Source organism: Pocillopora verrucosa, chromosome 14 (assembly GCF_036669915.1).
Source record: "Pocillopora verrucosa isolate sample1 chromosome 14, ASM3666991v2, whole genome shotgun sequence".
In the NCBI taxonomy this organism is placed as follows: domain Eukaryota; kingdom Metazoa; phylum Cnidaria; class Anthozoa; order Scleractinia; family Pocilloporidae; genus Pocillopora; species Pocillopora verrucosa.
Window position 1 is genome coordinate 13,876,843 of NC_089325.1, and position 144,179 is coordinate 14,021,021.

General features: G+C 39.4%; 7 protein-coding genes across 9 annotated transcripts; 3 read left to right on the plus strand and 4 right to left on the minus strand.

Annotated features, from left to right (window-relative positions):
• Positions 1-3,642: 3,642 nt before the first annotated feature.
• On the plus strand, positions 3,643-28,011 carry LOC131787151 (sushi, von Willebrand factor type A, EGF and pentraxin domain-containing protein 1). Its single transcript, XM_066160962.1, is given in 40 exon segments — positions 3,643-4,407; positions 5,798-5,962; positions 6,699-6,857; positions 7,580-7,756; positions 7,859-8,038; positions 8,434-8,622; positions 9,315-9,578; positions 9,896-10,056; positions 10,058-10,142; positions 11,138-11,356; positions 11,903-12,132; positions 12,465-12,705; positions 13,053-13,105; positions 13,107-13,179; positions 13,182-13,217; positions 13,414-13,575; positions 14,211-14,273; positions 14,276-14,371; positions 14,593-14,630; positions 14,632-14,676; positions 14,678-14,773; positions 15,285-15,464; positions 16,109-16,442; positions 16,850-17,017; positions 18,511-18,725; positions 19,066-19,318; positions 19,743-19,997; positions 20,563-20,676; positions 21,191-21,358; positions 21,580-21,699; positions 22,227-22,349; positions 22,861-22,989; positions 23,223-23,402; positions 23,712-23,885; positions 23,999-24,169; positions 24,622-24,798; positions 25,321-25,494; positions 26,107-26,280; positions 26,823-27,155; positions 27,812-28,011. Coding segments are annotated over 40 exon segments (7,059 nt in total). The 5' UTR covers positions 3,643-3,722.
• A 1,250-nt stretch (positions 28,012-29,261) lies between these two features.
• On the plus strand, positions 29,262-73,495 carry LOC131787104 (E3 ubiquitin-protein ligase HERC2). Its single transcript, XM_066161750.1, is given in 64 exon segments — positions 29,262-29,525; positions 31,659-32,470; positions 33,188-33,470; positions 34,153-34,323; positions 34,935-35,135; positions 35,307-35,461; positions 36,132-36,277; positions 36,615-36,728; positions 37,032-37,203; positions 38,012-38,285; positions 38,645-38,848; positions 39,754-39,979; positions 40,450-40,854; positions 41,236-41,396; positions 41,398-41,473; positions 41,476-41,612; positions 41,614-41,763; positions 42,023-42,059; positions 42,462-42,477; positions 42,479-42,551; positions 42,986-43,051; positions 43,053-43,204; positions 43,570-43,823; positions 44,305-44,489; positions 44,749-44,853; positions 44,855-45,096; positions 45,405-45,579; positions 45,967-46,103; positions 46,466-46,645; positions 46,647-46,968; positions 47,063-47,249; positions 47,761-47,964; positions 48,308-48,513; positions 49,011-49,164; positions 49,636-49,856; positions 50,268-50,489; positions 50,745-50,958; positions 51,394-51,614; positions 52,297-52,641; positions 53,256-53,546; positions 53,683-53,794; positions 54,184-54,403; positions 54,876-55,212; positions 55,593-55,790; positions 56,192-56,473; positions 56,897-57,213; positions 57,772-58,203; positions 58,782-58,926; positions 59,038-59,760; positions 60,843-61,048; positions 61,801-62,060; positions 62,948-63,192; positions 63,570-63,695; positions 64,538-64,812; positions 65,564-65,762; positions 66,086-66,300; positions 66,972-67,403; positions 67,848-68,082; positions 68,414-68,707; positions 69,522-69,605; positions 70,127-70,544; positions 70,916-71,154; positions 71,776-72,072; positions 72,637-73,495. Coding segments are annotated over 64 exon segments (14,487 nt in total). The 5' UTR covers positions 29,262-29,444; the 3' UTR covers positions 72,856-73,495.
• A 3,361-nt stretch (positions 73,496-76,856) lies between these two features.
• On the minus strand, positions 76,857-79,690 carry LOC131787373 (uncharacterized). Its single transcript, XM_059104485.2, has one exon. It carries the CDS (start codon positions 79,601-79,603, stop codon positions 78,893-78,895), a length of 711 nt encoding a protein of 236 aa, XP_058960468.2. The 5' UTR covers positions 79,604-79,690; the 3' UTR covers positions 76,857-78,892.
• Positions 79,691-97,861: 18,171 nt separating this feature from the next.
• Positions 97,862-103,203, plus strand: LOC131787220 (protein tolkin). 3 transcript variants are annotated; one of them, XM_059104314.2, is made up of 7 exons: positions 97,862-97,964; positions 98,511-98,639; positions 99,516-99,914; positions 100,522-100,539; positions 101,483-101,689; positions 102,079-102,225; positions 102,617-103,203. In XM_059104314.2, the coding sequence occupies exons 2-7, from the start codon at positions 98,573-98,575 to the stop codon at positions 102,970-102,972; spliced, it is 1,194 nt and encodes a 397-aa protein (XP_058960297.2). In that variant the 5' UTR covers positions 97,862-97,964; positions 98,511-98,572; the 3' UTR covers positions 102,973-103,203. The 3 variants fall into 3 exon arrangements, with proteins under 3 accessions (XP_058960297.2, XP_066016987.1, XP_058960306.2); XM_059104323.2 differs by lacking the exon at positions 97,862-97,964 and adding an exon at positions 98,357-98,377; XM_066160890.1 differs by lacking the exon at positions 102,079-102,225.
• A 98-nt stretch (positions 103,204-103,301) lies between these two features.
• Positions 103,302-113,527, minus strand: LOC131787208 (tolloid-like protein 2). The gene is made up of 10 exons (XM_059104296.2): positions 113,221-113,527; positions 111,377-111,442; positions 111,072-111,101; positions 109,688-110,062; positions 108,748-108,768; positions 107,789-107,986; positions 106,593-106,766; positions 105,230-105,487; positions 104,373-104,533; positions 103,302-104,117 (listed from the first exon to the last, which is right to left on the minus strand). The coding sequence occupies exons 2-9, from the start codon at positions 111,429-111,431 to the stop codon at positions 104,385-104,387; spliced, it is 1,260 nt and encodes a 419-aa protein (XP_058960279.2). The 5' UTR covers positions 111,432-111,442; positions 113,221-113,527; the 3' UTR covers positions 103,302-104,117; positions 104,373-104,384.
• A 16,948-nt stretch (positions 113,528-130,475) lies between these two features.
• On the minus strand, positions 130,476-134,600 carry LOC131778181 (uncharacterized). The gene is made up of 2 exons (XM_066161751.1): positions 133,853-134,600; positions 130,476-133,777 (listed from the first exon to the last, which is right to left on the minus strand). The coding sequence occupies exons 1-2, from the start codon at positions 134,598-134,600 to the stop codon at positions 130,977-130,979; spliced, it is 3,549 nt and encodes a 1,182-aa protein (XP_066017848.1). The 3' UTR covers positions 130,476-130,976.
• Positions 134,601-134,845: 245 nt separating this feature from the next.
• Positions 134,846-136,234, minus strand: LOC131770691 (uncharacterized). Its single transcript, XM_066161752.1, has one exon. It carries the CDS (start codon positions 136,232-136,234, stop codon positions 134,846-134,848), a length of 1,389 nt encoding a protein of 462 aa, XP_066017849.1.
• Positions 136,235-144,179: the final 7,945 nt, after the last annotated feature.

The following is a 144,179-nucleotide window of genomic DNA, read 5'->3' on the forward strand; positions in this document are numbered from 1 at the left end:
AACCGAGTTATCTCGCGGATAGAATAGATTGCTTTCCTAAAATTGACATATTGGGTGATGTTTTCTTAAATGAATAAAAATTCAATTTTGACGCAGTATGCACTTCAGCTGACTTTATCGATTCCAAACTATTTAATTTAGTCACACTTCCAGAAAAATGTGTCCCTAGCTTGACGTACACATTTTGAAACAACTAAAGAGTTCTAGGTTTAAAAAATAATTGTGTATATTTATATATACATTTTTGTTTATTTATTTTTTTATGTACACACTCACTTATGACCTTACCTTAAATCATGCATTTTACAATTTAGAAATTAAAAAAAACTGATATCTCGAAAGATTAAAATTTAAAGCAAGTTAGATTAAAACAAAAACAAAAACAAAAGAAAAATGACACACAAAAAACAAAACATGAGCTTTAATTGCAACTGTTTTAACTGAGAGAAGAACAAGAGATCTCTCGATAAGCGCCATGTTACTCAGCTTGACAGACCTTGAACAACAATGGAATTCTAATTCCTTACAGGAACCTCAAAGGAGGGCATTTGCCAGTAATACTAGAAATGCCATGCTGTCCAATCGCTAAAAGCTAGATTCCCACAACACAGGTATTGCGGAAAAATTAAAAAGGTGTCGCTTTCCTCCTGCACACACGAATGTGAGGCAATGAATCTGTATTGTTGATTTCGCGCAGTTCTGGATGCTGTTCCGTTAAAGACATCATTCTTGTGGCAAATTCTGTCACTAAATCATTTCAAAAGTATTTTCAAAGAAAGTTTGTTTCGCCTCAAACATTTTATTAGTTTGTTATTGTTGTTTTATTTTTTCGTTTTTTCGTATGTTCATTTGTCGTTATTTTCAAGGACATAAAACAGAATAATCAATAATTTTTTTGCCGTTCGAAGAAAACAAAGAAAACACCGATCAAGAAAAACCCAAACAAAACAAAAAGCCTGAAAGACTTGCTTTGTTCTACCCATGAGTCCCATAGGAATTGAAAACAAACTGCTCCTCTGATAAAGGGGGTAGGTTTCTAAAGGAACTGAGGTGCTGCGTCGGTGGGAGAGTATACATGTAATTTCAGTGTTAAAAACTGAGTTGAAAATGTAAATTGGCCACCGCAAAGGGTAAATGACCAGTATTAGGTGTTACGTACACCTATAATGCATAATGCATAGTGCAGATTCATGATTGATGTCATGCGCTACCAACCTACACCGAAAAGCACATAAGATAAAAGAGTCATAATCTAGGTATCCCCGAGAACGATGGGGACAGTTTATTTCGATTTACGCGTCGAAAAAGTGCCTATCTAGGTTGAGTTTCACTCAGGTGAGAGACTGAAAATCGATGTAATTTTTAATCAGCATGTGCAGCTGAAACTACGTCTTGTCTTCCTCGGTGACCTTGCGTCCGTAAAATCATTTTAGATAGATGGTTCTCTGCCATCTATCTTGTTGTAGAAAGAAATTCGACCTTCGGAACCTGCAAATAAAAACATCCGTGTAACTCCTCTCAAGCTTAAAAAAATCGACAAGGGACCAAAACAATAACTATTCCAAGGATTGATGAAACAGCGAAAGCAACGATAGCAACGTATCGGTATCTGGATTGAACCAATATGCACTCTAACATTGTTCCAACAAATGTGAAGCAATCCACAATGCATCAGTTGTTACCAAAAACTAGATAGAGCATGTACGAACCAAACCGACCCACACGATGAACGGCCGCTAAACTTAAACTCATGCTACTCATACTAACCGGTCCTCTTTCGTAAGAACTGGGACCCAAACGCTATTGATATCGGAAACAAAAGTGTTATGGGACAAAATCCTCCGACGCCTTGCTGATCGTGTCAACTTGAGACAAAATTCTCGGTAATAAAAACAATTCATATTCATCTGTACTACTTTCTATTAGTAAAATGACAAGAGTAATATCGCTGTGAAACTTTTTCTAAGTTCCATTTAACAGAGCGAAACTAACTTCGTGCAGTTTTCAATATAGGGGATCTCTTTCATTTTTTCTAAAGCAGAGGTTATTTCAGAACAGTTCCTTTAAAACAGTTGACGAGCCTTTTTTAAGCACTTTGTCAGTGAATAAAAATTACTTAACGTTCACGCGTACGTCGCAAAAATGCTACTTTTAATTGTGTTGCTTTTGGGATCAATCATGACGCGCATCTAAAATCTAATTGCGTCTTTGATGGCGAATAAATTGTAAGAGTTTACAAACAAAGAAGTATCTATCTACTTTCGGTAGTTTCTTTAGCATCAACGATAACGTTCAAGATTATAATTCTCTACGTCATCATCGTATTGTACGTGGGGTGCATTCGTTACAGAAAGCCGCGTCATGCAACGAGGGAAATATCTTTAATCTCATTTTCTTTCTGTATTGTTCCTTCATCTCCATGGTTATTATGACTTCTTTTTAACATTCAACATTTCCAGTTATTAGCTCTTATTATTATTATTTTTTTCTTATTAGAATTTTTCCGCTTTTCTATAAATTGCAGTTACATATCAAGATTTCTCGGTCTTCCTTTTTACAACTGCTACATTTTCTTAAACAACCGCTGAAAGAAATGTACTCGAACAGATTTATTTGAATATCTGTTATTCACAAACAGCCTTACATGTTTCTATAAGGAACAATTTAAGAAAATGGGCTAAATTACTTCAGCGAAGTCTGAAAAGGATATCTAATTCTTAATTTTTAATAATAAAAAAAAACTAGGGGGTTATCAATTCCATTATTAGATTCTAATGAAATTTTCCTGACAAAAACAATCAAATTTCATTTTGAGTGATACTTGCTACGAAACATTAAGCAAGATAATTCGGCCACAGTCACGTTCCTAGGTCTGTAAAAAAAACTGCAACAGTAAGTTGACTAAGAATGATGTATTGCCCAAGTACTTCAGATTGTTAATCAAGACTTTTCAACTGTTCAGTATGCTATAAATAAATTCGATCCTAGGCTGAACAGAAAGGTTGAATTTTCATTTAGCAATCTTTCTTCAAAGTAACAGTTTCGCAAAGCAAATGATGATTTTCTTTTACGATTGTTAATGACCCAGGCGAGCAGCTATACAAACTCATTAAGAAAAGTGACACTTTTAGTACGCAATCTAGCTTTTATCTTCACGGTGTGTCATTTTCATATTCTAACTAATTCCTGCAAGATTGCAGTTTTAAAGTACGTTTCTTACTGCGTCGTCATTTCGGGAAATAAGGAAAGCTTAATTTAGGGAAATAAAACCAAAACGAACAAGGATAAAAAGAGATAACACTGAGACATTGACACTAAATAATAATGTCTGCTAATAAGCATTGTTCCCGACCAAAAAAAAAAAAATTTTGAAACTCACGACGTGGCTATTACATAAATTTCTTAATTAACACTTAATTCCGCTGAAAGAATCAAGGGGAGGAAAAGTGAAAGGAGAAAAAAAGAAAATGCAGAAAGAAATACTACTTTATTAATCGTGATAGGGCTGAGAAAATGTTTGGAACGCAGCTGTTTCATGAGCGTGAGAAAATGTCCCAAATCACAGATATTGTTTGGAATTATGGATCTCACAGCTGAGTAAACCTGACATTTGAATGAATTAATTAAGTGGTTGGAGTTTTATGAAAGAGGCAAAGAAGCATACTTCAACTACTCCTTTTGCTAAAACAAAAATTATCTGTCTTAGCGATCAAAAACAAATCATGAAGGACTGTTCTATCCTTCTTTCACTGATCGCTTTTTTCTGCAGCTCCAAGGTAGATGCCGGGCTTCTAGATGACCAAGCAAGAATTCTAACAGATTTTAAGTCGAAGTACAACAACAGCCAGTCTGACATCATTTTCCTTATGGATGTCTCCGGTAGTGTGAGTGACTATGGCTTCCAATCGGAGAAGATTTTTGTCGAAAATCTTCTCAATGAGTTCAGTGTGGCCCCTTATTCGACGCGAGTTGCCGTTATCACATTTGGTGCCGAAGTTAAGACGGATATTAACTACATCGACATTAGTCCGTTATCAAAATCGCATCAAAAGTGCGAGTTTCACCCTTGGTTTCAGTACAACGTTAAGCATCGTTATGGATGGGCCACCAACATGAAGGACGCCTTCCAGAGAAGTATAGATGTCCTTCAACTAGCCATGGATCACACACAACGGAGGAGTGGGGTACACACCGTAGCAATCCTGATAACAGACGGATGGTGGAATAGAGGGAGTCCGGTAGATAACGCGAACAGACTTAAAAGCTCCTACACGACGGACGTAATCGCCGTAGGAGTGGATGGGTACAATCAGGGACAGTTACAACAGTTGGCAACCTCAAATGACCTTGTCCTTGGCTTCAGCACCTTCACGAAGTTTCGAGAACTTGCAATGTTCATTAGAGGAGGTAAAGATTGTTGTCAGTCCCTCGATTTTTCTTTGGTTTTTTGACTTAAATATTTTTTCAAGACAAATCCGAATTTAAAGAACGAGGAACAAAAACTAAAGGACTGAATGCTAATTTCTCTTTTAAGAAAAGGTTTTTAAAATGAAGTAATGTCCTCTTTCCTTTGCGCCCAATTTCCTAAGAAAAATCAAGTAATTGAAAAAGAACTGTACGGTATTCTCTCTAGTTCCAGACTGAAGAACTTAAAAACATGTCGCGAACGGGCTGTGTTTGGAAGCCTCCTAAAAAGCGGGATTTCGAATGAAACAAATCCTCAGCTTTAACTGCTTCTTTGTCGTCCATGAAATGTCTTTGCCCAATTGTAAGGAAATCCGACAATTCCACAAAATTGTTCTAGTTTCCTTTCTAATCAGTGCACGTCAAAGTGAACGACAATGATATAAATGGCAACAACTCCCCAACATATTATTATCCTTATTTGGAAAGCTAAATTCTATACTATTACTCAACTTTATCTTTTTTTTGTATTATTTATTAAGAAACCTGGCTTAGCTACAATTTAGTATGAATTACCCATTACATTCTTGTTCCTTAAGACTACAATTCACTTTTACTCATCTATCCTAAATTTCTCTAAGAACAATTTCATTAATTAAGTTTATACAATTTGTTTTGTATCCGCCTTGTTAGGATTCACTTTTAAAATGTATTTTAGCGAGGGCTTCGAAATATTTAGAAGCTGTTTATTGTGCGAATATTATTTTTGGCAGGTAATTGGATTTCCCAGTGATACGATCAATATTTTCCGGCCGTATAGGACCTTAAAAACTATATTTGTTTTCAAGAGAAATGCGCCCAAAATGACTGCCATAAAAATAGCCATCACAGTTTGTTTTAATCGTTCGAGAGTGTCCCGGGAAACTGAAAATAACAGGATGACAGGATCAGTCCATTACATAGGTAATAACGTACATGAAAAAAAATAATAAAATACGCGCTTCTGATTGGCTGAAAACAACTGCATTCTCATGTAACACGGGTGCAAAGTTGTAATGCAAGTGCAAATTACAAATAGCACGCGCTCGCTCTCAAAGTTTTGTCTGTTTTCCTTTCTGTGATTTTTTATTGTAAATTATTGACAAGTAATATAATTATTTCTCTTGCAATTTGATGTAATCAACAATTGTAAATTTTTAGACTGCAATTTTGCCGTCTTTGGAAAATTTACTCGTACTTATGAACACCATGCAAACTGCACACGAAATCATGTTATCATCTATACTAATAAATTCCTGACAGTATCTATGAATGTGTATGATGATAATTACCCTACAAGATGGCAAGATAAAACATTTTATACATTCATCTCATCATTTTTTTCCTGAAACAGACGCTCACGACAAAACGTTTATGGAAGTAGACTCCAGTAAATGCACCTCTGGCGGCTGTGATCTCAAAGCTTTCTGCGCTTGCGGTACAGTCAGTGCAGAGTACCAGTGCGTCTGCAGACAAGGATATCGTGGTGCGGGCCTTGCAAATGGCGAAGGCTGCTCTCGTAAGTTCCTCTTAATTTATTCTCTTGAGGACGATCATTATCATTATCATCGTCGTTTTATTGATAATGTTATTGTTACTGCTGTATTTGTTGTTATCGTTTTTTCTTTGGACTTATGTATTTCCTGTTTTGAGCTAGATCGTTCGACCTTATCAAACTTTGATAATTTGGTTTTTATGCGTCCTTGCTGTTACAACTGATTCCCCATGGTTCTTATTTTATTGTTTTTTCAACAATTGAGTTAGGTTCCCAGTAGTCGCCTCCCCAATTTTTGTTGTTTTTTTTTTTTCCTTTTTTTTTTTTTGATTGGTAGAAATGCCTGACTTTAAACAGATCTTCTGATTACTCTCCTTCTCCATTATGGATAATAATAATAATAATAATAATAATATCTCACAAAACTGATGGTTGAATTAAGTCTCTAATGAACCGCAAAGAACGATTAACTTATTCAGTTCTACAGTAATCATGATAAGCATCACACAAAAGGCAGTGTTCAAATTTGTCTAGTAATTGATTGGTACATAACCAAACGCGAAGAAAAAGAAATCCAAAATTCACTCCATCTAGTATTGATTGTTAAAATTGTGAGATTGTTTTCCTTCTTCTAACAAACTGGTATGAAAGGCATCTTCTTCAAAATATTATTTCAGCATGAAATGTTACTTGTTCCAAAGCAAACAAGCATGAATTAATAAAAGCATTTTTTTCTGAAAATGAGTGGTCTTCTTTTCAGCTTGTCTACGTGGAACTTACAAACAGTGGGCTACTCCGAGTGAGTGTATTGGGTGTCCAGAACATTCTACGACAGATGCAGAAGGAAGCATACTGAAAAGTCAATGCAAATGTCACGATGGGTACGAAGGCGACCCCTCGAGAGACATCGCTTGTACAGGTAACGATAATTCATTGAAAAAGGAACGAACATGTCTTAGCCTTAAAAAAAAAAGCACAGATTTGTGATCTGATCACTACACAAAAGTGTGCCTAATAGAACACAGCGGTCAAACGTCGGGCACGCGCGAGGGGATCAGTTCTGTACCCCGTGCTCCAATTTCAAAGGAAAACTGCTGTCTTGCAAAGCAAGCGAAAGCAAAGTAAAACCTGCTTAGAATTATTTAAAAGGAAACAAACGTGGACGAAAGGAAAACTGGAAACTTTTCGAACCCAAAGCTCATTCAACTGCGAGTATCCTGTTGTTACTATTCTGTTTTGAGCTTCACTGAATAAGGTCTACGCATCTTAACACCATAATTTATCGGCTTGTGTGCTTCTTTGTAACCCGTGTGAGACAACTTGGTTCTGACAGTGGCTAAAGGGGAGGGTGGGGGCCAGGGAAGAATACTGAGAAATGGTAGGAAATCCATCCGTAAGGGGGGACAGGGTCTTATTGAATGTTCACCCCTTTCAGTATCATTTTCCATAATAGATGGAGCTCTATTTTCCATAACTTACGGACGCAATATTTCTTTTTATCAGTCTCTGCAAGATAAGCAGTCCTTTTAAAGCTCTCTGTTGCCTACTCACCGGAGAAATAGTTTACTATGAAGGAGTTCAAGGAGTATCATTTCCGCAAAGTATTAGAGCTCCTAATACTTCTATTTCTGTCTATTTTAGCCGTTAAGTGCGAGGAGCTCCTAGCACCTCCGAATGGCGGTTTCCTTGCAGCATGCGACGTAGTTTATAACAGTGTGTGTGAATTCCAGTGCGATTCTGGGTACAATCTTGTTGGGTCGAGCTTACGAAGATGTCAGAGTAATAAAGAATGGAGTGGAACAGCAGTGCAGTGTGAAGGTCAGTGGACTCTTGACTCTTATAAACTCACGTGATTCATTCACTAAAATAAGCAAGCAACGTTACTGACTTGTTTTATTTTTCCTTTCTATTTCTTTCCAGTTATCACTTGCGCAGTTTTGCCAACACTAAACCACGGTACCAAAACATGCTCTGGCAAAGGATATGAATACGGAGATACTTGTACTTTCAGTTGCGATGAGGGGCATGAACGCAAAGGAAGCGCAACTAGAACCTGTCAGGCTAATTCCCAATGGTCTGGAAGCGCAACGTCTTGTGAAGGTTTGTCAAATTAATCTCCACCCGAGGAAGTGGAAATAGGAGCAAACCAGGCAGAGATATGTTAGGAAGGATGACTGAGAAGTATAAAGGCTGCATATGTGCAGTCACATAGTAAATCAAGTCAAACCCTGTGAAAGTAACAGAAAGTAACGGACGCGTGCGTTATTACGACGTCGTTAGCGCCACGTAAATATTAGCTCCTGGATGCCACATACCCTGAGTCTTTCTTAACACCCCAAGATTGATTTCTATCTTCGTCTTATTCGCTGAGATTTGGATGGAAGTCGATCAATAGGTCTCAGAGATTTTTTTCATAGCACGGTTGGGATGTGAGGATTGGCTACAAAATTACATTAAACACATGTTTAATTTTTTTTTTTTCATCAAATGTGAAGCTCGTAAGTGCCCAGCTCTTCGTCAGTTAGCTTTTGGTACCATTGAACCCGTGGATTGCGTAACGACACCACAGCCTTATCAACGAGGATGTACCATGGCGTGTGTTTCCGGCTACACCATAAAGGGAGACAGCAACTTGCAATGTGGGTCAGATGGTAATTGGGTTGGAACTTTCCCCATTTGTGAAGGTATTTTGGATCTTATGTATATCTGGTATGGGACGAGTAAGGTACGAAAGGGGTTGTTGAGGGTAATGTAGCTATTATCCATGCTACTTTAGTTCTACAGTTGATGCTCTATTTTAAAAGAAACTAACGCAAGTTTTCAAATAAATTGTAGGCTTTGCTTCTACAAAATAAATCATTGATGAAATTAAGAGATCCTCGCAGCTAAGAACACTACTGAAACGAGTAGTTGTAAATAGGACCTGAAAAAAAATTCAGGCCCGTACGGGATTTGAACCCATGACCTCTGCGATACCGGTGCAGCGCTCTACCAATTGAGCTAACAAGCCAACTGTCATGGGTTAAAATCGCGTACGGGCAGGAATTTTTTTAGGTCCTATTTCCAACTACTCGTTTCAGTAGTGTTCTTAGCTGCGAGGATCTCTTAATTTCATCTCTCCACCGCAGTGCAAATATATGAATTTAAATAAATCATTGTTATAACTTACCGTGCTTTTTGCTATGCTGCAAAACATCGCCTTCATCGGATGTGTCTCATGCTTTGCGTATGTCTAGTATTTGGCCTTCTTATCCTCAATCGTTGTTCATTTGTTCTTGTCCAGTTGATGATTTCAATTCTCGCCCATTTTTGTTTGACAGTTTAGCAGCCTTTCAAGTCCTAACGTAGCTGCCATTGCATATTGTTTCAATTATAGATCTGCAACCACCATCCATCACCTGTCCACCCGACGTGAATAATGGCACGGACCCCGAGCGGGCGACACGGAGCGTAACCTGGAGTGATCCTGTTGTCAGTGATAATGCAGAGTTGCACGATCCGAATGCTGCTCCAACAGTTACTAGATCGCCTGACATCATATCCCCGTACGACTTTCCCATTGGCACCACTCGCATTACATATACTGCAACGGACAAAGCCGGCCTAACCCAGTCATGCGTCTACACAGTAACTGTCTTGGGTTAGTCATCAACAACCATCAAACGAGAATTCTCATTTCCTCTGTGTATATATCCATAGATATTCTGATGACGCTTGGTGCGTCTCATGTTGATGTTCCACAAATTTTTGATCCCTTATTCCAAGTATCACCAGTCTTGATGTTCCACAAATTTTTTACCTCGTTATTCATCTTCCGTTCATTCATTTCCAAATGTTTGTATTTGGCTAGTTATTGATCAATGCAATTGTTTATTAACGTCTTCATTCATTTCTTTATTTGTTGATTGACTTTTTCAATTATTTTATTCATCTATTCATCAACTTTTTCTAACTTAGATAACGAGCCTCCTGCAATCTATTGCCCGCAAAACATGGAGGTCAAAAAGAAGAGTGACACACCAGCTATAAAGGTCTATTGGCCACCACCGACATACCGAGACAATTCCGGACAGGCCGTCACCATCTTTACAGAGTCCATCAATGGCTCGGATTTTAGAAACCGGTTCTCATCCGATCACGTACACGGCAACAGACCAAAATAACAATAAAGGATCGTGCACGTTTATTATTGTCATTCCTGTAAGTTTGAATTTTGTTTTGTGTACAGCTTTTATACCGCTTCGAGAAAGATTGTCAGAAAACAAGCGTGAGAGTGCCTAGGATAATCCCGGAAGGTATTGAAGGTACTTTTCAGGTCACGGTTCCCTGACCTCAGAATTTCAGGGAAATCTTAGGAAACCATACCATATTAAAGAGACTTCGCGGGTTTTGATGAATTTATTATTACTTATTCATTATTTAATAATGAAATTAATTGATTACCGGATACCCAGATTACCTCTCGATATTGTCGAGCGTAATTCATGTCCTTTCCTCGAAACATATGGATAAAGGGGGTAAATTACTAGAGAAACTGTGGTACTGCGTCAGTGGGAGAGAATAACAGGGTAATTTAATATTATCACTGAATTGATAATGTGAATTGGCCACCGTAAAGAGTTTTATAGTTGACGTTTCAAGCGATAACCCTTCATCAGTTGTAGCAGCGATTCCTTTGCATGATTATGCATATAACAGGTCCACTTTCAAATATTAATGCAAGACAGTGATCGTTAAAGTGTAAGTAAAACCTAAGGAAATTGTTAATGAGGAATGGGGAGGGGGGGGTGGTTTAGGGTACTCGGCCGGTGAGAAGTTATTATCCTGCTGTAGAAGAAATCATATCTAGTCATTTGCAAATTACTTGAGAAGATAAAAATTAATTTTTCAATCGACGTTTTTGTTGGAGTTGCCATCCTTACAGCTTAAGATACACGAAGTTGAAAGCAAACGGAGGCGGATTCAGCCTTCGCAAATAAAAGCTAAATAAATGCAATACAAACCAGCAGGAATCCAAACCCTCCAAACTGCCACTAAATTTAAAAATTTGGAGTAGCTATCATAAAAAGTTCATGTCGTTAAAGCAATAACATTCGATCTTAATCTTTTCAAACTTTTCAATACTTTTCGCATCTTGAGACTCTCTTCAAAGAACATCGCATTAAATTTTGAAATAACTACATCTTCTCTTGTTCGTAGCTGTGAAATGCAAGCCCTACGATCCACCAATCAATGGCCTAATTTCCTGTGCTCAGTCTGATATCTTTGGAGGAGAAGCGTGCACACCCCAATGTAGCAGCACAAAAGAATTTGCCCGAATCCCGGCTGTTTTCTACATCTGTCAAAGTAGTGGCACTTGGTTTATCTGGGATTCCCGTCCAACTGTATCCTTGGAAATGCCGTGGCCTGACTGCACGGGTAAGTCGACTGACATTATTTGTGAAAAAAATTCTTCAGTTTACGCCGAAACTCATTTGAAAAATCACGGGCAGCGAACAATTAAAGAGCATGCACGCGGTAGTCACCAAAGTGACAATCAGATAATTTAATGAAAACTATGTAAATTAACAAATGCGAAACAGATGAGGTGAAAGTTCAATCCTTAAAAATTATACTCGTTTCATTGAATCTTTGCTCTTATAACCGCCATGGGCGAAAGCCCACCATGATGACAGCAGATGCATTCTATTTCAAACCAAATAGGAAAATCAAAAAAACCAAAAAGGAACACATGGCTGCCATACAAAAGTTACATAAAACGCAGTGAATTGACCAAAAACTCCTGTAAGTTGAAGAACTTAATACAAACATCAACAAAGGGGTGATTAGAAGATGCAAATTTAGATGAAGTCATTCTCATTCTTTTAAATATTTACACAAAAAGAGATTCAGGAAGGCATTCACAAGTTCACAATTTTTTCTTGTAAAAACCCTCAGACTGAAAACGGTTATTTTATTTTTCAGAGGAGTATGTTCCAGGTGCTGCACGCAAAGGCATGGAGTGGCAATACTTTGTCGGGGACTGCTCAGATCCTGCGGTACAGCAACAAGCTAAAGAAAATTTCATAAAAGGATTTAATGAAGTGTTCGCTCCAGGTGACCCTAACTACTGTCAAAGGGAACAAATATGCACCTTGGAAAATATCAAAATTACTTGTGGAAAGGTTCAGAAGAGAAAGCGAAGAAATGCACAAGTAAGCAAATAATTTCTTTACCGCCAGTTCGAACCACTTAAAACATACATTATAATACCATACATAATACGCATCGCCATTTATTTTCGTGCCTATGAGTTAGATTTTTTTTTTAGGAGTTTAAGTGTCCTGTGGAGATTTTAACAGGGAAGCTCTGGCCATGGTATGGAAGCTTTGCGGAAGCGACTGCTACAATTAAAAGTCGATCAACTCAATGCAAACATTTCCTACTATGTGTTTATTGATTCGAGTGCTTCTACGATCTGTTTTTACATCATGGAATTTCTTACCGAATTGGTTTAAGTGTCTAACTTATCTCATCATTGTTTTAGGCCGTCCTAACCATCGAACTCGATGTTGAGATTGTTACGCAGAACAACGATTTCGACAAGGCCAAGTCCGATTTGGAGGGTAACGTAACAAATGCGAAGAATGCTGATTCAATGAAGACAATTCAGGTTAATTCCCAGACAATGACGTTGAAGACTGTGACGGAGACCCCCACAACTGGAGTCTGCGTCGACGGAGGCGTGTTTGGTCTCAATCAAGGCTTCCTCCACAAAGAAAAATGTCGTAAGTAGTTTATAATCTGTGTACTTCTTCACAGATTATTCACAGTTTTCACTCTTTCTCTTTTCCTTTTTTTTAAACTTTATCGATCCAGAAGCAAACAAACCCTGAAACCCATCTTCGTGAAAAGAGGCGAATCTGAATAATCTTCAGGACATAACTCTTTTTTGGTGCTAAATGTTCTGTTTGCCGGTCGATATCGGCACGAGAGCAGTGAATAGGAAGGAAGGGAGGGGAAGGGGGGAGTTCCACTTCTTAATATTTAGCATCGCTCCGACGGCATTACTCAGATATTGCACTGCATGAGACAAGATCACTAATCTAAATATATGTGGTTGTCTTTCTCCTAGAAAACTGTCCGTCTGGCACATACTATGACGTTAACTTTAAAAACTGCTCAGATTTGTCCACTTGACACATACAACACATACACTGGTCAGGTGGGCGAATGCAGGGTTTGTCCTACGAAGACTTATACCTTGCTGTTGGGAGTAAAAATATCTCTCAATGTTTAGGTGAGTATAAAAAAACTCCTTTACAGAGTTCAATCTAAAATGTCACGAAAAAGATCACATTTTGTAATACTCCTTCTCGCTTCTTGCCATGGAAACTGGGATAAGTACCAGCTGCATGGGCCACTTGCTTCAAGTAACGTATAGACAAGTAGTTATTTCAAAACTTTTAAGAAAATTGATTATCTTTTACTTGTAGCCGCTTGTCAACCTGGAGAGTTCTCACCTACTGGCCTCGCCAACTGTGCACAATGCCCCTTAAATACTTACCAGTCTCTTCTGCGACAGACGTCGTGCATTGCCTGTCCAGGATCAGCAGTCACTTTGGGATTTGGTACAAACTCAATCAGTGGATGCGGAAGTAATTCTCTGTTTTAGTTTTGATGTTGTTGGTGGTGTTTTTTTGTTTATGTTTGTTTTTTGTGTATGCGTGTTTTTCTTTACGTCGTTTATTTGCTTCTTGTTTTGTACTCATTCATACGTCCATTTTTTAATCGTGAAGACAAAACATTTTTACAGTTGTCATAATCATCATCGTTGCCTTACGATCCGTATTCATTGTCATTATCAATTCACCATCATCCGGTATCGTCACTTCCATTATAATTATTATCATCACGAGTGTTTTTATCGTTTTTATCATCGTTATTGTAATTATTCTTGTTGGCGTTGTATTTTCATGTGAGTTGTTTTCGCAGTTTTTCCTATCGTTTTTACCGACGCCTCGTTAGATGTTATTGTTGTTATTTCTTGAGATGTTCCTAATTTCCTGGATCAAGATATGCTAATGATGGTTTAGCAAGATGAAAAGGTGGTGCGGTTATTTCGAGCAGGAAACCATCTTCCTACAATGGAATAACTAGAAACCCAATCAGTAATCCCGAAGACTAGCGTGCTTTCTCAAGATTAAAGAGAGAGATGCAATCCAATATTGTTTTCCAACGCCATCACCAGGGTGCCTTTAAAGAATCACTCACGTTTCATTATCAATTTCAGTGCCGTGTGCTCCTGGAACATATTCTCAGACCGGTGTTGAACCCTGCTTACCATGTGCTCAAGGACTTATCAATCCGAAAGAAAGCAACTACGTGCTTATCAGGTGACAACAATCAACTTATGGTCAGGTGCATTCATTACCGAGAAGTTCCAGTGTATCGGTTGAAGTGGCATGATTCTCTTGCAAACCCAACTATAGGACTGCTGATAGAATTGAATTTCTATGAGTTTCTGCATTGTGTCTTGTGCTGTGGAAGAGACGTAGTTGCATTGTAAGGAGATGTTTAATTATCTTACGTATCTCGAGAGCATAAGCCGTAATCAAATTTAGAACAAAATATTGAATTGATCCAACCTCACTAAAATCACTTCACATGAAAAGCGATTTTGAGCTGTGCGTCCAGTCAATGCAACAACGATTGCTACCTGCGTTGTTGAAGTGGCCCAGGGATACAAATGCAATTGCAAAACCAGGGTTTACCGGAGCAAATTGCGATATCGAAGAGGATGAATTGTGTCTCAAAGTCCGGTTGGAAATAAAGGAGCTACTGGCGTTGGACAAGGTAGGTGATCACGCATTTGATTTCTCTAGTACATGTCATCTTCCTTATTGCTTTCTGTTTGGATGTTCAAGAACGATGATAAAGGTACGCATGCGAAAGTCGAGTATCTAAAGTTATGACCTATAGAGAGCGAAAGTGGATGAACTAATATTGACGATTCAGGTAACATATAATAAGTACGTATTCTGAGATGTAAGGGTGCAAGGTTATCTTAGGATCAGGCCTTTCCTTCCCAAGAAGAAAAGCGGGTAACAATTATATTAGGTATAGCCCAGCTTTACCTCTGTGAAAAGAGAAAAAAGAAAAAGAGAAAAAAAAGTCTTAAGGGTACTTATCTTTAGTTTACACTTCTTGGAACGGTTGTGCGCTAATTTAACTTCAGCTTCTTACCTCTCTGTGCGATGTGTATTATGTTTATAACAGAGGTCGATGGTGATTCGACGGCCATCGATCCTTTTTGTGACAAACCTAAATGCTAAATGTGCAACTTATCAACCAATTTTTCTCACAGATAAATGGGTATGAGTGTTTTTGTCCTCCTGACTACACTGGAGCTCATTGTGACGTCAAACAGAGTAGCTGTGACAGTAGCAAATGCGCCTCTGGTTCACAGTGCGTCAATTCCCCAGATGGACACGAATGTGTCTGCCCAGATGGATACGAAGGACAATTCTGTGAGACAAAAATCAATGTACGTTAAAAAAGACAAAAGAAAGCAGTATGGTAACACCAGTGACTGCAAAGATGTGTGCGTCCGTATTGAAGAATATTATGACAAATTTAGCAAATAATTTGTGGAAAATTAAGAGAATTATAAGGGCTTACTACCTTTTCCAATAAGAGAGTGGCTGGTTTGTTTTCTCAGGAGGTTCGAAACGTCGATACTGTGCAAAAGAAAAAAAACGTGCCTCGTCGCCTTTAGCTAGGCCAGCCTTAAATTCACTTTTTTAGAGAATATTCAGTTCGCTCTGTTGATCCTAACATCGAAAAATAATCACGCCATCTACTAGCATGCGTTACTTCATGATGTATTTTATATCCTTAGCCGGCGGGAATCACTTAATTGGCTCTACAACAAGGAACATGAAAACGTAGGCAAGACCACTTTACTGCAAATGAGGCACTGACATCGAATTAATAAAGTTAGATAAATATTTGATAAATTGTTTCCAACAATGACGAACAATCCCTAACAAATTCGTCTCTGGGACCATAAGAGATTTTTTTCTAGTCGATCACGGTTTGATTCATTTTTCTATTTTTGTTACATAGGATATTTCATTAACAAAAATATAGCCAGATATTGACTGGTACTCTTTTGTTTCCACATCCAAGGAGTGCAAAGCAGCACCGTGTAAGAATGGTGGAAATTGTTTGAGCAAGACCTCCGCATTCCAATGCATCTGCCCCTCAGGCTTCAGTGGAAATCTATGCGAAAAGAATGACAATGGCTGTCTTCCAGACTCTTGCTTGAATGGCGGGACTTGCAAGGAAACCAGCTATGGTCCAGAATGCACCTGTTTGGCAGGTTTTGCAGGCACAAAATGCGAAATTAATATTAATGAGTGTTCAAGCTCACCATGCCAGAACAACGGACACTGTGTTGATCAAACAAATGGTTACAAGTGTTACTGCAAACCTTCCTTCAAGGGATCTAACTGCGAGACAGGTATTTGAAGGGATAACGCCAGGGCTTTCAAAATTGAAGGAGTTTTGTTTTTTTTTTCATCATTTATAAATTTGCGAAAAGGTTTCCACCAGAATTCAAAACTTTCTTTTGACACGGCTATTACCTGCTTTCTTTTTTTTTTTTTACTTAATTTTCTTATGTTTTACTAATAAATTAGTTTTCAGTAGAAAATAGCTTACCAGGAAGATGCCTCAATTGGTGAACCAGATATTTAAGTCGCTCCGAAAGAACACCTTGCTTTACTTTAGTTCTTGAATTAGCTTTGCACCTCACATAAATCATTCGTTATTTTACTTTGGCTCTAGCGACTTCTACAAAAGCATAAATGTTAAAACCTGTTTAAGATACATTAGCATATTTTTCTCACAAAAAGCATTTTTTTCAAGAAATTTCCACTGACTTTGACATGGAGTTCGATAGAAAACTGGGTCGTGGATTAGCTATCGTGGAAATGCGTCAGGAATTGAGAGCGTTTTCTGTCGCTTTCTGGATGAAAGTTGCCAACAGTGAGGTTAATCCTGGAACACCTTTATCATATGCTGTCAAAGTGGGAGGTATGATAATATTTCCTATTTGCTGATCATAAACAATTGTTAGTCAAGATGAGTTTTTGTGATATCGAGGGATCTCTACGAAAGCATGAAAGTTGAAACCAGTTGAAGATACATGAGCATATTTTTCTCGGTAAGGGTTATCAGGGTTCTCAGCCGAAGCCGAAGGCTTCAGCCGATAACCTCTACCTCTACCTTGATTATTCAGAATATCACAAAAACCGAATCTAAAAATTATCTTACCATGTACTGAACGAAAAAAAATGGTCACAACAGTAAGTGGAACAGATAATTTATTTCTAAACGTGTAAAAAATATACAAATTAGCAAGTAACACAAAGCGCGCGAACTTGACATGATTACCCTTAGAAATCATGCACTGCGGTCAAACATGATTTTGCTACCCGTGACCTTGAGTGTCCTAGACATGATTATTGTATAATCTGCAGATAGATGACTTCCCAGGCGCTTATTTCGAAAATTCACTATACGCTTCGGCTAATCAGAAAAGAGTTATTGAGTTGAATGTACAAAAATCAAGCTTGTCAAAGCACCTTTTAATTAAATTTCGAAAGTAATCTGGAATTCCTTTAGTTCTTATTTACTTCGCTCTGTGATTGGTAAAAACTCGCACCACTCTCTCAATTGGTCAGATGCAAAACTAAAAACCACGACTTTGTCGCTCACATTTTCCCGGGCTTGAGTCGATTGGGTTAGTTTTAGTTCTCATTGGTTCTTAAAGGTACTTCCTTTCTTTTGATTGGCCGTTTCGTTTACTTTGATCGTGGTTTTACGACACTCAATCGAAAAGCGCCCTGTTAAGTATTTACAAAACTTCACAGCAAATGCAACTGCAAATCTAGGCAAGAAACGTGCACTTTGGAATACATTAATCTTGCAAATCAAGTTTAACTACCGAGAGTCTTATCTTCAGATGCGTTCAGAAGCGAGTTTTAAGGATCACTTAACCAGAGGCGTCGTATAGAAAAGCGCTAGAAGATGTAAATCTGAAAACACCTTTAGATGAGCGGGAAGAATTATGCGCAAATCTGTTCAATCAGATCAGTGAGAGTGATGGCAAGCTTAAACTAACCGACCTGCTACCTGCGCACAATAATGCCTCTCAGTACAAATTAAGGAATAACCGAATGTTTGCTACGCCCGGTATCAAAACCAAAAGGTTTCAAAATTCCTTCATAATGCACTATTCAGCGAAAGAGCAAATGTAAATTTAAGTAGGTTTATATTTAGGTTTTATTATTATACGATTTATATCTTTTGTAATTGTATGCTTTTTAAATTATTGTAAATTATGTATATTGCACGAGTAATTCAGCTATTAGCTACTAGTTGTGATTTTAATAATGATGATGATAAACGATCTTCGATTAGGGACCTAGCTTCACGTCGCTTATTTTTAAAGTAAATCAGGTCTGAACAAGAAAAAGTCCATCATACAACGTCCTTAAATCATATATTTTGCGAATTTTTTTTAGAGAAAGTTGAGGAGAATGCTCTTGTCATTCATGACTATAATGGGTTTAACATTTGGGTGAACGGTGAGAAAGCTTCCACGAACGTAGCAGCAAATGACGATAAATGGCATCATATGGTAATGACCTGGGAAAGTTCAACGGGGACATGGAAAGTGTACAAGGATGGAAGCCTCGTCAGAAGAAGTGATCCGGCTGAGCCTTTTCAGAAGGGACAGGTTAGTCGTGTAATTACACCGACCTGAGAGATACAACAGATATTGCCTACTTGCTTCTTCTGTAACAAATAAAACATCCATAATAATGCAAAAGAGTTCTTTAGCTACTTATTATGATCCCTCTTTCTTTCTTATCATTCGTGCGGCTTTGATTACCTCTTACATCTCCTTGGTGTTTTCCACCATTAAAAATATTTAAGAAGGCTAGTATGAAGGGAGGGAATGACAATTCTTTTAAGGAAACATGGTAAATCATCTAAATGCTTTAACCAAATTATCTCAAAGGCTTGGCAAAATAATTGTACCTGATGTAACTTCTGGTTTGTTTTTTGTTTTCCAGGTTATTGCAGCAGGAGGGTCTTTTGTTCTTGGACAAGAACAAGACGCTTTGGCAGCCAACTTTAGTGCTAATGAAGCTTTTATCGGCAAAATGAGTCAGATGAACGTTTGGAGTTATGAACTCGCGGCCGGAGATATTGCAGACATGGCACGACACGCTGAAAGCCTCCTTGGAAATGTCGTTGGATGGTCCGATTTCTTTGATGTGGCCAATAGCGGTATTAAGAAGATTCAACCGTCCGTAGCACGAACTGGTACGTGCAATTAACACTCTCGTTCGCGAACAGTTATTATCAATTATTCAATCAATCTATTACCTTTTGTCGAAATCATGCAAATTGGAGCAAAACACTATGTTATCGGCATTAGGTTTGGTAATGATGCAGAATATCTGCTACATTAATCAGAATTTCAGGAGGGAGATCACTTCGCTTCATTTCATTATTCCTCCTCATTTCAGTAAATGAGGAGGAATAATTTGATTAATCCAAACCAAATCGTTAACAAATATTCCCTCAAACCCATGTGCCGAGGTATTGCTTGGTTGAGGGTGTAACATTGATTAAATATTTAACGATTACATGTATTTGTTATTATCATTATCATAATCAATATTACTACTGTTGTTGTTAATATTATTGTTGTAGTTATTTATTTGTTTTCGTTTTTGAATTTTAGATAACAAATGCTGGACTGCGTGGCTAAACAATGACTTACCCACCACTGGTGCAGGGGACACGGAGACTCGCGCAGGTGCATGTGCGGGACCCGGTCTATTTGATTGTCAGGATATCGATGGAAGATCAATGCCAGACCTTGAATTGAATTTGACAAGTACTTGCTCAGATAGTGGTATCACGTGTTTGAATAGCGATCAAAGAACTGGGCGCAGCTGTCCTGACTTTAAAGTTCGATATGTCTGCACGTGCCCAGGTAAAAAGTTTAATTTGTATTCCACGTTTTAGAATTTTTTCTTTGTTTATTCAGAGAGCATTAAATAATTTAGCAATGTCTTACTGCTACACACGGAGATATGTCTAGAAACGCATGCGGTGACGAAAACGGCGAAAATTCTTCAATCCAATCTGCCGAGCTGAATTCGCTCAGACAAATTTGACTGAAAATTCGCCAAAATTGTCAAATATCTGAAAATTCAATCGCTTTGACGAACTTTCGTCAAATCTGACATTTTCGTTACTGCGTGCATTTCTGAACATAAGTGGAGGAGATGTTTCCAAAAATGGATATGTCATCAAATCTGCCATTTTCATTACTGCGTGCAATCTTGACATAAGTGTAACTACACATAATATAGCTATAATTTGCATTGTAAATCAAGAGCTAGTAATCGATTATTAATGGCGTCTCGCAAACACAGAACGAGGAAAAAGCAAGATATGCCTTTTTGTTTTGTGTTTCTTACTACTCTAAAGATTATAATTCAGCATGATAATCTACAACATACAGCAAACTAACCGAAAAGTTTCCAAACAAACAGCGAATAGTGCCTGCAACAGCAATCCATGTGGAGCTCACGGGACATGTGAGACTCTTCCAGTTGGATATAAATGCAAATGTCAAGCAGGATATGAGGGTCGCCATTGTGAAACAGGTATGAAAGGTTACAGAGGTGACTTATATTCCTCACCCTCTTCCCAATAACACACATTGCTTTCTTTCTTAAATTACCTTAATTCAATCCTGGTCAGAGCCAGAGACCCTTGCATTTTAATTCGTCTCCGTTCGGGCTGTAACTAACATGCAGAAGTTAGAGAGCGAAACATGCATAAAAAAGGAAGGAGAAGGGACAAGAAAACACAAGCTTATGATTGCATCCACGTGAGGGATGAAACGTGTTTAAGTCGCATTCCAAGTATACAAAGCCTGAGAGCTAAAATTCTGCTAAGCCTACAAAAAAATAGGAAAGACGTGTGAGCAATCAAAGGTTTATAAACGCAGGTACAGTATTCCAAAAGATATTGTCTTGACCCTCGAACTTTCGTTTTTAATAGTCATTTTTTTGGTAAGGGATGAATTCGAAGTTTTGAGCTGACTTAATACTAAAGCTTCTTCAAGACTTACCTTTCTGCTTGAACAACAACGGTGTTTTAATAATTGATTGGCAGCTCTAAAATGTCCATGTCCCGGAAAAATTGCACATGGCAAGTACAGTGGTAGCCGAGTTTTGGGCAGTAAAATCACCATCCATTGCGATAATGGATACAAGGCAAGTGGAACGGCAACGCTGAACTGTGTTGGTGGAAAATGGGATGCTCTTGTTCCACAATGCATAGGTGAGAATACATACATGACTGAAAAGAAATAAAGTCATCGTGGCATTTAACTCGTACTTCTACTGGTGGCTATCAGAGATCTGATGCGCCGAGATTATAATCTCTTGGATGGACTCAAGAGGCTTTAATCAAGGCCAGCGTCTGCGAATGCAGTCTTTAAAGAAAAGACTATTTGTAGACAAGAACGTTACATAAAAATTCTCCTTTTGCTTCCTCCACAGACATTGATGAATGCTCCACCGGACAGGCAAACTGCGGGCAAGAGTGCGTAAACACGTTAGGAAGCTACAAATGCAGGTGCAATGCGGGATATTCACTTAATCAAGACGGAAGCTGTTCAGGTAGAAATATTTTAAAAGACGTCGCTGTTAGAATGGAAATTATGATAGATTGAAAGAACAAAAAAAAAAAACAGATGAAGAAAAAGTACTACATTTTTCCCAAACTAAGATCTTCTCTCAGTCACGCATGAGTTTTGTCAAAGGTGTTAGCATTAACTGGATTTTTGAAAATCGAGTAAAGACTAATTTTACGCATTTTGTAGCAAAATCACATGTTGCCCGCATCAAGATACACTCACTTACATACACTTTCATTAAACATGTTAAGTTTGATTCTTTGAATGTTTTCTATTTTTTTCTCGCGGTCGTTGTCTCTTAATAGTTAAATACTCGCTCGTTCCTCAAGGGGGCAAATCAGTTATAAACATTATTTTTTTCCATAAAACTTTACTTAAATCAGTTTCACAGTAACAATCACCCAAGCAGACTTTGAACCATTGTGCTATTCTAAGAATCAAGGAGACTAATAGGATGTAGTTGTATGAAATTGAATTTAACTCTCCTTCATATTAACGTTTATCAATCAGATATAAACGAGTGCAATTCCAATAATGGAAACTGCCAGCAGAGCTGTCATAACAGTGTCGGTAGCTACCGCTGTACATGTGGATCTGGGTACAGTTTAATGGCGGACGGTAGATCATGCGCAGGTAAAGCATATGCATAATCAAATAATACTCAAACAATTTTAATAAATGATCCAAATTCAAGAAGCCCTTACTCTAGGCTTCTCTAACTGAAGCTATGCCATCCGTGCATTCCTTCGAGCCATCATGATAGTGGGAAGATTATCATTAAACATGACGATTTGAAGAATAAAAGATAAGATATTGCAGTCAGTGACGCAGGTGTACTTGAAAAGAAGAAAATCTCGAGTGCTTGAAGCAATCGGTTACCTTACAGAAGACTCTTAGAGATGTTCGTGCCACTGATTTATCGAACCATTCCAAAATAGACTGCATGATTTACGACGGAAAAAAGGGTTAATTTATAACAACATGTTATGAATGAACTGGCATGTACATTTTTAGCATCTGAGTTGCTTCCTGCTGAAATTTCCCTATGAATTGCAACAGCCCATATGCTTAATCAGTAACAGTGGTCCAAGTAAAACAGGCGAGAATACTTTAACTGATAACTCTTTCTCCTTGCTTTTCCCAGATGAGAATGAATGTTCTACCAACGCTGGATTGGGCCCGTGTGGGCAGATTTGCGTCAATACGTTTCTAGGATATAGCTGTCTGTGTAGGCCAGGATATACTCTCAACAACGATAAGAAAACATGCACAGGTAAACCAGGCTTCCTACTTTCATTGTATAGAAAATGAACCCACCAATAGAAAGGCAAACATGCACGTCGGCTGACTGCTTAGCTAAGTAAGTGACTGGCTGGCTGATTGACTGATTGACTGACCAAACGACTGACTGACCGACGGACTGATAGGCTAACTTAACGATTAAAATTTGCCGCAAATTGTAAACTTACATGTATAATCTATTAAAATTTGTCATTCCATCATCAGCAAACTCTTGTCCAGCTATACATAGCTTTGCTAATGGGAAACTGGACCCAGCTAATCCCGCAACAACCCTAGATAGCACTGTGAAATTTGAGTGCAACGTTGGTTACACATTGAGGGGAGCGTCCACAAGAACATGTTTGGCTAATGGCGAGTGGTCTGGAAATGCACCTCGCTGTGATGGTGAGACTATTTCTAAGTTTTATCACATTAAGACTGTTTAAAACTCTAAGGTTATTTACGCGAGGTATAACCCAATACACGGTTTCCGCAAACATTAGGCCTCAGTTTTTCTCTATAGGGGGGGGGGGGGGTTGATCTAATTAAATGAACGTCCTTTCACAGTCAGCGTTCGACCCTCTTAACACTGTTCACAAAAAAAAATTTTCAGATAAAAAGTTCAGCTAAATTGAGGATTGTTTGGGACGCAGTTTTGTTGACAAACGGCTAAACTAAATCATTTAATCATTGAGGCCTTTATTTTTCTTTTAGGAGTTAAATGCATCCTCCCCGGAGACCTTAAGGACGGAATGAAAAGCACCTCAGCAAATTCATATAACACTGTTGTCACTTACACATGCAATCAGGGATTCCGATTAGTGGGATCAACAACTCGTACATGTCAGGCCGACGGGTCCTGGAGCGGAGAGCATCCTCGCTGCATAGGTAAGATGGGTGACACTAAAACTTCGAGAAGGTGAAACTACGCGCGACAGCAAGAATGGTTCCGCTAGACTGAATATTGTTATCTAAACCTAAGGTAATGTTTCTTTCCTCAGCTGCTGACTGTCCTGAGCCTTCGGTTCCGAATAATGGAAAGCTGATTGGTCTTCAAAGGAAAAATGGCGACACCATCAGATTTGAATGTGACCTCGGTTACAAACTGGTTGGTCAAGATTATGCTATTTGCCAAGGAAACGCCTGGAACGCTCCCGCGCCGTCTTGTGATTGTTAGTAATAATTCACAGCAAAATTGAATCTTTAGCTCTAGTAAGCATGGTTGGACAAGGAACGTTTTTTCAGTGATTCGTATGAAACAAAGTAACTTCAATTTCATTGTGATTTTCTCTGAAACAATTGATTTTCATTGTTAAAAAATTTTAATTTCTATAAAGCCATGCTCTGGTTAATACTTCTTTTTATACCTCTTATTATAGCAGTTAGTTAGTTTAGTCTCCTTATTAGGTTTATCGACAGCAAACAAACCATTCACGTGAACCTTCCATGAAAAGGCTAGTATAACAGTAAATTTCATAGACCTGTTTAATTTTAATTAACTTCTCCCATATTGCTTTCGGTTGAAGATGATTCCAGCAACGACAAAACAAAGAAACTAAACACTCCATAAGTTGAATCACTTCTGAAGGTAAAGAGACGAATCTAATTTATATCTCCCTTCTAGTGGTAAATTGCGGTGAACCTCCAGCAATAGCAAACGGTCAACATCATGGCTCAGACTATTCCTACAATGCAAAGGTGACGTTCTCTTGCGTAGCCTCAAACTTCAAGCTGTCAGGTTCAGAAGAGAGAATATGTCAGGCTGACGGTACATGGAGTGGAACTCAGCCAGTCTGTCTAGGTTAGTTTTATTTCTAGATTTGTTGTTTTCTCCGAGGGCTAAGGTGTGGGATGAAGAGTCGCTTCCTTCCCGGGGCTTAGCATTTGCCCTTCGAAACGTAAATATTATGAAAAACAATGTCGTGGGTAAGTATCTTTCCATTTTAATTCTTTAACATCGGTTGGGTATTCCTTTCCATGTTAATTTGCTAACTACGAGGCTCAATATGCTAACTATGTCAGAACACAATGCCTAAAAGCTGTAATATGGATAATACACTGGATTTGCCCAAACGATTTATGAAAAAATCTATCAACGCCTCAATGAGTGATGCGAATCAAACCTTGGGGCTGTGAGAAGGAACACTTAAAGTGTCTACCTTTCTAAACGTTTCGCCTACAGCTTTAAAATGAGCGCATCAAGTAGAACTATCGATCAGGGGAGCCATACTGACTCATACGTATAACAAGCGGATAGATTTTAAAAAATATTATCTCTAATCTATAACTATCAAATCTCACTTTTTATGTCTTCTGATGGCAGAAAACTCATGTGGCAACCCTGGTACACCGGAAAACGGAATTAAGGTTGGAGATAGCTACAAGTATCATGATGTTGTTCAATTCCAGTGTAATGAAGGATATAACTTAATTGGGTCCAGCTCCAGAACATGCAAAACGGACAATAATTGGGATGGAACACAACCAACCTGCCAACGTAAGTCGATGTCTAATTCAAATCATAAAGACGCAAAAGAATTGCTTTATGCCTCTCAGTCAGAAGTGATCCCGATTTGGGTACCACTTTGATGAGCTAAAACAGCAATTAAACTAAAATTTCCCCACGAGCTAGATATTAAGGGGAGTTAAGAGTAAGGTAGGAAACTAGATGAAATTGTTGTTTTCGAAAATCTTCTTCACGATAACATAGACTTACTTACGAATTTTTTCTACACGACCACTATGAATGTTGCCACTTATCCAGTTCAATCCATCCGTAGAGATACTTTCTGATGGAGTTCTCAGTTTGTTTGTTCTTAGCACCCAAACTGAATTGGCCTTTATTTAAGAATTTGACCCAGGAAACCTGAAGATAGTAACCACTTTACCCAGCCTGAAGATTTCATCTATCAGCTTTAAAAATTGTAACGTATCTTTCATAATCAATATAGGCATACGCGGTCAAAACTTGAGGTTGATTTGGTCATGACGGATTAAGGATCCTTCTATAGGTTCATTAGACAGGTTTTAGGAATTTGTAGTCTTCGATTCATATATCAAAGATTCAAGTTGCATTTTCAAGAAATATAACTGTAAGAAATTCCTGTAGTTGTCAGCTGCGGAGATCCTGGATTGCCTTCAAACGGGGAGCGCTTTGGATCAGAATTTACTTATGGAAAGATTGTGGTATATGACTGCAAACCTGGCTACCAACTTGTGGGAACCAGGGAAAGCAAATGCCAACTGGACGGGACTTGGTCTGCGGTAGTCCCCAGTTGTGATGGTGAGCTGTCTATTTGTACTTTTCTTCGATAAACTCACTCATCCACTTTTTCATTGATTGATTGATTTATTGGATCATTCGAACATTGACACTCATGGTTTTTTCCCGTAAACGTTCATTCATTAATTTATTCACACCTTGATTTTTTCCCTTTGCTTCTCTCCTTCATTCCCCTTATTCATTCTTTTGCTCATTGGTTCCTTCAAGATAACATCCATTTTTCATGGCCTCAATTTATTCGAAAAGCCTTGGCACAGTGCCCATTCAAGGAGAATCCTGTTAGACAAAATATGGGAATTGGAAAGCTTAGCTAGATAATAATAACTGGTCATTTTAAACATTTCAGAAGTGAAAAAACAAAACAAAACAAAACAAAAACATAAATGCTCTCAAGTACAGTACTCAAAAGGTCCTTAAAAGCACTTTTCCACACTCCAGAGATATTCTATTTTACATTTTCTCCTCCAGATTACCTTGACAATCGTTTTCAAAAACGACTGTGAAGTTGAACTGACTGAACAAATTAATTAATTTCTTAACAGTTTCATCATGTGGCGCAGAACTTGTTGGGCCCTCCGGGAGTTTTAGTTCTCCAAACAACCCCAACAGCTACCCAGACAATGCCTACTGCCGCTGGAAAATAAGCGTGCCAGCCGGCAAGAAGGTTATGGTTACATTCAATTCGCTAAAAACCCAAAAGAACAAAGATCTGGTAGAAATATATGACGGTGGTTCCAAAGCACTTATCACCAAACTCTCTGGCGTTTATTCCAAACCGGTTTCATTCACGTCCGAAAGTACCTCAATTGATATACGTTTTGTGTCTGATGGTAGTGAAAACTCGGCAGGATTTTCAGCATCGTTCCAGCAAGTCAGTAAGTGTTTAATCCTACACCAAATGTGCTGCAACGACCGTTTTCTCCAGGAGAAAATTATATGCCACAACTCTTTTTCGTCTAGCGTTCTAAAATCCTTTATTTCTCATAAAATCACGTTTCAAGCGATATAATTCGTTTTGGCATTGTAGTGCTTAAACGATACAGTACAATACAACACAACATAATAGGCAATACTATTTACTGAAAAAAAAATCTAATAAACTAATATTATCAAATAGGGCATTAAACTAATATAGACTTTATGGAAAATAAAGTCTTAGACAAATGATTAGCACCTTATTTTTCGCCTTAACGCGACTCGTTCCAACACGGGCCGAGGACGTTTTGTACTCGCACAGAAATATGTCAGCTGCCTGCCTTGAGCATACTTTATTAATTTGAGAACAATCTTCTCCATCCTTCCATTTAAGTGCTCTTCACCTTTCTTAACTGATATTTGATGAAATTTGGAACAAAAGCCTTAAAATAGGCGGGTTGATGTCGCTTTTTTTTCTGTTTCCTACATGTTAATAGTCTTATTCGAAAGTGGGGAATGTCACGCGACGTTTTTTGTTACGTGGTATCATTCTGACAATTTCTTGGAGTTTCTCGGTATATATCCTTCTAATAAGACAATTTTTACCACTTATCAGCATGTGGAGGTGTAATTACTGCGCTGGACCAGACCGTAATGTCACCCAACTTCCCCAGTGACTATCCGAATAGTGCCACTTGTGTGTGGACACTCGCCCTTGGCATACCCTTCCAGCTGGAATTTGAGAGCTTCCACACACAGTCTGGCTATGATCTTTTGAAAGGATACAGCTCAATTAGCTCCTTTACTTGTAAGTAGTTATCGATTATGGTTACTTTCGTTTATTTTATTTTTTCAGTTTCAGATTATCGATTGCCACTAGATTATTTTCTGTTTATCTTTAGGAAACTAAAAAGAGCCCGTAATACGCGAAATTGTTTCCCAGTCATCAACTGCGTTCTCAGGGTTCCTCTCTTTCCGTTCCTCGAAGAAGGAGGCAAAGAACCCTGGGAATGAGGGTAACCCCTCATGGCCTCTCTTTACTTCTGTTTTGGATTATTCTTCGTCATAATTTCTCTTGTTTCATTTAACCCTTGTTTATTTGCTTCTGTTAACAGCGAGTGATCTCATATTCGATTTCGACGGGGAGAGGTTCAACCTTGCACCGATACAAGTCTCAGGTGGCCAGATGTACCTGATATTTACATCCAACTACGTCGGAACTGCCCCCGGATTTAAGCTGACGATTAAAAAATATCAAGTAATCGTGGGAAAATAGGAGTGTAATCCAGACCTGGAGTTAATAAATCGTATAATTCCAGATATTTCTTGCTCTAGTATTTTAAAACGTTTTAATCAAACGGGTTTGTAAGAGAGAGGAACGTGAATAAATTATTGAAAACTGAAACACAGTTGGTTTCAACTAACTTCGTTCATCTGTTGAACCCTCTTTTTCTTTCCTGGAGCTTCTTGAAGTTATCAAGTTTCAAATTTAAACTATACTAAAAAAAAAAAAGCCTAGACTGTGTTCTGTTCTATTGTAAAGCACGCAGGAATCGGTTAGGAGCACGGGAACCTGATAAAATATTTACTTTTGGTTTGCCAAGTCGAATAGAAAATGAATGTTAAGGTAACTTTCTTCTTCCAAGATATTACAAAATTCTTGAACCATGATGATAAATCTTAGACACCAAACAATTTATAACTCTGGTAATGATCCCTTAAATATTACTAAAAATATTCTGATTTTCCTGGCAGTGCTGCTTACAAAAAAAGAGCAAAAATTATGTTCGTTTTCCTTAATTATTCCAGAAATTGTGCTAGCTCACTCTGAACTTAATCACAGTGTTCAGAGTGAGTGGTCCATCCAGAGTGAAAGCATGCTTTCCAATATTGTTTCTAATATAAATGGCCAGCCACCCCCTAATTTTATGTTGATAAGCGCCCGTTGCGAACGTTGTTGTACCACTCAAGACGCGCTCGGTAGACTGGGGCGAGTTATCTTGTTCAGCGGTCGCTGCCATCTCCTACATGTCAGGCAATATTTTCTACTGACTTAACGGTGACAACACACGCTTTTTACGTGTGCTGAATTGCGGCCAAAGTTTACTGTACATATCGAAAGCTTGATTGTTCCGCATTATGCCTTAAAAACGAGACGCTACTCTTTCGGCTAAGAGATGCTGCACGCTCCACCTCGATATCTTCATCCTCCGAAGTAATTATTGGTGAAATTTTACAAGGTCTGAAAGATGCCCAATCTAACAAACCCGGTGTCTTGTTTGCGACCTCAGCCAAGGCTGGGTGCGAAGTGGTTGAAAACTGACATACAGGTAAGATTTAAACAGGTGGTGGGTTAACTCATGGCAAGATTATATCAGAAGGGAAGGGTAAATAGTTCTTCGAACCGGTGCTGACTTCAAATTTTCTTGGCACGAGCCTCACCTTCATTTTTGTGGGAAGCAATATATGTAAATCGATCAGTTCTTTCTCTCGCCGCGCCTGCGTTTTAAACTTTATTTCAAAATCCTTCAGTGTATATCTTAGTTTTAGATTCATCAGTACCTCTTTTTGACTCATACTGGGCAATTAAAGTTCAAGATTTATTCCATCTTTACCAATTCACTCCTAATACAGTACATGTATGCATGTTTTGAAATTTGAACTGATTTCAAGCCGCAAACGCTATTTTGTTATCAATTTGTTACCGTCGCTAAGCTGTTATTTATTTGTACTCATACCCGGCAATAATTCGCTTTCTTATTTCTATCATTATATCGCAAATTATATTCTTTGCCAGGTTTCATGATATAGCCTTTAATCAAATTAACTGAAACCATGATTTGAAGTGTATCTCCAAAATCGATACTTGTGAGAGTATTGCAGGTGTGATGTTTACTTGCTAAACGCTTCGCTGAAGGTCGTTACAAAGTTGTTTAACGACTATGTTCGAGGGTTGATATGCACCTGTGAAATACACTTGTTAAGCAGAGTAATGCTTTTATTACTTGGAATAACATGAGTACATACAGGTGGATGGAAATGTGTACTTTTTTCTGTGGTTGAAACATATTTTACAGAGGATTTTGTTCAGAAAGAACTGCTCAGTATTTTCACCCTATTTATATGGATTAGGAAGAACCTGGTTGAATGTTAACCCTTCTCGGTGGTTTTCCAACCAGCCCTTACACAAAGCATTCCTCTAAACCCTTTTACTCCAAGGAGGGACCAACAAGAAATTTATCTGTACAATATCCAAAAGCAGCAAGACAATGAGGAGGAAAATATCAATTAGAGGTTACACTTGATTTAAGGGGAAATTCTCAGAGCTAAAACGATAAGCAACCATGAGGGATGGTACAGAGAACAAAAAAGATCTGGATCTTGGGAGGGAAAGGATTAAATACAAAACAATATCTTGACTACCTCATTTATGAGGCATATCACACCTACTCCATATGAAAATTGATATAGCAAAGGTGTTTATCCTGCATCTGTTAACCCTTTAACTCCCATGAGTGACCAGGACAGAATTTCTCCTTACAACATCTCTACAATATCAATCAGATTAGTGATGAGAATAAAGAAAAAGATCAATTAAGGGATAATGAGTTGATCCAATACTAAATTCTCTGAAATAACATTATAAGAATGGTATGGTTGACAGTAAGGAGAATTACAAGTTTGATCTGAGTATTAAAAGAGTTAAATCTTTGAGTAGACAGGCTACAATTTGCCCCTTATATTGTCATTCCATTTTTTGAACAGCTAGACATCTCAATATTCAAATACAACATAGATACATGTAGGGTGACCCAGTGCATGAACAAAATGCCCTATCAATGAATGAATTTTCTCCTAAGAGAATTGGAATGTTTCTGAATAAACAGATCCCCAAAAATTCTGGGTAAATGAGTTCTTAAAATTCACACAAAGAAATTAGATTGTCTAATCAGTATGTTTGGTCAAATTTCAGCCTGAGATCTCTCCAAATTCAGTTTGAAGTGGATTGTTGTTCTCAAACTAGTAGAAATCATTTGCCAATTTCCTTCTTCAGACAACTCATATTGCTTTGGCAGTAATCCTCTTTAGCTTGTATGTTTTGTTTTCTTAATAGAGGTCATGCAATGGTACTTTATGATACTTCAGGGAACTGCTTTTTTTTCAGATTTCATCCAGTGCATAATTTGTAGGCATAATTTCCTTAATACATAAGTAGGAATTCCTTTGAGAGCCCCCTTAGGAAAACAACTGGTATGAGCTAAAGAGGTCATTTGTTTGGTTGCATGTATCTTTCTAAAGTTTACTGTACAATGAAACCTTATTTAGATGCAATCATAGGGGTATCATTTCAGTTGAACAATTGAAAAAATAATGCAGGTTGGCCACAACTATCTTCAGTCTATAATTGCAAGAATTTTCATTGTGTAGAGTTAAAGTAAACATAATGTTTTCAAACTTTTCAGACTGCCTTCTTGCCTGATGGTTTAAAAAAGCTATGGAATGAGCTAGTTAAAGATGGAGAAATTGTGAGGATGGCATCTGATGTAAAGATGAACTGTGATGGCATTCCTGCTCAGAAAGGAGAAACAGGCAAATTTTATTGTGGTCGTTGTATTCTTAAATGTACTTGCTGTGAGGGTCAATGTGGCCCTGACAAAGGTTGTAACTGTGAGCCTTGCCAGAAATTGGACCAGGAAGACAGGGAGCAAAAAGAAGAGGAGGAGAGAGCCCCTCCTGCAGCAGGTCCCTTGATGGACTCGTGGACCTGGGGAGAGCAACCAAACACTGAACAATTAAAAGAAGTACTACAAGGACTTGTCTTTGATCAAAGAATGCTTGCAAGCCAAGCTGCAGGAACAACATTGTCAGCAATGAGACTTCAGCAGCGTTTAGCTGTGTTAGGGCGTTATTTTATCGCTCTTTCGAGAGAGCAAGCATCCAATGCAATGAAGACCAGTATTAAAAAGGGTGTGAAGAAGGAGAAACAAGAAACTGGTAAAAAGAGGAAGAAACGGGGCAGTGCTGATACAGAACAGGCTTCACTGGGCCTCGCTAGAATTGGTGCCAGGGCAGCGTTGTCATTTGCATTTGCTTTTCTACGTCGTGCCTGGCGATCAGGTGAAGATGCAGACTTGTGTCGTGAGCTTCTTGATGAAGCATTAGAGGCTTTGCAGTGTCTTCCAGAAGCAACTTTGTTTGATGAAGCTTCCGTGTCTCCTGTTTGGTTAGAAGTGGTCGAACGGGCAACAAAGTTTTTACGATCAGTCGTGGCTGGGTGAGTGTCAGGGTACAATGATGACTTAATCTATGGTTAAGTGATAATACATGGAGGTGTCTTGGATGTGATAACTTGTATGGCTTGTTCTGAAGTACTTCTTCACAATCCCCATTGTAATTATTACTGAGTGCTGGTGCAGACAAACCCAGATTATCCAGACACTTGAGGATCAGGCTAAACAGTTCAGTTAACCCTTTAACTCCCAGATCAAATTTGTAGTTCTCCTTACTGTCAATCATATAATTCTTATTATATTAGTTCAGAGAACTTAGTATTGGATCAACTAATTATCCCCAAATTGATATTTTTCTTTATTCATATCTCTTGTCTGGTTAATATTGTATTGGTATTGTAAGGAGAAATTCTGTCTTGGTCACTCATGGGAGTTGAAGGGTTAAATTGGGGATGATTAGTCAATCCAGTACTAAATTCTCTTGGCTAACATTATAAGAAATGTATGGTTGTCAGTAAGGAGAATGGTAAATTTGATCTGGGAGTTAATGGGTTGATTGGTACTTGATGAAAAGTTTGCTTTCTCAAAATCAACAGTTAAAAACTGAAACCACAAATGTATGATAACTGATAGATTTTGGTGAGAACAAAAGTCTGAATTTGTTTGCATGAACCTCCCATTCAATGGGTGAGACTTGAGTGCTCAAATACTTAAAAGTTTGATCAGTATGCAATCTTACAACATACTGTTTGTCTCATTAGGAAAGGAAATGAAGACAGAGTATACTGCAAACCTCTTGATTCTGTTCCTGTATCCGATCAACATGTGGCTCTGGGGATCCTTTTAGAACTTGGTGTACAGCGAGGCACCCTACAGCACATGTTGGAAGTCATCTTGTTGCTGTTGGAGCTGTGGGATAGTGGACAAGATAATGACACCGACTCTTGTTTCACATCAGCTCCTTTAATTCATTTATTGAGACGGTTTGAGGAAGTAACAGGTGCTTCTCATAAGGCACTGGAACCAAATAAGTTGGCAGAAGAGGTAGATTTCCATTCTCTTCAGGATCTTATGAAACTTACCCCACTTGCAACCATACTTGTATTTTTGTGAGCAGCTTACACAACTGAGAACACCTCTGCTTATTGAGGTTACATGTACTCTTGTGTTAAAAAAAGGTCACTGACAATTAACTGAAAACTGATAAAATTTCTTGCATAAATGTTTCATGTTGTCAGGATGCTGTTTTATACATATTTAAAACATTTTGAAAAATTTTCACACATCAACTTATTAACAAATGGATTCCGTGCTGCTGTGGGTCTGTTTCGTTATTGATCAAAGATGACTGATGTCAAAATGTGGCAAGGATATTGATACATTTACATACATAAATGGCATGTATGTGTGGACAGAAAAGTGGCACTGCATTTGATGTCGTCTGAAATCAGTCTTTTACTGTACAGACCCACTGCAACATGAAATCTGTTTGTTTTATATAATAAAATAGCAAATGTTGTCAGTGGTGACATAATCTTTGCATCAGTCCTCCAATTTATACATGTAAATACATGTAATAGCCAATACAAATGTGTTGATAATTCAGCTTATCAATTTAATCGTATTGCATACTCTACAGTACTTATGCAACCAATTCTCTTCTTGACTTATCATTTTTTAATTTTATTTATATATTCTTGTTTATTTTGACTTGTACATGTACTAGGTTATGTCATCCAGTGTACCCAAAGTGAGCCCAACTGAGTCATTCTTACGCTACCTGGCTCTTCCTGAAGACGAAGCAGAGTTTGTTGAGCTGCAGCATTGTGCTGTTGTATTGGTATCACACTTGGATAGGTTGGCTGCTCCGTATCTGCCACTTTCTTCAAATCAAAAGGTACACAAAGTGCCTCAATGTTCCTCTTTACCAGTTTTATTCCAAATAGTATTTTCAAATTGCTTAAGTCTTTAACTCCCAAGATCTGATTGTTAATTCTCCCCTCTAGATGCTACATATTTCCTTGTAAATTAGTTACAAGAATTTGGTGTTTTAATAGATCCAGATGACATCTTCTACCTGATATGTCTGAGTATTCCTATTACCTGCTTTCTGGATTATGTAGGGAGATTATGGGGAGATGTTACATGTTAATCACTTCTGAGAGTGAAAGGGACTTAATTCACTTTGTTTGTCTCCCAAAACTTAGGGACAGTGTTTTAGTTAATTTCAAGAATGGTGACTTCAAAATTGATAACATTACCTTTTTTTTGTCCTTTGTACAAATTTGATGCTTGAATGATACAAACACAAAGTTGAGAGTTCTACTGTATGTTGAATGACTTGGAAACCTGCAGAAAATCAGCCCTTTTTTGCCTGAAGATCCTTAGTGGCACACATCTCCCCTTCCTTAGTGCCAAGTCTAAATGGATGTCAAAGAAGGCAAATACATATAATTTATGTTGACTCAAATCATGTAAGTGATGATGTGTTGTAATGAATTTGTTTAGACTCCCAGTATTGGCCTTGTTCAAGAAGTCTTAGGATGGGGCTGGCTATCATGGGGAAATGCTGGTCACACCTTGGGTCCTACAACCTTGGGTAGCCTTGTGGAAATTGGAATAGCTCAGATCTGTTGTGCTGAAAAGTGTTTTCTTGCAGTTACCAAAACTGGCAAGGTTTACACTTGTCTGTACACTACAGAGGGACAGGTGAGAGAAACTGAAAAAAATAGGCTTTTAATCACTGTTACTACATGTTATAAGTGTCAGTTTCCTGCATTCACAGTAAAAATTATTTACACAGTCACTGTTATCATTTTTGATGATTTCTGTTTTATTAATCTTACAATGTTGGAAATTTATTCTAATTTATTCTTATAGGGTCCAGTGCTTATTGAATCTCTTGCTCACAAGTGTGAAGTAATCAAAATTGCAACAAATCCGGAATGTAAACATTTTATGGCTCTGAGCAGAGAGGGTGAAGTCTACTCCTGGGGATCTGGGGATGGTGGCAAGTTAGGTCATGGAGACAATAAGTATGACATACATTGTGCATCTTTATTCTTTCAACTCCATTGATAAATGATTATAACTTTTGATGATTTTGAACACAAGGGTGGTCACTTGCTTTTAGTACAGATGTCAGAGGCAAATGCTTCCAAAATGCTTTTAACCCTTTAACTCCCAGAAGTGATTAAAATGTAACTTCTCCCAATAATATCCATACATTATCCAGCAAACAGGTAATGAGAATACTCAAAGAAGTGTAGAAGTTGTCACCTTGATCTAAAACCAAATTCTTGTAACTAAATTACAAGGAAATGTGTAGAAGCTAGAGAGGAGAATAAACAATTGGATCTTGGGAGTAAAAGGGTTAAGAATTTTGAACAAAAGCTTGTTTTTTTGCTTGAAAATATAAGTAAATAAGAAGGTACTTAGTCTAAGAAAACCTTGACCTGCAACAGTATGCTTGGTTCAGTTCACTGCCCTTCTCTGTCTCATTACCCTTTGAGATGTGCTGTGAAAGCACTGGAAACATGTTGATTAAATTCAATGATAATGCTAAGAACTATAATTAAAAAGATCTTCTTACTGGTTTTTCTCACCACAGAAGTAGAGTAATAATTTCTTCTGTAGCTTTACGATTTGGGAGAATCATATAATTTTGATATTTACAGTACCTTGTTAATGTTCCTTTGGTGTTAGTTTCTATGACGAGCCAACCCTGATCACTGGTCTTGCTGGCAAGCAAGTCATCCAGATTGCTTGCGGAAGTAGTCACAGTGCCGCTGTAACATCTGAAGGAGAGCTCTACACTTGGGGCCGAGGCAACTATGGAAGGCTAGGGCACGGTAATAATAAAATTGAAATAATCGAGTACTTTGTGTGTTCGTCTGGGTGTGAATGACATTCAGGATAATCCAGTGTTGTATCTGTTTGAAACAGAAAATGGCTGTGGGGTAGTAAGGAGGGCAATAAACAGTTGTCCAGTTGACACTACAACTGTTCAAGATAGAAACAATGTTTTATTCAGGAGCTTATGATCTCACAGAATACGTTGTATGTTAGAATGACTTCCAAAACGTCAAATTAGCACTCACAAGTGTTTACTTAAAAACTGTACCTTTGCATTTTCAATATTTAAATTCTTTTTTTCCATCCCAAATTTGTTTTTATCTTTGCTTTTAGGAAGTAGCGAAGACCACCTTGTTCCTGTGTTGGTAAATGGTTTACGTGGATACCACATCATAGATGTTGCCTGTGGGAGTGGTGATGCACACAGCTTAGCTGTAGCTGATGACGGTGGGTGTATTGGTATTCTTCACTGGTACTTTCTAGAACTAGTTCATTCAAAGCCTGTATTATCATAAACAAACTTCTTGAATTTTCTGAAATATCCTTTTGTCTCTGAAGATTTGTGCCATAATTTGCCAGGAACTCTAGTTTACTCAATGATGCAAACGTCGTCAGTTCATATGATACTGAGAGCGTTACAGTGAACTCATTTTGTGTAATGTACATTAATTATTATTAATGCTACCTTAACCAACAATGGCTGTACAGACTAAAGTTAATTACATAGAAATGCGTATTTTCTGCTTTCAGGCACTGTTTGGTCTTGGGGAGACGGAGACTATGGTAAACTTGGGCACGGAGGAAGTGATGGTTACAAAGCCCCTAAAGTTATTGACAAATTGCAGAGTTTTGGTGTGGTGCGGGTATTCTGTGGATCACAGTTTTCAGTAGCACTCACACGAGATGGACAGCTGTTGGCTTGGTAATTTTTTTAATCTTCATATGTTTGTAGTGTTTCCATTTCATTCATTTTAGTTTTATGACATATTTGCATTCCTGTTATCACCAATTTAAGATTACACTGTATATAATAATTTCGTCAGCAGGTAAAATTCTGCAATTTGTCGTATGCAGCAGAGTGACTGAAATGTGTACACACAGGACATATATTACCCTCCAAGTGAATTCTCTTAGTAGGGTGGAATGAGATACACGTAAACACGCTGTCCAAATTCATGTGTTTAACTCAGGTTCAGATATGAAGTTTTGTGAAGGAGGTTTGCGTCAAAGTGTCCTGAAAGTCACGCGCGCGTGACATGATCGATCCTTGCTTTGTTGTTTGGCCTGTTATTGTTGCTTTAATTTGTCTTATGTTATGATTTCTTCATTTGGATACCAGAAGTAGTGATTGGCAATAGACTTGGTTACCCTGAATTGCTTTTATTTCCCTCTTAGTTTTAATTACTATGCCTTATAATTTGGCATCGGCAGGTATTTCCACGATGTCGTCTTCCTTCAACGTTGCAAACCGAGAACCGGCAAAGCTTCCTCCCCTTTTCTTCCTCCACGACAAGTTTCTGAGCGTTGTGTTACATGTTTCGTCATTTTTTATGATCTATAACTTTATCAACAATGGTTCGAGAATTACTACAGTTACTGTAAAAGTAAGACTTGTTAGTTACTGTGGAAGACGTGCTTGCAGTTTAAAAGATTTGCACAGCTTGTCTATGTGCAAAATGATAATCATGGTTCAGATGTAATCATTATTCACCTGGATATGTATCTTACAGGGGCAAAGGGGATGGAAGTCGCCTTGGTCATGTGACAGAGGATCACGTGCGCTATCCAAAAGTCATTGAAGCATTTTGTGGAAAGAAGATAATCGATTTTGCTGTTGGCTCAGTCCACTGCCTGGCAGTGACGGAAGACGGTGAAGTGTACAGCTGGGGATGGAATGAACAGGGACAATTGGGTGACACCTCCTGCATGAACAAAGCTGAGCCTACTCTCATATCATCCTTAGCTGGCAAGGAGATCACAGGGGTGGCTTGTGGTCCTGCACAGGTAGGCGATTTCCATCAACATGTTGACTCATTAATTATTCCACTTCTAGGAATAACTTTGTAACGAACTGTAGGCACCCACTGCGAAATTTAAGACACGAATTATGGAGAAAATTGTCTACGGATGACAGATCAGCCATATATTTCAGGAGTGTATTTATTTTAGTCGTTTTAATTTTGTACTTTTTATTAGTCTGTGTCCCCTAATTAGAATGAGTTTCTCCCAGGCTACATGGTTGGACTCTTAAATAAAGTGTTTATTATCATCATTATTGTAAGAAAATTCCCTTGGAAGGACAGTTTATATTTTTGTCTCCTATAAGGTACTGAGTTCCGTGTGCATTTTTCTCTACTTATCAGAGTTTTGCTTGGTCATCCGCTGGACACTGGAATGTAGGGCTGCGTCTTCCTTTCTGCCTTGATGTATGTAAGAAGACATTCGAATACTTGGATGCACTGCTAAGACGTGTAAGTGAAGACCTGACAGGCGCCCTCGACTGGCCCCCTCCCCCACAGGAGAAAGAATGCATTGCTGTTGCGACATTGAATTTATTGAGACTTCAGGTGAGTTTTGGTTATTAGTCATTTAGAAGATTACCGTTTATACTAAAGTTCGGATACAACATGCGCTGTCATTGGTTGAAAGAGCATGCGCTATAAGAGTATAGAGCATAGAGCATAGAGCTGAGCTAAAGCTGTCACGCCATCTGCTAAAGTGTACTATGTCCGACCTTTTCCGGGACTTCTCTCTAGCCTTTTTTCGTTAATTGAAAGTGAACAAATTTCGAAACAAGCGAGCCAGCAAGTAGCAACAGAAGAACCAAGCAAAGGTTTGTAAACATGCCAGGCGCCTCAATTAACGTTATTATAACGCGAGCAGAGACGAAAATCCTCAAAGAGAAAACAAAGTGGATAGTCCTTTACAACAGAACAGAGCACAGTCAAGGCCTCTCTATATGTTAATGAATATCTATTCAACAGATATATTCCATGTTACCGTGTCTCTGTTCAGTTATTGACCACATGTGATGTCAAAATGTGGTAAGAACAACGAAAAAAAGTGGCACGCGAGGCGATGCAGATTGTGTCACTGAATAAGTGTTCTTTCCACATTTTGACTCTTAAGTGGTCAATTACTGAACAGACCCATGGCAATATGGAATCCATTATTTTTGCATGAAAAAATAGCAGGATGTTGTTGATGGAGACGTCATTTATGCGTCTGCCTTTCATTAAATCGTTGGTAAGAAGCATTGAAAGTGCACGCATAATTCAGCTTATCGTATAATCAATAATTGATGATAGTTATTTAACCTTGTTTTTGTTGTATCATTGGAGAACAGAAATACAATTAGAATTCAGAAATACGGTGCAACAGTCGCATTACTCATTAACTGTCCATCGGACATCGTAACGACTTTCAAGGAATTTTCATTTTTTGATCCTCCCCTCCTTTATTTTGAACTCAGCTTCACGCCGCCATCACGGGAAATGTAGATGCTGATGATTTAGGGCTGGGAGTAGGGAGTAAGCTGCTGCAGTCATTAAAGCAACAAGTAGTGTCACTGGCCAGCAACAAAGGAGTGCTCAAGACTGTACAGGCAGCAGCTCAAGGAGCTCTGAGCAATGGATGGGTTCTGTTGTTGCCCACGCCAGAGGAAAGAGCGAGGGCTTTGACAGAGCTCTTGATTGAAAGTGAGTGGTTCAAATTAGCCACCTTTTGCCTTTGATAATGGTCTTCTTTTAGAGTAGATTGCTGTCGGAAAAAGATCAGATATAAGTACCATTTGATACCTACTATGAAACGAATAAGTATCCACCCCCCCTTCTCCCTCCCCCCCCCCCTAACTCCTCCTCCTTTACTACCCCCTGGATTTCCTGACGGAATAATTACATGTATCTTAATCAGCGAAGATGTGCGTAGCAAAACCGTTTCTTGGTTTTCTTTACGAAGTTCTTGTCTACTCTACCAGGGTAAAACGTTCTGTAGATTCATAACATTCATGGATCATACAATGAAGAAAATGTATCGGTTACACCTGGAAACAAAAGAATTAAATGTAATAAAAATATTGGAAACATTAGTGCGGTGCAATTTTATTAATATACACTGCTTACTGCGAGTAGTAACTTATTTCCTGTTTGTTTTGGACAAACATCTTCAGCTTGTGACAAGCCGACCTCTTCACCAGCTGGGAAGAAGTTCATGTTGGATCTTTTAATCAAGAGTTTGATGGCAGAGGGGAGCCTTGAGTCGGCTCTGGAGACAACTATTGACAGTGAAATTAAAGGTGGCGCTGGGGAGAATGACAAAGAGAAAACAACAGAAAGCAAAGATAAAATTGCTGATGTTCCTCTTCTTCATCTGGCCCAGCATCTGCTGAAGACATCATCAGCACAGGTGCTGGGTGAATTTCAACAATTGTTTCTGAAGCCACCAAAGTTACAGTGGCCTTACACCCCTCCGCCCCGACCCATGACAGTAGAGCTACTACTCAAGTTACAGAGGCTTCTTATCGGGAGCTTTTTCTTGTATCATGAGGATGAACGACCCTGGTATTTGGTGAAAGGTAATTGTAGCCTGATGTTTTGGTGTAGTTTTGGCAAGTGAAATGCTCAGGATCTGAAATTACTTTGTGTAGAACTGTGCCCATTCAAAGCAAAGCCTGTAAGCTACAGGGCAAGGTTAGCTGTCAAGTGCAAAAGATTACAGACCAATTCTGTGTGGGAGATTGTGGCGTTCCCACATTTTTAGGAACAAGGAAGACTTGAAAATGTTCATAAATGATGGGATTTCCCTCCCGATAGCGGCCTCGTTCTCTTTACTATGATAAAGTTTGTATGATTCATACATTAGAACGATATGCCCTTCCTATGGTCTGGGGATTCTTTCTAATTCTTTGATTGATAACAATACTCCGGTGACTTAATTTCAAACTACTTTCTTGCAGGTGAGGAGGAGAGACCTTCAGTACTAAGCAACCAAGGTGCCGCATTACTTCTTCACAAGTCTGCTACCTTGCTTTGCTCCCATGCTGGTGAGATCCTTCAGGTAGCCTCATACATGGCAGGCAATGGCCCAAGCCATTTCGTAGTCTCTCCCAAAATATTGGCAACGAGAGATGACACAGGTGAGTTTTACTGCCCTGTAATTTTGACGCTCGATGGTTCTTCTACAAACTTGCATGCCAAGGTCATGGACTCGTCCAGAAACTGTACACGGGTGGCAGGTCGGGTGGTCTGTTGGACTTGTTGGACAAGGTTTAACAGGCTCGCTTCCCGGTGCCTTACAGAAAGAGGACGAGGAGGGACCTTAGCATGGCCGGGAGGGAGTCGGCAGTCCCACTCCAGCTCGGCGGAAAGCTGATGGTGATGTCACTTTTATTAGGCCGGAAGATTTAGACAATCATAACAAAGATGGCGGACTTTGGGTTGTTATTCATGGCAAAGTTTATGATCTTCAAGATTTTAAGGATCAGGTATGTTTGTTTGACTTACGAAGCCACAGTTTCATGGGTAATAGCAGGTCGGGTTTGTAGTAGGTGACGACATACATGTAGCACGTATGTTTGAGTTTGCTCGTAGATTTTATCTTTCTGTGCATTCACGTAAATAAGCAGAGAAAGGATCTTTTCTCTCAAACTGGTCACCGAAGACTGCGTGTTGTGTGGTGTCAGGTTATGTTCATTCTGTTATTACGTTTTGTGAGTTTATTATGACAGTGTGTTACCGTTTTAGGCACCCTGCGGGAAAGAACTGCTGCAATCTTATGCAGGTTAGGAACTGTACGGTGATAATCCTATAGAAGAGTCCCTTGAGAGAGCCTTCAATTATAGTGTGTTTATGGCGAGTGAACAACTATTATTTCATTAGATTAAATTTGAAGGAAAAAAAGGCTAGAGAGAGTTTTGCATTTGCCATTGAGACTAGCCCATGAGCCAGACGAGATTGGGAGGTACAATAACGCTTAAAATTACGTTGACAGTCTCGACTCGAAACTATTGAGAACTATTTATTCTAAGGAAGCACAACAACAGCCCTAGAGCGGTAGTGTTCCCCCATATCTATAAGCTAGTTCCTTAATTCTTGCTATTTCGGCTAAGCAGTCAAACCATGTAGGTCTGACTTCGCTTGATAATGGTGATTAATAGGACTTTATAATAAATTTTGTATCCAGCTGCTGATGCAACTAAATTTTGAGGAGACTAAACATTCTGTCGAGGCAAGGGAAATGATGCAAGCATTCTTTGTTGGTATTTTTGTGGAGGTAATTAACCGCTTATATATAATTCAAGTTTTTGTTTACCATATGAATGTTGTATTGAGGTCGAAGTAGAAACGTGCTCTTTTTCGCTATCGGGGTTCCTGTTTTCAGACCACGCAAAAGTTGTGATTTCACGTGGCTGTTTTGCCTAGAGCGATCAAACACACATGCGGAGCTATTGTTCTGCAGAAAAAACACATTTTCTCTCTTGAAGTCCCGGGTCTCCAGGACACCAAATAGAAGGACAGGTAAACTGGTCGAAGCTGTGCAAACCGATCAACAAATGAGGACCAAGTCCTAAAAAGCACTTAACCACAGATACAACAAATAGTTGGAGAATGAACTAATAAACGCGTCTCAAACGAGCATGGTTTTGTTATTTCTACTAGCCAAAGATAAAAAATGGATATGATACTGTGTTCTCATCTCTGTTGCAGCCTGATCAAGAGCTAGCGCTGGACAGTGCGTTGTCTGTGTCGTCGCCTTTGATTGACTGTGAGCGTTACGTTGGGTCTCTTACTGGGTCTTTACGCCTGTCATCTGGCACACAGCAATCCTGTTAGTGCAGTAGAAGAGGAAAATGAGAGATGGCTGGCCTCTGATTTCTTCTCGGGTGGAATGGCGGCGTCAGCTGAACTAGGTGGCAATGTTGGAAGGTAAATTTCGACAACAGTCTTAGTCTTCAGTGGATTATTGTCGCAATCTAATTCATTCTCTATCTTGCGTGATACTTGGGGTTCAAAATTCTGAGAAATAAACTATACGTTTTTAAAAGAACTGACAAACTTCGTGCAGGTTCCAGTCATACGTTTTGTCTGTCGATTTGGAATACTTGAATCAAAAAGTGAAATAACAACGTGTCTGATGGGAAGTAGAAATCCAATTTATTAAGATGAAACAAGCTCAATTGATCAACAACTAATCCACCTCCGCTGAAATTAGTTTTCTCTGAGGCTGTGAGCAGAGGAAGAACTCCTAAAAAGATGAGTTATTTTAAGTTTAATCCGCCTTTTTCTTCCAGGAAAGAAAAGGAGTCTTCAGAAGACAAGCAGGAACCTTTTACGCGTCAAATATCAAATAGTGATCCGGCCAAACCTTTCCTGCAGTCTCTCACTTCAGCAAGTTAGAAGATGGAACAGCTGAAATTCCTTGCTGCCGTTGAACGATTTTGTAAGCAGAAGCGTTTTATATTGCCAGTTGAATTCCCAGCTGATCACCCGGTAGAGAAAGTGGGAAGAATGTTGATGGCTTGCCTCTTAAAACACCAAGAGCTTGGTAAGTTTTCATGAAGTTGGGTCACCGTATCATTCAGCAAGTTAATACAAACACTCGAGGTAAATCAGTAATCGAAACGTGGAGATGAAGAAATGACCTGACTTGAAGGAACGAACAAAACGAAGAGCTAGCGGGCAAATGATAGCACGGGGAAATGGAGTATCAGAAGGGTTGACGAACGGAGAATTAGACACTTACTGCTTTATCACAGTTGTGGAGCAGATGGGAGGGGGAAATCGTCGTTGTAGTTGCTTTATTTTTTATTATTTTTTTTTGATTATTTATATTTTTACCCTTTTTTGTTGTTGTTTTTGTTTTTCTTTTTTTTGTTAAAACGTTTTCTTGTGCCAACGACCAAGCAAAGGACGCAAAAGGGATATGCGCCTGGCGTAGTGCACGCCGAATGATCCAGAAGACATTTCCTTTGGGCATCAAACCTACGTTGTTAAATTTCACACAATTTTGTGCTTTGTTTTGCCAGGTAATGCAGCTTTAAGCATCATAGAGGGTGAGAGTTCCTCTCCACCCTCACCTCAATCATCATCAGGTCAAGACATAGCCTCTGGTCCTCCACAGAGCCATCTACACACTCACCTGTTGTTACGGTGCCAAGACCTGTCGCTGAAGTCCTTAAATTGTGTATCGACCAAGTGCGCCCTTGTTAGGGTAAGCTTCACCACTTTGCTGTTTCACAGGGTCTTTTGAGACGTTATGAGCGTACAGTGAAAACCGTGAGCGTCGTTTCCAACTTTAAACCACCATTATCACTATCGTCGTTACTTGCAGTAGATTTTGTTTTGTTTGTTTTGTTTTGTTTTGTTTTGGGGGGGGGAGGGGAGGGGTCGCATGTTAAAACTATTAATATTAATTTGCTGTTTAGTGGCTTCATAGTCATAGTTTCGTAATTGTTCCAACTGTCTTCAAGGCAAGACAAGAATCATCTCGCTCTTATGAGGAAGTCTGATCCCCAGCCCTGGAGAGATGCCAGTTCATTTTCACTGATCTACACCCTGCCATGTCCAGTGAGGTGTGCACCACTTTCTCGTCTCAGGATACGGAGCACTCGGCCTAGGTGGGCTAGGATTGTGCAACAAATGATTAAAGAAAAGACGTCGGAGAGAAAAGATGAACCTGTCGTGAGCGAAGGAGGAGATTTTGTCCGTTCAGATGAGGATCATTTTGAAGAAAAAGCTTTGAAAGAGAAAGAGAATTTGGAACAGAAGGCAAAACAGAAAGTATGTGGAGATAGTTTCACAGCGGCTCATTTGTCCTTGTAATAAATCAAAGAGGACACTTGCAAGGTGTTGTCTCTCGCCTCATTATTGTGTCGAGAGAGCCTCAAGATGAGGATAGAGCATGTATTTTATCGCTGTAGCGTATTTGTTTGAGTTCCCAGCGAAACAATTAAGGACGATAATTTTTGTGGAAGATCTTTTTGAATAGATAAGAATGGCTTCTTCCGTATCATGCAATAAATTCGTTGTGGTCCATAGAACTGCTAATAACATTCATCAGTTTACATTTTTCAAACTGAGGTACAGTAGTGTTGTTGACGTCTTTGTGTTCATTGGTTTCACGCAGATTTGACCACACCGCCCTCAATACGTCGTTGACCCGTGCGCGCAAGGTAAAGTGGCTCCGTGAGCGAATGATCGGTTCGTCTACGGAGACTTTGTTGATGAACCGCATAAAGGAGTTTATTCTTCACGATGAGCCAATAGATGTGGAGAAGCTGCGCAAATGTCTTCATAGACAGGTTTGTCATTGTCAGCTATAAGTGTTGTAGAGAGGTGCTTTATAAGCATTCTCAGATTGTTCGGAGAACAGATGAGGAGGCTTAAATTTCCGCCTATGTTCTTCAATAGCGCCAAATGTTGCTCAAAGCCCCGAAGTGATTATAAACGTGTTTGAAAGTAACCTCTTACGTGCACTTCAATAACTAACGACGTTAAACTTATTGCGTTTCAACGAGATCTTTCCTTGTTGGCCACTTAGGGTGGGCAGAGACAGTAGAATAATGGTCTTTGTAATGGCTTCATAGGGACCTTCATAGATGTAATGGGATTTTACATCATGATTATTTTGGCCTTTGCTGAAGAGGGTGTTAAAAAACTGTAATGACGATTTGTTGTCACATTCACAGATGGAGAGGGGCCAGCGCAGATTAGAAGGAGCAGAAACACTGCTGTCTCTTGTATCCAAAGAATATTTCATCCCTTCTGTTCGATACTCAATCTTGTGCGGATGGCAAGGTCTCCTGTCCACTCACACGCAAGCGCAGTAAGTATAGATTAGCTAAGCTATAGCTGAAGGTATGACGTTTTTGCCAGTTTGAAACGTAATGTTAGAAGAACACAGTTCTATTTCTTTTGAAACCCGTAATGTCCCTGCAAAAAAAGTCAGACTTTCCTTCCCACAGAAGATATCATCATCAATGTCTGACAGAAAATGGGTTTATGTTGATATATATAGTTGTACGTAAGGGAGCTAGCTAAACATTGTTTGGACTTTTGTCTTAGCGAGTCTCGAACTTATGCGTGACGTTTAGATAATTCTCTCCCCTTCTCGCCCTATACTAAAACTTTCCTACAATAAGACTTCATTATAGCATGCGCGGTCCACGTGTTGTTACTATCTTGCAGCAATTCCGTTCCTCACTGCCTAGCTGATGTCGGTCTCATCCAGCCATATGATCGCGTTATTTTAGAAACAGCTTTCCGTAGAATTAACAGTTGGGCCATCAAAACTTTGCGGGAAGCGATCATCTATGCCAATGACACCTTTAAGAAAGCTGAAGCAAGTCCTAACACTACCCAGACGATTTTCACGGTGGTCTGTCTTTAGGGCTTTGCCGGTAGCACGGTTTCTTCTGGCAACCTTGGGTATCCTGACCGCAGAACACAACGCGAGTGACATGAGTCTGATATTGAACTCAGGTGCTGTTGGTCTGGCGCAAACCATTATGCGCTTAGCAGGGCCTTGTGAAGCTACCGGAGAAGAGGACGCTAGTCTGGCTGCTATCATTGATGAGGCGAAGGCAGCAAAGAAGACCCCCATCCTACCAATGACAGGACCGGATATGGCGAAGAGAATGAAGATAGGAACAAGGGTGGTGAGAGGCCCAGATTGGAAGTGGGGTGATCAGGTTGGGTTTTTGTTTGTGTATCTTCTGCAAATTTTTGTTACTTAAGAGCTGTTATTTTTGAGTAAGCAAAGCAACTTACACATGTTTTCATTAGGATGGACCTCCGCCAAGCGAGGGCCGTGTTATAGGAGAGCTGGGAGAGGATGGCTGGGTGCGCATTCAATGGGACACCGGTAGTACCAATTCCTACCGAATGGGCAAAGAAGGAAAGTTTGACTTGAAGCTAGCAGGGCCCCCTCCTGCCCCAGAGAGCAGTGAAGAAGAGGAAGAGGAAATTAAAGGTAAATAGAATGCATCGTGAACTATTTCCTCAAGATGATATAAAAAGCAAACAGGCAAGCAAGCGAGCGAGAAAACAGGCACGTAGGCAGGTAAACAGGCCGTCGGACGGACGGACAGACGGACGGAATGTCAAGTGGGTAGGCTGGCTTAGACCCCTATACCCAGACAGACAGACAAGTAGACAGACGCCGTAAAGAATTTCTAAAGCTGACTTTTTTTTCAAGCGTTAGCCTTTCGTTAGAGCGAATTACGAAGGGCTAAAGAAACTTTAGCTCTACAAAATATTTACTGTGGCCAGTTAACGTTATCAACTCAGTTAATTAAACTTAAACCAAATTATCTTTTTATGCCCTACTGACGTAGCACCACAGTTGCTTTAGAAACCTTCCCCCTTTAGACATACAGACGGACAGATAGGCAAACTTTAAAATCGGCGTCGGGAAGTTTTAATTTGAGTTGCAGAACGTTTTGGTACTCGTGTTGCCAATTGTGTTGTTGTTGTCGTTTCAGATGCTTCAAAGAAAGAGAAGACAGAAATCCAGTCCACCCATCCTACTGCTTTAATTCGCCACTCTTGCGTTTGTTTATTACAAGCCCTAGCAATAGGCTGTGGTCTCCATGCCAACAGCTTACAGGTCGAGAGTGTCAGAACAGTCAGCAGTCTTCTGCATAATCTCCTTGATGCAGGCACAAGCGTAGGCACATCAACAAGTGGTAAGAACCTTCAATGGGATTCAGATAGACGAGTTGTTTGCTTTTACTGGATGTATTAAATGCAATGTAAGGCTTTTCATGGTAGTTTTTGCGACTTATACACTGTGTTTAGTTAGGTTGAGGCTGACGGCTAAACTAAAATTAGCGAAACATTTCCTACTTTTGATTGAATTGTTTAGTACATTTTCCTCCATTTCATTTGTTCAAATGTCAACTCGAACATTTTTTTGAGTAGTATTCAAAGGGAAGCTTGATAGAATCGTATTTGGCTTCCCGAGTTTAACTAAGTAATTGTTGATGAAGTATACTGACATCTCATTTTTTAAACTTTTCCCGCGTAAAGGTCAAAGTGATGATATTTTGGTTGCACAGCAACATAGAGATTGGGCCAAGCTTGGTTTTATACGGGGTATTGCAGTATCACCTGTCATGTGCTGTTCCCTCAGTACCCCCCAGTGGGTGTCTCTTCTCCTCAGGGTGGTGAAGGGATCGCTGCCTGATGGAGACTTACCTCCTTCTAATGTGTCTGCCGCCCCTCTGCCCCGTCAGGTAATGTCTTCATGAAAGCGGTTTGATACGCTTTTAAGTCAATTTTCACGGGCTAATTGGGTTATGCACAGGGAACGCGACCCCCAGATATCTGGGATACACTTTATTTCAACTCTAATGCGGTTAATGCGAATTTTCATATGTGACTCGCTGGTGATTTTTAAGGTGGTGCAGCTACTGAGCAACAGCAACATCAATAACTTATTTTGTAACTTGGATTTAGATTTTTGGTTCAGCATAAGGAGTGTATCACTTGCCCTAAGTAACCGTAGGAGACTAAAAAAAAAAAAGGGTTGTCATGTGTGAAAAACAGGACAGCCACAAGTATATTGTGGAAATATTCGAAAGTAAGATTTGTGTACAAGCACGATTTATGTATCATCATTTCGAGAACAGAGACCTAATTCCTCATTTTGAAGCTAATACCATCTTAAGCTATGGTTTCTGAATTTAGTTAAGTGTCGTTTTTGATGTTTACTTCATTCCTGTTACGGTAGATCTTGGCTTTGCGTTTGTTAAGAGCTGTTTTACCCTCGTGGGATGTGACTAAAGCATCGTGCAGAATGTCAGAAGTGGTGGCTAGACTTTTCGCTCTACTTGGAAAAGTATTGATGACTTGCCATGGAAGCCTACCGGTCCAAACACCAACTGGTATTAGAAACGTTTCATTTATGGGCGGAGGAATATTCAGAGTATCCGTACTTGAATTTCTTTCAATTGTCTTAACTGTATCATTCTACTTCTCATACTTCCTTTCTTTCTCTTTCTCTTTTTTTCCTTTTTTTTTTTTTTTTTTTTTCAATTCTGACTTGCTCTACCTACATCTTTTCAAGGCTATTTTAACCTTAAGGGTTTGAACTCTATGATTATAAATGATTTCCACATAAATGCCTGTGGTTTGAGAGAATACTTCAATTTTGGGAGGGCACATTACTAAGAGAGTCTCGTCATTTTTATGCACAGACATCTCTTGAGACTAAATAAAGCACTTATGTCCAAAGTATAGGTGAAAGTGATTTTTTCTCTAGGTACTGAGAATAAAAGCGTACCATGGAAAATTTACCTTTGGTCTTAGGTTAGAGCAAACGTGACACAGTTCTTCTAATTGTTTTTGACCTGAAGGAGAAAAAAGTCGTCGAAGTAGACGCAAGCCAAGAATCCCAGCCTCAGTGTCGGCCACTTATAGCAGCACTGTTGCAGAGGAGTTACTCGCCCTCCTACGGAAGCTTCATACTCTTGAGGCCTGGAATCCACTTGTTAATGAGTTCATAAGCGCTCAATTGAAGAGTATTGTTACTATGGTAACGTTGGCTGAGCCAGTTCAAGAAGATGGAGAGACACAGGTAGGTCCTTTTGGCAGTTGGATTGACGGTGGATCAGTCAGTCAGTCAGACAGACAGCCAGTCTGTGAGCTATCGCTTCTTCGGTCTGTTGCACGGTCAGTCAGCCAGAAGTTAATCAATTTGTCTGTCAATCAGTCGGTAAGATCTTCGATCAGTCAGTTATTCTCTTACTCAGTCAGACAGTCAATTAGTTGGTAATACGTTTGGTAGGTCAGACAGTCAGTACGTCGGTCTTTCTCTCGGTCAGTCGGTTGATTAATCAGACAATTTTTCAATAAGTCGGTCTCTCTCTCAGTAGTCAGTCCGTCGATACAAAAGCTGGGTTGGAATTGTTCCAGCTGTAAGGCTTACATTGCTGCACTTACCGTTTCCATCTTTTGTTATAATGAAGTATCTTGTCCATTCACTTAGGAACTAGAGGGCTCTTCACCACAGTCTATTGACCAGGGCCCAGTAATGGCCGTGTTAGCAGTTATTGGTGGCGTGGATAACAGGCCTAGATTGGGAGGACTGGTGCATCACAAGGAGTGGGGACTGGGAACAGTGTGTAAGATCGCTCCGAATGGAAAAGTGACCCTACAATGTGAAGGCCAACAGAAAGCAAGAATATGCTCGATATCACAAGTCAAACCGGTAATAACCTACATGCTTTCACATCATTCTTCTTTTTCACATAGAAAAGGAACTTAACAAAAGTGTCGCTCTCGAATTTGGTATCCTTATTTAGCCCGAATTCAGAACTTTATTTGTTCGTGTTGCTAAACACTTTTTGTATTTCCGCGTCGATGCTGTTGTTGTTGTTGTTGTTGTTGTTGTTGTTGTTGTTGTTTGTTATGATAATATTGATACGACTTGTTATTTGACCAGTAGCGATTGCAAACTCTTTAGGTGCCAGTCGTTCCATTTTCCGTGGATAATCTTCCAATGTCGGATGCAGCTCTGGGAATCTGGGCATCACTTGTGCGACTGGCGGGCACTGGTGAAAAGACCACTGGTACGGCGGACCAAGAAAACTTTCAGCTACCAGCAGTGCCAGGAGAGGAGGGGGTGGGGACAGCAAGATGCCCTCCGGTTAGACCACTGCTCTCCCCTAGAACAGGAGGTTTGATTTTCTTGCATTGCTTCAATAACAAGTTGTTTCGGTTTGTGGAAATACCTCAGTGTGTGAACACTTGATTTTTTCAGTCGTCGACTTCTTGGATGGATTTTAAGTAACACGTTTCGTTTTGTTTTGAAAACTTTCCTGTTAAAAGGATGTAATAATTCCCGGCAGTGTTCTCTCTTATTTTAAGCATGACAGGTAAAATACATTTTCAAACCGGTAAAGCTATCCTTTACTTGTTGAATTTTCAAGAATTCCAAGCAATTTTAAACGGTATTAAGAGGTACTACAGGCGGTAAATGTTACTGGTTACTGCCTGAAAAGGAGAATACTGATTCCCGGTGGCTGGTTTGCCTCAAAAGTCTCCTTACTCTAGCGTTTTAATGAGAACCTTATACCTTCAAGATTGTAGCTCTAAGGTTTATTCTTGTTTAGGCCAAGAAGTGGACACATCGCTGCTGAGACAACAGCAGATAACCTTGGGACTCCTCAAAGCTGCTCGTGTGTTGTGCAGTAGGCAAGATAACCTGAGACAGATTCTGAACCATCAAGCAAACAGCTCTGACAGCAGCAGCACCTTCTCCTTACAGCATTTGATGTGTTCAGCCATTAAACCATCACCTGTGAAGGCACTCTTCAACCGGGAAGAGTTAGAGGTGGGTACAGCTTAGTTGCTAGTCTTTCGTGTTTGCCGAAGTGTTTCTATAATAGCCTTTTACCGGCGGTCTACTCCCACCTTTAAGACCTCCTATCGCCCTCTGTTAGCCTGTGAGCAGACTCTTGTGTTTGAGTTTGGCCTTACATCCCCTTTTCGGGTACAGCTGCTTAGAACACCATCGTCAGCCGCCTATAGAAAACATTACTGAAACCTTGTTGTCACACGCAATGTTGATATGAATCCCCAAGAATTCCTAAAGATTTTAGACAAGCCGTAAAAAATTGCACCGTATTCAACAAATGACTACACTTTGGTTTTTAATCTGTGTGGATGTGATCGGCTGCAACTATCACCAATATGACCACCAGCTGCTAGATGACGCGTATCTATAGCGATGAAGGAAGGTGAATTAATTTAGACTGGAAAAAAGAGATTTTTAATAGAGTTTATTTTGATGCAGGGAGGGGTAGGAAATTTGTGAATTTGGTTCTTTGTTATTTCCCCCCCCCCCTCCCCCATCCTTATCATTTTTATGTATTGTCGCTAATTGCTATTTGAAGGCCTTTGACCTTCCGAGAGAAATTTGAAACGGTGTGTGGTCAAACCTGGGGATTAAGGATGAGAGGGAAGGGGAACAAAGTACCAAATTTACAAATTTATTTTGTTTCCTTGGTTTCCAGGCCGCTGCTCTCGCTGCTTGTCAATTCCTCACTAACGAGGCCAGCCGTCCAGCTGAACCTCCTACTCCGGCCACGGTAGAACGTGTGGATCGGCCCGAGCAGGAAAAGCCTCAGCCCCAGACCACCTCTAAGAAACCTCCAAAGACAAAACATCTACAAAAAAAGAAGACTCGCACACGAAGACCGACCCCACCCCCCATGCCAGCTCCACCGTTAGTCCAGCAGCTGGTGGAAATGGGATTTCCCAGAAGTAGGACAGAGTATGCGTTGAAGGAACTTGGGGACGAAGAGGAACCTCGGGCCGAATTGGTTGTCGCTTGGCTGATTGATCATCCTGATATCGAGGTTGGTATAGCTTAAGAGTTTCCCTTTGCCAACTACAACGCGAATTTAAACCAAGAAATTTATCTACGGAATATTAACCCTCAATCTAGTGTTCACAAGTCTTCACCGGTTTGTGTTACAGCCAGAAATTTTAAGTGGAAGCACTAAGGTAAATTCCTATTTTCTGGTAGTTTATTAGAAAGTTGCGAGGTGGTAATTCGAAGTATTCGGAATGCTTTTTCTTTGTTATTATTTTGTTCATTTGCATGTAGGCTACCGCCTGGTTTGTGTTTGGGTTTGCTGATTCGATTGTTTTTCGTTTTCTTATTTTGGTAGTTACAAAGAAGGTTACCTGCAACGTGAATCCTTTTACCCCTGATAGTGATAAATATCTTATTTCTCTTAACAATGTCACCCCTGAATCAAACATGAAGGTCATGTGAACAAGGCAAATGACAGCAAACTAAAGCAGCTTTAGAGTGCCCTTCAATTTTTTCTTGTAAGTACCATAGGGGATGTATAGCGAACAGTACGAAAAACTTGCGTACTGAAGTTAGAATGTGAACGGGTAAGCACTATGGCAGTGTTGAACATATTTCGTCGTTTTTCTAAGCCATGAGATATCTCCCAAACAGGTGCCAGAAGATGAAACACGGCGTGTTGTGCCACCCGAGTTGTCATCTAGTGAGGAATCCTCTGACGTGGATGATGACGACAGCGATGTTGTAAGCAGCTCCGATTCGGAAAGTAGCTTAAGTGACGGGGAGGCCATTGCTGTACCCACTGATTTCAAGAGACGCAGCGATTTCACCGCCAACGATGATTACGCAAGGTATGTGCGTGATAACATCCAGGTCGGTATGATGGTTCGATGCTGCAGGACATACGAGGAAGTCCACGAAGGCGACATTGGTCGGGTAATAAAGGTGAGTCTGCTGTTTTGTTTTTGTGCCTGTTTTTGTTTTTCTCTCTGTGCTTGTGCTCGCCCCTTCTGTTCATTCATGCACCCATATCTGTTCTGTCTGCTGATACGCTGATCTGTGCGATTGGTAACTCTTTCAGCTTGATCGTGATGGGCTCCACGATCTGAACGTACAAGGAGACTGGCAGAAAAAGAATGGTACCTACTGGGTCAGATACGTGCACGTCGAGCTGTTAGGTCACGACTCCTTTGGTAAGATAACAGTTTGATTTTAAAGCCAGTTAACTGATGCAGAAATGTGAGTGACTCTTCATTGACTCGCTTCACGGTGGCTTTGTGGAACACGGTGGTAAAACGTCGGACATTCGTAAGGGAATCGATTTTGGCCGGTTGCGTGCAACACAACGGTCAAATGTGTGCGCACGTGCACAGTTGAAATGACTTGATGGCTTGCCTTCAGGCTGTTATTGCCATGTTGTCTCGTACAAGTTACGAACAGCCACAAGAACTAGTAAGTCGCGGTATGTTAGCAGTGTATATCCGTTTTGATAAAGCTCAAATCAACAGGATACCCGCTCTTGAATACGCGTTGTGTTCGAATAGTCTCGATTTTTCCTTTTCCCTAATTTCGTTATTTTCAGCCCGACGTGAAATGATCAAAGTGGGTGATAGGGTACGTGTGAAACCTTCCGTAACCACACCCAAGTACAAATGGGGATCCGTTAACCACGGAAGTGTAGGCACGGTGGTGTCAATCAGTCCTAATGGGAAAGATGTCAAGGTGGACTTTCCTCAACAAACCAACTGGACTGGACTGATTTCTGAGATGGAGGTGGTACCCGCTACTCATCCTCGCACCAGGTGAGAAGTTGGATTAACACCATCATTAACACTTTACAGTATGCATATCCTTCATACTATTCTCTTTACATTTCCTAAGGTGCGGACGAGAAGAACTTGTTTGACAATTAAGAGCTTCTTTAGTTGGTTATCACTCCCGTAATTCTCGTGACCGTGATGTCTGATTCAGGCGTAAATTGTTGGGAGAATAAGGGAAATGATCACCAACTAAAGAAGCTCTTGATTGTTCAACAAATACTCCCTGTCCATCTCTCCAAATTTTATAGTGTAAAGGGTAAATACGTTTCTCGTAAGAACATCAGTGATACACTCGGCTGCGCCTCGTATGCCACGTTTTTATTTTTGTTTTGTTTTTTTTTTTTACATCATCTGTGATCTTTTAATATACAGACCTACGGCAACATGAAATCCATTTATTAAACAGTACACGTTTTCTTAAATTTAAACTGCACGATCTTATTCTACGTATTAGGTGCGATGGCTGTCACATGGAACCCATTGAAGGTTCCCGCTTTAAATGTAAGACCTGTCCAAACTTCAACTACTGCGAGACATGCTTCAGACTTCGCCGCAGCCACCGGCATTCCTTCCACCGCTTTGAAGAACCAAGCAGCATCCCGGTGAATGCTGGGAAGTCTGGCCGAGGGAAAAAGAAAATTATGTCTGGTGGCTTGGGAGGACCGGAGCACATAGTGAAAGAATGGGACCGAGTGGTAAAGAGTCTCATGGTGTCGTCACGGGAGACTCACGCTGGACGACTGATTGACGGTACAGAATCTTATTGGCAATCAGCGGGGTCACAAGGGAAGGTGAGGATCTTACGAAGCAGAAGTCCAGAGTATAAATCCGTGCTGGACTCGACGATCAAATTCTACTCTGGGTTATTTTATATGCTGGCCAAGGTGCTTTTTTCTATAAGCTTCTCGCTTAACAAAGAAGTATCAGCAAGTTTCCTGTGAAGGACTAGGGTCCCATTCAAAAGAGGGAGCATTAACCTTAAGTTTCCTTAGCTGTGACATCTGGAATAAGTTTCGGCGGTGTAGGCCACTTAGCCTGTGTACAATGTGGATTAAAAAAAAAAAAAAGAAGAAGAAGAAGAAGAAGGAAAAGAAAGAAAAGGAAGAGAAGTATATGAAAGATTTCTATATTTTCTTGTCTCGTCATTGTTCCCTTTTTTTTCCCTTTGCAGCACTGGATAAGAATCGAGTTGTATCCCGATCTGCTAATCCAGCGGTTGACCATGACAGTGGATCCTTCAGACAGTAGTTACATGCCGTCCGTGGTGGTAGTATCAGCTGGCGACAGTATCCAGTCTTTGAAAGAAGTTAAGACTGTACACATCAGTGCTACTGAGTCACTGTGTACTTTGCTGGAAGATGTGCAGAGGGTATGTTATGCATTTTTCTCTCTAGATTTGTCAGTTATCTTATCAGAAGCTTCTAGTTCCATGTCTATCGTACGCAGTTAACGCCTTCCTTAGTGAAGGCCGTTATTTTGTTCTCATGTGTCCGATTTTGATTTCTCTTGTTTTGCCTGAAGTGTAGCTTTCTTCATGCTTGTTCCGCTGTTTTCTTTAGCTTAGTAATGGTAACGTTATGTTACACGTGAGTTTCTACTTAGTTTGCATCATCATTACTGTTACTCTGTCACCAATACGATCTTGATCGTTATCTTGATCGTGATTGTTATCTGTGTCGTTATCGTTTATAATTTCCATTGTCATTATAGTTATCATTATCAGTATCGCTGTCGTCTTCCCTCAATTTATTTGATTGTTTTTCTCTATAGGAATATCGTTTTCTGGAAATCGGAATTCGGCAATGTAAGAGTAGCGGTATCGATTGCAAGATTCACGGCATTAGCCTGACGGCTCGCACTAAGACAGACGAAGACGACATAGCGGCAAGCTTTTCATTCCTGGCGTTAGACGAAGAGGACGAAGCAGCCAGACAGAGGAGAGCGCTCAGAAGGAAGCCGACAACAACTGAGTCTACCCCTGAGGGGCAAGTCAATATGTTCGTGTGGGGTCTTAATGATAAAGATCAGCTGGGAGGACTGAAAGGTTCCAAGGTAAATGCTGACCGCAGTTTCGGATTGACCATGGAATTTTACATTATTTGGAAAGAACCATGATTTTTGTTTTGGCTATATTGTAGGGATGAACGCTTTCATATCCCAGAAGTGAAGAACCTTTTAATTCTCTTCACAATTTCATTATTTATCTAGTACACGTTTAACGAGATTAAACAATATTGCCAGATAAAGAACCTTCAAATTCACTATAAATTTGTAAAGACAATTATAGCAAGTTGCGAGAGGACGTGACACTTAGTTATTTGGGAAGAGTAAATGATATATTGCGTCGACAGATGTTGTGAGTCAGTGTTGTACTGTGATGTGTGGTCCAAATTACACCCTGGCTGCTTTTAACGCGTATTTAGTCAGAGCTGCCAATACAGGTTGGCTTTGCTAAAGGGCTTTTTCTATCTTTAGATAAAAATACCAATGCTCTCTGATGTGATGTCTGCTCTCAAAGTTCAACAAGTCAGCGGAGGCTCAAAGAGTTTATTCGCTGTCACTCTAGAAGGAAAAGTGTTTGCGTGCGGTGAATCTACCAACGGCCGCCTAGGGCTAGGCCCCATCACAGGCAACGTGCTAGTGCCTCGACAGATTGAAGGCCTTAGCCAGTTTGTAGTAAAGAAGGTGTCGGTGCATTCTGGAGGTCGTCATGCTATGGCCATCACTATTGAGGGCAAGCTGTTCTCGTGGGGAGAGGGAGAGGATGGGAAACTTGGACATGGAAACAAAATGTAAGTCGTGGGGCACTAAATCTTCTTGATTGGCCTATCTACTGTTCAGTTTAGTAAGTCCTGAGAGCTTTGTGTTCAATTGCTTCTTTCTTTTACTAAAAAAACAAAAACCTAAAAGACTTGCTAAATCGTTGATACATCCCACTTGAGATACCTAATCTTTGATAGACTTATAATTTGTTTTTTTTTACATCTATTGATTAACCTTGCATACATCTTATATTGCATACATTTAACTGTGGCTCATTAATAAGTGATCCAAATCGTTTTGTTTTGCTTCTTCCTAGGGAATCAGATTTTTTTAACAACTTTGTCTCAGATTTATGACAATTTAAGTTAGCGTCCTATTGTGGAGAACAAATTAAAGAGTTCGCCATCTGTATTTACCCATTTCCCTCATGAAATAGTTTATCCCTAAACTAATTTCCTGCATTGATGTCTCGTCACCTGAAAGGTATTTAATTGGAAGTAGCTACTAATTACCATTGAAGTTTTCTTATGATGCGCAAATCTATATGGTAGATCCTAATGTAACCGTTATGTGTGTGGATAATCTAGGAACTTCGACCGCCCACAACTGGTTGAAACCCTTAAGACCAAGTCTGTTCAGGAAATCTCTTGCGGCAGCTCACACAGTGCAGCAGTCTTGTCCACTGGGGAGCTCTACACTTGGGGCCTGGGCGAATACGGCCGGCTAGGGCATGGAGACTACCAGACGCAACTCAGACCAAAACAAGTACGTGCCTTGAGCGGTATTCATGCGATAGATGTCGCCTGTGGCAGTCGTGATGCTCAGACACTCGCACTCACAGACGATGGTTGTGTTTGGTCGTGGGGAGATGGAGACTTCGGAAAGCTGGGGAGAGGCGGAAGTGAGGGTTGCAGTGTACCTCATATGGTGGAGAGGCTCAAAGGCCAGGGAGTGTGTAAAGTGTTATGTGGAGCCCAGTTCTCTCTTGCTCTTACAAAACTGGGCCAAGTGTGGACTTGGTAAGGATAGCGAAACTTCTCATCTATTTACCCAGCAAAACTAACAGTTATTTGAAATTCTAGTTTTCTGTGTTATCAAGGGTGCATCTCGCACGATATCGTGGTTTAAACGAGGAAAAAAGATTATTGAACTTTGGCTAGAAATTAACTATATTGCGTGTGTTACACGTGCGCTTTATAACGCCGTCTGCTGTACAGATACGTACACCACTTTCTTGCCGAGTGGGTATTAGTTTTGACTAGAAACTTCAGTCCCCGACGTATAGCAGGCAACACTTGACCACACGGGATCCAGTTGATATTTGGATACCCAAGATCAAAAATGTACTGTAATATAAGCCGTGTGTGAAATGATGCCCCCATCATGCTTAATATTGAAGCTAAATTGTTATGACTTGCGGGTTCAGGTAAGAGCTAACAACTTGCCAAATTCGCTGTGAACGTCCAACAAATTTGCCGTCTTTGTTTCCCGAAATTAATTACAGATGGCTTTCACCTTAAAACTTGTTGAATCCCCTACATCATGAAAGGAGTGTGCAGAGAGATAGTCACTGACACCTTAATCTGCGGTATTTCAGGGGTAAAGGAGACTATTTTCGCCTGGGGCATGGTAATGACTCTCATATTCGGAAGCCTCAGGTTGTGGAGGGACTCAAAGGTCATAAGGTGGTAGATGTAGCTGTAGGAGCGTTACACTGCTTAGCTGTGACGGAACAAGGCAAGGTAGGCAAGGAGTGGTTTGGAATTCTTGTTTCCTCGAGCTTGCATCTAGTATAATGTCTTCCTTGAGAATGGTTTGTTTTTGATGTTATTTCCTTTTTCACCGATCTGAAGGTTTTCGCCTGGGGCGACAACGATCATGGCCAACAGGGCAATGGCACAACCACTGTCAATCGCCGCCCACAGTTAGTCCAAGGTCTGGATGAATTCAAAATTACTCGTGTAGCTTGTGGCTCCTCGCACAGCATGGCCTGGGCCGAGTCGGACTTCCCGGCACCGGTAGCGCACGAACCTGTGATGTTCCCCGCGTCCCGTGATCCACTGGGGGCGTCAAATATTGGTCCAGAATCTCAGGAGCAGAGTAATTCCACAGAGGCCGAAACTAACGAGTACGGGGAGCACAGGCACAGACCTTCTTTAGCGAAAATTGTGCTCTCGCTCAATTCAAATTATGAACGACAGCAAGCGTTAGGCCACATCTTAACTGCTCTCCAAATTATCTACTCACGTGATGCAGTGGTACGCGCCCTTTTGGATCCTCATTCTCTTATTCGGGGCGATCCCACGTCGGTAGAAGCAGACGATGAAGAAGCGGTATCTCTAGCTTCTGTTTCGGAAATGTCTATCGACGACATTGCGTTGCCTGAAGTAGTAAGTGGAGGTGTTTCTCGGACGTCTTTTATCGAAGAGTTTGGTGAATTCACTACCAGTCTGGGACATGATGACTCTCGGCTTCTTGTGGAGCTATTGAAACTTGCTGTTGCAGATAGAGCCGGTGAAAATGGCAAAGAAGTGTTGTCAGGGGTGCTGAGGGCGTTGGCTGAAACCAAACCAGAAGTAAGTAGATGATCATCAGCGTAGATGAATCCACTTCACACGCTGGTAACAAATATTCTAGACGTTGACAATCTAAAGTTAGTTTGCACAAATTTGTCAAAAAGTATTTTATTTTGAAAACGTTGCGTCTTGCAAGTAGTTGCTTAGGGCTAGAAGTTTAGAAAACTGTAAGTAATGTTGTATAATTGTGAGTGTTGCCAGTAAAAACAAAAACACGCGCTCAAAATGTTTGTGGAAGCCGAATTTCATCTCTTTGAAATAAATTCTCCACTGGTGGATATTTGTTTAAATAGAGAATAATACATGAGCATAAGTAGATATAGAATTTCTGTTCGAGTGTTTAACTCGATAGCTCACGAGTGAGCGCAGCGAACGAGTGAGATGTCGAGTTGAACACGAGAAGAGAAATTTCTTATATACAAGCGATCATATATTATTTTGCTTATCATATAAACATAATAGCCCTTTAATGACAAAAAAACTCAACTTCATTAATGAATGAAAATAAAAGGATCGACAATCCCCGAATAAAAATTGTAAAGTGCGTAAGGCTCAACATTAAAAAATGCGTTGAATGATAATAATAATGTCGATAACAGTAAAGATGATGTTAATGATATTTGGGAGATAAGAGATAAAGATAAATAGTTGATTTATAATCGCTTTGGCTTTGCAATTAAAAAATTGAATTACTCGATTATAATAAAAGATAATGTCAGTAAGAACTTTAGAAAGAACCATCAGTGGCTTAGAGCAAGTTCATATGAAAACTTGTGTGTGTATCTGTTACGTTTATAAATAAAATACGTCAGGTAAATAGAAAATTCTAATGAAATAGTTTAGGCTTAAAGGGCATTAAAAGTGATAAAACTGTTACGAGATCTTTTTGTCTTGAACACGGGCCTAAACTTCCGTTTGTTTGTTTGTATTTATGATGGTTATGATAATTATGATGCTAATAAAACGATACTGATTGATAATGACAATGTTAATTGTGATGCTTATAAAGTGATAATAATAATGATGAATGTAAAAAATAACAAACTCATATCTTAGCTGAGACATATTGTATTTCTGTCTAGATTGCGTCCATGCTTCTGGAATTATGCATCTCTGAACTCGAGGATGTTGCCACGGATAACAGCAGTGTCCACAGCGGCTTCCAACCGGTGGTACAAGAGAGTAGTCATCCATATATTGATGATACTAATACCTCAGGAGTGGTCAAGATACCAGGAGCGGAGGGGCTGAGGGTGGAGTTTGACAAACAGTGTTCCACAGAGAGAAGGTTGGTTTTGGCGTTAATGCATGACTGCTGATACTGGGTCAGTTTTTCTCACTCGTTTGGCAGTGACGTCAAAGAGATATATATTGATTGAGGCAAATTGTTAGTCGTCTTAAACAAATTTGTGAAAGGCCACGTGGGATGTTTGGCGTGTGAGAGACATAGTGTGTGTACGTCGTAATAAGGGACCTTGAGCATTCAGGAGGGTAACTTCGAGGAACACGGCAGTTGAAGAATGAATTTATACTTCTCATTAGAATTTAAGCGAATAGCTAGATGTGTTTACCGTCCCTTAAGGCGCCAAATCTCAACTTTATCATAACTATTTGAGGAGCTTTGATTTCCAAATAGAAACTAAAATATTTCGCTGTCGGGTATCCGTTCTCAGACCATGCAAAAGTCTGGTGATTTCACGTTGTTGTTTTGCAGAGTACAGCTAAGAAAGGAACACAGTTTAAAGCGCATGTGCTGAGCACGTGCTGTTCTGCTCGTTAGATCTTTTAGTCAGCCGCATCTTCATCACCGTCGCCGTCGAAGTTTGCCATAGGTCCCTCTAATTTTCCTTACGTGCACACACTAAAACAGTTTCAGTCCAAATAGACATGAGAGTGTAAAGAGGTTGGTAACCTTTATGCATCACAAACCCACTGTAAATTGTTTAGGTCCTTTTGTCTTTTATTGCAATATGTTTACGCACTATTTTAAATAGTTGACGTATGCATGACCAAGTATGATTTATTTTTGTTATATGGTAGGCATGATCCCCTTACCATCATGGATAGTACTGGTCGGGTAGTCTCGGTCCGTTCTGGACGCGAGTGGTCCGATTGGTCGAGCGAGTTACGCATGAGTGGTGACGAACTGCGTTGGAAATTTATGAGTGACAGCTCAGTGAATGGATGGGGCTGGAAGTTTACGGTGTACCCTATTCCCCCGGCCGCGGCGCCTTGCGACGTGTTATCAGACAGAGCGCTACAGTCGAGACCGTCTATAGACTTGGTGCGCTGTCTCCTGGGTAAGGAAAGAATAAACAGTTAGAGTTGGTTTTGTAAGACAGTAGTGAGGTAGAGAGACAGACATAGAGAACACAGCGGTCAAACGTAAGGCATGCGCAAGGGGGTCCAATTTTACCGGCCGCACGCTAATTTCCCACTTGAAATTTCATTGGAAAACGTTAGAAACAAAAGCTGCCAGACAAACATATGCGTAAAAAAATCATGGAAACGTTCATGTAAATTTGTTAAAGGAAAGAAAGGTAAGGAAATGGAAAAATCGAGACTTTTCGTACACAAGGCTTATTTAATCGTGGGTCTCCTACTGATTCATTTATTGTTGTTTTGAGCTTTCCCGTATACGTTATACGGTTTTTAAAAACCGCGACTAACTCGGCTGTCTGGTTGTTTAGAAGACAACTTGCCTATGCCATCTTTAAAGCCCACCACCTAGTAGCCTCTCCAAAGTTCGCACTTGCGCAGACATTTAGCCGCGTTGTTGACAATGAAACAGGCAGTCAGTCAGACAAACGGACAGATAGATGGAAGTGAAGAATGTAGGTTTTAAAAGAAACTGTGGTGCTGCCACAGAGTACAACAAGATCATTTGGTTTTATTAACAGGGTTGATTATGAAAATCGGCCGCCGTAACTATTACTTTAAGCTGACGATTCGAGTGTTAACCCTTTCACTCTGACGAGGGGCTAACGCGCGAAAACTCAGATCAGAAACATTTTTAAGGTGATCCATCATCAATTTTAACTCAGGTTAAAACTAAATCATCTAGAAAGATGGAAAGACAGACAGACAGATAGACAGACAGGCGGACAGACAAAAAGACGGACGGAATTCTAATATTTTGTCCTAGGAAGCGGCATTGAAAGTTGTGTCCTTGTTTACCCATTTACAGACTTCAAACTAGAAACACTAGGAGAAAAGGCTCAAATTCCTCGCCTAGCCGCATCTTTATCCGCATGCGCTCAACTGAACACTCTCTCAGCTGGTCAAAGAACGTGGGCTCTGCATCGCTTAAGAAAACTTCTTATGTCAGAAGTAGGTCCGGTCATTGATGTTCCTGCCCTGTTTGGTTACAATCTGATGTACGACCAACCTATTGTCCAAATGAAGAACACTGGTAACCAGCGAATGAGCGCGGTAAGCTTTGCTTTTGTTTTTTGAACAATGAACACTAGACTTGTTTTCAGATTCTGTCCAGATTGGTTTATCAATGGTCTAGAGTTGTGCTAGGACAGCTTTTATAATTAGGTGGTGTTTTATGTAGTGATTTGCGTGAATTCTTCGTGCGTTTTCAAGTGAATAGATGGTCATTTGTTTGCATCCAGTTTAGCTGGTAGAGTGCCAGTTTTCCTCAAAGCTGCTTACTTGAACTACAGACAATCGGAAAGGAATTAGTGAAACTTTTGTAGTTACATACTTAAGAGAATACAGAGGGTGAAACGATAATTAGTAATTTGGTTTATTATGACGAGACTTGTTTTAGCTAACCTCATCTTTGTTTTTTTTTTCCTAAGGGCATCGCCTCCTCGGCTTTAGGAAAGCTTGTGCGAGGTCTTCCAGACACGTTAAGAAGACAATATGAATACGAAGAACCACTAGTTCGAGGTGGAAAGCACCTTTTTCACAGCGACTTCTTTAAAGTGAGTATTGCATTGCAGGTGTAGTCTCTAAGAGAGACTAGCATCAACTTTCTCCCTACAATATCACATCTGAATCATACGTTAAGGTCATGAGAATAAAGGAAATGATCACCAACTAAAGAAGCTCTTGATTGTTAAAGAAATTCTCCTTGTGACACCTTAAGAAATGTATGAGAACAGTGTGGAGAATATGCGTAATGATGTTAGGGTGTAAAGGATTAATTTCGTTTTGAGGCTTCATTTTTTTGCAAATGCTTCAATTGCAGCACACCTGAGACGATCTGTACTGTACTTCGTTTTTAATCCGCAAGTCTAATGAAATTTACCTTATTACAAGTTGTGTCTGTTTCCTCCAAAGTAGAGAGGAGCTCCTTAAATTTGACTTCGCTCCCAACATGTGGCTTCTCAGCTCAGTTGTTAGTAGCGCCCAACTAATATGGGGAGGCATGGGTTCGAATCATGTCGAAGCCTGGATTTCTCTTTCAGGCTTCTCTCCTGCGCGTGCTAAGCTTTGCTTAAAATGTTCGGTACGAAATATTTCTGGCATGGGTTTGCGTCAAAAGAGTTTTGTCACGTACAGTTAGTTGTAAACAGCTCCAGTAGTGACCAGCTTCTCATAGAATGAAATGCAATTTCAAGGAGGAGAACATCAAACAAAAAACGCTTAGCTCAAAAAAATGGATGGATTAACTCACTGGGAGAAGACTGAAACGGAATACACGCTTTCAATTATTTTTCTTTCCCGTTCTTTCTATTGTTTTCATTCTGTATTTCATGCCATTATAATTTTTTTCTTTTTACTCATTTCTTCTTCTATTTCTTTCTTGTTTGGTCAATCGTAGGTTCTTGTGGCCTTTGCATGTGATCTTACCCTAGACTTTTTACCATGTTGTGCCGATGGGCACGAGTGGGCCTGGTTTCGACGCTTTTGCATGGCCTCTCGGGTGGCGTCTTCACTGGAATTAAGGTCACCCTTGCCGTATGACTTCTTGACGGAAGTGGGAGAGAAAATAACAGAAATGGTGCTGGAAACAACTCAGGACTGTATAGTAGAGTACAATGATCATAAGGTGTTTAAAAAGGAACACGACGAACAGTTGCTTTTGTGGCTCAATCAGTGAGTGTGATTCATCTATGCCAGGCATCAATGTCAGTATCTGATGAACTGTACACCTACCCCCTCCTCTAACCCAATGACAGTCAACCGATAAAAAGTTAGTGCTAATGTTGGGTTAGGGGAGGGGAAGGTGTGCAGTTGCTCAGATACTGACATTGTGTAGACGTTGTGTAAGAAAGTTGCAAAGGAAGGTGGAAGGGAGGGAATAGAGAGGATGCAAATCTGATTTTCCTGCCCGTTTTGTACCTTCGTTTTTTCTCACCTCTTCAACTGCTTTTCGGGCGAAAAAATATGGGACCAAGTAACCAAACAACCATCCAAGTGAGTGAAACCTTCAAGACAATTTAAGGTCTTCTTTGACAATCTCGGTGTTTAATCGGGTTGTAACATTCCGGCGTGAAGGCGCTAGACAGCCGTGGCAGAATTATGAGCGCTAGTGTTTGAGCAGCTCCTGGCCCGTAGGTTACTAGTACGTTATTAGAACCTAGACACATGTTTACGCCCGTAACTAGAACCTAGACTCTTGAAATTCTGAACTAGGGCCAACATTCATGAGGTATTCCCTCAAGTGAGTTTTTCTTAATTCGACAATTTCGTCGAAAAAATTTACTTCTCCTCGGAAAACAAAGGAACCTTCGTTTCAACGTTGTATTTTAGGGTTTCTTTCTTTCTTTTTTTTTTTCTTGTAGAATTTTCTGAGAAGTTTGCGCCTCTGTCCAATTACTCTTTGATTTATTTTTATTGTAATCAGGCGACCATCTGATTGGACGGTTACCTGGGGCGGCAGTGGAACTATTTACGGTTGGGGTCATAACCACCGTGGACAGCTGGGTGGTATTGAAGGTGGCAAAGTCAAGTTCCCTCAACCATGTGAAGCACTCAGTGCTATCCGGCCTGTGCAGATTGTTGGAGGTGAACAGACTCTGTTTGCCGTGACAGCAGAGGGAAAGGTTTGATGAGTATTCTATATGTGTGCTTCGTTTTTGTCTCTGATTGTTCCCACGTGCTTTTTTTTAAATAAATTATCGAAGTAAATGATCTGAGGACGGTTTTAAATTTTGCTAGTAATCTTAAATAATCAAAAGGAGTGCCTGTACTGTTAAAAATGTTACATAATGATTTTTAGTTTCCGCCAGATTTTGTAGAATTTTTGTTATTGTGCGTTATTGCGCGGGTTTGGCAGAATTGGGCGGTTCTGTCAGAACCGCTGCATCAAAGTCAAGAGGCAGAGCAACTGCCTGTATTTATTTTGATATCGTTTGTATTCGTATAGGTCTATGCGACAGGATACGGTCATGGTGGGCGTCTTGGTCTCGGTGGAACAGAAACGGTAACGTCAGTGCGACTTATCGAATCGCTCCAGCACGTGGTCATTAAGAAGGTTTCTGTGCATTCTGGGGGAAAACACGCTATGGCTCTTTCCCAAGACGGTGACGTGTACTCTTGGGGAGAAGGGGACGACGGGAAACTTGGACATGGTAATCGGAAGTGAGTATTTCTCTTAGAAAAAACATTCGGAAGTCATTATTGATTTTAAAAAAAAAAAAAATTGCGGTCATTCATCGCGGCGAATGCATTAGTGAGGTATAATCGTTTCCCCACGATATAGACGCTTTCGATGAGGATGGCGACGTTTCGACTTTCAGCACCTTAGAGGTAAGCTACCAGCAACAACTTTGGCAGCTCAAATCGAGTGTCAGAGACTCGTCAAGTTTGAGGGACCTTGCAAATGCTTCAAATGTGTCTCAATAAAATGTACCTGATCCCCCCATAGGGCTCTGTAGTATTCTTATGATCCTCTCCCATTGGCAGTCAGTTTTCAGTATTCCCCCCCTTTGTACTCTGTTGCGACGACCGATCCCTCTCCGGTCCTTCTAAAATCCATGTTATTTCCCGCCCCCCCCCCCCCCTCCCAAAAATAATCCTTCAACCCCTTCTTTCCCCCAGTCGGTCGATAAATAATACAACTCGGTTCGGTACCTCAGTCATCCTCCGTGACTCACTCTCGCATAAGTCCTTTCAGTCTTCAGTCTTCAGTCTTCAGTCTTCAGTCTCACTCAACTGCATTTACAGGGTAAGCTGTAAATCAGTCAATCAGAGCTGAGCACAGTTCTTCTCCAATTGATCTTATTCTTATGCCATGCGTTATATTTTTACAGCTCATGTGATCGCCCTCGAGTCATAGAAGCCCTGCGTGGCAAATCTATCGTTGACATTGCTTGCGGTGGCTCACACAGCGCCTGCATCACAACCTCTGGGGAGCTGTACACTTGGGGCAAGGGCCGTTACGGACGGCTTGGCCATGGTGACAGCGATGACCAGCTGCTACCGAAACTAGTGGAAGCGTTACGTGGCCAACGTGTCATAGACGTAGCATGCGGAAGCGGTGATGCGCAGACACTGTGTCTTACTGATAACGACTGTGTGTGGTCCTGGGGTGACGGAGATTACGGAAAGCTAGGTCGGGGAGGTAGTGACGGCTGTAAGATCCCGATGAAGGTAGAGGCGCTGATGCGAGCTGGCGTGTGTAAAGTTGAGTGTGGATCACAGTTCTCTGTGGCTCTGACAAAGTCTGGTGCTGTTTACACATGGTAAGTGTCCATAACATTGCAAGTTGTCAAAGGTAGAAGTGTTTGTAAGAGTAGCAAACAGATTCAGAGGAGTCATTGGTCGTTTTATTGTGCCCAATCTCGGACAAGCTAACAGTAAACTGGACATTTTTAATCACACGATCTTGGCCTGTAATTCAGAGAGCTAGGAATTCACTGCATGTCTGTTTGCATGTTTGCATTCTCTGATAAACCCAAGGCTATGGATTCCTACTGCCCTTTTCCCCGTTTTTTTAGCTAGGCTGATCAACAGAACAAGCAGATGTATCCATTATTCCTTTGAATTGAATGAAAGAAGTCGAAACGCGGGCAACATGGCAAACTTGTGGACAAATATATTCTAGGGTTGTATCAGGAAAATTGTGGAAGATCTGTTCCAACAGAGCCACAATTTGTATGATTTTGAATTAATATTTTGATACTTAGGGGTAAAGGTGACTATTACCGTCTTGGGCATGGCTCAGATGATCATGTGAGACGTCCCAAGAGAGTAGCAGCCCTGCAAAACAAGAAAGTAGTTGCTATAGCAACGGGTTCGCTGCACTGCGTGGCATGCACGGACACGGGAGAAGTCTACACGTGGGGTGATAATGACGAAGGTCAGCTGGGAGATGGATCAACCAATGCCATTCAGAGACCGCGCTTGGTAACAGCTCTACAGGTAAGTCGACTGTAAAATGTCTTAGTCAGTCTACTGTAATGATCCTTTGGGAGGTCTATTGGGTTACTGGAAGCCCAAAAGTGGCGCAAACTGCAAACACAAAACAAAAGCTATTTTCGGGAATGTTCTATTCATTCTTTGCCATAGCTTGAAGCCGTGGACTGATCAACACGATTGTTCAAGTGCGTTCAAAACAGTTTCCTTGCCTTCCATTTCTTGTTTGCCTTTGAGCCTTTGAGGTGGCTCTTCTGAGATTTTGCGAGCTAAGAAGGTGTAAGAATATTATACAGAGAAAGGATTAATTTGATACCGTCCATTTGTCTCTATGTAGGGAAAACAGACAAACCGGGTTGCTTGTGGTTCTGCTCATACGATCGCCTGGTCCACTACGAAACCCGCCAATGCCGGCCGCCTTCCAAAGGAAGTTCCTATGGAATTTAACCATCTACAGCATATCCCCTTGGGGGCTTTGAGAAATCGTCTCATGCTTCTTCATCACTTCTCCGAGCTTGTGTGTTCTTCTATCGCTTTATTTGATCTTCAACCCCGTTTGAAAGAACCCATAGGTCAAGGAACCTCTGTGGCCCTGGATGCTCTTCGAGGTGTCCTAATACCATCTGGGAAGGTACGGTGAATCACTTGTGCTTTTCTTCTCAGGTTATCCTGCGATATAACTTTTTCTTCCTTTTCTTTTCTTTTCGATTCCATTCTCCTTCGAAACCGCCATGCAGTAAATTTTACCCTCATACAAGGGTAGTTTTGTGGAGGCACGGTGGCCTCATGGTTAGTGCGCTCGACTCCGGATCGGGTGGTCCGGGTGCGAGCCCTGGCCGGAGTCATTGTGTTGTGTTCTTAGGCAAGACACTTTACTCTCACAGTGCTTCTCTTCATCCAGGTGTACAAATGGATACCAGCAAATGTGCTGGGGGTAACCCTGAGATTGACTAGCATCCCATCCAGGGAGAAGTAGCAATACTCCTAGCCTCTTCCGCTAAGAAAACCGGAGTTAAGCATCAGCCCCATGGGCCACTTGAGCCCGTATAAAGGCTTTACAAGGGTAGTTTAAGAGTATGATTAAAGGGGGTGAGCTTCGGTGCGTGAGTTTAACAAGATAATTTGGTTTTATCCACTGAGTTGATAATGTGAATTGGACACCGTAGAGAGTTTCTAAGCAGCTTTAACTCTTTATGGTTGCCAATTTAAATAATCGACTCAGTTGATGAAACCAAATTATCTAGACTAAGAGTGTCAACATTTGCCTTTTTAAATGCAAAAGCACATAACTGATTTATGATGAGGTCTAAGTTGAAAAGAAAGAGTACACAGGAACTTAGAAGCATTCTCTGATTGGTTACCGGAGGAATGTTTACGAAACGTTTTACCAAGAGCAGCCTTTAAAAAAGACCTTGTATTGATCCCAATATATTTTTTAACTCCAGGAGGCTGCTTTTCGTAAGGTTGTTCAAACAACTATGGTCCGTGACCGGCAACATGGTCCTGTGATAGAACTGAACAGAATACAGGTAAGGCTATTTTCGTAAACTCAATGCCCTGACAGAAGTCGAACCATTAACCACCCACTAAGCACTTTGGCGACCACAAGTAGTCAGGCTTTTGAAGTAGGATTTTGTGACGAACTTTCTTTTGACATTTTGTTCACGAGGCATTCTACGTCACAAATTGAGCTCACGAGCTTGTAGAAAGGATTGGGAGCTGAGAATCACAAATCGTAAACGAGTTTCACAATCATTGTGACATAAATTCGTTTACGATTTGTGATTCTCAGCTCCCAATCTGATGACGTCTCGTTAGAAAATTAAAAGGTCATTACTCAGTTCCGGTGAAAAATGAGGGAAACCCATATTTCTTAGATTTGAATGCCTGCGATGCCTTAGTGCCATGATGAAAGTGAAGATGGCATATTGAAGTGAGAGATTTATTTAACTCAGTCGGTTAGAGATAACGTTAGCTTCTTCATGTTACTTAAATTTACAATGTTTAATGTGGGGCCTTTGCTTCTGATTAAAACATCTCATCTCCTCAGATCAAGAAGTACCGCTCCAAAGGTGGACTGACAGGTCCAGACGGCTCCAAGTCGGTATTTGGTCAAGCTTGTTCTAAAATGAGTAACTTCGGTCCTGACAGCCTGTACCTTCCGCACCGTGTGTGGAAAGTCAAGTTTATCGGCGAGAGCGTGGATGACTGTGGCGGAGGTTACTCTGAATCCATCGCAGAGATGTGTGACGAGCTCCAGAATGGCTCCCTCCCCTTGTTGATTGTGACGCCAAACGGACGTGAAGAGTCTGGAGCTAATCGCGACTGCTTTATCCTCAACCCGGATGCTGCTACTCCCGTTCATCTGAATATGTTCAAATTCTTGGGAGTGTTGATTGGTATTGCGATCCGGACGGGAAGTCCGCTGAGTTTGAATCTCGCTGAACCTGTTTGGCAGCAATTGGCAGGTACTTGTTTTTGTCCCTAGAGCAAGCTTAAACATTCTCTTAAGCGAATACCGTACACTTTATTTTTTGCTGATGTGGAGATTCTGGCTTAAAGTCGATTTATCATCGTCCGAGTGATGATTTCATCAATTCTCGTCATTTTTTTTCTCAGTAATATGCGTTAATATTGTTATACGAGTGTGAACGAAGATCTTTCGGGGAGTGAAAGGTTTAAGTATGGCGTAAGAGGTTTGACCTCGTTCTTTAGTGTCCTTTTTTAGCTGCTGTTAATAGTTATCCTTCAGAAACTTTCACGTTCTCTTGTGTAACTTTTGCTGTAGCGATGTGACGACTAATTTCATAAAAATTTCTTGACCTCCTTATCCCCTTAGGGATGTCTTTGCGAGTGACTGACTTGGCTGAAATCGACAAGGATTACGTTCCAGGTCTTATGTGCATCCGGGATATGGAGCGCGAGGCTTTTGAAGCCATGGAAATGCCATTTAGTACTCCCAGCGCCAGCGGTCATGAGGTACAGCTGCATAACAAGATTAAGTGCATCACGCTGGACAACAGAGAGGAATATGTCAGGCTCGCTCTACATTACCGCTTGCACGAGTTTGATCTGCAGGTATTGTACTCAATTTAAAAGGTGCTTTCTGTTTCCTTCCACGTCATGGAATTCTGAATTGTTTTCGTGAGAGAATCCTTTAATTCCCCTTGTCGTGTTTAATGTAAATGATATTGACAATAAGCTTGGACCTTTTGGTCTCTCTCTCGCTTCGGGACCTGAGGTACTCCTTAGTGGCATTGCCGAGGAATTAATTTATAGTTTATAGTTGGAATTTTGCGAATGGCTCGATGTGTTTACTACCTCTTAGGGGCGCTGAATCTCAAATTCATATGGCGTATCAGAGAGCATCATTGAGTTCCAAAGGAAAACTAAAATAATTTTTCGACGGGGTTTTCGTTCTCAGACCATACACGTACGAGTACCTGCCACGCATTCGTTGCCGTCGCCTTCGTGATATACTTAAGGTCCCTAACTTCTACTATAACTTCAGTTGACCATAAACTCTACAGTTTAAGACAGGCACGTTTTTCTCCTTAGATGCAACTTCTACTACATTTAAACGAGTCCTTAATTTGATTGACGACACCGTACGAGTAAAAACTCGCGTTCTTTGGCTTTCAATGAAGGAATTTTTTCCTTTATTTTAGAAGTAGCTTTGATTTTCTTGTTTAACATCAGGTATCTGCAGTTCGAGCAGGCATGGCACGAGTGGTTCCAGTTCCTTTGCTGTCATTGTTCACTGGTCCAGAATTGGAGACAATGGTTTGCGGCAGTCCCGACATTCCTCTGGACCTGTTAAAGTCCGTGGTGACGTATAAAGGCGTGGAAGCTAATGCACCATTGGTTCGTTGGTTCTGGGAGACACTGGAGAGTTTCTCGAATGCTGAACGCTCTTTGTTCCTCCGGTTTGTTTGGGGGCGCACCCGTCTACCAAGAACCATTGTAGATTTTCGAGGCAGGGACTTCGTGTTTCAGGTAAGCTAACTATTCGTATATAGAAAGGGGGGTAAGTTTCTAAAGAAATTGTGGAGCTGCGTTAGTGGGAGAGTAAAACAGGGTAATTAAGTATTATCAACTGAGTTGATAACGTTAACTGGCCAATGTAAAGAGTCTCAAAGCTAACTTTTCGAGCGTTTCAATCGCTCTGACGGAGGGCAAACGCTCGAAACGTCAGTTTCGGTGGCCAGTTTACGTTACAAACTCAGCTGATAATACTTAATAACCTTATTCGTATGAAGAACTGATAAGACTCTAATGCTGTAGCTAGAAACGATCGTGACACATTACCTATTGGTATTTCCGGCCTTGTTTTGAAGGAAGTTTTAATAACTTATCACAGCACTCTGTGTATAGAAGTATTTTGAGGGCGATTTAACTGATTTCATCCTCGGGATTTTCCCAGGAAATTACCTTACAACTGCGATGAAGCATAGCATACAAGAGAGAGCAATAAAGTTCAGTGCAACCAGTTAAATTGCGCTTACAGTGGAGTTGTAGAGGATTCCAATTCAAATCTGCTAACATATGTGTTGTTTTTAGGTGCTTGACAAATACTCTCCCCCAGACCACTATCTGCCCGAATCCTACACCTGCTTCTTCCTTCTGAAGATGCCGAGATACTCGTGTCAGCGTGTGCTCTGTGAGAAGCTCAAGTACGCTATCCACTTTTGCAAGTCAATAGATTCTGATGATTACGCCAGGATTGACCTGACAGGCGAACAGGCTGAGGAATACGATACTGACGTGGAGGCGTTTTAGCTGCAAATCTTTGAAAAAAAGTTTAATCATAATGCGGTGACTTAACAGCACATGACCTTTTAATTTTATGGTCTCCATGTAAGATTCCTTCTTCAAAGCCAGGTATGGCTTTTAGTGGATTAATTGTTGGGAAAAGGATAATTTTCTAGATAAAAAATTTTATACCAAATGTATTGTCTTCGGCTGAATGGAGTCACTGATCGAGGATAACATTTGTATTACGCTTGGTTCCGCGCTCACATCTTCCGAAATTTTTCAAAATGCTGGTGTAGATGTTGGAAGAAAAATTACGGGCCATGCTTTGCGCCTGTGCACGGGAGTGTCTGCTGTAACCTATGTAGAGTTCTACCATCAGATTTACTCTACTGTGATGGTACTTCGACAATTCATTGTATACTCTTGCCCCGAATATTTGTGGTGGAGTTAATATAATATGAAAAATGTTCCGAGCTCGAGAATATTACAATTTTAGAAATGGAATCCTAAGTTATTAACATGTGTTATATTTTTAATTAAGTGTATCAGTGTGTGAATTGTTTCATTTATAGTTACAATGTTTTTCGTTGTGTTCTCAAAAGAACTAGTGGAATACAGTGAAGAATAACAATAAATTTGAATTGTGAAAATATATTTTTTGGAATCTGAGTTGTTTCATTCTGCAATTGTTTAACTCGAGCAATCTTTAAATGAAATGGAACTGGGCCATATCAGAAAAACGCATTTTCGGAATAACTGGTCATATGGCACGTTCTATCAGAGCATTACCGGACAACGAGTATATGTTACATTGGTAGAAATTTTGCTTCTTTCTTTTCTTTTCTTTATTTTTTTTTTTTTTTCAACAAATGTGTTGTATTGTTCCCCGCGTAAGCGATCAAACAGAAGTCGCCTTTACTACTTAGTGAGTAAAGGGAAAACGATCTTAAAGAAAACAAAGGGGTCTTTGCTTTTGACAGGCAAAAGGAGAACTTGCTTGATGAACAATCTCCACCGGCTTTGTTTTAGAAATGTAGCTGAATACAAATCGTGCAATACTTCAATAACATAAACAAAGTTATCGAATGGAGGGATTATTTCTCAAGGGAGCATAAGCTATTTTTAGTTTGCAGAAATAGCCAACACTTTCTAAACATTGTCACTGAGAATCATTTTAAGCCAAAGATTTCTTCAGAAATTCAAAGGACCAGATCTGGATGTTAAAATCGACGACGGACAACGAATTTTCGCCGAAAGAAATTGTAATTAACTGTTCTTCATTTCTAGCCTGTTTACTTAAAGGATTTAATAACAACACTTCGATAAGTTATGTGTTTGTTCCGTTAATGTTTGTTTAACGCCGAAGCTTTGAACAAGGCACGATCACAGTGAAACTTACCTAAAAGCGACAGTTAAAGGATTTTTTTTTTCACCAAAGTGGTACGCAAGGATTAAACAGAGTTAAAGAGAGAACTAGCACTGTTGTAAGCTTGCTGAAAAGCAAAACGTGTTCACTTTTATGACAAACTAATCCTTTCTAATCTACCGTCACTTATGAAGAAAGTCGCGGAAACGGAAAATGCAAATAAGCCTCCAAGAGTAAGTGTCAGTCATTCAGGGTTTATTGAATTCAATTTGTCGGTCGAGAGAAATCCTGTAATTCCGGAATTTCTTTCGTCACTATATTATAAGATACGCGTACAGTAACATACGTGATAGTTTCGTGAGCCATCCAGGCCATGACTACCGTGTAACACGTATCTAAATATGTTAATGTTGAACAAGCCCCCGAAGTAATTATCCACTAAAGTAAATAGCACCGAGTCGCATGAAAATACAAATGGAAGCAACTGGCAGTAAACCCATGACCAAGATCCACAAGTCAGGATTCACCAGGAATTCGATATCTACCCACAACCTTCTGGAAGGTTCGAAGTATTATGTACTTGGTAAGAGAGAATCCACGCCCGAAATTGACCTCGACACGTCGGTTCCCTTTCGTCGTGAGAGTATCACATTGAGGACTAAATCAACAGACATTATGTCGTACAACCTATGGAAATCTCGCCGGAGTTCTTTACCTAATTACTTTCCCACTGGGCAAAAGAAAATTCCAAGTTGCTCGGGGTTTTCTGTACCTTTTGTTTTAAAAAAGGAACCGAAAGTGCTACGCAAGTATTCTACTTCTCTTGGGAGCACTGAAAACCCGGAGAGCAAAGAGCAAATGAATGAGGTAAACCCTGGCAAAGACGCTGCGAAAAATGATGCAGTATCAACAAAGATTCGCGTATTGCCAAAAGAAGAAACATGGGAACAGATATTTCGACGAGAAAGCTCGGCGATAACGCAGGGATCAAGATCATATTGTGATTCCGTTTCAACGCTAAGAGGTTCGAGTATTTCTTTACGAAAAAGTGGAGGAGAACATATGGCATATTACGCAAAAAGTGACAGCATAAAGCGCTGGCTCAGCGAAGTAGAATAAAAGAATCAAGAGATTATTCTTAAATCCGAGCTTACCCAACCTTGCTTCATTTTACTAAGTAATAAAACGTAATTTTAAGAAAATGAGTTGAAAGAGAAAACTTCGGCAGAAAATTATAAATCTTGGAATAGCTACATATTTCGCCACGTGATTTCTGGAACCGTTTTATTTTAATGTCATTGGCGTTGCGCCTTCACGATATTGATCAATCAATACTGCCACAATTCATGATTTGCTCAAACGTTTTGTCCCGTTCGGGGACTGAAAATTTGTAGTAAAAGAAAGATTTCGCCCGCTTCCGTTTGGTTTACTCTGATTCTTTTTAACTTAAACTCGACGAATTCGCCTTGTAGGAGCAAAGGGAAATTTTTACTCATGGAAAACCCAGCTAGTTGGTTACACTATGTCAAGATGTTGAGGGGCAGAAGTGAGGTTTGGAGACAAAGCGGAACTTCATATCATTTACCACTTAGGCCTTTTGCATGCTGGATTTTGAGCGAGGATGTCACTATCCAATGACTAGGCGTCCTTAGGAACCGTCAATAAGATGGAGCACCAGCTGCTACCGCAGAGTACATCTAAACAATGATTTAACCATAACATAAACTGACACCCTAAAGCGCCATATTTTTCGCTCCTTCCATTTTATGGATCTCAATTGACCATGTTACGACGACTGGAATTATTGACAAACCTCTTCGTTTGTCTGTTTATTGAAAGGTACGAATAGTACGATTTGTGGTCGATCTTAATGATTTAGTTATAAAACTAATTAAAAAAAAAAGGAACTCATATAAGCTGTGATTCACGTAAGACGAAACAATTTTACTAATTTCCGCTCCATTGTCTGCACCGGGGGAGGGTTCACTTTCTCACGCCAACTTAGATAAAATTTGAGGATCAAAATTTATTACATAACATGGCATGGAGCAAAGAAAGATTATCTTTTGATTGCCATAACAACTTCGCCTCATTGATTTTTGTAAATTGCTTTTGGCAGTATGTTGTGCAACTGTCATGGTGGATTTTGGGTTTTGTTTTCAACTTAGCCCAGCTCTTGGAAAGCAAACAACGGCGGGCTGAACATCGCAGTAGATATCACGAAACATTTTGTGTCTTAAAATAGAGGTAAACGCCCATTATCCAGACATCACGTACAAAACGCGTGGTCCAAGATTTACAACTTTCCAGGACCCATTTGTGACCTATGGATTAGCAACGACCGATTCCTCCTCACGGAAACACGGAGGCTTTGGCGGGACTTTGATATCGATTAGACCCTGCAAACACCAAATGAGCCACATAGCTATCCATCAGGAAAAGAAAAATATATGTATGGGTACTTTCAATTGCTCTTCATTATCTAAAAGATATCATGACCGCAACTTGAGTATGCACATAGTATAAGTACCAACTTTTCCGAAACGTGATCATGAAAGCCCAATCAATTATAGGCACTGTAACGGGGAGGGAGCGAGGAACTCGGGAAGTTTCTATTTCTCTTTAATAGCTCTCCAGAACGACATTTGTTTCTTTGTTCTTTTTATTTGGTCTTTTGACATTCTTGACGGTCAATTGCGCATTCGTTTCGAAACAGCAAAACCTCGATGCGTATTAAAGGAGAAAAAACATGAATTCTACGCTCTCTACCAGCACTTTATGAAGAAATATGTCAGCTTTATGATAAGAATTTGAGGCTCTAAACGGTACGTAACGCAAAGCCACAAAAATAACTCGTAACTCAACAAAGTAACATCTTGAAAATACGCTGAACGTCATAAATATTCTATCGACTTAACTTAACACAATGAGAGAAACAAACAAAATGAATTAAATACGCCTATGGAACTTATGTAATGGATATGTTTTCTCTCCCAAAGGACTAAAGGTTGTTGGCACAGAACTTACCTCATCAATCAGGGTAAAATGAAGCTTACTTTATTGACCAAACCTCTTCTAGGCACATAGTGTAAATATGTCAATTATCCACAAATTGTCTTTCGACTAACATTTTGCATAATTATCAAACGTTTGAAAAATTTCCCAAAATTACCTGCTTCAGCGGGATAATCAGGAACGGGAACGGGAACGGAAACGGAACCTCTTCTATCAAGATATTTCCTTCCTGAGACAATCCTTGAATCGCTATTAATGATCCACGAAACATTTCAAGAGTCATTCAAGAATCGAGAGAGGCTCTATGTATTGCAGCCATGTATCACGCAGGGAATAAATTCATTGTGTAAAGGGAAGTTTATCGAAGTGAAAAAAATCTGTTATTTCGAGTGCAATTTACTCTGTATTTGTTTTAACTAAGATACCGTTTAAAAAGCAGAGGGATAAGTTAAAAATATATCTCGATGATACTAAATTGTGTGGACAGAGAAAGAAACTGAACATGAATGTGATCTTCGCAATAATGAATACTACTTGAGTGACTAGTGACTTAAGTGACTTAAGCTAACACTACTTATCAAGTGAAAATACGGCTTGAAAAATTCAGGCCTGTACAGGATTTGAACGCATGTTCAAGTGATACTGGTGCAGTACTCTACCAACCAAGCTAACTAGGCTGTTATGTTCGCTCCAAATAAACCCGTAAAGTGATAAACAAATGACGGTGAATAAATGAAAATCATATATGTAAACTGCAGATAAAGAAGTAAATATGAAAGCGATCTTCGCAATAATGGACACTAGTTATTGGGCAGTAGTGGAAAAAACTACTAAACTAACCACTACTTAGCAGTAGTGAAAAAAACAGACAGCAGGAATAACCTTAGCAATCTTCTCCTCGCTCACATATTTTACTCTCGAGGAATTTCCCTCATAAATGTTGAAATTCAGTCTTATTTCGATCAACTTGATTTTCAATTCAGATGCACGTGACTGCACTTTCGATTGACTATTGTTTGATTGAACCTATTTGTTTTCGTACGTTGTTACTGTATCCTGACAAAGAAACTGGTCACTTCCAAAAGCTTAAGTTATAAACTAACATTGCGACAGGCGAATTAAAGAGGACGGCACGTATCAGAAGAGTCAAGTTAAATATTGCTTTTTGTTGCGATTGGGAAGAACGGGCTTAGGGTGCCATAAGAAGAAACTGTGGGCTCTAATGGAAAATAGCGAGGTCAATAACTTCTGATATCAATTACCATAAAGTTAACTATTAATAAACTTGCATGGGAAGGTTTTAAAATTGCGCTTAGAAACACATAGCATACTATCATCACTGAATATTTTGTTTCACATCAACATATGTCATATAACTGAAGCTTCTTCTTCAATCAGTTTCACGAGAACTGAGAATGAGTCACTGCCCGTAGCTAATGACTCGACCTTATATGTTGCCGACTTAATTTCACCCGCAAAGTGTGATAACAGATGTGCATCTCTAAATATAGAGTATCGTTCGCAAGGAAAAAATTTTGAGGCATATCGTACATTCGTTTCTCTCTCTGTGTTTACTACAGGAGGATGGAAACAGGGTGTCAATTTTGTATCCAGATTCCAATCTAGAAAATGAGATCTTAACGGTGGCCATCTCTTAATTTTGTTCGACGTTTTCATGAGTCAGAGCCTTTGGTTCCACTGACGTGTCTCCGCTTTTTTACCTGTTAATGGACCTCTTTGAACTTGAGGAATAGAAGAAGGGTTAAGAAAATTGTCACTCAGCTCACCGGCTGAATTAGAGTCATAGCTTGTAAAAGGTTGAAGCGAATCCGGCGACTTGTCAACCTTCAATACGGGCAGACTAATCCGTCTTTGCCGAGGTCCTTGGTTGACACTCACTCCACTTAGGACAGAATTGTCCCCAAACATCCATCCGTTTGCTTCAGTTTTTCGAATGGGAGTACTTGTATACTTCTTTACTGAACAAGGGTTTTCATAAAACGCAGGCATATGTGCATCCAGATTCACTTCTCGTTTTGCCAGCTCCACACGTCCTCCTTCGAGAAACTGATCAGGTTTTAGCTGAACGGGTCTACTAGGCAGTGATATCTTTCTACGACGATGCAATCCAACGAAACCTCCATTTGCTGCCGTGCTTGTTGCATCTTGAACACAATTTACAGGTTCATTTCTCTCGCCAGCAGCTTCCAGCGAGCCAAGAGATTTAGCGTGTCTTGGAATGCTTCCGCTGGAAGATGAAAGGCGTCTTCGACGTCCGTTGCCATTAACTTCGTCATTTTTTAAGTTCACTGCGTCGTTAGCCATACAGTTTTGTTCCTTAGGCTCAATAAAACTTGACATCTGCGGAGAAGGGAAATTGTGCGAGTCCATTACACTACCAATGCCTTTGTTGATATATTTCTCAGCATTAAAAATACGAATTCATTTCGTCACGGGTAAATAAGCCCATTTTGAAGTCATTGCCCCCAGCAATTAATTTCGCCAATTACTTTATTTCAAACTTTAGAACCTTTAAACTAATTTTAGCCCACACCGCTGAGCACACACCGTGTGGTTGACAGCTTTCATGGAATAAATTAATTTTGGCTAATTAATTGCACCGTAGCTTAGACTAACGAAACGCTTGCCCTATAAGTTACTAGTCGTCATAGCTTATCCATGAATTAGAAATGGCATTCCTTTTAGAAAGAGAAGCGTCCTTCATTTTCCTTGGTTTGTATCCTATTATTTCCTTTGGGCGCAATCGTGATTTCGTCTTTCAAAGGTTTCGTTGAGCAAACTGTACACAGATTCACCCATGCAAAGCAAATTGGTTCCAAAGTTTGATAACTTTGAAAAAGCTTGAAGGGGGGTATATTTCTGAGACCTTCTCTGAATGCTTAAGGGAAGGTGTACAATATTCCAGACACTACATTTACTGTGCGCGAAACGCCAGTTAATCAATGACAAAATGAAACATCAGTCAAAACAATAGTGTACATAAATTACAAATATCTCATCTAACCAAACAACAGCTCAGAAAAATGACTGATCTCCACCTAATCCTGACCGTGGGGTAGACAGTTGCCTGTGATAGTCTTACCAATGAGATTCCTAAAGTCTGAATAACGAAACAACTAGTCACGCGCGAACACTCCGACTGCTTTAATTAATCACGAAAAGATTTTAAATTTTACTTACATTGTAGATATTTCGTAATAACACACTGATATCATTTGCAGACACTGGATAAGGTTCATTACCTCACCATTAGGGTCAGATGAATTATGCTGGCATAATTTTGGGCATAATGCTATAATTAAACTATCGAGCTTAATGCCGGTATAGTGGCTAGGCTTCTTTCCAATTCCCTTGATGTTACATTTCAGTAAGAGATAAACTTTTATTCTTAACAAGTTTTACCTGTTAATGATAGGAATAGAAGGGGTGGCAGGTTGAGGGGCTCTCAAAAGTTATTATTTTTCTTTATCAAATTTAGCATGAAGAAAAATTTTAAGTTAAAGTTTCGGCATAATGCCATGTTTTCAGGGGCGCCGTTCAAAAGTATACTGCTCGAATTTTCGAGCATAATTTATGCTACCCTATTCTGCGTAAAAGAAGAGACCGTTCTCTCCTACCAGATTAGAGGTAGAGATCGATCCCAACGCAGGATTTTCTACAAAAGAAAAAAATCTGTCTTTTCTTTTGGTCTTTACGAATTAGCATATAATATGTAGTTTAGTACGAGTTTTGATTACTAATTACCAAACATTTACTAATTAGATTATGAAAGGAATCAAGGGAATGCATTCTTATCAAGCGAATCTAAAATCTCATGGAAGTTTTCGTTCCATCAGTACAACATGGTCTTCAGTTTTCTTGTGCAGCAAGCCGCTACGCGATGATAATTCTCTTATTCAGTGGCCAGGAAAAAAGATGACAAGCCAAAGTAAATAAAACTAGATGAAAGGTATTAGATTAATTAAGCTTTAGCTTGTTGCGTAGATTGCCAAACAATCCACTGTCTGATAGCATGGCAATGCTAAATGACCTTGGGATAACAACGCATTGTTTAAAGAAGTATGGAAAGTATGAAAAAAAAAAACGGAAGAAATATGCTTGGAACTAACACCTAGTTTTGTATATTCTAATACTTTTTGATGGCTAGAAACATCACGGGACACCTTGAACTAGTCTGGTGCAAACATGAAACTCAGAATCCAAAAGATGTAAGTTTCCTAATTACCCTCTTATAGCTGTAGTTTCCTATGCGCTCCAGCGATTTTTAAGCTTCTTGTCTCATTTCCCTTGCTCACTTGTCGGGTTTTTTGCCTTTTTGTTATATACTCACCATGTAAGCTGTTAAGTATTCTTTTTTAACAGAGGTCAGCTCGTATCCTTTTAGCCATGTTTTTTTTTTATTATTATTCTTTCTTGTTTCTCGTTTTTGTTTTTTGTTTTTTAATTTTAAGCTTTAAAATAATTGTTAGTTTGATTGGAGTCAGAGGTTAAACCACGGCAAGGAAGCGTTTGGCGGCTTTCGTCACGAACATCAGTTATTATTTATAACCGAATTAGTGAGTCAAATCAAGGTATCTGTTTTGCAACAAACACTGCGAGAGTCTCCGCTCAACATTGAAGTCTCTTAAGCATCCTATCGGGAAAGTGACGCTAACGTGCATTTGTGTTGCATTATCCCTTCGACGTTCTCAGATATAAAATCAATAGAGATCGGTCTAGACCATTGAAATTGCTTACACCGCACCATATTCCAAATATCTTAATAATAAATTTAATATATTGATTCATTAAAGTGAAGCATTTTTCGTTTCTTCCTTGCATATCTTTTGATTGGCTCTGGGAGATAAAGGGTGGGGGTGCTTCTGCACTATTGCCGGGTGGTGTCACCGTGTGTGCGGAGCTATTCATGTTCATTTCATGACGCAATGTATTGTTATGCTAGCAACCAGAAAATAATTAAATAAAGAAAGAGAGTAAACAAATCAGTTTTATTTTGAGATAAGGCAGCTGTTGATGCGAGAGGAAAGAAGTTGAATAATGTAAGATATCTTTAAAATCCATCATTTAGAGATATTTTTTAATGTTTAAAGGAAAGTGCCAGGCCACTATGCCAGCACAGCCTTGAAAACCTTCGTAATCTGAAGATCTAGAACACTGAACATTCTCGAAAATATACAGGCATTTTTTTGGGTAATGATATGAGTTACTCGGTATTCTATTCATGCCTCGTCCCTCTCCCGCAGCCAAAGCTGCGGATTTCCTATACCGCTGAGTCCTAATATAGCATACCCCTTTGTCTCAGTTCTATTGTTTAATGGAGAGCTCACTTCAATTCATTTCTTTTGTTGATAAACCCGCACTAGTTTGAGGTCTGGAGGAACACAACAGTTCGGAAGCAACACTAAACAACATTTCAGTTCCAGTGGGAAGTAGTATCTGTCCTTCTTTGTGGTAAAGGGTTAAAAGATATTCCGAAAACACTAACTTATCAAACTACAACAAATCTTCGTCTGATATTTGGATTATCATCATCACCGATATCAACATGAAGAATTCTTTCAACCAACATGCCATAGGAAAGAAAATTTCTTTGGACTATTCTCGTCATCTTTGCGACGATTCAATGACAGTATTAACTAAAAGGCCTTCTAGATCCTTCAGTGACACTGCTGCCGTCGAGTTTATCAGAAGGAGAGCTCTTCAAGGAAGCTCTGACTCTCATGAAAAGGATCCAAGGTTTGTTAACTCGGCGAGCACTGAAAGAATTTATCAACAAGTTTTCAATAAGGACCAGTCATTTCTTAACAAGTATAGAGACAAGAAATTAAGGGTAGAGGCACACGGCCTACCAGAAACGAAACGTCCCGGCTGGACAAGTAGTTCGGACAGAAATTCAGTCGTTAACCCGACGAGCACTGAAAGAGTTTGTCAACAACAAGTTTTCAATAAGGACCAGTCATTTCTTAACAAGTATGGAAACAAGAACTTAAGGGTAGGGACACACGGCCTACCAGAAACAAAACGTCCCGGAAATACAAGCAGCTTGGGCAAAAATTCAGTTGTTCACGCGTTCACAATAACCAGCAACGATGACGAAACTCGATCATGTTGTGATTCTATTTCGTCGATCATTTCGAGTAACTTTGCCAACCCTGAGGGGAAAGGACAAAGAAAAAGCAAAGTTAATGGCCTTCAGGATGAAAAAGAAAAGTTTGATTCCATAACAACGTGGCTTGAGAGCTTACCCAGACCAGTTTTATAGTTTGTATGTTACAAAAGCTGAAAGAAACGGTACAAGCATGCTTGTAAAGATCCTTGAAACCACCCGAGTAGAACACGTGTTAACAAGGTGGTCGTCACTTGTTAAATTTTAAAAGGGTAGCATCAGATCCCGTTAATCTGATGAAATTATCTTTTTACCAGAAACTAGATTTTTGTTTCATTACACCGAGAAATACCGAATTTTTTTTTTGATGTCTCTCTGAACAGTACTGTAAACAAAACCATAGAATTTGTTTTTGCTTCAGGCCTTGTGCTAACGGATAAGTCTTTTGTTTGGTTTAAGAGTCTGAAATTCCATGTGGGTCATTTTGAATCATCTAGATCATTTATGGAAATAAAAACCGCTAAAGTCACGAAAGAAAGGTCATTTTTGGCGCATTACACCGCAAATCGTGTCGGCCGCCTAACAAAATCAATTCAACAGTCTTGATTGCAGAATAGTTATGACGGCATGATTTCTCCAATTATGACTTTGGTTTTATTCGATTAGAACTTTAAGCTCAATGCATTGTCATAAAATACAAATAAAACTTCTTCCTGCCCCTTGTTTTTAACAAACCGATTTTATTAAATTGATACAACGTTCGTACGTAGCCTTGTTAAAGAATTCTAGAAATTGGTACCTTCTTAGTTCCACAAAATCTTAATTAATTGGACATAGTTTGATGCTACTCTGGTTTGCAGATTCAATGAATGTAACCGAAGAAGTTACAATTCATAGACCCAACGTCTCGACACTCCTGTCTAGTGCCTTCATCAGGGCCCTGATGAAGGCACTAAATTGAAGGCACTATGAATTGTAACTTCTTCGGTTACATTCATTAAATCTGCAAACCAGAGCAGCATCAAACTATGTCTGATTGTCCACCTGGTTGCCGTGTGAACTTTAATACACTTAATTAATTGTTTAACTGTTATTGATGATTTGATAGGGAAAGCACTTAGGTGATTTTAGTCCACTGCCTAAAATTCTGCTCCACTGAAACGGTTTGGACGAATTAATGGCACTAAAACGAGCACGCAGACAACAGAGTAAATTTCTCAAACTGATTTTGCATCTTTCAAACCCATAGAGATGAAGCTTACTTTACAACCAGTATTATTGAGTCAAAACTAACCCCGTAATGTTTAATCAGCTTTAACAATCTAGGCAAAATAGTTATCCATCATAGAATCGGTTAAAAAGATGTACTGATTATTTTAAATGGGTAAACAGATCCTTCAGTATCGATGATAGGGATCTGAAGCCCACGACGACGGCGATGGGGACGCGGCAAAAGAGTAGATTCTAGGTAGAACAAAAGTTCAGCACGTGCGTTTTAAAACTTTTTACACTTCTTGGTCGTCTGCTGCAAAAAAAAAAAAAAAAAAAGCGTGAAATCACCAAAATTTTCGTGGTCCGAGAATGATATCTCCAACGGCAGATTATTTAAGTTACCATTGGAATCAACCCTGTACATTAGCGTTATGCTGAAATTAATTGAGGTGTAGCGCTTTGAGAGAAGGTAAACTCATCGGCCATTCGTGAAATTCGTACTAAAAAAATTCATTGCGCAGAACACCTATTGTTCTCGCGACATTTACTAACAGTAGCGAGAAAATATAGATCTGTAACATGAGCAAGGAAGCGCAATCTGGAGACAAAGATTATGCGGGCTTTCCTACTCAGGAAATAGTGCTTTAGCTCATTAACTGTTCAAGGCGGAATTAAGAAACAATAGCTTAGAACGTTATTGTTTATGCTATTTGTAAATAAAATTAGAGAGATGGTGAGTTTTGGGCTTGGTAAAGAAATCGAGAAAGATGTTTATTGTCTTGTCACGAGTGTGGGACAAAAACAAATTTTTGGGTCCCCATGAGGAATCGAACATCTCACCTTCGGATTCTGCGTTCCAATGCTCTACCACTGAGCGAAGTCAATTACGAAGTTCATATGACACGCGTCCTGCATACTGCTAGGATTAGCAAAGTCGATAGCGTCATGTTTGTAAATAGAATTAGAGAGATTGTAAGTTTTGAGCTCGCTAAAGAAATAGAGAGAGATGTTTTTCGTCTTGTCACGAGCGTGGGATAAAGAAAAAATTTTATTTACAAACATGACGCTATCGACATTGCTGATCCTAACAGTATACAAGACGCGTGTCATATGAACTTCGTAATAGATCTCCCTCGCTGCAGAGTTGCTGTGGCTTAGTGGTAGAGCATTGGAGCGCGAAATCCGAAGGTCTGAGGTTCGATTCCCTATGGGGACTCAGAATTTTTACGTTCTTTTCAGAAATTTTACGCTCGTGACAAGACGAAAATCATCTTTCTCTGTTTATGCTCTTGTTAGGAAAAATCACACACTACGTGCTCGTGTTACACGCTGGATGAGAGTTCGATTTTGATACTGACGGTTACATATTCATCTCTTTCTACATTTTACTGAACAAACAATTCGGTTCTATCATTACCCGGATTCGATTCGATTTTCATCGGAAAAATCAACCTGCACGATTTTTCTATAATAGTATTGACGAAATGAAGTCTTAGAAGTCACTTTGACACTTGTTTCTACGAAAGGAAAAAAATGTCACACATTGTGTTGAGTTGAATCAGGGACAAGATGTACTGCCTTCTATAGCTTTTGTATGTTTACGCGGCATTGGTTAGTTTCGATGCTGAACTGTTCTATTTGTTGTTTTTCCACCAAAAAAACCTGTCGCTTTTATCATTAATTCGTTTTCGCAAAGCTGTTGTAAACCGTTTCTTTCAGCTTCTCTTGATCAGTTTCAGCACTAATCGCCGATCGTCTACCGCATTGTGAGAGGAGGCGGAGCTTAGAGAAAATTAACGTACTCGCGGGAGTTTTGAAAAAGGTCCTACCGGAGCCCTTCGAAGACAAATTTAGCGGAAAAGCCGAGGCAATAAGCGACGTTCCTAGAAAAGGTACAAAGGGCCTCTATTATCTCTCTTCTTCAAAAGCCACATGGTAAAAGTGGTTTATTCAAAGTTACTCAAATGAAACTAATACCCCATTCACACCAGCAAAACATGTTTTGTTAAACTGGTTTTCATTGAATGAAAATTATAAACAGAGAACTGAAAAACTTGATTTTCCATTGGATTCAAGTACTTGCTAACTTGCATTTCCAATGTGCTACATTCAAGTCAAAAATATTCGGTTAAATAGTTTCTATGAAGAAAAAAAAAATTAAACTGTGTTTAACAAAACAACTTTTAAACATGTTTAAGCTTTGGTGTGAATGGGGCATAAGATAAAAATCGCCCCTCTGATGATTTTTTAAGGCCGTTTTCTCTATTGTTTGGCGCACGTTCCGGCAAGTCATTTTCAAATTTACCCCCGGTAAGTCTTAACAAGTCCCGGATGTGTCGCAGCATTCTGGGTGAGCTTGAATTCATTTTGAAATCGGCGCCTTTCTTAGCGTTGTCGTCCTGACTACTTAAGGTCCATAATAATAATAACAATAATAATAATAATGATGATGATAAAAATGATAACAACAATAATGATAATAATAATGATGATGATGATGTTAGTAATAAGAATAAGAAATATCTTTATTTCAAGTGCTGAAATCGATTTTCAATGGAATCTGTAATTCTCTATTTTTTATATATGCCGATAACAATAAAAATATAAATATAAATACACTACTAATATGTTTGCTAAGGAAAAAAAACAAAACATGTTTAAAAATCTGTTGACTTTGATTGAAATAGGTAAGATTTATCTAGGCTAAAATACAACAATAAAGAATTAAAGGCTGGTATTGAGAAATGTAAAAATTGGCGATAAAATACCCAGGAGATGGCACCTTCAATAAAGTCAATATCAATGTCATTGTTCTTAATGTCACGCTGAACTTTCCTAATGTTCCTAGAGCCCCTTATACAGACAAGAGCAGATCGCAAAAGCGCAAAGAGGATGGCTGTGGAAAATTGCTCTTCTTTCTTTGAAGCAATGAGCTATGCCTCTCTACAATGAAACCTAAGGCATTCTTTCCCCATCCCACCTGTTGTCGTTGAAATCCGGCCGGGTGAGTGTTCCCTGTTCCACATCTAGCACTCTTCTAGTACTAATAATAGATAAAGAACTAATAAAAGATATTAATAATAGTAGTATAATCAACTTTAGTTAAACAGGGGAGAACACATATCACTATAAAAAATGAAAAGCCACTGCACCTCGCAGATAATTAATTATTTAAAAACCTAATCAAGTATCTATGTTGAAATGACAACCCTAAAATAACTTAAAAGAAAAGCTAAAAGTAGGTAAAGCTACAGCTGTTAATCAAAACAAAGAGACATTCAAAACATATTGATAAATAATTCAATTACAAGATAATACAGTCTGAGTGCTCCTAACTGTTTTTGAAATGTTCAAAAACTGACTTCCTGAGGCTAGCTAAATTCAATTCGCTATCGATTGTGACTTTTGTTGGAAATCCAGAGACTTGTGGTCGACACATTGAAAGACCCTCTCCCTCTGTCTCCCGTTTGAATTGAGGGAAGAAAAGATTTTGTATACCATATCTGCTTGATCTTTCATCGAAATCGATATTTCTTTTGCGTATGGATAAAAAAAGGGTTACCCTGTGTAAAGCCGAATCTTTAGTTTGCGATGTATTAATTGGCTTAAACCGCTACTTGCTTTCAAACATTTAGAAAATGTTCGATTTGTTGATCGCAAATGGAGCAACTACGTCATAAGTAATTATTCGTCTGAGAATGTGTGACGCACATACTTACAATGGCCAATTAAAAGATGAACACGAAATATATTTTGAAAAATTTCTTTTAAGGGTTTTCTAACTTACGAAAAAAAAATAATTACAGAATAATTGAAACTATACTAGGAAAAATAACATTGTAAACAATCCTCCTGTAGGGACCCTACGTTCGAGCAGGTACAAGACCTAACTTTAAATACATCTTATTCACTCTAAGGATTCTGAGGCGCTGGGACAATCCCTGAAATATTCTGGTTTTCCATGACGACATAGCTAACATCAGAAATTAGCCTCACGGAAAATTACTCTGACACATCGGTCAACCCTCCGAAGAATGTTCAAAGGACTTCAAAGACAAGCGATTAGTATTTCAAGGGCCAAGTTTTTCCTATCTTGGTCTGCTCCAAAGATGTCAAACAAAATTAACCACGAACTGAAATCTCCATTTTATCACCAACTTTAAAAAGAAGACGTGACAAAAAACATGTGCACATCCGGGCTACAAAATTTGACGTAAAATTTCATGCAAACACAGCAAACGATCATCTGTTTTCTTATGTCTCTTGTTAATTCCCCCAGAAAATCGCTCAAGAAGGAAACAAATGCATTGTGTGAACAACGATTTCCAAAGTGCGAAAGAATTGGGTTTCTATGGTAGCTGAATTTCTGTTCTTACTTTCAAAATGCCTTTCCGCTGCAAGACAGTAATAGCGCCGCGAAAAGTGTAGAAGAAATGGAAGCAGTTTTACAAAACTAAAACCCATTTTCCTTGCTCTACACATGGCTCTTGACTGAATGGCTCAGAATTGTATCAGCCTTATGTCTCCAAGAAACGGATAAATACAGAAGTATTCTGGGTCGATTTACAGAAATAGCTCGATCACATTTACGATAACTAAACGCCACTCGAATTTTCTTCCTTTAGAAAATATGTCTTCCCTTAAAAGCAAAGTAAGTTGATAAATCGTAGGCTTTCTATTCACCACCAGAATGACCATTGCGAATATTCATTTTATCCCCCATGGCGTGATATGACTGTCAATCAAATCACTGAATCAATTTGACGCACTGACTTCGTCACACTGCATAAAATTAATGATAATCGATTATGTAATTCATAAAAATCCAAATAGATTAACTTTGTTCCCTAACTGCGGAAGCAGAGAGAGGTCTGTTAACATCTTAAGCTAAAGAGATGACATCAAGAGAGATGTTAGCAAGGAACGACCGCTTCTCCAAATGGAGACAGTCATTAGACTACTCGAGACATCTCTGCACTGTAACTAGGCCTTCAGCATCACTGGGAGGTAATTCGATACAATCACTCAATACCGTTGGAGCAGCAAAATCCTTTGGAAATACTCACTGTGGCTCATTAAACGACGGGAAGAAGAGGAAAGGACAGTCGACTAGCTCAGGAAACGACAAAATTGATCTGAAGCAAACTCAAGCTTCCAAGCTTCGCGGCATGCGAAGTGCTCACGACTTTTCACTCAGTCTGCGGCCTCATACAGGCAGAAAACCACGTCGGATGCCTTCATATGAAGGAGGTGAAGATGTTTATGGAGAAGATGAAGATGATGCAAGTTCTTTTTGTAATTCTGTTTCGTCCATTGCTTGCAGCAGCATATTGGACGTGGATAAACCGGAAAAATGGATCAAGGATGTTCATAAGTCAGTTGATAAACTTACAAAGTTTCGTGCTGTTGAAAATTGGCTAAAAAATTTACGCAAACGGTTTTAAGGCTCGGCATTTCTATGAGAACACCTTTATCAGATATCGTTTGAATTTTTTCTAACATCAGCTGACGTTTTCCATGCTCATCGGAACACTACAAATTTGGATTTTTGTTGCATGCTGGAGATAGTTTCTTCAAGCAGAAAGTAGAAATGCAGAAACGGTATAGTCTCTTTTGGTTTCCATTATATCATTTCAAAGTTTTCACAGTTTTTTATTCCTATTAGCGGAGTTCCAATTGAAGCGATTCAAACACGAGTTGAGAAATATCTTACTATAATAAGCTAACGATTTTTATCCAAAGCCATCAATTGATCCAAGTGACACCAGCAAAACCAGGGGGGAGAAATAATCTTGCTTTTAAATCGTAAAGAAATTTAATCAAGACAAACAATTGGGTAGAGAGCATTGATCAGACTTTGACTTTGCTTCTCTTGACTCTTTCAGAGATCATTTCGTTTCATAAATTGCATGCAACGCAAGTACTTTATAAAGACGACAGGAAGCGTCTTGACAAAAATCCATAGCTTCGATAGGAGAGGATGTCCCCTCTTGGCTTCAAGTAATGCAAAACTGGTAGTCACAGGATTCCCTCTGTTTTGAAATATAGTTCAGAAAAACTCCCAAAATTTCATGCGGCTATTTGCATACATCCTTCAGTTGCACTCTTGTTTCAGTCTATTAAACTTGGTAAAGAAACGGTTAATTAAACAAACACATTCACCCTTTTGAAAATGCTCAGTCATTGCTCAGTAGGCCACAGCTATCACGTGTAAGCCACCACGCTCTGCGTGTCAATTAGAGTAAATTTGATACAATATCAAAGGTCATTGTTTCGTTCTTTTAAATGTAAAGAAGGGTACTACGGTTCTTGACTAACAAAGCATAATATTGCTATGAACTTTTTTTTTTCATTATAAGTAATCTCAAATGTCTTTAGCGGTTTCTCATCTTATTACTTTGTTAAGGATTATTAGTTGGACGAGGATTTTCTAAATCAAAAGTAAACAGCTATATTTTCCCCTCAGTTAATGCAGAAACTATCAATAGCACCTTTGAAGCCTATTTATTCGTCAACTCGCCTGAATATGTCATTGATTCACAATGTAACACACTATAAACAAGTCGTGGAAATAGATATTGGCATCAGTTAAAATGTCCGGAGGACTCCTCGAAGTTAAATATCTTAGATCTTTCAGTAAAACGTGTTCACATTATTGATATATGGATGAGAGGAAAGAGCGAGACCACATGCAAACTTAATAGAATCAGAGCTTTTCTTCTTGCTTACGAGGCATTGCAACAAAAACAAGATAATTAATAAAACTGTATGCTAAACAAAAGTAAGGGAAGGATAAATAAGCAAGAAAAAAGCTGTAGTTCTGGAAGGAAACAATCATTCCAATGACCACTCAAGATATCTATGTTTTATTCTACGATCTCAAACATCAATGAAGAATGTGTAGCTAAAATTATTCAGGGTGACTCAGGAACTGCAAATGTTTCAGGAAAACAGATTGGTTTTTCCATAATGCAATGTGGGAGACCAGTTTGAAATTGCCTTCTCCTTTAATTAAAAAACCGCAAAAAAATATCCCTTCCTGGTCAGACACATCCTGCATTTGGCTTGTGCCCAACAACGTTTAAAAGTTCATGCGTGATTCTGGTTGAATGATAAACGAGTTTTCCTCGTGATAACAGGAAAAAAAATTATTGCCTTTTGACTAAGGAACGTATAGTGCTGCACCCTACACAACTGACCGTTGGCCGCCGTTTGCTGAGACGTACAACTCAATTTCTTTATTTCCGAACAGGATAAAAGAACTCTCTATGCTCCGACAAAACACATATTCAAAGTAACAAAATAATCGATTGACGAAAGTAAGCACACATCTTCAGTCTGGATCTTTACGCGTCAACTACATGATGTTATTTCCATTGTCTACACTCTTACCACAATACCTGTCGAAAGATAAGCATCACAATTGCTGAAAAAAGTTCGGGAAACTAGAAATGGCCTTTCACAACCTGAGAAGCTGAGGAATTTGATACTTTTGGTGGAAAGAGGGGTTGGTCGATGATTCCAAACCCGTTCAGGTTGTGAAAGTTGTTAATAACGTAACAGAATCTTAGCATTTCTGCAATGTTAACAGGTCTCATACTATGCAAAAGATTCTAAGATTTGACAGCATTTAAATTTTTAAATCAAGGCACGTTTTTATTGTGACGTGCAACAACAAAGAGCTATGGCTAAGGCCAGTGAAACATGCAATACAAGATGTTGTGTCACTGATCCATGACGCCCCTCGGCTGTTACGTCATTAAGACTTATAATTAGCAGACTGGTTTGAAGGGACAGACAGAAAAATTTCGTAACCTAAAGTTTGAGCCTTTCAGAATATGTAAACCATGTATACCACGACATTTAATGTTGGCAACTGAGTGGCTAGTTTTACGTTCTATACACTTTAGTTTACCAAAAATACAAATTGTTAGCAAATATTTCATCAATAAACCATATCATTTATATTTTTCTTTGTGGTTATACTTCAATCGGTATGTCCTCTGTCCGGATCATCCTAGTTACAATCATTACCAAAATGCGATTTTCCTTGTAACTCAGTAGAGCGCATTTACCCATTGTAATACCGAGCTGCGCTTGGAAATAAAACAGTTCCCCACTTCATTACTTGATGATGATGAACCACTGGACTTGAAACTAGAGCAAGCAAGGCTCGATAGAGAATCACAAAAAGATCTTTTTTCAATGTTATCACAGAGTACTTTGGAGTTTTTTCCGTGACTTAAACCTGGTAAAAGACTCCACGGTGTTCTGAAAGGTGTGCAAATCGTCCTGCCGCTTGGAGCGGTGGGATCAATCTGAGCTCGCGACAAGTACTTCTTCTCCCGCTCAACAGTCAAACAGATAACTCCATCAACGTTTTTATTCTTTATCGGCCTATTTCTGGAGACCAACTTTGGAAGAAACCTTGAGCCGCACTGCAAGTTCCTGAATGAACTGCCTTTACCGTATTTCACTGAGTCTGAAATCTTGCCTTCTCGAGTGCAACTTCCGTTTTTAAATTCGTCTTCCTTTTCTACGACTAAAGATGCTCTATTCGAGCGACATACCAACCAAGAACGACGTCCAGTTTTTATGTTTGAGCTCATGGTCGGTCCAACCTGACTCGATGCTTGCAAACTCGCAAAAATGAGCAGTTTATCTCCAGCGGCCTAATGGATCGGGCGCTTAATTAAGCCCAAGAAACGGAACACGTGCGATTTACGTTTATCTTGACAGTCGCGACGGCAAAGTACTGCCGGCGTTTGTCTACTTTGACAGTTTTTGAAAATCAACAAACCAATCCGACCATGAAGGAATGGCGAATATTCGTCTTGACGAGATCTCGTCCATGGAGCTACGTCATCTGGTTTATTAAACCGGCTCTCAGCCACCTAATCATCGATTCGGTTGAATGGAATTGAAAAGTAGAGTCAAAAATCATTAGTAGGAAAACAAACAAGAATTGAAGTGCATTCAATCGAGACTCAATCAAGATTAAGTGCATAGATGATGACGAAAGCCATCTAATTATGGATTATTGGGGAAACAAATGTAACAAAATGATTGATGACTGCAACTAGGTCGTTTCTTGTGGCACTCATTTGTTTAAATAGGTATGTAAAACTATTCAATTAAAGCTTTTTTTTCGATATTTCTGATGCTCCATACAAAAGAGAGTCAAGTAAAAATGCTTTGCCGTCCTCTTTACCAGAATATAATTCTCAAGAACGTCCAAAGCTACAACCAACTACATTGCTAGATGTCTGGGTCTTCTGTTCTGTAAGTCTTGCTTTATTTGACTTTCATCAGCAGGTCAAATTAAATTTATTTTATTTAATATTATGACTAGATTCCTCCACGAGAAAGAAGAACCGTCTGAAATGTGTGCGCTCTCAACATGTGGCTTCGTAGCTCGATTGGTAGTATCTGGGAGGCCTGGGTTCGAAACACGTCGATGCCTGAAATTTTTTCAGGCTTCTTTTCTGAAATTGCATAAGTTGCAGCTCACTTACGCTGATCATTGCTTCACTTAATCTGCTGTTAGAGCTGCTTTTTCGAGTCTTTTTGAGATTCAATGAATATTTCCGCTGACTCTTTTTTCCCCGCCAATTTCCCAACGTCTAAATTTATGGGATATTAAGTCCTGGTTCGACAATTATATTTGCATTTGTAAACATTCAAAGCTGCTAAATGTTTTGCATCTTGAAAGGAAAGGAAAAAGGCCCCCCATAAAAATCTATCGGTGGAACATTTCTCCGTGTAGAAACAAACTTACCATCCTTGGAGGATCCCGATGAACCTTCACAATGTGTCAATTCGATCAATCTACTTTTGTGTATTTCAGCTTCACCAGGCGAGAGTTTTCCGGCCAAGTGACAAAATCGATGTCTTCAATAATTTCTTATATCTTTCACTAGCTTCGTTTCAAAAATTTTTATAGCAATTTTATTATTTACTATTTGGAACGTTCATGTAATATACAGCGACAGATAATCAATTTTGTGATCCTGGAAAACAAATTTCCTTCCACTATTTTCGGTTTAGATCATCTAGCATTCATTTTTGCTCCTTCCAAGTAAAATCGGACTTTCTTATGTGATTAGTCATTTCTTTTAGAGCTGTTTTCCGACACTGACATTATCTTATAGGAAACTCGTGGGACGTTTTGTGGGACGGTTTGTCTGTGTCGCTATCCTCAGCCGGAAAGAAATCGCTTAAAAAAGCTTTGCCTAAAGTCAATTGTTGGTCTGTCCACTGCAAAATGTATATATATTCAGAAATACTTTTATTCATAAGCTTACCGATATAGTTTAGTATGACTTTTATTTAATTCATTTCATAAATGAAGAACAAAAATACTTATGATTTTGTTTCGTAAAACACAAAGTTGCAAGCTGATGACGATTCAGTTTTACCACATAATCAGTAAAATTAAAAAAAAAAAAAAAACAGATTTTATTGACAGCTGATGCAGTCAATGCAACTGAAGAAAGCTGATTATGGTTGAACGTTTTAAATTCAGTCATTCAGTTTGTTTTCATAAAAATTGGTTTCCTTTTAAATTTCACAAAAGTCACTGCGATATAAAAGGATCATTTTGGAGCCTACCGAGTGTGGGAAGATGCCCTCCAGGGTGAGTTTCATCTCATAAATTGAAAGAAGCGAGGCTCGTTTGGAAAAAATAGTTTCCATGGAAGTATTCAAAAATGCAAAACACGGCTGATTACGTGGGTGTATTACCAAAAGAGAAATGCTATTTTAGTTCATATAACTTAAATCTTCGCACGTAATTTGCACTTAGCTCTTCGCACGTAATTCACACCTTTGGCATGAATTAGACACGTGGCATATTTATCTTAAAAAAATTAAAATGTGTATTCATTTCTAATAATAATAAGGATAAAAATTTTAATTCTTATCAAGATCCAAACCTTACATATATATTCTTGCTAAATAGTGTCTATTTTGCTTTAAGTTTGTGATGGTAAATCACATACACCCATACGGTTAACGCTAGATACGTTCGGACGTTCGTTAAAAGGGGAATTTAATATTATCAACCGGGTTGATAACGTAAATTGGCCTCTGTTAAAAGTTTAAAAGCTGAAGTTTTGAGCGTTAGCCCTTCTTCAGAGCAATTGGAGGAATTGTGGGTTGTGTGCGTGGGTTTATATGCAGAAAATGGAGCTACGCTGTTGGTGGGAATATGGTGACGAGAAAACAAGAATAAACTAGTTGAATGAAAAGCGCTTTTTGCCGATACTGTGGGGATTAAGAGTGCCGATTTGAAAGATAAATTTTTGTTCTATGGTTTTGCGGCTTTCCGAACTGCCTAGATGTAGGGAGAGGCTGCAAACTGCCATATGCTGCTTAGAATCATTAGGTAGATTAAAGTGTCTAGCGACTGGTTTGGATGCGTCCTTGTCATTTCTTTCTAGGTCCCGGAGGTGTTCTCGAAATCGGTAACCCAGTCGTCTTCCTGTTTCACCATTGTATAACTTTTTGCAATAAGTGCAAGTTATGCAGAAAATGACATTGGCGGTGGTGCGCGTAAAGTGATCAGTGATCTTAATGGATTTCTTGGGTCTCGACATTTTCTCTACTTTATGAATGAAAGGAAAAGTTTTGCATCGTGAGCGAGCGCAATTGAAAGTTTCAGGTTGGCCATTGGTTTGAAATGAACTTGTGACCAAAAAGTCGCCTATGTTTTTGTCACGTTTGAATTAAATTAGTGGAGGTTGCGAAAAGATAATACCAGTCTCTGAATCGTTTTGGAGTAACTTAGAGATTTTAAGAACGATAGACCTAACTGCGGGGTTGTGAGGGTGAGATGTGTGAGTGAATGGAATGCGATCAGTGCTTTTCTTCTCAGCCGTTTATAGCGCTGACTGTTGTTGGGCGCAGTGGTGGCCCGCTTGAACGACAGAAACAGGATAGCCACGTTTATCAAAAACTGGCACATTGCCACTGATTTTTCGGAAAAATCAGAGTCGTCACTACATAGGCGACGAAGTCTGAGGAAGGTATGGAATTCTTGAGCGTGATGTACGCGAAGATGAATACAACAAGTAACTATGTGAATCTGTATGTTTGTAGTAAATACTAGAGCGTAGACCGTTGCCTTCAATTGAAATTTTGATGTCTAGAAGTATATTTAAGAGCCGGGCGAAAGGAATCAATGGCGGTAGAGGAGGTAGCACCGATGCAATCATTAATGTAACGACCGTAGAGTTCAGGTTTGGGGCCGTGGTACTGACTAAAAAATTGGTGTTTGATAAAACCTCGAAAAAATTGGCGTAGCTGGGTCCCATTTTAGTACCCATGGCTACGCTATTAGTTTGTTCGTAGTAGTTGCCTCTGAATGAAAAGCAATCGCCGTGTAAGTACTAGTTCAGCTAAAAGGAGTAATGTTTCAGCGCTAGGTTCCTGAGCTAAAATATCATTTTTTTTTTTGTAAAGCACCCACGCAATCAGCCGTGTTTTGCATTTTTGAATACTTCCATCGAGACAATTTTTTCAAACGAGCCTCGCTTCTTTCACTTTATGAAATGAAACTCGAGCCGGAGGGCATTTTCCCACGCTCAGTAGGCTCCAAAATGATCTTTTTATATCGCAGTGACTTTTATGGAGTTAAAAGGAAACCATTATTATGAGCATAAACTGGGTAACTGAATTTAAAACGTTCTACCACAATAAGCTTTCTTCAAGTACATTGACTGCATCCGCTGTCAATACAATCTGTTTTTTTTAATTTTATTTTACTGGTTTTTATGGTGAAACTGAATCGTCATCAGCTTGCGACTTTGTGTTTCACGAAACAAAATCATGGGCATTTCTACTCTTCATCTCTGAAATAAATTAAATGAGAGTCAAACTAAACTATATCGGCCAGCTTATGAATAAAAGGATTTCTGAATATATATACATTTTGCGGTGGACAGACCAACAACTGACTTTGGGCAAAACTTTTTTAAGCGATTTCTTTCCGGCTGAGGATAGTGACACAGACAGACCGTCCCACATAACGTCCCACGAGTTTCCGATAATATATTATTAGTGTCGGAAGGCAGCTCTAAAGGGAATGACTAATCACATAAGAAAGTCCGATTTTACTAGGAAAGAGCAAAAATGAATGTTACATGATCTAAACCGAAAAGACTGGACGGAAATTTGTTTTCCAGGATCACAAAATTGGTTATCTGTCGCTGTAAATTACATGAACGTTCTAAAAAATGAATAAAAAAATTACTATTGAAAATTTTGAAACGAAGCTAGTGAAAGAAATGATAAATTATTGAAGACAACCATTTTGTCACTTGGAAAACTCTCGCCTTGTGAAGTTGAAATACACAAAAGTAGACTGATCGAATTGACACATTGTGAAGGTCCATCGAGATTCGTCTAACGATGGTAAGTTTGTTTTTACAGGAAGAAATGTTCCTCTGATATAATTTTTCTGTTTGTGCCTTTTGCCTTTCTTTTCAAGATGCAAGCTTCTCGTAATTAAGCCATCTTGCACACTGCCTGAAGGTGATGTTAATTTTTCAAAACTCCTTGATTTGAGCGCTCTTAAATGTCATGAATGAAAGGGTCGAACTAAGAGATGTCTCGTAAAAATTTGAATTCATGAGAAACGACGCTATACCAAGGCACAAAATACTCAAGAGTTGCCAGTGATTCAGGAAAACTGATGAAAAGGAATAAATTGATTAAGGGGATGAATAAATTTAGCAGCTTTGAATGTTTACAAATGCAAATGTATTTGTTGAACTAGGACTTAATTTCCCTTAAACTCAGATGTTGGGAAATCAACTGTTATTGAGGTATGATTTTAAGGGATTTATTTCGTTTCACCAGAGCTTTAAAATGTTCTCCTGGTTAAGCTCACGTGAAACGCTCGCAAATCTCTCTCTTTAATCTTTATTTTCAATGGTGGTGTTATCTTTTCTTTTCTAGAAGAGGACTTCAGCCTCGTGAAAGACGATGAAAGAAATAGCTTCAAGTGAGAGCAATCACTTATGGGTTTCATAAACACTGTGATCTGTTTTGCTGTTGTATTTACACGGCACTTTACAGACACTCGAGGTATTTATTATTTTTCCTATCTCCTAAGATAATCTGACGCCAGGTTTCTTTTATTCTCTAACAAACGGAGCAGATATTGGCTATGAATTCGCCTCATATCAATTGAAAAGGTTATTCATCTTCGACTGGCTATTAATTTTTGCAAAAAAATATCGAAAGATTTTTTAGGCATGGAATGATTCTGATTTACACTTTTGCAAAAAGAATTTTCTGGGCTTCGGCTCATTGTAGCTCATATTACTAACGAAACAAGTAAGCTGCTGAAAAATTCAACGTTTTACAAATTTATATTTCTGTTGCTTTGAAAATAAACTGTACAATAAAGGAGATGGCAAATTAGTATTATCAGCGTGCGGAAACAAACAATATCTCATTTTCCCCAACTCGTGTCTGTGACGCGTAATGAAAAGTAAGGCGTTTTATCGAGGCTTCCAAATTTCCATATACTTTAGATTACGATCCGAGATATATGACAATTTTCCTCAAATCCAATTTCATGTTTGACAGTTCACGAGTTTATTTCTATATCTGTCGTTGTAAGAGCATAGCCCTACTTAAAGTCTTAGCTTTCAGCCTACCACAATCAACTAAGTTGAAATAGATTTGAATCAACAGGAGAACTGCCAGACTCTTAAGAGATTTGTCACACCTGTAGAGAAAGGCCAATCATTGGTCTGGATATCAGGCTTGAATTCACCCCATCTGCCCTGAGAGACAAGCAAAAATCCTGTTGATTTGTCTTTGGCAAACATACTTTCCTCAGCGAGATGTGCTCGCAGTTCACATCCGCCAAAATAAGTATGGTCCATGATATCTCATTAAATTATATGACTAGTCCTTTATCCATCTCTATGCATCTTTTTTTTTTATTTACAGCATGCCACATGAACATAACCAGTCTCAATGGAACGATTAACATTTTAACCCCTCCCGCGAAGCAAACGAACTCCACAGGGTACACCTGCAAGTGGAACATTCAGCTTATGAAAGTCGACACACCTCGCCATGTTGAGCTACGTTTCACTTCATTTGACATCGCTGGAATCATGCCAGAGTGCTTCGGTGGAAATTATATCGAATTATTTCTTGGTTGCAATCCATCAAAGTCTATCGGTAAATTTTGCGGGAAGTTGTCTATGCCTGTAGTGTATTCGTTTGATCACTGTCTCCAAATAAGGCTCATCGTCGCGTCTGATTTCCGATTTGAAGGAAGCAGTTTGCTCGATGGTGTGCCCTATTTTACAGCTGTTTTCAACCAACGCTTACGAACAAAAGGCGAGTGGTTCATAAAGCCATAAGGTTTGATATGCATTCAGTTAGGCACTGAGAGAAGTATGACACGAATTAAATAATCAGCAACTAAATAATTAGCAACTTAGATTTAAGATGACTACAAAAAGGTTTTCCGAGACACCTCCCGACTATATTCAAAGCGCTCATAAACCAAAGAACTTTATTTTTTTTCACAGTCAAACCAATTTCACATATACATTGACCACAGGATTAAAATTTGAAAGCAGTGAGGTCTTATCGCAAAAAGGAAAATTCTGAAGTGATGAGAAAACCTATTGAGGATGACTGTCCCCAAAAAACTGTTTAATGAAATATTCCCATTATATTAGCATAATAATGGCGATTGCCGTGCCATGCCCACCGTTTAAAACGTTAATCCTTTAGTTAGCACATGTGTGAAAATCGTTTGACTACAAAGGAAGAAAGTTGGTTTATGAGAGCTCTGGCTTCCAGTGCACTTATTACTAAGCTCCCTGATAATATTTTTTATACTGATATTTTTTTTACTTTAGACAGTTGTGTACTTCATGCTTAATTAATGATGCCGATAAAAGTTAACAAAATTTCTGCTATCTTTCATTTTCCTCAGCCTTGTCGCAGAATTATTGTAAGTATAGTTATTTGTGATCTTCTTGTTTAACTGTCACCCTCAAGGTGAAATGGAAGACAAAAATGCTTCTTCTGAGTTGACTGATATTGCTCCTCAAATAGTCATGCAATGATAGGAGCAGAAAATAATTCAAAATAATTCAAGACTAAACATTTTTCCATGGACGATAACAAGGATTTTTAGATCTTTCCGCTTTTTCAATGTTGCCTTACTATTACTCTTTAGTGTCATCATTCGCAAAATGATATTCTTTTAAAATTGAATTTAGCGTTGTTTCTGAGAAAATTGATTTCAATCTTACAAGTTTTGGTCTTTGAAAATTTCTTTCTTTTTATCATACATGGAATCACTAAGAAATTAAAGGAAAATCTAGGCATAATAGTAAGTAAACCGCTTATAAACGAAATGTAACAGATTATTGCGAAGAGATATCAAAAGCATTTTATGATAGAGTAACCCTTTAACTCCCAGAGGCTATGTATATGTAACTTACTAACATTCCAATAAGTTATTTTGCAAACAAATAAAGGGGGTAAGTTTCTAAAGAAACTGAGCTGCTACGTCGGTGGGAGAGTATAACAGGGTAATTTAGTATTATCAACTGAGTTGATAACGAAAATTGGCCAACGTAAAGAGTTCAAAAGTTGAAGTTTCGAGCGTTAGCCCTTCGTTAGGGCGAATGATGAATAATTGGGAGTTAAAGGATGAGCACGTCAAATTTGAAATTATCACCTTGTTTCAGCCAATTCTCTATTTAAGTCAAAATATTTGGATTAGCTGTAAAATAATCACTCATTTTTGACGTTTTTCAATTGTTGAGAACATCTAAAATAAAACTCACTAATTCTGCCAACATTAATTTAAGACTTCAATTATACATTTCTAAAAATTTACTGATAAGAAACTAAAGAAGAAAGAAAATTACATTTCTCATTTACAGACGGTTGTGGCAAGGATTATTATGCCAATGCAAGATATGGAAATGTCTTCTCGCCACACTGGCCTCTACCCTACCCCCGGTACGTAGACTGTGTATGGCACGTGACTACGCGGAAAGACTATAATATCAAGCTGCTGTTCTTTGATTTTGACGTCAGATCAACGAACGCAAGCTCAGAAGCCGACTTCGTGGAAGTGAGACCAGGAAGTAAGTACCTCATGGATAAAGTAGTTTCTTTGTCTTAGTTCGTTTTATTGTTTGGTTTGGTGAGTATACACAGGGCGGGAGGGAGGGGAGGGAGGGGAGGGAGGGTGTTAGCCATGGGGGAGGTATTTTCGAATGAAAGGCAAACTGGAATCCCAAATAGAGCGAAAAATGGTAATGGTAAAATAAAACAACTGATTCGTCTACAAGCAATCGAACCTCAGACCTGTAAGCTATACGATGTTCTAACAAAGAGCTAAACAGAACTAAGTGGAGTACTAGGCCTCTATTAGCATATGAGAATTTTGTGGCCTGTTGAAAGCTCTAAGTCAATCAAGTTTAATTGGCAAAAGCGTCTTCACCCGCTTATCTCGACTGTTTCTTTAATCAAGGAAGGTTAGTGACAAATTCCAAGCAGTGTGGAAGGAAGGACCCCTTTTCACTAACGATTGAGGGAGACTCAGTATTCATACAATTCAAAAGTAATGCGGAGGCTGGAAATCGGGGATTTATGGCCGGATTTGTAACCTACAGTGCTGGTATGTAGATATCGAATGTAATGATTTGATGCATTACACATTCTTCGCCATACGCTAAAAATGGCGCAAGTGTTTTATCGATAACTGTAAGCCGAAAACTGTTGAATATACTGATTCTCGCCTTTCCGTCTTGACTCACTTTCAAAAATCACCTAACTTTAATTTTCAGTCTTAGTTCTTTATTTTCGTCGAGATCCCGTTCGAAGCCAGCGACCTGATTTCCACTACCATCTTTGATATTAAGTCTCCGTACTAAGAGCGGTCAAGGGCAGGATTTTCCAAATCTATACATCACATTTATTTGTTGTATGTAGGTCTTAAGAGACCTATCGCACTAAAGCACTTTTCAAATGAAAACTTATCGTAATGTGTGATTCGTTTCCACACACAGAGACTGTCGACTTTCAACCTCAAGTCCTCATCATGCTGGCCGTGATATTCTCAACTCTTTTGCTTTTTGCGGGAAAAGCTTTAGTTAAAAAAATGTTAGAGAAAAGACGATTGAAAAGGAAGGCTAATCTTGACCAATCAGCACGACGCTACTGGACTAGGAGTGTGACACCAATATCACATGACCACTCAGTGGGAGAATCCACGGCAAAGTCTGACTTCTTAGGTCGGAAAGGGTCCTCAACAGGCAACTGCCCAGTGAAAAATGTCACTTTTGAAACAGCAGAAACAGAAAGCAAGCCAAGCCCAGGAAAGGAATACAGCAATGAAGATCTGGAGCAAGAAACTGTCTGCTAATCGGTTATTTGTCGCCTTAGGTCGGTCGTGTCGCAAAAAAAATATACTTGATCCCTCCTAAGACTCTGTAGTATTCTGAAGACTTCCCCTCATTGGCAGTCACCTTTCTTACCCCTCCCCCCCCCTCCATTTATTCTCTGAGTAGCGACACCAAGTCCCCCCTTATTTCCCCCCTGAAAACCATGTGAACCCCCATAAATTATTTAACCCCTCCCCCCACAGATGATTAATAGTCTCAATTCCCTTGGCTCTCGATCAATTGACACTTTGAAATCAATCGATGTTTGGAAGTACATGTACATAAGTATTGTAATGAAATGTTCCTCTCATCGATAACTATCCGGATTTTTTAATGAATTCCTGTTACAGTGTTTTCTCACAATGACGTTATCTGGAGAATTTTCGGCCCCATTAGTTTGCAAATCTGCAGTTCACTTTCGAGAAAAAGAAACCACAGTGAAAGAAACCATCGTATCCTGTTAGAATTAGACTATGAAACTAATAAATAGATTCCACATTTTTCAGCAGAATCGAAGTGAGAAAGAAGTTATTTTGTTTTTGTTTTTCTGTCTCTAAATTCGCTTACCTGGAGAATCTGCTAATCAGTATAGTGAGACTGTTGTAACGACCCGCCACAGAAGAAAGTTTAAATTGAAGTTTTTTTAATTCAATTACGAGATGAAGACTTGATTTGCATTCGTTCTGAAAATGTATTTCTTTTAGATCGAATAATTATAAGACCTTGACTTGATATTATGCGGTTTGTGGTGGTCATGTGAGCTAACCAGTTCCGATAAAGGACACAATCATAGTACCCTAATGGTTACTGACTGTTGCCTATCTAATTTCTACTCGCTCTATATCCAACACAAGGAGTTTAATTTATCACAAAATCACTATTATCATATTCATTATCAATAATATATTCGTTATTGTTACCGTCTATTTTATAAACCAGATCTTTTCTTTTTTATTTTTTTTTATTCACACTTCTTACTTTGTTTATTTATTTTCCGACTTTTAACACGAATCAAGTGGCAAAATAGCAAAATTAGGCAAGAGATGGCGATCGTGATCTTTCTCCTTCACTTTTCTCGTATTAAAAGCTGCAAAAAAATTCCCAAAAGCCGTCCACAACAGTCACACTGCAATATAAGAAATTAAAGGAAAAGTTGGTTCATAATTGTCAGTGCTTTGTAAAGTTCTTTAAATAATGCAGTCGAGCGTGGTGCATACATTGTAATATTGTAATATTCCTGTCATTATGTCTATTAGCGCAATATGGGGAATATTCGATCTAGAGAAAAATAACTGAGTTCTACAAGGTCAGTACTATGGTCAAGCGGAGTCCTATTATTTTCTGCAATAAAAACCCTCTCCAAAGAGAGGGATACACTTACTTGACGCGCGGATTACTGTGGAGGGTAGGGTGGCACCCCACCTGGTTGTCCAGTGGGGTAAGGAGGTGCTCCACCCGGTTGTCCAGGGGGGTATGCTGCCTCGCCCCCAAGGGGTCCAGGTGGGTACGGTTGTCCTGGAGGAGGGTATACCCCAGATGTTTCTGCAATTCAAGCGTAAAGTTCGGTTTCAAGGCCCCCAGCTCTTCGAGGTCTAAGTGTATCATCTACAGCACAGAGAAGTTCAGTATATGCTCTTTTTCAAAGATTCTCTGAAGCTTTTGAATGTTCACTTAGACATTAAATCAATTCACTGTACTTATTAATTGTACTTTAAGTTCATGTAACAACGTCTGCCTTCCTTTACAGTGTTGTTATGTTGTTACTCCTAGTATTGCAACGCAGAGTGATCTGTCACTACAATTGTAGCCTTTGGAATTAACAGTTATATATCGGACAGGTTCTAGGAAGGGAAATCAAGTGTTTTGTGGACTGGACTTTTTTCTTTTCTAAATTAAAAAAAAAATTTAAAAATGATTGATAAATAAATTGGATTCAAGAAGTGACGCTTCCACACGGTGCCTATTTATCCATTGTTTTAAAGATCCTCTTGGGATTTGCAATCGTGGTTTCTTGTTGAGAAGGGAAAAACAGCAAGCTGGAAGAGAGACCCCCCAGAAAGGACGAGAACTAATAACAAACTCAACCCACGTTTGGCCCCAGGTTCCAGAATAGAACATGTACCACAGAGGTGGAAACAAGCACCCTTGCCCCTAAACCATCCTTTATCCCCGATCTAGACTTTGACCTCGTCTGTTGGACCCTGACAATGAGATGACCAACAGTTTCAACCAACCTACCTTGCGGGGGGTAAGGAACTCCCGCTCCTTGATTGTAGGGGGGTGGTGCGTAACCTTGCTGAGGCCCTGCAGAAGGAGGGTACATGGCCACTTGCTGAGGTTGGGAAGTAGAATGTGCTACAGCCATCTGTTGTGGCGCCCGTGCCCTGACCTTCTTTAGGTAAACATATTTGTAGAAGACGAAGACACCAATGGCAATCACAACAACTGCCACCAAGACGCCAATCACGATACCAACAGTCTTAGCGCTAACGGGGGCTGTTCAATGAAATAGATAATATTTTTTCGAACTGCCTAACTGAGGAAGGAAGAATTAAGAATCTCCTAAAGAAGTCTGAAAGGTCAAAATAGCGACATCTCAACCTGTTGTAATTATTCTCAATCAAAGGTTTAAACGCCTGTATATACGTAACTTAAAAATATGTTTCATTATCCTATATTTTTACTACACTGTCGTCGGAAAAGTCGAATCAAAGATCGCAGGGCCACTCAGCAATATCAAATGGGCTGTCAACCCTCTGATTGTCCTTCGAAATATCTGATTGGTTTATGCCTATCATGTGATGTTTCGGTCTTAACAATGGCGGTTCATCGAAGGGAAAAAACGACACCCAAAATACCACGCCAGTACTGATACTACTCCTAATTTGCTAAAAAGAGTGTTGAAGCTTTATGGTCGAGTTCACAGCGATATTCAACAACATAATTATTGCTTGGAAATCCAAAACTCGTCAGCTTGCTAGGAAGCCTGGTTTCTAGTTTCCCTTAGTCCGCGAAGGCCAAATGTATAACGCCTGGGATATTTTCTGCAATATGGCGGGCATATGGAGTGGACAAGATTTGTTTTCTTGCGCAAACCACGGAGTGACGGCCGCTACGTCGCACTTTTCTGAACGCGATTGATAACATAGGATGGACCTTCAAAATGGAACCGGATCAAAAGTTACGAAATTTTGCACCAAAACAGAATGATATCGGAACTTACCTATCGGATACAAAGAAAGGTATGGAGCACTTGTGAAGAGGGAAAAGTTCAGTTCTCACCTCATGAGATCTTGGACACCATTACGTACAATATTGTCTCGTGAAACGTCACGTAAAAAATTTTCAATAGTTCCGTGCAGCTTCGAAAAACCTTTGAATTTGTAAACTAAATGCAACTGGCTTGTCAATTCCAAATAATTAAAAATTTTCCTTACATATTTTCAGAATAAGAGGATTAATTCTTGGCTGACATTACTTTTCAACTGCACCATCAATAAAATTCTCTTACGATGCCGCAAAGTCGAATGGATTTATAAAATAGAGCAAACAATTCAGGAAACTCTTCGGAGCCCTAAGAGACTATTTGCGCAGCACTTACTTTTATCATACATGACGTAGCCAGCAACAAACCCCCGCTGGTTAGTAAACCTGTCTGACTTAAATCTGATCCAAATTCTCTCCTTTGATGATGTAAAGTAGAATGGGTCTTTTTTACCGCACTTTGACTCTTTGAGGGTTTTAGACTTGTCATATGAATCATGATCATTTCCATCTAAAAGGCAAAAATAATAACACAATTTAAGAGGAATTAAAATTTTATTGTCCCTTTTTGTTCTGATCTCCAAGGCAATTAATTAATGGCTACAACAATTTACTTTGACGCTTGTGTTTTCCTCTGATCTTTTTCCTCATTCTCCATGAAATATATTGGAGGTAATCACATATACACTTGTGAAAATATATTCTCTTAAATATGTAATTTGGGTTTTCAAGCCACGAGGAAACAAAAATATCTAGAGTTCTAGAGTGTTAAGTTACAAATTTAAGTGCTGTGGAGTCTAATCCTAATGTGTTCAATTAGTAAAATCAGAGTTAGAAGAGATGTATGACTTCCTGACTGTGGCACTGCATTGAAATAACAATTAAAGCTATATATAATAAGCTGAATTACTCGTACACTGAATCACATATTGAAGAACTGACACAAAGACAATATCACCATTAAGCATAACCATTACAATTTCCTCAAATGTGATTTGAGGAAATTGATCACAATAACCATTGCAAAAACCACTTACCCTGAAAAAGAAAAAACTGGGAAATTTCCAATTTTTTTGCTTTAGACATTGTCCCTACTGGAGATGTTTGTCCTAATTGTATTTTTTTTTCAGAAATTGTATTGGTTATGATTAATTGATAACAGTTAATCATACAAGTGATTGACAAATTGGACTCCCGCTTCACAGCTGTCCAATTTTGTCAATCATTTGTATAATTGCAGACTGAGTTGGACTCCACTCAGTCTTATTACCATTATTAACAATGTTTAGTCTCTTAATTATAAAACAAATAGATTCTATGTTGCCGGGGGCCTGTACAGTAATAGATCACAAAAGACTTCAAAATGTGGCAGGAACATCAATGACACACTTTGCTGCATTTCTTCTGCTACTTTTTTGTTCTTACTGCATTTTGATGTCTTCTATCATCTACTACTGTCGTAAAAGACCCACGGCGACATGGAATCTGTTTGTTAATTGGATCATTTTTAAAGAGTACTGAAATTCCTCCCACCTTTAACTTTGAGTTTGTCATCATCACATGATATATCATATTCCAAATCAAAGTCCATAAAAGCTATTTTAATGCTCCTCTCATTTCCAACCTCAATCTTCCAGTAACAGTCTCTGTAGGAGGGATAGTCTTGGGGCCAATTTGGAGAGCTTATCACACCAGATGTTGCAGTGAGGGTCTTTGTTGAGAAACATCTCTCTTTTTCAGAAAAAGAGAAAAAATGCTACAAATCAAACTCAATAACCATTATTCTAGTTATGTTATACTGGGACTGTTTGTATTAACTTACTCTGAATAATGTAGCAACTTGACTAGTTGTAAGATATTTAATTTGTTGTTGTCGATACATCAAAGTATAACAATCATTACAGGCAAAGGCCATGCCATCAATAGCTGCTCCACAGCCCCTCTCTAAATAGTTATTGCTAGTCATCTCTCCATATTTGTAGGTATATACTTTGATAAATATATATGTCAAAATAAATATAGGCGATTTGCTTTAGGACACATTAAAACTAGAATAAAATGGAGCTTTTAAGGCAAAGTAAAAAAAAATGTATACCTCAAATTCTCATACTTAACCCTTTAACTCCCATGAGTGACCGAGACAGAATTTCTCCTTTCAATATCAATACAATACCAACCAGATAGGTGTTGAGAATGAAGAAAGATATCAGTTTTGGGGTAATTAGTTGATCCAACACTAAATTCTCTGAACTAACATGATAAGTATTGTGTGGTTGACAATAAGGAGAATTAAAAATTTGATCTGAGAGTTAAATGGTTCTGCCTTATAACTGAGAGCATTGCTTTCAATTAAATTATATTGTAGCTAGAGATCATGCATATATTGATAATAAATACAGTTAGGTGATAGCTAGGGTTCTTGTAGCATGCAGGAAGTGGAAGAAAATACAAACAGAACTCTATATAATTTTTTGACAGCTTTGAACACATACCTCCTACACCACTTTGACGATCTGTGAATTCCATAAAACAATGGTATACCAGTTAATGTAGTTTGCACTTAACATATTTAAATACATGTACCTCAATAAAAACATATGATATACATATTATATAGCATTACATCCATATATGGTATGCATTAAGGCAAAGAAATGCCATCTCTTAGAGATAAGATACATAATTATCGATCAAGACTGTTTGATACATAAATTTGTATTGAAAAGCTGTTATTAATATTAAGTCTGTCTAATAGTGAAATTCAAACCATCTTCACAGTGACAGGATCAATCCCTTGCTCATAATAACACAAGTGTTGCATACATAATTAGAGCCATTTTTGCTGTTATCATGTTCACTGTTCAACTTCACATCAAGTAAAACATGTGATGGCAATACACAGTTAGGGCATAATTTAGTTTTCATAATGGAATTGTATTTAATAATTTGTTTATTTTGCTTACATGTCCTGCCCTCAGTGTCTTAAATAAAATAGAACCCTCACAGCTTTACCAAATGTTAAATTCTTCTGGCAGACTACCATAGGGTTTGTGCACTTTTGAAATAACTTTCCACAACTTCTGTGACCATATTTAAGACTACTCTTTGTATGTTTTCCAAGAGCTATACCTCCAAGAAGCTGGTTCCAAAGTGTAAAAAAAAAAAAAAAATTGTGATGGTAATTTTTTATGAGCAGTTTCTCAAAAGTATTTCTCTCACATTCAGTATTTTCCATAACTTTACAGTACCCTACTAAAATTCCTGAAATCATCAGGCTAGGAAAATGATATTTAGTCTTATTATAAGACTTTCCAGGTTTTCCATGATTATCACTGAGTACCCACCCATTACCACAGCTTCAGTTGTCAAGTACTGTGTCCTCTCTAACACAAATTTTTTTTCAAGAATTGATTATTAATTGAGGAACATTACCAGATAGACGGAATGATGAGTAAGACGCTTGAAATCCTTTGCCACCACCAGAGGCATTTGTCTTGAACACTAAGCGCAAGCAGTTGTCTGATGAGTAAACATCAAATGGCTTGTATCCATTTTCAGAGCAGTATTTTCCAATTGAATGCCTGTTAGACACACATCCAATGAAAATCTCCACTGAATCTTCAGAACAGTCTGGCATTTCACCCCTGACATCAAATGTTGACCACGATAGTTTTATGCCATATCCACTTCCACCTTTAATGTCATATGTGCAATCCAACGAGTTTTCATAAGTTGAACGACTTGAGAATGATGGTGAGGATACTGTGCCACTGAAACTTGTGTAATCTTGGTCACAGCCTAAGGATTCTATGAACGCAGACAAACATAGTGAAACAGTTACTGTGTACCAGTCACAGTACAATATCATAAATGATAAACAAAAAAGCTTTCATTAGACATAGAACTTTTAATTTAAGTTTGTCATGCCATTAAGCTCATGTGGAATTCATAGTTTTGACTATCTTAATAGTCAGGGTTCATAAGAGTAACTAGCATCTAATATCTCTTTACAATACCACCCTCAAATTGCATATTAGGGTCAAGAGAATCAAATCAATGATCTCCAACCATAGAAGCTCTCATTAAACAAATTCTCCTTTGTCAGTACCTTATGAAAGGTGTAGAGAACAGTAGGGAGAAAATACACTCGGACGCAAGGGTGTAAAGGGTTATTAACTCATGGCATGGTCTCCACATTTCAAGTTAATTGTAATTATAAAACAAAATTCTCTGATAGCATAATTAGTGAACTAATAGGGCAGTGCGCATGTCAATATCATTTACAGGAAAGTCTAGATATCATGCCTGTGAAACTGGACAGTATGCAAAATTTTCATGCACTGGAAACCTTTAACCCTTTAACTCCTAGAAGTGATTCACAAGTATCTTCTCCCTATGATATATAAACATTATCCAGCAAACAGGTTACAAGAATATTCATACTTATCAGGTCAAAGTTGTTATCTTGATCTGACACTAAAATCTCGTAACCTATTTACACGGAAATATGAAGCAGCTAGAGGGAAGAATTAACTATCAGATCTCGGTAGTTAAAGGGTTAAAAGATGGGGTATTTTGTCCTGTACACAGTATGGCAATGTCATTGTAGTATCTGAGGTTATTTCCACAAATTCACCCCATCAATATATTACTGAAATTGAAGACTGATCCCAATGAAATACAAATTTGTCAATTTGTGGCAGGTACGGATAAAGTACTTAACTATCCTGTTCATGTGTACTAAATCAATGACTAAAGATTTGACTGACTTGGGAGAAATTCACAATTTAGATACTTAGAATAAAAAGTGTCTTACCAACAAGGCCAACATTCACTGCTAGAAACACTGAGAAAACAAAAGAAAAAGTTAGTTCATGATATACATTCTGTAACAGCAATATACAGGTAGGTAAGTTTTGCTAATTGAATATTTGACAATCTTGATCATATTTACTTTTATGAGCCAGAAAATTTATTGAGATATATGGGGAAAAAAAAGCACTAGAAAAAATGCATCATTAAATTATTTGTTTACAAAAGCATACTGCCTTGCACATAATTATGTAACCATTGACTATACGTTAATTTCTTTCTGTACATTTATGAGAGATATAAATTTACCTGTTATTGCTTGAAGAAATATTGTGTTCATATTGCGGATATCAACTTGGACCATACAACTCGGACCTGCAGATTGAAAAATAATAATGTTCGATTCTAATACTAACATTGTTCATTGTTTACACAGCACAAAACAGTTATAAACACGAAGGAAAAAAGCGAAAAAAATAAATTTATTATAAAGTAGTGACGCATACGTAGTATCGAAGCTATACCTTGAAAATAGAGATTCGCTTTTTCCCATCGATCCTAATTGAAATATGGATAAAATTTCCGCACAGTCCCATACTACACTATGCATTAAGTTCTTGGATAGAGTAAACAATGACAAAAACAATACATCGCCATTGGGAAAACAGATTTGTTTTGTTTACAACAGTATATGGAGCTGTGCGGAAATTTCATCGAAATCTGTGAATCAGTTCAAATACGACTTTAGGTATATTCTATAGAGTTCTAAACTCAACTTTTTTCCTTGTTTTGTTCAAATTTGGCCTTTGGTGACCTGAAATCGTGAGTTAGTGGCTAGAAAAAAATTTATCGAAATAAAGAAGTAAAGGCTGGCGGGGGCTGTCTTTGAAGGTTTCATGTGGTATCTGAAAGTTAAATACTTGGAGAACTAGGTAGGAGGCAGATTTTTACTAAAGGAAACGAAGGAGTGTTAATGATACTAACTGTAGATTATAAATTCTACATGAACATTAACACATTAAAGCATCACCGGCGGGCACGGGTGGCCAAAATGATAACTCTAAATGCAAATTTTGTCAGCAGAATTGACTTTTCCGAAGCGCCATAGCGATTAAAATGGCCATAGTTTAAAGTGTTTTGTTAAATGGCGTTCCTTAAATCGTACACGATCGTGATGTTGGTCTCCGGAAGCCGATACATGTCAGCTATTGAGCACGCCTATATGTTAACTCACACTCGAGTTCATTCCATGCGTGACGAACGTGACACGAGATAATTTTTATGTAAACCATAGTTAGTAGAGGAGACTACTCTAGTCTCCTCTACTAACTATGTGTAAACTAATACGAGATTGCCTCAAGATGACCCTTTTTTATTTAGTTCGAATTTTTTAGTAAAATTCGTAACTCATAGGCCTCAAAAGGCAAGTTTTTCATTCATACACATAAGTTGATACGAAACATTGCTCTTCATCGGCCGCTAACCGTCAAGATATGTATGTCTTCTGAATTTATTTACAACTTAGAACTGACAGCAGGTGAATTGTGCGTGTTGCTGTGTGAATATTGTAATATGTAAGTCTTACGTGTTACGTATTCAAAAATGTTTGCGTCGAGACTGCGTGGCATTTCACAATTTGTACTATATAATTTTCACCTGAGCTTTCCAAATAAGCTTAAATCGTGCCTAAATCATTCCCTTTGATCACGATGAAGAGCAAACGCTCGTCAGCTTTGCAGGGTGCCAATTTACATTACCAGCCCAGTTCATAATACCACCCAGCGACGCAGCACCACACTTTTTTTGAGAAACCTACCCCCTTTAATCATCAAGATCGATATAATTCGAGGTGTGCGTCTAGAGAGTTAGTACGTTCTTACGAAGGCAAGTATTCTACATATCTAAGGCAAACACTTACTTGAAAAGAAATACGTGCGCTTTATCAAATAATATAATAAAAGGCTTTATTATAATACAAGGCTTGCTAAAACTTGCTGTTTGGTACTGTTTCAGATTTGTTTCAGATAAAATTAAAAATGGCTCCTTTGATTAAAAAATTCGACAGAAATAGGAATTTGAAATTGTAAAATTACTCAAACCACGGCGGAAGACTCACGCACGTACAACTATTTTCAAAACAAACTCGATTTTACCTTCAACGCGGTAACTGATTGTCAGACAGCTCACTGATGAAATCTTTGTTACGCTGTTTGAAGAGATCGTCTACCTTTCTCCGCTGCTGATGCCGAACACAGACTAACAACAATGCAAACGTGCTAAATAGAATCTGTTCTCTTCACCGCAAGGAGTTCTGAGTCACGAACAGAGTACTAACACGTCAATGTTATTTCCGGAGGTTAGGATGAATGTGTAAGTATAGGGTAGAGGTTTATGTTTGATCAAGCTTGTGATGTCAAACGCAAAGGAGTTCAGGGGTGACACGTATTTTGTACCAACACGTTAAGAATCTTTTTACCGAAAGTTGTGTTACATACATTGTACCAACATTCCAAGTTTATTGTCGGGGCTGAGGATTAGTAGAATGGTACGGAAGTTGGTAAGGTACATGTATATGTATGATCAAGCATCATTCTGCGTCATACGCAAAAAGTTCTAAACGTCACGTACATTGTACCAACAGGACAAATTTACTTCCGGAAGTGACGGGTTAGACGTGAGGTATGAAGCTTAAGGAATACGCTCGATCGAGTGAGATGTGAGGGGTGGACTGGGGCAATGTCTGGTCTCAGCCTCGAGAAGAGAATTTCAAGTATCTTTTCTCGGCTCAAGTGGTTACTTTGATACAAACTCATTCTAATACATATCAGAATACCTGGTCAAAAAAGATTTTATATGAGGCTCGTTGAGTTACTGATGCGCTTGAATGAACATGGTTGATTTTGATATAGAGCAACTCCTTCGTTTTCACACTGACCCCTAAGAGTGATTGGCATTTAATTTCTCCTTACAATTTCAGTCCCCAATCACACATTAGATGAAGAGAGTAAAGGAAAGCGCCAACTAAAGGAGCTCTTGATCGAGATTGTTAAACAAATTCTCTTTGTCGGCACCTAGAGAAATGTCTAGAAAGTAGTGTGGAGAATATGCATACTCATCGACGGATTGGAGGGCATTTTGATTGAGTGTCAGGAAATCATAAGAACAGTTGTGACACAAATGGGAAAAAAGACACGTGATAACGAGCCAATCAAAATTCGACTAAAAAACAGATAAATAATCAAACTCATCGGAGCACGCTTCAAAATAATGAGATCAAAGTTATTGAATGAAATTGCGTCTACAATGAAGATAATTATTATACTTATTAAAATATACATAAAGCGGTCGTGCAACGCTTCTAACGAGTCTCTGACATCGAAACATTGGCCGACTACCATTCGGATGGCTTTGGCTTCTACAGCGATATTAGATTATCTTATTTCTTTACATTTCAACGTTACATTTATCTAAAAGAGATAGATGTAACGTTGAATAGTTCAATGCGGTACTTGAGACTTATCGTCAAAGCTACTTTTCTGTTCTTTGTACTTTTTATGAGACTGTCCCAAATTTTTACCATCCCTGCATTCCTATTTCCAGAGACTATTTTGACAATCCTTTCTCTCATTGCGTTCATTGAAGTATCCTTGAAAATGCATTTTGAAATTGTAATATTACTCTTACCTCCAGGGGTAACCAGACTTAATGCTCCATAGCCGCTTCTTTTCATCTCCTTTATGAATGTAGAAGTTAATGTCACAATTTCACTACTTAGTAAAACGTCTACAGCCACGCACTGGCGTGTATGTTCTCCATGATTTCCTTCCCATTGTTGAACAGTTACATTTCTGAGCGTAAACATATCAAACTCATGGGGTACAAATACTCTTAACATGAATGTAGTGACCACGCCCACTTCAACACCCCACTCAAATCGAGTGTAATTTTCGAATGTTTTACCATCGTGCGGATTCTCTACGGAAAAAGCACTCAATGTACCTCTGAAATATTAAACTATAATATTGTGGCTTTCTATTTCGCTAATTTTCTAACTTGAAGGTAAAGTTTTTCCCTCGTCATTTTTACCTTTTCTCCGAGCGGTTGCGTGAAATTAACAAGGCGTTTTTGATCAAAACACGACCGAGCGAAGGGTCTCGGGCGATATCTCTTACGCAGGCGCAAATTAAAAATGTACCGCCAGAATCAAAAAGAGGAACAAATTTCCTTTGTTTTGATATGTAAAGTGTCGAACAAAAAGCAGATTTACCTTCGTCAAATGGCGTTTCAAAACAGCTGTATCTTCCTCCTTTTGATTTTTCCTGTTTTGTAAGTGTGAAAGCAGTAGGAGAGGGATCGGGAAACTCAGAAAGCGCTTCTGGAATTAATCTGCCATCGTTTACTTACAAGATAAACAAGTAAGATTTGTGAAGTCGTTAAAGTATGAAGTCTAAATAAATGCCTTTTTAAAGCTTGTTTGCTGGATTTTTCGTAAACTTCCCTGATTAATTTTTCGTTTCAGCTTACTTGTCTATACTATTTCAAAGCAATGTCAAGACGAAGACGGAGAACCATGAGTCGGTCCTTTCAACAATCGTAAACAAAGTGTTTGAGCAATCAGGTATACGAGGTGTAATAATCAATGGTCCCATATTAGAAGTCTTCAGAAAGAAAGTATTCTGCCTTCAGAAAGCTGTCAAGAAAGCTAATAATCGTGGCGGAAGGCAATTAAACAGGCCCTCGGTATCGATTTAATATCATATCGATCTCAATATCACACAGTTTTGTAACTTTCTTCCGTGGATTCGCCTTTCTAACGAGGGTGTATGTTGAGAATTCATTGCAAAATCGCTTTGTGTTTTTTAATTTCCCTCTTTGACCTGTCCGCCATTTTTTAAATTCGTAACGGAGAGCATGCGCATTACGTTGGGTTAGTGGTTGCGTACACCTGGAACCGAGAAAAACAAATGTTCGTCGCACTGAGGAAAGAGTGTGATATGATAACCTGCGGGGACACCAGTGACTTTTCGGTGCGCCTTAAGCGGTTCTTCCAATTGATATCATGCAACCATACCTGGCTTTGCATTTACGGAATATAACATTGGTAATTTCACGCCCTGACCTACGCCAATGCCTACGCGATAAACCGCTTGAGAAATCGACTGACAGGGACGAATTTGGCTGCCACAAGTTTTAGTGTCACTTCCATAACAAGAAACACAAACATTCGCAACGTTTGATCCTGAAATTGTCACGGATTACAGAATAGAAAGTGTTTTAGGGAAATTGCAAGAGGACTTCTAGAGTTTATAAGCATTAATCCTTGGTTTTCCTTTTTGTTGCGAATTTTTAATCTTTTTTATTTTTAAATCTTAAAATGTTTCAACATTTCTTAAGGATAAGCTATTTCATTTCTTCATCGAGAACGTAAAAAAGTCTCTCTTGGTTTTTATTTTTTCGAATTATCACTGTTTCGCTGGAGGGATGAATGATTGATAATATATTTGTGTAACAAAAAGAGATCTAAACTGTGTATATAGTTTCTTGCAGCGCCACATCACAACTTAAGCATAACGTTAGTGTGCCGTGTTGCCTTTAATATGGAAAATCCATAATTTGTCGTCGCAGTTTACGTTACGTTCTCAGACCACGAAAATGTTGGTGTTTTTGCGGTAATAGGAACCTTAAGTAGTCAGGAAAAAAAAATGAAATTCTGCCTTAAATTAGAATTTCAAAAATGACTGCATTTGTTTACCGTCTCATACGGCGCCACACCCCAACTTCAGCATAACGTGTAAAGGAAGCGTTGAGTTCCAAATGGAAATTAAAATAATTTGCCGTCGCGGTTTCGGTTCACAGACAACGCAAATTGTGGTGATTTCACGTTGTTGTTTTGCATGGGATGGCTAAGAAATGTACAAAGTTTTAAAACGCACCTTCCGAGCTATCACGACTCGCCGGTACGTAAAACGATCTGAGAAGTCATCAAACAACCCTGACTCGATTTAATGATGTTAAAATTTATTGTTTCAGTTTTTCCTCGTTAATAGTTTTTACTGCCTGAGTTGCCCCGGTTTATGTTTTCGTATGAGTCCAAATTCCTCCGTGCTGCAAAAGTGAAAGAGCTTCGAAAGTTGTATTAAATTTAGCTGTGAGTCCTGAGACACTGTCAAAGAAACAGAAACTCTTCTTGGTTTTGGACCAATGGATTAGCGGAACAGCAGAACAGAGAAAATGTCTGCATGCAGCACTTCTTTTGAGATTTGGTAGAACGCTTTGGGCGTAAATGGCTTTTGATGGAAAATTTGACGTGGATTCAGTAAAAGGTCTGACCAGAGTAATATATTTAGCGAACGACTTTCTTTAAAAACGTAGCATATGACGAGTAAACCTCGCTAGTCACTTCGGTCTCGAAACTTCACATCCGTCCTAATAAGTTACATTTTCTAAAGCTCAAAATCAAACAAACAGCTAAATTTGATTCATCTATAGACTCCGACAGTTACACGCTGATCTAACAGTGTTTATCTTTCCAAGCGTTTCTTTCTCGAAAGCCTCTATACTTCGTTTAATTTGTTTTTATTGTAAATTTTTTAATGAGACGTTTATTTACAACTCAAATAGCCTTTCCCACCGATTTATACAGAAGTTAAAGGGGAGCCAAAGCAAACGATCGCGTCTCATCATAAGCTGAGCCTGGTACTTGAGTTTTACATCTCAAATGGTACTTTCGTGCGATATGTCGAATGACGTTGCATCCGATTAGCATTAGTGAGATTCAATTAATTAACCAGCGAGGTTTCAAATTGATCACAACAAGTTCAACCAAACAGGCTTATTAATATAGGTAATAGGACCGAGTGGAGTCCAATTCGGTCTGTAATCATACGAGTGAATCATTGCGTTTGCGATATTTTTTCGCCTTCACGAGCTGTTTGGGGCGTCTTCAAACGGCCCATGAAGGCAAAGAAATACCACGAATACATCGATCAACATTTCATTTAACTTTAATGAGATGTTATTTTTGCCAAATTTCCTGAAATTCCTCTGGTAATAAATCTATTGTCTAAAGCGATTGTCCACGTGGACGGAATTTTTTTTCCAGTTTTCACGGGAACAGGATAATTTGGTTTTATCAATTGAGTTAATGATGTAACTAGGCCACCGTAAAGAGTTTCATTCTGACGAAGGGTTGACGTTAACCATGTCAGCTTTGAAACTCTTTACGGTGAGCAATTTCCATTATGACGTGGGTTGATAATACCAAAATATCTTTTTTAATTCCTCACCGACGCAGCAACGCAGTTTCTCTAGAAACTTATCCCCTTTTTCCTTGAGAACAAGTTCAGTTCTTGTGGAGCGTAAGCTCCGACTGCGAGTAATTATAAAGGCGGTTAAATGGATTGCGCTACAGAAGTGCTCTTCAATAAGGTTTTGAGTCTGAATATTTAGACCCGAAAATTGTTTTGACTGTTTACCATAATACGCTGAAATGCACCGAAATGCGCTGATGAACTTTTATGCTAAATCAAAATTACAGAATGTTTCTTTCGCTTTCAATGTTTTGCCAGCCGCGGGACAGTGTGACCCGTTTAGCCGTAAGAAGATAGAGATCTTCGAAAATTTCACCAAATTTAGTAGGTTGATTACTTTTCATCAAATTACGAGACAAGTTGAAAGTTGTGACGACACCGGAAGTTGTGACGACACCGGAAATTGCGAATTAGCTTTTCGCTTTCTACCTAACTTTAGTTCCTTGAGTTTTCTTGGTTCGAAACAGTTGGGTCTTACGAGAGGAGGAAATCATAATTATTCATGAGGGCTAAGTGTTGACGAGTCTCATGACGTATGTAAACGGTTTGTTACCGGCTATCTTGATTTTGGCCTTGTCAAGCGAAAGCTCAGGTATTTTAATTTGTCATGATCCAATTAGTTTCGTACTTGATGGTCATTACCTTACTGCTAGAATCGATTTCTTGTTATCTCTTCAAATCGACACTTACTTTGGAACTTAGTTCTCCACTTAAACTATTCTTGGACAAACATTCTAGCAGTCATTCATTATTTGAACTTCACTAAAGCTAAAAGGGGCTCTACCTCATCTAAAATGTTTGTAGCTTGCAATGCTTTCTCACAGCTAAATTTAATACAACTTTCGAAGCTCTTTCACTTTTGCAGCACGGAGGAATTTGGACTCGTACGAAAACATAAACCGGGGCCACTTAGGCAGTAAAAACTATTAACGAGGAAAAACTGAAACAGTAAATTTTAACATCATTAAACCTTTAACCCCCAATGAGTAACCAAGACAGAATATCTCCTTAAAATACCGATACATTAACTCTTTTTGAGAGGGCACGGTAACGAATCTTGCAATCTGATTGGTTCCTTACCCGGTCAGTATTTTCCTATCTCTGCTCACGGGCCACGGTAACGCTTTCGTGAGTCGCCAAGTACATCCCAACTTTCGTTGCCATTTTTCATAAACATATCTAGTTTTTCCGGCTGGGCAGTATTTTGAAGCAAACACGTCGGTCACTACCTCAAGCCGATGAATAACTTATGAATCCTCTCTTTTCTCTCACTCAAATCACTTTGTTTGACAGAAAAATATTGGTTTCAGAATGAATTTGTATAAACAATAGTGTCATTACGTTGATTGACAAGCGGCCTAAAACCGTCTGCAATTAATTTTAATCGTTCACAAAAAGTACCTAGAAAGTTAAAACGTGAGGTATTTGGTTACAGTTAAAATGGAACGACGATGGAACTTTCATTCATTTGATACCTGAATTTTCTCAAGCAATTTGTTCGCAGTGAAAGAGCGAGCGAAGTTTTAATTTAAGTTCTATAACAAATATACGCTCTCGGTGAGTCTTTCCAAGTCCGTTCAATTTGAACATTTGTACCGTAAATTGCACAACAGAAACTGAAGGAAGTTTTTGAGAAAAGGCCGCATTAAATCCCCTTGTCTCTCGTTGGAGTGTGCCATTCGAATTTAGTTTTTGTGAAGGAAAGACCAGATTTACACACGCCATTGCAGCAAACAAACGAGCAAACTCTCACAACTTCAAAATGAAGAAATTGAATTTACTCACAATTACTGTCCTCGCCGTTTACTTAATGAACAGAGGTAAATCTTCGTACATGAATGAATAGTCGATGAGAGTGAATAATACTTTCCGTTAGATCATTGACTGTTTTTGAAGAAAACATTGTCGTGACAGTCCCTGCCAAACTAGTTCCGTTGTTTTTCAAATGTTCTTACGCTTTTTTTACTGATGCGCTCTCTAATTGACAGGTGTCAGATTGTGACAGATACTTGTTAATACAATGTTTCAAAGTTTGTTTGGAAGCCTTTTAAATTATCGTTACGGAAATGAAAATGTTTCGCTGAGGCATCTCTCTTGAATTTGCATCACCTCTATTTTAACTATATTTTACTCGCTAAAAAACTGTTCTGTTTATGGAAGATCATTCGGGTTCTTTCGGAAAGAATTGCGTCAAGTTTCAAAAAAATAAATATGTTATTTACCGGCTAAGGGTCGTTCCGTATGGTGAAAAACTGTGACCTCGGTCTTGAAAATGCTCAACGGTCACAGTTTTTCACCATACCGACCTCCCAGCCTGCAAATAACATATATATATATCAACCAGACAAGTGATGAGAATAAAGAAAAATATCAATTTGGGGATAACTAGTTGATCTAGTTCTAAATTCTATGAGCTAACATTGTAAGAAGTGTATGGTTGGCAGTAAGGAGAATTGCAAACTTGATCTAGGAGTTAAAGGGTTAAGCTTGTCCGGTTGAAATCCAAAATTGTTGGTCAATTTTAAAGCTTGATTGGAATTCTTACTGTTGCTGATCGGATAAAAATATCACTTCATAAGCTTTCACTCTAAGAGCGAACAATCATTGCTTTGAAATGATTGTTCCCCTTGTTCCCCTTTGAGATCACATCAAAATCGTACTAAATTAAGGGGAACGAGGAAAAATAGGCACTATTGAGTTTCTGAGTTTAGAGATGAAATAAAAATAGCTGTTTGCTTAATTTTGAGCTTAAGAAAGTGCAACGTGTTATGACGGATGTGAAGTTTCGAGCTCGAGAGAGCTAAAGCACAATGTCTGATAGGTTTTTCTTTATTCAGAACTCCACTTAGATACCGGAAAATTCCTCAGCAGGGGACATTTTAGCTCAAAATCGTCTGAAAAAAAAAATAATAATCGTGGACAATAGTCTCTCATATAATGAACAGAACAACTTTCCAGAGTTTTGTGATCCATCCGGCCGTTCTGTTCAACTTGTAACTTCGCAAATGAGAATCATAAGTTCATTTTTATCAAAAGACCTTTCACGTTTGATTGCTGCCTCCTCAATACTGTCACCAACCCAAGAAGAGTTTTTGTTATTTCAGCAGTTTCTTAGAACGTTTTGGGAAGCTCAGAAATAATTTGTGCAAGCTTTTTCACTTTTAAAGCACGCACGAGTTGGTTTCAGCTGAATGCGGAGACCGGAAGCAAAACTAAGACGATAAATCAGTCTTAGCCTGCAGAGCAGGCGTAATTTTGGCGGGCGAGTGCTCAGTATTTTCTTAACGAAACTTATAGCCGCCATCTTTGATTTCAATGGCCACAGAGGCTAGGGAGAGAAAGAAATCTGTACCAAAGGAGTGGTTGTCGGTAAGAAATAGGGAGAGTGGTAGGGGTGGGTAAGGTTTATCGCCCTTCCCCCGCCCCCTACCTCACCGTCCACCCTAACTCAAAATCAAACATGGCCGGTCGGATAAACGATCCCGAGCTTATAACGTTAGCTCGCACTAATAAGACGCCTACACTGCTGGCTAAATTAGTCCCACATATTATCCCGAGTGCAAATTGTTCGATGACCTGTCGGTGATAGATACGCAATATGGCATCGACTGAATCATTTTGATAGTCTCCGCGGCATGCTATAACGCTGTTCATAAAATTTTATGTTTTATCGAATTGTAATAGTACGATTTGGAAAGCAGGACTATGATCCATGTGTATGCTTGCCGGACTTTGTTTTATTTTTAATGACACACTTACTATAAAAAAACATAGTTATCTCCAGTAGACATGAACTCATTAATTTCTCATGCTGATACGAAGCTCCATGCAGCGCCCAAAGCGCTCAAATGCAGCTTTGATATATAAGGAAAGGTGAAAATGGCTGCCACAGGACGTGGGTACCTCGCTTTTGGTCAGTTCGTCTGTCCATTCATCCTATGAATGAGTGACATTTCGAGCTCGAGAGAGCTAAAGCACAATGTCTGACAGGTTTTTCTTTATTCAGAACTCCACTTAGATATCGGAAAATTCCTCAGCAGGGGACAATTAAGCTCAAAATCGTCTGAAAAAAAATAAATAATAATCGTGGACAATAATCTCTCATATAATGATTATAATGAACAGAACAACTTTTCAGAGTTTTGTGATGCATCCGGTCGTTCTGTTCAATTTGTAACTTCGCAAATGAGAATCATAAGTTCATTTTTTTTTTTATCAAAAGACCTTTCACGTTTGATTGCTGCCTCCTCAATACTGTCACCAACCCAAGAAAAGTTTTTGTTATTTCAGCAGTTTCTTAGAACGTTTTGGGAAGTTCAGAAATAATTTGTGCAAGCTTTTTCACTTTTAAAGCACGCACGAGTTGGTTTCAGCTGAATGCGGAGACCGGAAACAAAACTAAGACGATAAATCAGTCTGCAGGCGTAATTTTGGCGAGCGAGTGCTCAGTATTTTCTTAACGAAAATAATGGCCGCCATCTTTGATTTTAATGGCAGCGAAAGGCTGTGGAGAGAAAGAAATTTGTACCAAAGGAGTGGTTGTCGGTCAGAAATAAGGAGAGTGGTAGGGGTGGTGAAATAAAGATTATCGCCCTTCCCCCGCCCCCTACCTCACCGTCCACTCAAACTCAAAATCAAACATGGCCGGTCGGATCAACGATCGCGAGCTTATAACGTTAGCTCGCACTAATAAGACGCCTGCACTGCAGGCTAAATTAGTCCCACATAAGCCCACATATTATCCCGAGTGCAAATTGTTCGATGATCTGTCAGTGATAGATACGCAATATGGCATCGGTTGAATCATTTTGACAGTCTCCGCGGCATGCTATAACACTGTTCATAAAATTTTATGTTTTATAGAATTGTAATAGTATGATTTGGAAAGCAGGACTCTGATCCATGTGTATGCTTACCGGAATTTGTTTTATTTTTAATGACACACTTACTATAAAAAACATGGTTATCTCCGGTAGACATGAACTCACTAATTTCTCTTGCTGATACGAAGCTCCTTGCAGCGCCCAAAGCGCTCAAATGCAGCTTTGATATTTAAGGAAAGGTGAAAATGGCTGCCACAGGACTTGGGTACCTTGCATTTGGTCAGTTCGTCTGTCCATTCATCCTATGAACTGTTCTTCCTTTACAGACATATTATTCATCATTTAGTCCTTCAGAAAAATACTTTTAAGTTCTTACTTGATGAGAAATTTAAAAAAACAACAACAATAACAGATCGTTTATGGGCAGAAGACCAGGAAAGTTTGGCATGCACCAATTAAATGACAGCACGGTTGAGAAACATGAAAACCTTAAATGAAAAGGCATTCATTAATCATTATGCTCTGAAATTCTTCATGCTATTTTCCTAATGATACTTTATTAAGATCTGATTTGTAAAATTTCAGGGTCAAACATTCTGAATGTGTATGTTTCTCTTCATGGAAAAGACACTGAAACTTGTGGCAGCCAAAGTCTCCCTTGTCAGTCCATTGCGCAAGCGGTTTATCGCGTGGGCCATGGCGGGAACATCTATCTGGACGGACGTGGGACCGAGAAACGCCCTTATGGTTGCAGAAAAGGTCGCAATATTTTGATGGATCATCCAGGCATTTACGTGAACAACAGCTTGACTGTTAGGGATTTCTACTCCACCCCACACGTTTTGTGTACTGAAGGATTTCATTTTCAGAAGACAAATGGCGAGCAGCTGACATTTGCTTTGGTGCTGTCAGGAATCGATTTTCAACAAACTCCGCTAAATTGTTATGACTGCCAGAGCATCACAATCCACAACTGTTCTTTTCATAATACTTCCAGAGCCTTGGCCATCAAAATACAGAACACTACATCTTTTCAGCTTGACATTAAAGGCAATTCAACGTTCCGAAATAATTCACAATGTATCAACGTCCTTTTACTCAATAACATAAGAGGGAAAAGTCGAGACGTTACACTTAATATCAAAGATACAGAGTTTGAAAGAAATGGTCTATACTGGCACGGTATTGGCAGAGACATCATAATCATCAGTTCCTACGCAAAAAAAGTTTCTTCTCCAGTATATATTCACATATTTTTCTGTAGAGTTAAAAGTTCTTACAATGAAGGCCCCTTCCTACATCTTGACGTTTCAAATGCGATTACAAACGAAACATTCGTAGATGTCGACCTACATCACCATGGAAAACGTAGCGGAAAACGAAATCGACATTTATATTTCTCACATGCCAGAGAAACAAAAGCAAAGTTCATCTCCTTGGCATGCCATAACAACTCAAAAAAACAATGCATTGTAGTTCAGTCAGACTGGGCAAATATAGTTATTCAAAACTCAACTTTTTACAACCAATCTGTAGATTCAAAATATTCAGGTTCTTGCTTGTCTCTAGCGGCTAGTATTAATGCATCTTTAAGAATCGTGAATTCTAACTTCCATAACAATGAAGCTGGCGCCGGCGGATCGATTTTTGCCAATAGCAAACACGGATTTCTAAAATTTGATCTGACCAATGTAACATTCAGTAAATGCAAAGCTGTCGAGTATGGATGCGTGATATCCATTGGAAGAACCGCTGAAGGCCATCCAAAAAGTCATTGGGGTCCCCACAGGTTATGTTTCACTCTCAGGAATGTAACCGTTCAACAATCGGAAGGAAATCATGGAAACGAAACACCAAGGTGTATAGCTATAGACGTTGTGCTAGATGGTGGAATTGTGACATTAGAGGGATCCTCGTTTACGAAGGAAATGTTATCAAGAGGCGATGGAGCTTTCAAGCTGGTTACCACTGGAGGTAAAAGTAACATTACAATTTCAAACTGCAGTTTTAGGGACATTTCTATGGACGCAAGAAGAGGAACGATTGTACACATAGCCTCCGTAAACGGAAACGCAGGGATGGTTACAATTTCGAACAGTTTCATGGAAGGCGAAAAAAACAGGAAAATAGCTTTGTTGATAAGTCCCAAGTACCACATTAAACTATTCAACGTGACATTCAATTCTCTTAAATATGGATTACGAGCAAAATCATCTCCGCAAAAAAAAGGCCCTTTTCCAATTGATATTTTCATTGATGACTGCTCCTTTATCGATAACACATATGATGCCCTGTTTGCACTTGTTAGTCCAACATCAGTCCAACTAACCATTAAAAACACACTATTTAGCATCAGGAACGAAATAGTACAACGGGACCAAAGTGAATACGGCTATGCTATTAGCCTCTTCATCCCACCACTTAAACGTATTAATTCTTCAAAGGCAGTGATCCAACTTGACAATAACGAATTCTACCACAGATCGGCCAGCTATTTTACTCTTTTATTCGAAGGCTTCAAAAACGTGACAGTTAAACACTCTTTGTTTCGTAATTGTCGTGCCAGTGCTTATAAACCCGAATGGTATCACGGTGAAACTGGTTTGTTTTACGAACCAACTGCTGGCGCCATCTCTATCCTATTCAGTCCAGACAAACTTCTCAGGTCGGGATGTGTGAAATCCAAAAGCACTAATGAAACCCATCCTTCATGGAACTATAATAACCATGTGCTCTTTGAAAATACAAAGTTTCAAGAGAACTTAGGAATTGAAGTTGGGGCTGTCCATATCAGCAATGGCTTCACGAAATTCAGAAGATGTGTGTTTGTCAACAACTTTGGCATTCGTAAAAGTGGACACGTTCATTCTGCATATGGAACTGGCGGCGTAGAATTCGAACATTGTTCTCTTTCGAAGACAATGGAAAGTGCGACAATTTCAGACGGCACTCAATTTGATAAAGGTGTCTTCTTTTACTCTGAAAGTGGAGGTCCCTTGATATTCAAAAACACAACAATGACCTCACTAAAATTTAACCGGAGCTCTTATCCGATTGTTGACATTTCCAGTGGGGGATTTGTTCACATGGATGAAAAGACCAGGATGAAATGTAATAGAGGAGAGGCTCTTCTATTGGAGAATGGTACGCATTTTCAATACACGGAGAAAAACAAACGCATTTGTGTATTAAATGTTACCGTTTTGAAATATTCGTGCAAACCCTGCAATCCGGGCTACTACAGCCTTCAAAAGGGGGTCTCCCAAGGCTTATTGATAGCTTCCAGGGCTGAGTGTCATCCATGTCCGTTTGGAGCCATCTGTAGTGAAAGGAACATTGTTGCGAAACCAAACTTCTGGGGTTATGTAGCACCTGGCAATCCATCAATGCTGAAATTAATTGCTTGTCCTGAAAATTATTGTCCATTGACTTCGTCAATAGACTACAGCAGCTGCCAAGGAAACAGAAACGGCACTCTCTGTGGACGGTGCGCTGATGGGTTCACTGAGACTCTTTTATCAACTAAATGCCGCAGGTCTACCGAATGCAACGACTATTCTGTGTGGTTTGTGACCATATTTCTAACAATCATTCTGGCTTTCTATCTTTTGACCAAGCCCCCGATCCTGCGCACCCTGGGAAAACAAATCCTATGGTTCAAGAAATCAGATGAAGATCAGCCGGGAGGAGGATCGGACTTCAATGGTGGTGGTGAACATTCCGAGAGTGGTTTCTTGAAAATTACGTTTTATTTTTATCAAGCAGCTGAGACTTTGATAGTAGGCTCTGTAGAAGAACTTATTGGAAAAATTTCTTTAATTCACTTTGTCATTTCTGCCTACAACTTCCAGGTTCAATCCATCAATCAAGGGCTTGGCTGTCCATTTGCAGGACTTACCGCAGTAACAAAAGAGCTCTTTCTCTCTGGTACAGTGTTTTTGACAATGGCCAACCTTGTTCTCATCTATGTTGTGCATCATGTCGTCTATATGTTTATGGGAAAAGGAAAGCCGTCCCTTATCCGTTATATGGCCGTTGTCATGGAAGTGTTGCTGCTTGGATACGAAAGGCTTGCAGAAACAGCCCTTAAGCTAATGCATTGCGTCTCAATTGGATCTGGAAAGTGGTTATTCATCGATGCTAATGTCCCATGCATACAATGGTGGCAATATCTGCTTTTTGCATATATTGCCATTTTCCTTGTTCCCTTCATCGTCGTTCTTTACTGGGGATCTTTCAAGCTGTACAGATCTTCCATTACAGCAGGAGAGTTTGTTGGCGCTAGCATGATTCCATTACCTTTCCTTATATACTGGCTTGTCAAGGGAAAACTGAAAAGGAGAGGCCGGGAGTCTTATGGCCAGCCGGTCCTCAACACAGATGTTTCGATTATACTCCATGGTCCTTTTCGTCCGCCGACCGATATTGACAACGGAACCCTTTACTGGGAGAGCGTGTTGATTGGTCGAAGACTAGTTCTCCTCGCTTTTGGGGCGTTCATCACAGATGTCATGTTACGGATGGTCTTTCTGTCTGCTGCATGCTTACTGATAACCCTCCATCATGTTTTGAAGAATCCTTATCGACATCCCAGGGCGAATAATGCTGAAACATTATCTCTTGTAACCTTATCTCTCGTTGCTATCATCAATCTGGCCAAAGCAACTACATTATCATTTGGTATCACGACTGACGGGTCGAGTAGGGCGTATCTGAAAGCCCTTGAGTGGTTTGAGGTGTGTGCTTTGGCATTTGTCCCAGCGTTAATGTCCATTTTGATCTCATTCGCCATTATGTCTCAGCTTGTGAGATTTGCTCTTCTTCTGATTGAGAAATGTTTGAAGTGTTGCAGGAAGATATCTTTCTATCCACTGTACGAGGACCAAGAGCAAAGATCTCTCTTGGCTACTGCTGAACAGAACTTAAACTAAACTTAGGATGTTAATTAATATACCGTTCCTTGATCGCAAATTATTCTCAATATAACATGAATTTAGTAGAACTGCTTCGGTGATATTAGAAATTTGCGCGCTCTGATTGGTCGAAGATTGCGTCATATCTTTCAATCATCTCTCTCGAGGTGATTATAGCAGGGGCGCTAATTTCAAAATAGCTGCTTTGCATTTTGTCAATGTTACGCAGTAATTGACAAACACAATGGAAGAAAATACGATTTTAAAGAGCACAAAATATGCTATTAAGTTTTGCGTGACACTTAGAGTTGTAAGAGGCTAATGATAGGGGTAAAACCTGATTTTGCACGATAACGCATGGTTTTACGTCCGAATCACTTGGCGTTTGTGACAGGATTACGTTGAAAAAGCTTAACTGGCAGTTAAAAGAAAACTCTCTTTTTTAGACTGACTTGACCGGTTGGAAATTAATGAAGAAGAAAAGCTGTTATTACGATGTGTATAAGCGTATAAAACAACATGTTTTGAATAATTTAAAGTTCATTACTAAAGTATTTAACGGACTTCTTTGTCTTTCAATTGGTAAAAGATTTTTACTAAAACGTGGAATGGGAAATGGAAAAATAAAATTGGATATTTCCCATTTTCCATATACCCTTCCCCCTCCACCATTCCCCATTTTTCCATTTAGTAACATCCGTAAAAGATCAATCACAGATAACTTAGAATTGTCGGTTACAATGCATTCATTTTGTATTTTTAGTGATTGACACGGTTTGAGCATATCCTTTTATATAAACCCACCTAAATCTTAGATTGAAAATGGCGAAATACTTAAGCTAAGAATTCACATATTTTTAAAAACTTAGGAAAAATTCCTGAGGCCCTAAGGATAGGTTTGTCTCTTAAATGTTTTTACAGGGACTTATTCGTAATTGCTGACCTAAACGAGTTCATGTCCATAAATCTTTTAATTCAGACCTGTGCTGGAATTTTTTTTTTTTTGTTCGTGCAAAGAGCTCTGGAGGGAAATATTACCGTAAGGCAGATGATTGAACTGGGAGTTCTTCCCTGTTTTATTTTTTCTCATTGCTTGAGGCAGCGATTTGCCGTTTTCCACGGAGGAGCACGTACACAACAACGCATGAACAGAATCTGTACCAAAACACAGTCAGACGCATTATGCATAAGGAGATCATTAGTTCTAGGCAGGTTACGTGGCGAGTGTCGGCCAATTAAAAGGATAAAATGTGTGGCAAAGTGTAGTGTAGGCATTACGAAATTACCGAATCCACTTCGCACGCGCTTCACTGTCTATGATCAATCACAAAATGAAAGCGGGAATCAAACTATTGCCAACTATTGTTCTCTTCCAAAACCTTTGCAGGGTGAATGATGATTTTATGAAAATTTGGATTCGTGTCACCGCTTTGTCTTCCTCCATGCTATTCAAAATTTTCTGCCACTGGGAACGAGACATCCAGAGACCTGGAATGTAGTTACATTGTTGAGGTTACCAGTCTCTCATCGCTATTCAAGAGTGACGGTTACAAAATGGCGGACAGAAAGTTTGAATAACACAAGCAGTTTGTGAAAAATTTCCCTTTCTGTTGTCTTCAATCAAAGCAAATATTTTGGCTAAATTCCCTCCGGGCACTAGTTAAGGAATTGATGTCGGAAATGGAACTTAAGAGCCTGCTATGTTGTTAAGCTTCACGTTTTATTTTATAAAATCAACCTGATCTCCCTCCCTCTCACACCGTTAAAGTCTCACGCTCTGGTCTCTCTCATTTTAAATATAACATATGATCCTATTGTTCAATCATCTGTCACTTATCGCAAAAAATCAACCGGAAATCAATTAATGCTGAATAATCTCTCACAATTTAGAGACCATTTGGATAATGGTGATCCTTTGAAGTTGATGCCTGATTTAAAAGATCAATCTAATGAACTTATATCTTGGCTGCACAGCATTCACAAAATCAGACTATAAGAGATATCCACCTATTTTTCGACAAATAACTTCCGTACTTTCTTTTGCTCTCATCGATTGGTTTTTTCCTAATTTTCTGAAATTGTTTCGGTAATAAATCTACTGTAGAAAGCGATTATCCACTTGGACTGAATTTTTTTTTTTCAGTTTTCATGGGAACAAGTTCAGTTCTTTTGGAGCGTAAGTTCCGGCTGCGAATAATTATGAAGGTGGCTAAATGAATGGCGCCACAGAGGCTCCGTTCACTGAAATATGCAAGTTTTGAGTCTGATTACTTGGACCTGGTGTGGGGAATAGGTTAAGAAGGCCCACAACGTCCTCAGTCTTCACTTTCAGGTTTTTTTTTAATCACAGTTTTTTCTTTTGTCCTACAAAAATAATCCACCTCTCACTGGCATCAATCGAGCGAACCCTTATCTATGGCACACCCTGAATAAACATGAGCTGATTGGCTAAAACGATATTGCTGACAGAAAAATAACAAAGGTACTCTATTTCACAATAACACGTGGAATAACGTGATCTTTGCCATTCAAATAAAAATAAACGCCTTCAAAGATTGGCAGTTCGTGACAAAATAAACATTAAAAGCCCTATGCTATTATCGAGTTTCCGACACACTCCCCCATGTGCTTTCGACAAGGAAGTACATGAAATCAAAGGAAACTGCTTCAACCTAAGTACGCTACATAGTTCAATGATTCCGTTGTCCACAGTGTTCACGTTGAATCACAGTTCAGCGTTCTTTGAATGTCACTAGGCTTAATCACTTGAAATCATAACAAAAAGGTTAGTGGACACGTCCTTAATGTTCTGAAAGTTTTTTTTTTGATTGCTCGTCCTGAGGAAGTTCTGGTTTCACAGTTCTCACGGATCTGCTTCCTGAGCAGCATCCGCAATACGGAGTCTTGCTGCGACTGCCGCATCCCGCCTTGGCCGATAGAGTTCGGCCTCAGGATTCAACCTTGCATCTGTTCTGTCGCAGGACAGCTCGAGAGGGTACACCTGCTGCACTGCTCGTTCCAAGACTCCTTTCCCAGCTCGTAACTTAGCTCCACGTACGATTCCGTCACGTCCCACGATCAGCCTTTCCACGATCCCTAGCTTCCATGAGTTACAGTTCCGAGACTCGTCCTGAATTATCACCACTTCCCCCACTGAGGGGTGGGAGGTCTGTTTCCCTCCGCTTCTGCTGTGCCGCTCACGTAGGCTTCTCACGTATTCTCTTGTCCACCTGGACCACATCGCTTCTTTGCACCGATAGAGATACTTGGCTCTTTTCCTTAGATCTGGTTCCTCGATGTGGTAGGCATTTAGCTCTGGGAGTTGGCTCGGCTGAAGGTGCAGCATGGAGCTTGGAGTGAGTACTGGCAATTCGACGTCCTCTTCCAAATAACTCAGGGGACGTCCATTCATGGCAATTTCAACGTCAAGCACAACGTCCGATAATTCGCCCCAGGATAAGGTTCTGTTCCCCACTGCTTTCCGGAAGGCAGACTTGAACACGCCTATCAGCCTCTCAAACTGGCCACCCCACCAGGGAGCTCGCGATCGGCTAAGGTCGAATCTCCAGGCTATGTCCAGCTTTGAAAGGCAGGTGTGAAACTTCTCATCTTTCATGGCTTTCCTCAGCCAATCCGCTGCTGCTTTAAACGTGCTTCCGTTATCTGAGTAGATTACGCAAGGGCGTCCACGTCTGGCTATAAACCCTTTCAGACTTGCGAGGAACTTGCTTGTTTCTAAGCTCGGAAGTAGATCGAGGTATACCCCTCTGGTAAGACCGCAGGCGTACAAGGCTAGGTAGGCTTTACCTTCCATCTTCTTTGTCACCTGATACTTTATGGGCCCAGCAAAGTCAACACCGATGGTTTCGTAGGGTGTCACTCCTTGGGTTCTGGTCGTTGGTAGATTGCCTGGCGGTGGGGACTGGTAGGCTTGAGCTCGAAATCTCTTGCAACCCCAACAGCTTTTAATGACCTTCTTGGTAAGTTTTCTCAGGCGAGGGATCCAGTGAGTCTCCCGAACTTTGGTCATTGTGAGTGTAACTCCCCCATGAAGGGTCGCTAGATGCGCTCGTTGAACAAGCTTGTGTGTGAATGCGTTACCATCAGGAAGGTTGATAGGGTATGCACCGACGATTCGTCCTCTACACTCCAGTATTTCGTTGTTGTCTGGTTGCAAGTTAAGCTGTAACTTGTCTGCCTTGAAATTCTTCGAACTTCTGCCTTCCTCTTGAGCTCGTCTGGTCCACCAGGTTTCCTGGTACTTCATTTCATCGGTGGTCAGCGGTCCTTTCACTCTTCTTGGCCTCGGGTTTCTGGAATTAGTTAGGAACCTGGACACCCATGCACACATGTGCAAGGCCTTTAACAGACTGTGTTGCTCCATCAGCACACTGAACTCGTCTTCTGATGATAGGGCTGTGGCTAAGACTTCCTTTATCACTTTGGCTTCTGCGTTGGATTCTGCGGTGGGTACGGTAACAAGGTCTGGGGGCCTTGCTCTAGGATCACTGAGCCATGCTGGTCCCTTCCACCACAGTTGTTTCTCTTCTGTGACCGGTCCACCGCGGCTAGCAAGGTCGGCAGGATTATCCTTAGTTGGTACGTGTCTCCACGTAATGTCACCATGCTCTCTAATCTTTCGGACACAATTTGCCACGAATTGCTTGAAGTCTCCATTCCCGCGTATCCAGTGTAGTGCGACGCTGCTATCGAGCCAACAGTGTAGGGAGGATACAGGAAACCCTTGTAGCGCATCTTGTACGTTGCTTAGAAGATTCACGGCCATGTGACCCGAGACTAATTCGCGGTGAGGTATTGTCAACCCTTGCTTCGCCAGTCTTGCCTTTGCTGTGACGAGGCCCTGGTTTACTGAAGTCGGCTGTTTGACGACGGCGTACACGGCAGCCGCGACGTCCTTTCCGCTAGCGTCTCCAAAGGCATGAAGCTCGATGTTCTCGATAGGCTGTTGAGCACTCGTCAGTGCTCTTGGGCAGTTAATTTGCTGAGGTAAACAACTCTCCCACTTCTTCCACTGCTGAACTAGCTCTGCAGATCGCGGCGCGTCCCATGCGCATTTCTCTTCACAAGCCTCACGATATAGCAGCTTTCCTTGTAGAGTGGTAGGTGCGGCTAATCCTAAGGGGTCATAGATCTTAGCCACCTTTCCCAGGATCCCTCTTTTCGTCGGTTGAGCAACGTTCGCGGGAAAAGGGACCCCAATTTCGTCAGATAACTTGTTCCACTTCAATCCCAGGAGTCCACACTGTCTAGATTGAACGCCCAGCTGTTGCTTCGCGTAGCTTAAGTCGTCTTCGTGCTCATTCACTGTAACCGGCTCCAGTTCTTTCGCATTGTCTTCGGGTACGTCATCCAGTTCCAGCTCTTTCACGTTCGAGTGCCACTTGTGCAAATGGAAAGTAGCTTGGGCAAATATCTCAGTTGTTGTGGCTTTCTTCTGTTTCACTTCTTCGGTAGTAGGTCGACCAGATAATATGTCATCCACATATAGCTCACGCTCAATCTCTTCCACGCACTTGGGATGTTCATCTCGGCAAGTGTTCAGATGCTGTTGGATCACACTTCCTAGCAGGAAAGGCGAGGGTCCCAAGCCAAAGAGTGCTCTAGTGAATCTGTAAGTCCGAATTCGCTGTGGATCTTTAGCTTCTAACCAATGGAACCGAAGAGCATCTCAGTCTTGTACATGAATTCTCACTTGGAGAAAGGCTTTGCGGATATCACCAGCGAGAGCCACAGGATGGAATCTTCCCAGCACTAGAACCTTCCAAAGTTTATTTTGAAGCGGCGGTCCAACCTCCAAGCAGTCATTTAGTGAAGGCGCGGAGCTATGGGCTTTGGCTGAGGCATCGTAGACTACCCGCGTCTTGGTCGACTCTACATTCTCCCTCACCACAGCTTTGTGGGGTATGTAAAATTCTTTCCCACTGGCTGGCATGTCTGCCTCTTCTACAATTCCTTCGCGCAGTTGGTCCTGGATTATCGCATCGTATTCGTCCAGACGACCTGTTTTCTTTAGACGTTGTACTAGACTTCCCAGGCGTTTCAAGCTCCCAGATTCATTCGAAGGTAGGGGAGGGTGGTCTCCTTTCCAAGGAAGGCGTGCTTCGTACCACCCATCAGGGCTGCGTCTAAGCTGTTCACGAAACTCTGCGTAGACAACGCTTTGGTCACCACTAGGTGCGTCTTCAAGTCCAAGGACGTCCATTCTATACAGCTCTTCATAATCGTTTGAGGCCGTTTGCGCTAGGAACATGCTGTCTAGGTCTGTCTCCGTCCCTGGTGACATGATGGTCCACCCAAAGCGAGTATATTCTGCCACTGGTTCACCCATAGCTCCTGTTCGCTGGGATTCGCGGGTCTTTATTCGCGCATAGTCACTCGCTCCAAGAATAACATGGACAGGAAGCATCTTCTTCAAGTCTGTGTCCTCCATGTACACTCCCTTCAGATGTGGGTACTTGCTTATCATTACCGCATAATTTGGGTTTTCAACAGACAGCAATTCGGCACGGTCAATTCTCGTCACGCCTAGTGGAATGGCATACTTTCTTCTGTGTCGCTCGCTTGGACGTTGAAGATCTCGCTTCGTGTTGTAACCACTCCCACGATGGTTTGAATACGGCGTGTGTGCGTGCGTGTTGGTCTCAGCTTCAGCCTATCTAAGAGGTATCCAGAGGCGTAAGAAACGGTTGCGCCGGTATCCAGTAGTGCTCTTCAGGTTACGCCATTTACTTTGACAAGAACTATAGGATGGCAAACCTTCTCCCCATCTTGTGTTGCTGTCAATGCGACTCCAGCATTATTTCTAGGCTGACTTGCTCTTACTTGTCTGTCACAGATAGACGAGTGGTGCTTTTGCTTGCAGTGTACACAGGAAGCTCTACTAGAGCAGTTGTTTGCGCTGTGTTTGGGCCCAGTGCAGTTAAAACACAACCGTTTATTCTGCAAAATTTGACGGCGTTCGGCAGGCGACGTGATTTTATCACACTCCCAAGATCTGTGCGTCACGCAATCACAATAAACACACGCGTGTCGCGCGCGGGCTGGTTCGCGTTCTTGCGCGTAGAAACTTCTGTGGCGAGGCGGACGAGGCGGCGGCGGGGCCTGAGGTTTTCCGATAGCTTTCTCAGCTAATTCCAGTGGATGAATTGCCTTCCATTCTCCTAGAGTTCGTATTAGTTCCGTGAGTCCCCAGTCTTGCCATCCTACTTTTCCACTCACGAGTTCGGCTTTGATTCCCGGTAGCTTATCAAGCACACCACGCACCATAGAAAAACAAGACGAAAGTTTACCCAGCGTCTCAAGAGATTGAACATTGTAGTTCAAAGTCTGGCAAAATTTATGGATTTTGCTAGGCTGTGATCCTGTTATCACTGGCAAGGCATTCAAGTTGTCGGTGTATGCCCTTACAATCTCGCTTATCTTGCCGTAATTTGAAGTCAGAATATTCTTAGCGCGTTGGTAGCCTTCAGAAGTAAAGGGAAGACCGTCGATTGATTCGCAAACATTACGTTCCGGCAATTCTTTCAGATGAGCGAATTTTGTGACCGCTGGCAGATCAGATGAATCAATTTCAGCTTCAAACTTGTTCCAAAACGAGAGCCACTTCTCATAGGTGCCGTCGTATTTTGTGATGATTAGTTTTGGCATTTTCACGTTGCTTTTGCTGGCTGGCTTTGCGGCGGCTTGCTCTGTTTGTTGAATTTTCGCCTTTTGCTCAAGTTTTAGTTTTTCAAACTCTAGTTCTTCCTCTCGTTGCCGATCGAGCAAAGTTTTCTCCTTCTCACGCTTGTAGTCCTCTGCTCTCGTCGCAGCTTCTTCAAGACTGCGAGTTAAATCAGATATCTCCAAATCTGCTTCGTCGGTGCGTTGTTCTATTGTTGCTCCCCATTTCTGCACATTCTCGACGATTTCTCCAGCCTCAAGCTTGGCTTTTTCGATGTCTACCCTGAGATCTTCGATGGCATTCACGATTTTCTTCAAAATTTCCTTGTGACGAAGGATTTTGTCGAGGTTGCCCTTGTCCACGATTGCAGCAGTCTTGGAGCGAGTAAGTGCTAGTAGTTGCAATTCTGTCTCGAGTTTCTTTTGCTTTTCCTCCATTTTAGTCACGGTTTAGATTCTTGATAGTCCCGTCAGAGGTGCCACTGGTGTGGGGAATAGGTTAAGAAGGCCCACAACGTCCTCAGTCTTCACTTTCAGGTTTTTTTTTAATCACAGTTTTTTCTTTTCTCCTACAAAAATAATCCACCTCTCACTGGCAGCAATCGAGCGAACCCCAATCTATGGCACACCTTGAATAAACATGAGCTGATTGGCTAAAACGATATTGCTGACAGAAAAATAACAAACGTGCTCTATTTCACAATAACACGTGGAATAACGTGATCTTTGCCATTCAGATAAAAATAAACGCCTTCAAAGATTGGCAGTTCGTGACAAAATAATCATTAAAAGCCCTATGCTATTATCGAGTTTCCGACAGTGAAAGTTTTTGGACTGTTTTCCTTAATGCGCTGAAACTGAAATGCGCTGATGAACTCTTTTGCTTGTTAAAAAATTATAGAATGTTTCTCTTGCTTTCAATGTTTTGCCACCCGCAAGACCGTTTGACCCGTTTGGCTGTAAAAAGATCGAGTCTCCGAGCTACAGATCTTCAAAAATTTCACCGAGTAGGTTAATTACTTTTCACCAAATTACGAGACAACAGAGAGTTGTGACGACACCGGAAATTGCAAATTAGCTTTTCGCTTTCTAACTAACTTTAGTTCCTAAGTTTTTCTTGGTTCGAAACAGTTTGGATTTATGTGAGGAGGAAATAAGAATTAATCATGAGGGCTATGTGTTGAAAAGTCTCATGGCGTATGTAAACGGTTTGTTACCAGCTCTATTGATTTTGGCCTTGTCAAGCAAAACCTCAGGTAATTTAATTTGTCATGACCTAATTAATTTCGTAACCGATGGTCAGTATCTTTATATTAGAGTCTTTTACTTGGTATCTCTTCAAATCGATGCTTGTTTTGGAACATAGTTTAACTGTTCTTTAACAAATACTCCAGCAGTCAGTCATTATTTCAACTTTACTAATACTAAAAGAAGCTTTACCTTGCCTAAAAAAAATTGTAGCTCGCTTTGCTTTCTGTAACCCTCAATGAGTAACCAAGACAGAATATCTCCTTACAATACAAATACAATATCAATCAGATAAGTGATGAGTGTAAAGAAAAATATCAATTGGGTATAATTAGTTGATCCAATACTAAATTCTCTGAACTAATATTATATGAATTGTATGGTTGACGGTAAGGAAGGGAGTTAAAGGGTTAAGCTTGTCCGAGTGAAAACCAAATTTTTTTTGGTCAATTCTAAACCTTGATTGGAACTCTCTCTGTTATTGATCGGATAAAAATATCACTTCATAAACTTTTACTCTAAGAGTGAACAATCATTGCTTAACATAAGTCGTTCGCCTTCGTTCCCCTTTGAAATTATATCATAGTCACCCGAAATGAAGGGGAACGAGGAAAAACAGGTGCTTTTACATTAGCATCGAGTTTCGGAGTCTAAAGATGAAATAAAAATGGCTGTTTGCTCAATTTTGAGCTTTAGAAAGTGCAACGTGTCATGACGGATGTGAAGTTTCGAGATCAAGAGAGTTAAAGCATAACGTCTAACAGTTTCTATACCTGTGATATCTTATCAATGTAAGGAAATTATTTTCAAATTTTTACTTCTTTGTTCAGACCCCTCACCGAGTTACCGAAAAATACCTCAGCAGGAGACATTTTAGCTCAAAAACGTCTGAAGAAAATTAAAATCGAGGACAACAACCTTTCGTAGGATCATTTTAATGAACAGAAAAACTTTCGGGGGTTTTGTGATGTATCCGGTCGTTCCTTTCAACTTGCAACTTCGTAAATGAGATGCACAAGTTAATTTTGTGATCAATAGATCGTTCACGTTAGATAACTGTCGCCAACTGGAGAAGACTTTCTAATACTTCATCAGTTTGTTAAGACGTTTTGGGAAATTCAGATGTAATTTGCGCAAGCTTTTTTTACTTTTAAAGCGTACACGAGTTAGTTTCAGCTGAGTGCGGAGACCGGAAGCAAAACTGACAGAGTAAAACAGTCCCATACATGATCTAAAGTGCAAGTTGTTCGATGACCTGTCGGTGATAGACACGCAAGATGGCATCGGTTGAGTCATTTTGATAGTCTCCACGGCATGCTATAACACTGTTAATAACATTTTACATTTTATCGAATTGTAACAGCACGATTTGGAAACCAGGACTGTGATCCGTGCATGTTTACCGGACTTTGTTTTTAACTCGTGAATTGCGCGCATGCGCAAGAGCGAGTTATAGATACGATGTGGGGAATGGCATTCGCTCGCTCGCTCGCTCGCTCGCTCGCTCGATTGGTCGATTCCTGTAAACTTTTTTTAGATTTTAGGCTTTTGAGTGCATTTGATAGTTTTTGGCGAGCAATAAACATACGAAATGGCGACCTTTGTTGCTAAGAATAGTGGTGAGGTAAAAAAGAAGCCAATGATAATCTTAAGAGAGTTTTTTTTTTCGTTTTAGTTTCAACAAGTGGCGCCAGCGACTGGCAGGCATGCAAGGATTCACACTGAAATAACAGAACAACTTTCGTTTTTTCATAAAATTGTAATTTACAATCCTTGAACTTGAAAACAATCCGAAGATTCATTGAAAATATCACTTACTGCGAAGCACTCGGAGTTTACAGATGTTCAAAAGCTTTTTCTGTTATGGCGTGAGATTGAGGACAAAATTGATCATTACGTTTCGTCGCGTGTGTTTTTCCTGTGTGAAGCAACAAAAGATGCCGGCGACTGACGAAATAACAAGTTAACAAGAAAATCAAATAACACCTAAACAAACAATTTTAGCTACCGATTTTCAGTGAATTTTTAAAGAACAATTTCCTTGTAAGTTTCAAGACAATTTGAAGATTCAACATACATACAACGTACTAAAATGCGAAAGTTTCACGCCACAAACTTGATAAATAGGCCTGAAATGAAATTCCATCTTGTTATTGATTATACGTTGCCTAGCACGTGACTTAAATCTACCCAGGCGGAGATCCAAAATGACGGTGGCAGGCTTGGCTTAGTTATATCACTCAAAACTTGTTCCCGTTTGTCTCATTTGATAAAGAGGGAATCGTTAATGTTTTCATTAAGAAAGTATTGCCTTGATTTTCTAATATTTACAACGAACAACAGTAAATTTTGCTTTTTACCCACATTTACTTCCAACCTTTTCTTTTGAACCAGAAACAAAAATGATAGACGTTTAAAACACATGACATCATCCACCTTGTCAAATGTAATAGCATGATCATTTCAATTGTGATGCCTTCTTATCCCAACGTTACTTTGTTTCTTTGCTACATTAGCGAACACTGAACTACTGCTCGTACTTTAAATATGACAATCAACCACAAAATTCCCTAAACCAGATAACATTAAATATAATCTAAAAAATCATGTGTCAATTCACGAGTTTGCTCACAGAGCACTTTGATTACTTTTAATAACGCTCATCGTCATCTCCTGTAGACATGAACTCACCAATTTCACATGCTAATGCGAAGCTCCATGCAGCGCTCTAAGCACACAAATGCAGCTTTCATATTTACAGTGATGACACAAACTATGAACGCTAGACTCTTTTTTCTGCCTTTTTTGATGATTATTCAATAAGACCTCTCGAAGTAGACAAAAGAATTCGCATTTTTGAAGCGCTGTCCAATATCATCATTAGCGGGAAAATATAATTTAAGCTTTTTCGTGCCAAAGTCTCGGCTGATTCGGCTGAATTTTTTTAACGTGAAATGGCCCAGAAGTAATGTTGGTAAGTACAATTTAGTTCACTAACTTCGAGCAGTTTTTAGGGTTTCTGATAGTGTTCAGTGTTTTTTATTATTATTATTATTATTATTATTATTATTATTATTATTATTATTATTATTATTATTTTCGCGAAGATGAATGCAAACTAGGTGTCAATCGGCAGCAAGGAATATACGATAATGGTACGGCGACTTTGTTCTAAGGGACAACTGCAGGTTCCACCACGGACATTTTGTGGAGACGTTATTACGAGATATTCCTCGCGAACATGGCGTTGATCTACTATTCCAGCCTGTTTACTCACCCCATCTTGACACTTGAGAGTTCTGTTTTCACCAGGTAAAGTGCTACCACAAACAAAACACATCTTGGACAACAAATGAAACTGAAATAGCGATTGGCGAGGGTACATCAAAAATAACTACTGCTAATTCAATATCATACTTCAGAAAGTCCGATTGACAGTTTTGTTATTCTGCTGTTATTTTTAGCCTACCTTTGAGAAAACAAACAAACTCGCTCTTGCCGCTAAAACAGTGTAAATCTTATTTATTAAGCTGAGGACAAAACAGATAGAAGACAAAGCTTTTACTGATTAGAAACTGTCCCTTCTATAATATCATAAGAGTAAAACTTAAAACGTGAACAATTTCAACCCCGTTCATGGTATTGTAATCAATAAAAGTGCAATGTAAACAAAATTGAGACCCGGCACTTGCCTGAATAAATTTTAAAAAACGCGACAAATAGGAACACAAACGAAGCATGTCAAATTCTTGTATATAAATACTGCAGCATAAACAAAGATAAAATGCGAAAAGGTTAATTGCAACATTTACACGCCATCGGTCGTTTCAGTTCACAGCACACGGAGAGGATCAACAATTCGATGTTTGTACTCTTCAATTACATTAAGCAATCTCCAGTCGTCAGTTTCCTGTAATGGAACACTACATCTCAGCGCTCACTGTAGAATCATTAAATCCCTGTCCAAGGCTGAACGATCGATGTACTTTGCGGGGTTTTGTTTTCCTAACCGTAGACGTATGATAGCAAAGAAACTTGAGCTAGACCCAACCTATTGACCAGTTCCCAGTTGGCTTGTTAGCTCAGTTGGTAGAGCGCTGCGCCGGTATCGCATAGATCATTGGTTCAAATGCCGTACGGTCCTGAATTTTTTTTCTTTTTCAGGTTTTATTTCAAATACTAGCTCAATAGTGTTCATAGCTGCGAGTATCTCTTATATTCGTTGACTTAGCTCGTTGGCGGGAAGCGGAAAATACTTCGTGGTCGCTTTTAACTTTCGTATACTTTTGTTCAAGTTCTTTCAGTTCACGCTGTAATGTTCGAATTTTGGTCAATAATTCTGGGTGCTTGGCCTTGAGCTTGCAAGAGTTGACATCGTAGCAAGGGGTTCTCTTACAATTGTTCCTGTTGTGGCCGGAGGTATGGCAATAAGTACACACTTTTCCGCGCCTATCGTTCGCAGCTGGTAAATCTTCTAAAGCTTTTTGTTTCCCCCGTAGGTGATTTTTAGCACTTTCGACTTCCCCTATAGTAGCGTGACGTTTTCTGAAAGTTCAACAGCTTTTCGGTTTAATGGACTTTAAAACATCTCAGGGTTTTGTTTAGATACGGTCGCGCTTGCTTCTAAACCTTCTAAGTTAGTTGTGGCCTCAGGTGACTCCTGCCAGAAAGATTTGTCAGCACTTTAGACCCGAAAATTGTTTTGACTGTTTACCTTAATACGCTGAAATGCACTGAAATGCGCTGATGAACTTTTATGCTAAATCAAAATTATAGAATGTTTCTTTCGCTTTCAATGCTTTGCCACCCGCGGGACAGTGTGACCCATTTAGCCGTAAGAAGATAGAGATCTTCGAAAATTTCACCAAATTTAGTAGGTTGATTACTTTTCACCAAATTACGAGACAAGTTGAAAGTTGTGACGACACCGGAAATTGCGAATTAGCTTTCCGCTTTCTACCTAACTTTAGTTCCTTGAGTTTCTTGGTTCGAAACAGTTGGGTCTTACGAGAGGAGGAAATCATAATTATTCATGAGGGCTAAGTGTTGACGAGTCTCATGACGTATGTAAACGGTTTGTTACCGGCTATCTTGATTTTGGCCTTGTCAAGCGAAAGCTCAGGTATTTTAATTTTGTCATGATCCAATTAGTTTCGTACCTGATGGTCATTACCTTACTGCTAGAATCGTTTTCTTGTTATCTCTTCAAATCGATACTTACTTTGGAACTTAGTTCTCCACTTAAACTATTCTTAGACAAACATTCTAGCAGTCATTCATTATTTGAACTTCACTGAAGCTAAAAGGGGCTCTACCTCATCTAAAATGTTTGTAGCTTGCAATGCTTTCTTTAAACCTTTAACCCCCAATGAGTAACCAAGACAGAATATCTCCTTAAAATACCGATACATTAATTCTTTTTGAGAGGGCACGGTAACGAATCTTGCAATCTGATTGGTTCCTTACCCGGTCAGTATTTTCCTATCTCTGCCCACGGGCCACGGTAACGCTTTCGTGAGTCGCCAAGTACATCCCAACTTTCGTTGCCATTTTTCATAAACATATCTCGTTTTTCCGGCTGGGCAGTATTTTGAAGCAAACACGTCGGTCACTACCTCAAGCCGATGAATAACTTATGAATCCTCTCTTTTCTCTCACTCAAATCACTTTGTTTGACAGAAAAATATTGGTTTCAGAATGAATTTGTATAAACAATAGTGTCATTACGTTGATTGACAAACGGCCTAAAACCGTCTGCAATTAATTTTAATCGTTCACAAAAAGTACCTAGAAAGTTAAAACGTGAGGTATTTGGTTACAGTTAAACTGAACGATGGAACTTTCATTCATTTGATACCTGAATTTTCTCAAGCAATTTGTTCGCAGTGAAAGAGCGAGCGAAGTTTTAATTTAAGTTCTATAACAAATATACGCTCTCGGTGAGTCTTTCCAAGTCCGTTCAATTTGAACATTTGTACCGTAAATTGCACAACAGAAACTGAGGGAAGTTTTTGAGAAAAGGCAGCATTAAATCCCCTTGTCTCTCGTTGGAGTGTGCCATTCGAATTTAGTTTTTGTGAAGGAAAGACCAGATTTACACACGCCATTGCAGCAAACAAACGAGCAAACTCTCACAACTTCAAAATGAAGAAATTGAATTTACTCACAATTACTGTCCTCGCCGTTTACTTAATGAACAGAGGTAAATCTTCGTACATGAATGAATCGTCGATGAGAGTGAATAATACTTTCCGTTAGATCATTGACTGTTTTTGAAGAAAACATTGTCGTGACAGTCCTTGCCAAACTAGTTCCGTTGTTTTTCAAATGTTCTTACGCTTTTTTTACTTACGCACTCTCTAATTGACAGGTGTCAGATTGTGACAGATACTTGTAAAAATAATGTTTCAAAGTTTGTTTGGAAGCCTTTTAAATTATCGTTACGGAAATGAAAATGTTTCGCTGAGGCATCTCTCTTGAATTTGCATCACCTCTATTTTAACTATATTTTACTCGCTCAAAAACTGTTCTGTTTATGGAAGATCTTGCCGTATTTACAGCCCTAAATCATTCGGGTTCTTTCGGAAAGAATTTCGTCAAGTTTCAAAAAAATAAATATGTTATTTACCCATATGGCTAAGGGTCGGTCCGTATGGTGAAAAACTGTGACCTCGGTCTTGAAAATGCTCAACGGTCACAGTTTTTCACCATACCTACCTCCCAGCCGGCAAATGACATATCTATATATCAACCAGACAAGTGATGAGAATAAAGAAAAATATCAATTTGGGGATAACTAGTTGATCTAGTACTAAATTCTATGAGCTTACATTGTAAGAAGTGTATGGTTGGCAGTAAGGAGAATTGCAAACTTGATCTAGGAGTTAAAGGGTTAAGCTTGTCCGGTTGAAATCCAAAATTGTTGGTCAATTTTAAACCTTGATTGGAACTCTTACTGTTGCTGATCGGATAAAAATATCATTGCCTTGAAATGATTGTTCCCCTCGTTCCCCTTTGAGATCACATCAAAATCGTACTAAATTAAGGGGAACGAGGAAAAATAGGCACTATTGAGTTTCTGAGTTTAGAGATGAAATAAAAATAGCTGTTTGCTCAATTTTGAGTTTAAGAAAGT

Coding starts and splice junctions, on each gene's coding strand:
- LOC131787373 (XM_059104485.2), bottom strand. CDS start 79,603: ATGGACTCGCACAATTTCCCTTCTCCGCAGATGTCAAGTTTTATTGAG.
- LOC131787220 (XM_059104314.2), top strand. CDS start 98,573: ATGGGTTTCATAAACACTGTGATCTGTTTTGCTGTTGTATTTACACGG. Junction 98,640..99,515: donor GCACTTTACAGACACTCGAG/GTATTTATTATT, acceptor TTTTATTTACAG/CATGCCACATGAACATAACC. Junction 101,690..102,078: donor CGTGGAAGTGAGACCAGGAA/GTAAGTACCTCA, acceptor TCTTTAATCAAG/GAAGGTTAGTGACAAATTCC.
- LOC131787208 (XM_059104296.2), bottom strand. CDS start 111,431: ATGGTCCAAGTTGATATCCGCAATATGAACACAATATTTCTTCAAGCA. Junction 110,063..111,071: donor AGTGAATGTTGGCCTTGTTG/GTAAGACACTTT, acceptor CTGCGTTCATAG/AATCCTTAGGCTGTGACCAA. Junction 106,767..107,788: donor TGACAAACTCAAAGTTAAAG/GTGGGAGGAATT, acceptor TTTGCCTTTTAG/ATGGAAATGATCATGATTCA.
- LOC131778181 (XM_066161751.1), bottom strand. CDS start 134,600: ATGATAAGCAAGTACCCACATCTGAAGGGAGTGTACATGGAGGACACA. Junction 133,778..133,852: donor CCATCCTGTGGCTCTCGCTG/GTGATATCCGCA, acceptor TCCATTGGTTAG/AAGCTAAAGATCCACAGCGA.
- LOC131770691 (XM_066161752.1), bottom strand. CDS start 136,234: ATGGAGGAAAAGCAAAAGAAACTCGAGACAGAATTGCAACTACTAGCA.